General features: G+C 43.4%; 3 protein-coding genes across 3 annotated transcripts; 1 reads left to right on the top strand and 2 right to left on the bottom strand.

The window, feature by feature from the left end:
• Positions 1 to 46,348: 46,348 nt before the first annotated feature.
• On the bottom strand, positions 46,349 to 74,153 carry rab5ab (RAB5A, member RAS oncogene family, b). Its single transcript, XM_084337008.1, has 6 exons — positions 74,013 to 74,153; positions 69,833 to 70,051; positions 62,982 to 63,133; positions 58,505 to 58,627; positions 58,139 to 58,232; positions 46,349 to 48,101 (listed from the first exon to the last, which is right to left on the bottom strand). The coding sequence occupies exons 2-6, from the start codon at positions 69,996 to 69,998 to the stop codon at positions 47,986 to 47,988; spliced, it is 651 nt and encodes a 216-aa protein (XP_084193134.1). The 5' UTR covers positions 69,999 to 70,051; positions 74,013 to 74,153; the 3' UTR covers positions 46,349 to 47,985.
• Positions 74,154 to 78,040: 3,887 nt separating this feature from the next.
• efhb (EF-hand domain family, member B) lies at positions 78,041 to 86,826 on the top strand (the record flags this gene model as incomplete). The annotated part of the gene is made up of 10 exons (XM_084336628.1): positions 78,041 to 78,125; positions 78,306 to 78,416; positions 78,753 to 78,882; positions 79,186 to 79,242; positions 79,384 to 79,451; positions 79,613 to 79,767; positions 80,404 to 80,611; positions 82,420 to 82,635; positions 83,051 to 83,232; positions 86,680 to 86,826. The coding sequence occupies 10 exons, from the start codon at positions 78,041 to 78,043 to the stop codon at positions 86,824 to 86,826; spliced, it is 1,359 nt and encodes a 452-aa protein (XP_084192754.1).
• A 2,075-nt stretch (positions 86,827 to 88,901) lies between these two features.
• Positions 88,902 to 143,055, bottom strand: LOC311246473 (m-AAA protease-interacting protein 1, mitochondrial; the record flags this gene model as incomplete). Its single annotated transcript, XM_084336627.1, has 6 exons — positions 88,902 to 88,986; positions 95,781 to 95,925; positions 108,414 to 108,540; positions 108,654 to 108,725; positions 109,440 to 109,693; positions 142,698 to 143,055. The coding sequence occupies 6 exons, from the start codon at positions 143,053 to 143,055 to the stop codon at positions 88,902 to 88,904; spliced, it is 1,041 nt and encodes a 346-aa protein (XP_084192753.1).
• Positions 143,056 to 144,179: the final 1,124 nt, after the last annotated feature.

Raw genomic sequence — 144,179 nt, 5'->3', positions numbered from 1 at the left:
GAACGTTGAAAAGACATGTCACTTTGATCTCCGACCTTAGCAAAAAAAGGTCACTCTGAGATCAGACAAAACAAAACCCATGAGGACCTCCAGGATGCTTTGAAGTGTGTGCACTCTAACACAGAACCAGACGTAAACACTAGAAATGAGAGGTTTGTAACAGAATGTACTGTCAATTTCATAAAGGTTATAGCTGCTTTCATCACACACGTAGGTCCCACTGGGTGGGTGGTGTACATTCTTGTCTATTGTTTAGAATTTTTTTAAATAGATTTTTAATAAATTTGTATTTGTATTTATCATGTATAGATGCTGCTATCTTGGCCAGGTCTGTCTTGGAAAAGAGATATTCTGTTATGGTTTGTAACCGACCCCAATCGCACAACACAAGACAGGTATGATGGTTTGCCAAGAAACAGATATTTATTGAGAGACAGGGAAAAAGGGCACTGTCCCTTTAAGGGAGAACACAAATACAGGAATATAACAAGAGGGGAAAAACTAGGTGCCTTTAAGAGGCGGGTAGGAAAGGGGAACACTAAGGGAAGGTTAATGAACGCTAGGGGAAAACATTAAAGGAACGCTAGGGGAAGGTTAAAGGAACAGAGGAACTAGAGACTAGGAGAAGTCGGGACAAGGAGAGCTAGGGAACAGGAGAACTGGGGACTAGGAGAACTAGGGACAAGGAACTAGGTGGAACTAGAAGGGGAGAACTTGGGACCAGGAACTAGGTGGAACTAGAAAGGGGAGAACTAGGGACAGAGGGGACTGAGGCCCGCGGAGGCGGGCTGGGGAACAGGGAGGAACTGGGGACAGAGACCCGCGGAGGCGGGCTGGGGACAGGGAGGAACTGGGGACTGGTGGGAAAACATCTGGGCCGCTCTGCAGAACAGAGGAGAGGGTTAATATTCAAAAGGGAACAAACAGAGCAGATGCAGAACAGTCCAAATAGACAAAGTAACAAAGTAATAATATCTTCGTGTGACAAACACACAGGGGGAGATGTAATGTCCAAAAATACTATCTAAGTGAGAACAAAAACAGAGTGGGAGATAAAATGTCCAAACTACTAACTAAGTGAGAACTAAAGGAGGCAATACGCTGGGTGAGTGACATCACAATCAAAACTCACCCAGGCGTATGCGTAATGGTACAGGAACAGCAGCGAGACGGGGGCAAGAGGCATTACGCTGGGTGAGTGACATCACAATCAAAACTCACCCAGGCGTATGCGTAATGGTACAGGAAACAGCAGCGGGAACGGGGGCAAGAGGCATTACGCTGGGTGAGTGACATCACAATCAAAACTCACCCAGGCGTATGCGAAATGGTACAGAGACAGCAGCGGGAACGGGGGCAAGAGGCATTACGCTGGGTGAGTGACATCACAATCAAAACTCACCCAGGCGTATGCGTAATGGTACAGGAAACAGCAGCGGGAACGGGGGCAAGAGGCATTACGCTGGGTGAGTGACATCACAATCAAAACTCACCCAGGCGTATGCGTAATGGTACAGGGACAGCAGCGGGAACGGGGGCAAGAGGCATTACGCTGGGTGAGTGACATCACAATCAAAACTCACCCAGGCGTATGCGTAAAGGCACAGGAACCGCAGCGGGACGGGGGCAAGAGGCATCACGCTGGGCGAGCGACATCACAATCAAAACTCACCCAGGCGTATGCGCAATGGTACAGGGACAGCAGCGGGGCGAGGGCATCGCCACCGGGTGGCTGGCTGTCCGAGCCGAGGAACAGAGTGCTGGAACAACGGCGGTGGCGAGGGTGTCGTCCACCGGGTAGCCGCTGTCGGAGCCGAGGAACAGAGTGCTGGAACAACGGCGGTGGCGAGGGTGTCGTCCACCGGGTAGCCGCTGTCGGAGCCGAGGAACAGAGTGCTGGAACAACGGCGGTGGCGAGGGTGTCGTCCACCGGGTAGCCGCTGTCGGAGCCGAGGAACAGAGTGGCGCGCCACACCTTGGTGTGCGCGTCGGAACCGAGAGACGCATCGGGGTGCGTCTGCGAGGAGGAGTGTGCCAAGCACGAGGATCTTTGGAAAATGCGCGTTGGAGACTGGAGAGCGTGCCAAGCCCTTGAAGATGCGCGTTGCGCGCTGGTGACTGGAGAGCGTGCCAAGCCCTTGCAGATGCGCGTTGCGCGCTGGTGACTGGAGAGCGTGCCAAGCCCTTGAAGATGCGCGTTGCGCGCTGGTGACTGGAGAGCGTGCCAAGCCCTTGCAGATGCGCGTTGCGCGCTGGTGACTGGAGAGCGTGCCAAGCCCTTGCAGATGCGCGTTGCGCGCTGGTGACTGGAGAGCGTGCCAAGCCCTTGCAGATGCGCGTTGCGCGCTGGTGACTGGAGAGCGTGCCAAGCTCGAAGGTCTAGGAGATGCGCGTCTGCGCGCTGGTCGGGGGAGCGTGCCAAGCTCGAAGGTCTGAAGTGGAACACTGGAATACCTCCCGTAGAGGATTAGAGAGCGCAGTACAGTGTCTCCCTCCAGGCAAACGGCGACAGGTGGCGAAGGCTTGAGCGCATCTGGCGCGCTGGTCTGGAGTGGAACACTGGAATACCTCCCGTAGAGGATTAGAGAGCGCAGTACAATGTCTACCTCCAGGCAAACGGCGACGGGTGGCCAAAGCTTGCACCTCGTCTCACGCCGGGCGCTGGTCTGGATGTGCGTCAGGACGACAGCTGCGCGGGGGGTCTGAAGTGGATGACTGGGATGCCTCCCGTGGAAGTCTAGGGAGCGCAGACCAGTCCCACTCTCAGGCAACGGCGACAGCAGGCGAAGGCTGGAGCATACATCTCTACGCCGGAGAATCAATACAGCATAGGCAGAACAGAGGACCTCCCGAAAGAGTCTAGATGTTTGAGAATATGATACGGCATGTTTACAACACGACCCCAAGCCGAAACGAGGGGAAGAGCCCTGGTATTTAAAGCCCACAGGGGAACTAATTAGCCTGCCACCACAGGTGCGAGAGGTAATTGATAATAGTCCAGGTGTGGCCACTGAGAGTAAACGAGAGTAAAGAACGAGAGGGTGGGGGCTAGAGAGAGTGAGTCAGAAGGGAATTCCTAACAGTAGGCTTAAAGAAAACAGAGAAAGTTGGTGAGCAGCGGACAAAACCTCACAGTACCCCCCCCTCAACGGGAGCCACCTGGCGACCCAAAACAAATACAGACAGAGTGGCAGGGGGCAAAACAAGACAAAAACAAAAGGTACTGGCCAAGCCAGCAGGGGAAGCCATCACAAGAGTGGGGCTAGCAAAAGAAACAGGGTCGCCGAGGGGTAACTAGGGTAGCAGAGGGGCAACAGGAGGAACTGGCCTAGAGGAAACGGGTCAGGAGGAACTGGGTCCAGAGAACTAGCCTAGAGAACTGGCCAAGAGAACTGGCCTAGAGAACCGGTCTAGAGAACTGGTTTAGAGAACTGGCCTAGAGAACTGGTCTAGAGAACTGGTCTAGAGGAACTGGTCTAGAGGAACTGAGGGGCAAGCAGGGTAGCTAAGGGGTAACCATGGTAGCACCGGGAAAGGGCTAGCAGAGGGAAAGGGTAGCTGCCAAGGCACTGATAGCTACAGGGCCTATGCTAGCTGTACTGCTACATCAACATAGAGGCTGCGCTAGCTGCCGGAGCTAGGCTGGCAGACAGGGCTGGACCAGCATGAGAGAACAAGCTAGCTGGAAGGACAGTCCTAGCTGTGTGAGATAAACTGACCTTGCTAGCTGAAGGGCAGTCCTAGCAGTGTGAGATAAACTGACCTTGCTAGCTGAAAAGGCAGTCCTAGCAGTGGGAGAAAAACTGACCTTGCTAGCTGAAAAGGCAGTCCTAGCAGTGAGAGATAAACTGACCTTGCTAGCTGAAAAGGCAGTCCTAGCAGTGGGAGATAAACTGACCTTGCTAGCTGAAAGGGCAGTCCTAGCAGTGGGATAAACTACACAAAAAAGTGGAGGCCATGCAGAGGGACCGGGTTAGCTGCTTGGGCCTGGCTAGCTACAGGGCCTATGCCAGCTGCAAGGCTGCATTAACATAGAGGCTGTGCTAGCAGCCGGGGCTAAGCTAGCAGACTGGGGCTCTGCTGAGGGACAGGGTTAGCTGCCAGGGCATGGCTAGCTACAGGGCCTATGCCAGCAGTAAGGGCTGCATTAACATAGAGGCTGTGCTAGCCGCCGAGGCAAAGCTAGCAGACAGGGCCATGCTGGTAGTAGAGGCCTAACAAGCTGCAGGGGGGTCAAACAGGGCTAAGAGGGGAGCTAAACAGGGCTAACAGGGAAGCAAATGGGGGAGTCAACAGGCTAACAGGGGAGCTAACCGGGGAGACCAACAAGCTAACAGGGGAGCTAACAGGCTAACAAGGAAGCTAGAGGGGAGCTAGAGGGAACAAGAAAAAAAAAGGCAAACTCAACATACACCGTCTGTGCTGGCTGGGGTCGTCGATTTGGTGGGGTCGTACTGTTATGGTTTGTAACCGACCCCAATCGCACAACACAAGACAGGTATGATGGTTTGCCAAGAAACAGATATTTATTGAGAGACAGGGAAAAAGGGCACTGTCCCTTTAAGGGAGAACACAAATACAGGAATATAACAAGAGGGGAAAAACTAGGTGCCTTTAAGAGGCGGGTAGGAAAGGGGAACACTAAGGGAAGGTTAATGAACGCTAGGGGAAAACATTAAAGGAACGCTAGGGGAAGGTTAAAGGAACAGAGGAACTAGAGACTAGGAGAAGTCGGGACAAGGAGAGCTAGGGAACAGGAGAACTGGGGACTAGGAGAACTAGGGACAAGGAACTAGGTGGAACTAGAAGGGGAGAACTTGGGACCAGGAACTAGGTGGAACTAGAAAGGGGAGAACTAGGGACAGAGGGGACTGAGGCCCGCGGAGGCGGGCTGGGGAACAGGGAGGAACTGGGGACAGAGACCCGCGGAGGCGGGCTGGGGACAGGGAGGAACTGGGGACTGGTGGGAAAACATCTGGGCCGCTCTGCAGAACAGAGGAGAGGGTTAATATTCAAAAGGGAACAAACAGAGCAGATGCAGAACAGTCCAAATAGACAAAGTAACAAAGTAATAATATCTTCGTGTGACAAACACACAGGGGGAGATGTAATGTCCAAAAATACTATCTAAGTGAGAACAAAAACAGAGTGGGAGATAAAATGTCCAAACTACTAACTAAGTGAGAACTAAAGGAGGCAATACGCTGGGTGAGTGACATCACAATCAAAACTCACCCAGGCGTATGCGTAATGGTACAGGAACAGCAGCGAGACGGGGGCAAGAGGCATTACGCTGGGTGAGTGACATCACAATCAAAACTCACCCAGGCGTATGCGTAATGGTACAGGAAACAGCAGCGGGAACGGGGGCAAGAGGCATTACGCTGGGTGAGTGACATCACAATCAAAACTCACCCAGGCGTATGCGAAATGGTACAGAGACAGCAGCGGGAACGGGGGCAAGAGGCATTACGCTGGGTGAGTGACATCACAATCAAAACTCACCCAGGCGTATGCGTAAAGGCACAGGAACCGCAGCGGGACGGGGGCAAGAGGCATCACGCTGGGCGAGCGACATCACAATCAAAACTCACCCAGGCGTATGCGCAATGGTACAGGGACAGCAGCGGGGCGAGGGCATCGCCACCGGGTGGCTGGCTGTCCGAGCCGAGGAACAGAGTGCTGGAACAACGGCGGTGGCGAGGGTGTCGTCCACCGGGTAGCCGCTGTCGGAGCCGAGGAACAGAGTGCTGGAACAACGGCGGTGGCGAGGGTGTCGTCCACCGGGTAGCCGCTGTCGGAGCCGAGGAACAGAGTGCTGGAACAACGGCGGTGGCGAGGGTGTCGTCCACCGGGTAGCCGCTGTCGGAGCCGAGGAACAGAGTGGCGCGCCACACCTTGGTGTGCGCGTCGGAACCGAGAGACGCATCGGGGTGCGTCTGCGAGGAGGAGTGTGCCAAGCACGAGGATCTTTGGAAAATGCGCGTTGGAGACTGGAGAGCGTGCCAAGCCCTTGAAGATGCGCGTTGCGCGCTGGTGACTGGAGAGCGTGCCAAGCCCTTGCAGATGCGCGTTGCGCGCTGGTGACTGGAGAGCGTGCCAAGCCCTTGAAGATGCGCGTTGGTGACTGGAGAGCGTGCCAAGCCCTTGCAGATGCGCGTTGCGCGCTGGTGACTGGAGAGCGTGCCAAGCCCTTGCAGATGCGCGTTGCGCGCTGGTGACTGGAGAGCGTGCCAAGCCCTTGCAGATGCGCGTTGCGCGCTGGTGACTGGAGAGCGTGCCAAGCTCGAAGGTCTAGGAGATGCGCGTCTGCGCGCTGGTCGGGGGAGCGTGCCAAGCTCGAAGGTCTGAAGTGGAACACTGGAATACCTCCCGTAGAGGATTAGAGAGCGCAGTACAGTGTCTCCCTCCAGGCAAACAGCGACAGGTGGCGAAGGCTTGAGCGCATCTGGCGCGCTGGTCTGGAGTGGAACACTGGAATACCTCCCGTAGAGGATTAGAGAGCGCAGTACAATGTCTACCTCCAGGCAAACGGCGACGGGTGGCCAAAGCTTGCACCTCGTCTCACGCCGGGCGCTGGTCTGGATGTGCGTCAGGACGACAGCTGCGCGGGGGGTCTGAAGTGGATGACTGGGATGCCTCCCGTGGAAGTCTAGGGAGCGCAGACCAGTCCCACTCTCAGGCAACGGCGACAGCAGGCGAAGGCTGGAGCATACATCTCTACGCCGGAGAATCAATACAGCATAGGCAGAACAGAGGACCTCCCGAAAGAGTCTAGATGTTTGAGAATATGATACGGCATGTTTACAACACGACCCCAAGCCGAAACGAGGGGAAGAGCCCTGGTATTTAAAGCCCACAGGGGAACTAATTAGCCTGCCACCACAAGTGCGAGAGGTAATTGATAATAGTCCAGGTGTGGCCACTGAGAGTAAACGAGAGTAAAGAACGAGAGGGTGGGGGCTAGAGAGAGTGAGTCAGAAGGGAATTCCTAACAGTAGGCTTAAAGAAAACAGAGAAAGTTGGTGAGCAGCGGACAAAACCTCACATATTCTATCGTGTGTCACTTCTTGTTTAAATAAAGGTTAAATAAATAAATACAAATAAATACCACTACCACTACTACTACTAATAATAATAATCTCAAAATGTACGAGTTCCAAAATGTAATAATGTATATATAAAAAAAAAAGATAACTGAAAAGATTATTTCTAAAAGCACATTTTTCTATGTGTTTCAAAGGGGGGCACAGAAGTAGTATACTGTATATTCAGAGATTTTCCCCAAATGTAGGTTAAGCGGCTGCATAAATAATGAAATCATCTGTTTACAATTGGATTCCTTCAGACACACATTAGTGCGGCGGTTGATGACCCCTCATTAGCATGCATTAACTGACCTAACCTCGTCACCATCTCCTTGGCCAGATGACGGTTGCATCAATTATCGAGTCATTAATTATTGGCTCAAACAGATGTCACTCAAGTGAGACGGACACTTTGACCCTGATGAATAACCTGGAGCTATAAACACACAGAGAGAGCGTGTCTGACCGCCGGCCATGAGCTCTCAAGTGTGAACACTTCTGAGAGGTACCATAAATTACGAGGACAGGCAACTAGTAAAAAAGGAGGGGTTCCATGTCAGTGACTGGCCCATATATCAGCCCTATTGTGTTATAAATGCTTATACTGCTCCATTTCACCTAGGAGCCAAATAACCATTCCAGCTGAACACAGTAATACATTTAATTAGGGTCATATGGGAGAAATATTTGTGAGGGAACTAGATGTACCATAACAAGGATCCTCTGTTACTATGCTAAGCGCCAGCGTATTGTATTGTATTGAGCTGTACTGTACTGTACCCATTCTGCAATCTGTTAATAAAGTTTTCAATCAATCAATCAAGCGGCTAGAAGATCCCAATCTCTGAGCACTGCACCACAAAAATTACTACCTGGGCAAGCGATACTATCCAGTCTATCTGTATGAACACAATCCACTCTATCTGGGCATTTTGGTTGTTGTTGATTACTTTATAGTGAATGTACACGCTGTCTTTCCGCGTATCCCTCTTAGGTACACATACAGTAGACATACTGTAGTGCCAAACACATTATGCATTTCATCAGAGAAGGTAGAAGAGTCTCTATGGGCCGGCCTTTGGAATACTGTGGAGAGAGTTAATAGAACAGAATGAAACATTTCAAAATTGTGGATGATTTCCTCCTAATATTCTGCCTTGCAATTGAAAAATATATCTACAAACTATTATCATTTGAAAGTAATTTGTTGCTCTGGCAGAACAAGTTAGCCTAGCTTAGCACAAATTAATGGAAAGTGGATACGGACCAGCTTGCCCTACTGTAGCTGTTGGCCAGAAACACCTCTCCTGGAGTTTTAAGCAAGGCTAGTGGTCCGTATCCACTTCCATTCCTTGCTGCTAAGCTAGGCTAGCTTGCACGCGGATATCTTTCTACTGAACTCACAGAGAGGAAATTGGTATCTATCTTCTTGTCTGACTCTGGAGAAGACGGTAAGCGCATTTCCCATAATGTTGCCTTGTTTCCTTAAAGGAAAACTATTGTGTGACTGGGAGACTTGTGTGACTTGGAGACTTGTGTGACTTGTGTGACGGAGACTCGTGTGACTGGGAGACTTGTGTGACTTGGAGACTTGTGTGACTGGGAGACTCATGTGACTGGGAGACTTGTGTCTGGGAGACTTGTGTGACTGGGAGACTCGTGTGACTTGGAGACTTGTGTGACTGGGAGACTTGTGTGACTGGGAGACTCATGTGACTGGGAGACTTGTGTGTCTCGGAGACTTGTGTGACTGGGAGACTTGTGTGACTGGGAGACTCATGTGACTGGGAGACTTGTGTGTCTCGGAGACTTGTGTGACTGGGAGACTTGTGTGACTTGGAGACTCGTGTGACTTGTGTGACTGGGAGATGTGGTAAATACACATGTCACAACATGTTTACAGGAACATTTGGGAGTTGTATTTTGATTGTATTTGGAGTATATTTCCTGACTGTAGTGAACTAGGCTAGATGTCTGCCCCACTTCCAGTGATGAAGCTATGCTAGGCTAACGGTCCAGGCGTTCCCTAAGCCCAATGCATGCAGAGAGACGAAAAAGGTATGTATCTTCTTGTCTAACTCCAGGGAATATGTTAAATAAGCTAATTTCCCAAAATGTTGGAGTTTTCCGGGGGGATTGGATTGGTGCTGGTGTGGGTGAGGGAATTGCTCTACAATTTTGCATATAGGGCACCAATCAAATGCAAGTCTTAGAGTCAGCCACCAATACATCATAATGTAGAACGAGAAAACATAATTTACATTATGCTATTCCAAAGACCTCTGACAGTTATAAGTCAATGCATACAAACACAGACAGCTGTCTCCCTAAGCTCAAAACCAGAGCATTGAGATTCAAATCTGTGATGTCATCAAGTGATACTTTTCGAAGCTGGTCCATTGATAATGAATTACTGCAGGATTCGTCTCTTGGTGACATTTTCACTATTGTCTCTCTGGTATTCATCAGAGACAGGAACGTCTTCCATATTCCATTGACAATTAATTAGTGACAGACCTTCTCGGCTTATAGAGATTTAGTTTGAACTATTACATCCAAATTACTTGTATTTAAATATGGGGCAACTTACAGCTCTGAATAAGAAAATGCACCCATATTCCAGTAAGGTTTCCAATTGTTTCCTTCCAACTCTTTCCAAAGAGTTCCACTATTCACTGTCTATGGAGCAGCTCCAGGGTTAGAGTTGTTCCATTATTCACTGTCTATGGAGCAGCTCCAGGGTGAGTTGTTCCACTATTCACTGTCTATGGAGCAGCTCCAGGGTTAGAGTTGTTCCACTATTCACTGTCTATGGAGCAGCTCCAGGGTTAGAGTTGTTCCACTATTCACTGTCTATGGAGCAGCTCCAGGGTTAGAGTTGTTCCACTATTCACTGTCTATGGAGCAGCTCCAGGGTGAGTTGTTCCACTATTCACTGTCTATGGAGCAGCTCCAGGGTGAGTTGTTCCACTATTCACTGTCTATGGAGCAGCTCCAGGGTTAGAGTTGTTCCACTATTCACTGTCTATGGAGCAGCTCCAGGGTGAGTTGTTCCACTATTCACTGTCTATGGAGCAGCTCCGGGATCAGTCTCTTGATCACATGATCACTATTGTCCCTCTGGTATTCAACCCTGTGACCCAGATAGACCAATTTTGGTAATTCTTATGGGAGGGGGATCTTTAGGGGGAGATAGCAGGTCAACAGTAGATGTCACATAGAAGTGTCTACATCATCTGAAAGCTGGGAGCCTGAAGATTAATATGAGATGCAGCTCAGCACTGTGTTTTTTCTAGTCATACTGTAGATCTGTAATAAACATTATATTTTGGTTGGGTTACAATTTTGAAAGTTTAGTGTATAAGGGCTTAGAACATTATGATGGAAGTGTATGATGGATGTTTCCATGCTCAATTATGTCTCATACAGTAAGTTGTTGTAGCAATTTTTTTGTTAATACCATTTGTTACACAGATTTGGTGTAAAATTTAACCATTCTTGACTATCTATCTATCTATCTATCTATCTATCTATCTATCTATCTATCTATCTATCTATCTATCTATCTATCTATCACCATGAGGATGAAGTAATAAAGGGGTCCTCAGGGATATGGCGGTGGTGACAGAAACTGAAAAGAACAAAAGAAAAAATAAGCTATATCCTGAGGACCCCCTTTGTACTTCCGGCTCATGGTGATTGCAACAATACCATACATGGTCTGGAAAGTTTATTATTTTAAATAAACAATATTGATATTACTGCGGCCACAGCTTTACAGTAACATGTCAACACAACACATGTCACTCCATTATGGCGAGAATCGTTTAAAGTTTAGTTTAGTTAGAGTTTACACCTATAAAACTAAATGCCTGAAGGGTAGAGCACATGAAGAAAAAACGTTTTATTTTGTCACCACTGTCGTTATAGTTATAAATAAATTAAAAAGTATAAATAAGAAACCGGTTCCTTTATGGTTTTGTAGCTGAGACTTAAAATTCATCAATAGCCTATTTTTTTTTAAATGTAAATTTAAAACGTGTCCCAGATGATCTCAATAATCAGTGGCCAGTTGTTTAGGTTAGTCCTTGTATCAAGAGCTGAGTCAATTAGACAATAAAAACCCGTCTCCGTTCCCATTTATTATCTTTTGTGGTGGGGCTATTTGTGTACGTTTGTAAATAATACAGATTTAAATGGGACATTTATTTCCTAATAGCAAACATTGCATCAGGAAATAAACGTGGGTCCCCTTGAATGTTTATGTTGTCAAGTTGAAACCATCTATAACAAAGTAATTTCTCTCGTTTCATTTGGATAAATCATCTTCTCCGACTCACCTCTAGCCTGAAGCTAGCCCATAATACTACACTGTTGAAATACAGTAATGTTCACGCAGCCGGGATGGGGAGTTGAAGTTTGCCGAACTGTCCCCCAGGTCATCACCGCCAGAACTTATTCCCCTGTGTGGAAAATAACGGTAATATATTCAGAGCCACAGTATCATCGTAATGAGCCTGTCATGGTGGTGACATCCCAGGGTTAGCGGTGACAGCCGAGACAGGTGATGCATGCCGGCATCTACGGAGATCACAATAGGCAACAGCCCTGACTTTCAGTTTCACTTTCACACATCAAATACAAGCCAAAAGGAGGCAAACAGCCCTTCAATGTAACCTGTCCAGTGATATTGCTGTTAATTGTCAGTGGGCTGGGAATGATGGTGTGTGTGTGTATATATATATATACAGGCACGTGCACACATAGCCCAAGGGGTGCTTGTCTGAGCACCTGCCCTTTTGAGTCTCTTAAAAAAAGTGAAAAAAAAAAAAAATCGTTGTGCATATAGACTGCCCTTCCAACTGATTTTTCATTTTCATTCTACTGGTGTATCAAACTAAAACTGTAATTATAATTTCATATTCTCAAATATTTCAGAAGTAATTTGGTGGGAAATGTAGTAAACAAGTTTTACTTTTACTTTTCATTGTTGATTTGGGAAAACAAAGATGTATATAAAACAGAATATTATAACACTGATAGATAATAAACACTATGATATTGTCCAGCCCTAATTGTCAAAGCATGCTGATTGATTGATTGATTGATTGATTGATTGATTGATTGATTGATTGATTGAAAATTGTATTACCAGATTGCAGAATGGGTACAATACAGTACAGCTCAATACACACAATTGTTAAGGGGATGCAGACCAGAGAAAGTCTTTCGTCTTGTTTACATCAGGGTCCCCCATTTTCAATTCATCATAGTAGTAGCTGGTAGTCTATCATGGTCGCCCGTAAATTATGGACACACAAATCATAGCCTCCTGGTCAGAGGTCATGACTCATCCCATGGTACAAATCATCCCACTGTCAACGTCCTCGTTTGGAAACGCTAGGTGTGCATTGCTCTGTTGGACAAGCCAGGAGGATAGAATGACGTCAAACCAGCTCCCCGTGTATAAAGGGGGGGGGGGGGGGGGGGTAGTATGGATAACGTTTGTGAATGTGGGGTAATCGTTGAAAGTGTAATGTATCCCTGATGTGCTGTGTGAAATTCAGTTTCACAGGTGAATCATCTTGGTGGGGATCAGCTCTAAATAGACCCTCGTGAGAGAAATGACATGTACAGTAGTGTGAAGAGGTCTAGTCTGCCTAGCTGAATATTTACCAAAATGTATAGTGTACTGCTGCCACCCGATGGACAAAGAGAGACATGCAGGTGAGACTATTCAACCCAGATGGTCTCTATAATAAAGGTTCTCAGTCTGTCTGAGTGTCTGGTTTCAAGGAGAAACCCCCTGGCTACTACACCCTAAAGCATGTTGCCTGCTGCAACTGTGCGATGGAAATGAATGATTATGTAATGAGTGATTTGTAAGAGGTCGCAATGGCAGAAATGAAATGTATGCTCAGATTAAAAAAATAAAATGACAAAACCATGAGACCTCAAACATAAACACCTCACTCTGAAAGTTGGAAACCACAGAGACAGGACTATCTTTCTGTGATGCCAAGACTTATTGTACACCCTGGAGTTGCCGGTTCCCGGCTGTATATAGATCTCCCGGGCGACGGTACGTCATGTAATTTTATTTGACTAATTCAGAAGCATTTTATTTTACCTAAACACTTAACCCGAAGCTGTTGAAATGGTCCAACTTCTCAAAATATAAATGGAGAGTCTGTCTGTTTACTGATTGATTGATTGATTGATTGAAAACTTTATTAACAGATTGCAGAATGGGTACAGTACAGCTCAATACATACAATTGTTAAGGGGATGCAGACCAGAGAAAGACTTTCGTCTTGTTTACATCAGGGTCCCCCATTTTCAATTCATCATAACATATATGACATACATGACATACATATAGACAGTACTGCTACATCTATACATTTATGACATACCAGATTTGCAAATACAGTACTGTTTGTTATACGAAAAGAGTCCAGAAAAGAGAGTATATATACATTTGACGTAGAAACTGTACATTGGAGGAGGTTGGGTAGGTGGGGTGGGGTTGGGGGGGACTGTCCATTGGAGGTGGTTGGGTGGGTGGTGGGGGGGGGGATACTTGGTAATTTACTGTACATTGGAGGGGGTTATGTTAGGACATTTACAGGGGCCAGTTTAGAATTGCAGTCTCCTGTAGGTGTTCTTTGAGAGTGTTTTTGAAAGTGGGTAGTGATTCACATTCCTTTACAGCTTTGGGTAGGGCGTTCCACATTGATGTGGCATAATTGCGAAACGTGTTTAGTCCCTTGTTTGAGCCGAATCTGGGTTTAACATGATTTGTGGAGCTCCCTCTAGTGTTGTGATCGTGGTATTCACTGACCTTTGGGAAGTATTTTGACATGTACATGGGTACCTTGGTCGTGTAGTGTATCTTGTAGACCAGGCCCATTGCAAGTTGCTGTACTCTGTCGTCTACTCTAAGCCATCCTAGGTTGTCAAAGTGGGCAGGGGTGAGGTGGGTTCTAGGAGTAAGGTCAAGCAGTAGTCTGACCAGTTTGTTTTGAGATGTTTGTAATTTTGTTTTTAGCGCCTTTGAGGTGCTTTGGTACCATGAGGTGCAAGCATAGTCGTAGTACCCTTGAATGAGTGCTCCTGCCAGAGTCTTCAGGGTATTCTTGTTTACCAGTGAGGAGATCCGGTACAAGAATCGAGTTTGTTGGTTGACTTTTTTTTATTACATTGGATGCCATTTTGTCACAGGAAAGATTTGCCTCTAGGATGGAACCCAGGTAGGTAATTTCTTCTTTCCTTGTGACAATATTGTCACCCACTGTAACTGAGAAGCCGTCGGTCTTGCTGAGTTTGTTATTTGAATGGACTTTGTTTTGCCCATGTGTAATGATAGTTTGTTATCAGCGAGCCATATGCAGATTTTGCCTAGTTCTGAGCTGAGGGTTTTTTCAACTTGGCTGACATCTTGATTAGAACGTAAAATCTGTTATTTTCACTACAAGTCGCATTAATTTCATCCAGTAAACAGACAGGCTCTCCATAAAAATTTTGAGAAGTTGGACCATTTCAACAACTTCTGGGTAAGTGTTTGACGAGTGGTCTAGATTTTATGTTTAGGTAATATAAAATGCTTCTCAGTAAGTAAAATAAAATGACATGACATATTGTTGCTAATTTCAAAGTAAATTTCAGTCTATGTTAATTTGCCCGGCTGTCAAAGCGTAGAGGTACAGTATAGCCGGGAAGTATAGCTACCCTGGAGCTGCTACACCCACAATGAATAGGAGATTTTGTTTGAGTTTGAGCAGTGATTGGTGCTCTTAACCAGAAAATATACTCATATACACACAGAAAATCCCTGTGGATGCTCTCAATGTCAGGTTTTTTGGTCTTGGACAGTCTTTTTTAGTCAGTGGAGATGTGGTGGTGAAGATCAGAAACAAGTGTCCTCACTCAGACAGTAAAAAGGCCTACTTGAATGCAGAAGTTCAGTGGTATTCACCTTTAAGATGCTGTCAAATCATCTCTACAGCTCGTTTTTTGCACAGCTCATATATCACAATATTAATACGCCATGTTCACATCATGTTCCTGTAAAAATGCCAAAAACCCACATAACTTTTTTTCCTATTTCCTTTTATATTTGGCAGTCTGCAGACAAAAGCTGCACAGTTTTGTCAAGGAAACAGTTTGACTATATTTCATCGGGCTCTGCATCTTGCTTTGTCTATTGGACTGCTCCACATGCAAAATACTGTTGTTCAGTTTGTATACTGAAGTACCAAAGAAATGTTGCCACAACATCCTGTTTGTTTTGCTATGTAATGTTATCTTCCAGTACACTCCTACACAGAGTTGCCTCTATGCCTGTGTGACATAGCCTGCTAAACAGCTCTGTTTTACACGGATATTTTCTCAAAATCTCTGCATAGGAGTATGTTTCCAGTATTGCAAACCTGCTTGAGTTTCTGGAGGTGTCATTAAACCCCAGTTTAAGCCCTTTTCACAGGAGCCATTTTGACTTGTTATAAATGAGTGAACAAGACTATTGCAATGCACTGCTACCTGCTTTACCAGCTTGCGCCACCAAGGCCCTTCAACTAATACAGAATACAGCAGCCACACAAATCCGCTTCAAGGTTCTTGACCTGGCATACCGAGGGGAGGGGAACGGCTCCCTACCATCTCCGGTCAATGGTCTCTAACTACACACCCTCAAGACCCCTGCGCTCTGCATCTTCTAACTACACACCCTCAAGACCCCTGCGCTCTGCATCTTCTAACTACATACCCTCAAGACCCCTGCGCTCTGCATCTTCGAACTACACACCCTCAAGACCCCTGCGCTCTGCATCTTCTAACTACACACCCTAAAGACCCCTGCGCTCTGCATCTTCAGGCCGCCTGAGACCCATTGCTATTCTGGCTCCTGGGTGGTCATCAAAGAGAGGCAGGCTATTCTCTGTCCTCGCTCCACGGTGGTGCAACGAACATCCCACCACAGTCAGAATGGCTGAAACCCTCCCAATCTTCCGCCATCAACTAAAAACACACCTCTTCAATCAATATCAGAAATCAAATTTAAAATATATATTATTTTTAACTAACCTTCTTAGTGTATTTTACTATTATGTACTTTGCTACTATGTCTATACTACTATCTACTAGGCTACAATCCCTACTACCTACCATGCTAATATATCTACTACTATGCACTTAGAGTGCAGCACTCAAGTTTGAGACAAACAATATCACTCACCCTCCCACTGTTGTTCACAATTTGTAAGTCGTTTTGGATAAAGGTATCAGCTTAAATGACTAAATGTAAAATATAAATGTAAAGGTGTAACCATATATAGAATAATGAATAGGCTATTCTATATATGGTTACACCTTTGTTTACCCATCTATAGCAATTCAAAATGACACTTCTTCCCAATACTATGCCGTTGGTAGGAAAAACAATCTACTCTTCTCAAACTCTGGAGAAAGGTGAGAGGCACTTCACACCACCCCACGTCTTCACAGAATACGACATGACATACGAGAGCAGCAGCCCTCTGATCCGGACCAAAGAGGCTGGAATGGGAAGAGAGAAGACAGGTGGGGAAATTAATAGGAGGTGATGTCTTCACTGAGAACTCAACACCTGTCATTCCCGTCATTAGAGAAACTGACTTGTGCTGAGTAGCAATCAACTGCTTAAATATCAGGAATGTCAATTTCAATATTGTAAATAATATATGTTTTGAATTTGATGTCAAACCTAGCCACATTATTAGTCTAGCTTACCGTCGTGGTTTGTAAACTGTCAACGAACATGTGGGCCCTTTTTAGGATGATTTGCCCACCGGCACTTTGGCGACCACTAGTGGCTCGGGTGTGCAAATTTTGCAATACAATATATATAGAATTGAAGGAATATTTGTTGCCCGTCGATAGCAACAAAATCTGACAAGCGGTTCTCGAGTTACATGCCAGTATTTGAGGCTTGTGCAAAGTACACAGTATTGCGCAAAATACCACTCCCGACTCTTGGGGCTCTAGTTCCGTCAATCATTTGGCGATCTCGAAAATTATTGTGGAGGGTTGTAGCCAATGAGTGTGGCTTTCCAATGATACCCCATCTGGGGATGTATGAATCAGCGATCTAGGTGAAGAACTAACGAGCGAAAACAGGAAGAGAAAAACAGCCGAATGAATTGAAGTCTATGAGAAAACTGAGTTTTTCTTTTGTACACAGTTTACCAAAATCACTCCTAATCACTCATTTCTGAATGGATCTTTATGAAATTTGGACATGTACTACATACGGCTTCAGGCTATGGATCTCGCGAGCCATACCACCTTCTGGGGAAATACTACCTCTGGACTAGGACTACTAACTACTACAGAAAAACTTGAGTAACAAGTTTTTCTACAACTCAAGTTCAGACTGTTACTCTATTTCATTAGCACTAAAAGTGAAATTTCAGAATCTCATCTTTCAAAAGAGACCAGGCTCATGCATGTGCTATAAGTATAAAGTATGTTGTTTTGGTTTGCAAAACAAGTATGCAGTCCACTTTTGCGGGCGCAGGTTAAGATGTTTTAAAAAGCTGAATGACATTCAGAGTTTAAAACGTCAATGTGTTTCTTAGACCTCAAACATGGCAAATCTGTTGCTCATTCAAATAAGCCTCCTAGATTTGTACTGCACTCCATTCATCTCGCATAGTGCAAGGTCTGCTTACTTTCCCAGAGCTGGTGACAGAAGTAGCTAGGGTGTTCCAACCAAGTCTCAGTCCCTCCCTGTCTCTGTCCATACTTTGGCAATTTTTGGAACAAAAACTTGAAATGGAAGATGCCTGTCTTCATGGAAAGGTGTGGAGGTGAAGAGGGTATCAACTGTCTTCATGGAAAGGTATGGCAGTGAAGAGGGAACAACCTTCTTTGGTGTCTTTCAATGGGTTCCATGTACAAAGTTCGGCTACCATAGCATCAAGGGAACTGCCAATATTAATTCTCGACCAGCTCTCCGAACAGGAGCCTCCTCAAGCAGACCTTTTAACACACTCTGGGGGTCTCTTCCATAGGGAAAGCTTGGTTTGCAAATGTGTCTCCACGTTCAGAGCTGCAACAAGGGGAATTCGCCCAAAGTGGGGCAGGCCTTCGCCACAGCCTTCCATAAGGTGGATCGCATCCTGGCATTGTGGAGAAATTAAACCTCTTTATACAATGGCATGCAAATTTCTTGATTCTGATTGGCTGAAACACTTCTTTCAGACGTTATTTCTCATAACACACCCCAGATAGCAAAAGACATTAATTAAAGGGGGACATGCGTTGCTATTCCTAGCACTATTTGGGCAACTTTACACAATTCCTGTGAGTCTATTGAAGACATCTGTAAGGTTTTTTTTCAAAAAAATGCATTGTTTTATATTTCTAATCAAGTACTCAAAACCATAATTTTTCAGCTTCAAGATTTCAGGCTGTTATGGCCTGGCTCCGCCCATAAGCACTTTGAGTGACAGTCAGTCCACACAGTCTGCGACTGGTAGACAGAGAGAGAGAGAGAGAGAGAGAGAGAGAGAGAGAGAGAGAGAGAGAGAGAGAGAGAGAAAAGACAGGCCGTTATTGATCTCCCTCCCTCCCTCTCCCTTTCTTTTTTTCTCTCCCTCTCGGGTGTGCCGCGCGGCAGCTTGTGGGGGGGGGGGGGCCTCCCTTCCTCCCCCTCTCTTCCTTTTTTTCTTTCTCCCGTTCGGAGGTGTGTGCCGCGCGGCAGGTCCCCCCCCCCCCCTCCAAGTGTTCCCGAATGCTCTCTATCTCTCTCTCTCTCTCTCCCTCCAGAGTGCAATGTATATATATTTTTTATCTCAGTTGAAGACTAGTGTAGTTGTAGTTGACGTGAACGTGCCATCTTGGACAGTGAAGGCAAGCTAACTTGTAGCTAGTAGTTTACAGTACAGCTGTAACAACACACAGTAGGCTAAATTAAACTTTGCGCCAACATTAGGACCGAAGTATAAACCAGCAACTGAGCAACATGAAGAAGTGGACTTATGCACCTGGATCAGAAAAAAGTAAGTTGTAGTGTTTGTAAAACGAAAGCCTGATTAGCCTGGATGCTAACGTTAGCTAACTGTTTAGAGAACAATACATACTTGTAGTAGACTTGATTAAGGGATTGCAACGTTGTTAACTTGGCTATGTCACACATAAACACAATGTAATGTATCACGTTGGCTGCTGGCTGCTAATGCAGCCTGCAGATAATATTTGCATGTGCACTGTGTTAGTGTAAATGAATGAATGTTGCCGCTAGCTTGTGGCTAGGCTAGCGTTCTTTGCTAATGGCTAACATTAGCTAGCCGAATTGTTTAGAGACTTAATTAAGGGATTGCAATTGAATTGAATTGAATACTTTATTTTGACACAAATCGTAGGACAAAAAAAACATTTTAAAAGACAAGACAATAACAGTGTCAACAACGCTGGTCAAAAATGGATAAAACACAATAAAGCCAAGGCTTGTTTCCATTGTGGTCCATACATGGAACATAAAAAGGCACAGAAACACAAATGGACATGTACACTAGACAGGATACATCCTAAAAATGTGTATAAAAACACCTAACCTGACAACTCATACAGTTAACTAATGTTAAAAGAAAATCCGCAAACCCTTAAAAGCAACTCATGATAAAAGAAATAAAAGCCAAGTTATGATAAAAGAGATAAAAAACATTTTAAGACCAATTTGAGTTGCTGCTGAGCCATGTTTTTAGGGCGGATTTAAATCCGAGAGGGGAGTTCAGGAGTTTTATGAATGTTGGCAGGGCATTCCACATTACCGTAGCCGAGTAAAAAAATGCATCTTTCCCCATGCATGTCCTGACTCTCGGCGGAACCAGGTCCGTGGGGCTTCCTCTTGTGGCATGTTTGTGGACATCTCCTACTTTATTAAAATAATTTACTAGGTACTTGGGGACCGTTTCTTTCAGTACTTTAAAAACCAGTAGCATTTTAAGCTGGTGTACCCTTTCTTCAACCCTAAGCCATCCCAGACTGCTAAAGTGGGCTGGCGTTAGGTGAGTCCTAAAGTGAAGGTTGTGCAGGAGTCTCACTAGTTTGTTTTGGGAGGTCTGGAGCTTTGTCTTCATTTGTTTTGATATGTTGCTGTACCATGAAGTGCAAGCATAGTCAAAGTGACATTGGATGAGGGCTCCAGCTAGGGTCCTCAGAGCGTTTCTATTTATGAATGAGGAAATTCTAAATAAAATTTTGTTTTTTTGATTGACCTTGTTAGTAATAACTTTTTGTGCCATTTTTTCATTAGAAAGTTTGTTATTTAAAATAAAGCCCAGGTAGGTGACCTCCTCTTTATCCTCAATAACGTTTTCACCGACTCTAATTTTAAAACCCTGGGATTTCTTTAGGTTGGCGTTTGACCCAAAGAGTATAGCCTCTGTTTTTCCCAGATGTAGAGACAATTTATTGTCACTGAGCCAAGAGCAGATCTTTTTCATTTCACTGCTCAGGACACTTTCCACTTTAGACTTATCCCTGTCAGAGACCAGGGCCCTCATTCATCAACGTGATTTACGCACAGATATGTGCTTAAGCTGTGCATACGACCATTTCTAAGCAGAGTGTGGGATTCATCAATTTCAACTTGAACTTGACTTCGTGCTTATATTTACGCACAGCTCGGACCATGCGTACCTGGCGCCCGTTGGTAGAATATATTATTACAACAAGGAAATGAGCTTCTGTGCATTAGTTTCAACACTGGCATGTTCTGTATGAACCGTAATTCATTATAGTTCATTGTAAAATAGCAACAGTAGTGTAATTATGGTCAAAACCCTATAAATAGCATTTGGAATAATAGATCTTTCTCTCAGAATGAATGCAGCATGGTTTATATAGCGTTATCGGAATATACAGGGTGTACTGACTGACTGCGCTCCGCGTAGCTCAACTCGTTATTATTTTGCGCACAGACCGCAGAAACACGGGAACGTTTTGATTATATTTAAAAGGCTTTACGTTAAACGAAACAAGTGGAATTTCGAAGCTGTAAGCAGAATACAAGTCATATGAACACCCACGATATAGTGTTCTTCCCCCTTTTTACTGTATAAGAAAGAATAAAAAACGCATTGCAATGACACCAGGGTGTATGTGTATTACAAAACCCTTGCAATAACAAACATAGTGGACAGACACAAGTTCACAACATATAAATATGATGATGGAATTCATTCAAGTCCTCTCCACCCTCGGGTCTTTGCCACCGGCACGGTCCATCGTGATATTGGAGATGGATCGAGCAATAGACTGTTACTGTAGCTGTCAAAGCTCCATCACAAATGCAGTTATGTGAATAGAAAGGGATTCCACTCAGTCAATGTTGCGATGCGCATTTGCCTGATACATGTTGTTGCTGCATGCCGGGAGGAAAGGCATGCTGCATGTTTTCAATTCATTAAATAAAACGGATACTTTTTGCAAGGGTTTACTGACTGTCATACAAATAATCAACCAACTACATACTGTAACTTTTCAGTGCACGTTCTTATTTACATTGTGACAACAGCCTTGTGAGTTCCCGCAGTGACCCGCACACAGACATGATGGAATTCAAGTTCATGTTTGTATTGATCACATATAGGCAGGCTACACATGGCGTATCTGCTACATCATACATGGCAGTAAGATTCATTGTTCTTGTATATGCTCTCGTATTATTGTTTATATAGGCTACCCAATACTGACATCAAAATAGATTGTATGCCTCTAGAAATCATCAGCAGCAGGTAGAAAATTGACAGAAAATCCGTCGCGATTTGGAATAAAATTGAGGAGAACTTTAATCCCTGGGTATTAATCAAACAAAACGGAAAAAGGCAGTCATATTCCAGCACGGTCTTTATTAGTGTTTGCGCTGCCCATGCAGCAATGGTTAATAGATATCATATCCGACATCACCGTACGTGTACACGTCTGTCAGCCTGTCTCATAACACGCTTCCCTCGGTTTAGCATTCTTCCACATTTCATGGGGGTGTCCATTACCGTATATGGTTAATCGGGGCGGTTTTGGTATGCAAATACGTGAAAGTGTGCACGAGCCTCGGCGCAGGGCCAAGGTGATATTTATCATGACAGGTGTGCGTAGAACCTGCGTACGCACGTGTGGTAAATCCTGTTTTTTTTGTGCGTGCACTGATTCTAAATTCTGTGCTTACGTGTGGAAATAGAACATTTTCTACGCCACGTTGATGAATGAGGGCCCAGGAGTGCCGAGTCGTCAGCAAACAGGAACAGGTTGCAATCGCATGCCGATTTCATGTCATTAATATATATTAAAAACAGTTGAGGCCCCAAAATGCTTCCTTGGGGGACCCCACATGTCACTGGAAGGGACGAGGACAAGGTGCCATTGATGTCTACCACCTGTTCTCTTCCCTCCAGGTAGGACTTGACCCATTTGGCTGACTTGCTATCAAAGCTTATCGCTCTCAATTTTTCTAGTAGGATGGAGTGGTTGACCGTGTCAAATGCCTTTTGCAGGTCCAACATTACCATCCCGCAGTAGTTCCCCTTGTCCATCTCCCGTTTTATATAATCGGTCAGGTACAGTAAACAGGTGTCAGTGGAGTGTGATTTTCTGAAACCTGATTGGAACTGGTACAGTAGTTTATGTTCAGTCAGGTAGTTGTCTATCTGCTCATATACCAGCCTCTCAATTACCTTTGATATGGAACAAAGGATAGAAACGGGGCGGTAGTTACCTGGATCTAGTTTGTTTCCTTTTTTAAATAGAGGGGTTACCCTAGCAAGCTTGAGTTCTTGCGGGATGTGACCCTGATTGATGGAGAGGTTGGTGATATGGGCTACAATGGGAGCTATGATGGAAGCAGAGTCTCTGAGAAATCTGGTGGGAATATTGTCATGGCCTGTGGCTTTTGTTGGCTGCAGCATACTGAGCTTTTTCATAACCTCTTCAGTAGTTACTTCAGTCAATTTAAAATCATTTTCACGTACACCCAGTTCCTTATAAAAGGCCTGGATGTGCTGTATGCCATATCGGCCAGAGTGGATCGGCAGTTTGTTCACCAAAGTGGTAGCAACAGTTGTGAAGAAGGTGTTTAAACAATTTGCCACGCTCAATTTGCAACGTTGTTAACTTGGTAACTTATATGTGACTTATATGTCACATATAAACACAATGTAATGTATCATGTTGGCTGCTGGCTGCTAATGCAGCCTGCAGATAATATTTGCATGTGCACTGTGTTAGTGTAAATGAATGAATGTTGCCGCTAGCTTGTGGCTAGGCTAGCGTTCTTTGCTAATGGCTAACGTTAGCTAGCCGAATTGTTTAGAGACTTAATTAAGGGATTGCAACGTTGTTAACTTGGCTATGTCACATATAAACACAATGTAATGTATCATGTTGGCTGCTGGCTGCTAATGCAGCCTGCAGATAATATTTGCATGTGCACTGTGTTAGTGTAAATGAATGAATGTTGCCGCTAGCTTGTGGCTAGGCTAGTGTTTTTTGCTAATGGCTAAGGTTAGCTAGTCGAATTGTTTAGAGACTTGAATAAGGGAATAAAACGTTGTTAACTTGGCTATGTCACATATAAACACAATGTAATGTATCACGTTGGCTGCTGGCTGCTAATGCAGCCTGCAGATAATATTTGCATGTGCACAGTGGCGTCGCGTGGGTAAAATAACAGGGGAAGCAAAAAAATATTAATAAAAAAGAAAATTATTAAATATTTTTATAAAAAGATTTTTTTTTTTTTTTTTTTAAGTCAAGCAGTGACCATGTACACTACAGTATGGCTCGGCGGCCAGTCAAACTTTCTTTTTATTTATTTAACAGATTGCAGAATGGGTACAATACAGTACGGCTCAATACACACAATTGTATAAGGGTATGCAGACCAGAGAAAGACGTTTGTCTTGTTTACATCAGGGTCCCCCATTTTCAATTCATAGTGACATTTATGACATACAAGACATCATGACATTTATGGCATAGGGACATACATGACATACAGGTATTTAGTATGGTTACATTTGTGACATATACGATATTCAAATATACTGTACTGTTACCCATAGATCCTGACAGAGTATATGATGGGGAGGAGACTGTACATTAGGAGGGGGTGGGTGGGTGGGAGAGAAATATACATACGGCCGGGAGAGAATATGACGTCTAGAGTCTAGACAAACAAGACAAGACAAACTTATTTCTCTGGTCTGCATCACCTTAACAATGGTGTGTATTGAGCCGTACTGTATTGTACCCATTCTGCAATCTGTTAAATAAAGTTTTCATTCATTCATTCATTCATTCATTCATTCATTCACGTGTCTGTTGCGCGGCGCGCCCAGCCATCAGAGCGCTACTGTAAAATGAGGAAGCAGCCATTTCAGCCTCAGTTTTACTCGTTTATAAAAATGATTTAAAATGTTTATTAGCAACGCCGAGCTTTCAAACCCTGCCGCATCTGTGTGTGAAACCCTAATGGAACGCTGGGTACCTTTGACATTTATATCCGATATATTTTGGACCCACCGCTAGCTTTTAAGCAGTGCTTGATGGTGCACATTAACCTGGATACTACGAGGAATAAGTGACTGCGTATTCCAGCCCCTGGCTTGCATTGCAGTCATGAAATAATAATAATAATAATAATAATACTTCGTTTTATATAGCGCCTTTCAGAGGACCCAAGGTCGCTTTACATAAGGGGGGGGGGGGGAGATAACAAATTAACAAACATAGTGGACAGACACAACATATACATATAAAGTGAGAAAGTTAGGGTATGAAAGGGTCTACAAGCTTGCCTGATATAACGTTAGTTAGTCCTTAGTCAGGCTGCTCAGTGCTTACCTGGTCAATAATGTGGTCCTCCTCTTGCCAGATAGATTTATTAAATCATAATATCCACAGTGGTGTGCTCTGCTTCGAACGTGTCCGCTCTGTTAATAACATTTTCAATCAATCCCGCGAGGGGATGACGTACTTCAGACGTGTTCTGACCTGCCCCGCCTCCAGGGGGGGAAATGTGAAATGTGTTTTCCTCACAGCCCAGTTTTAAACTTTTAGGGTGTGGCAGTCAGCTCGAATCTGATTGGCTAGGATCGGATTTGGACTCTAGAATGCTGGAAGCCTGGAGAAAGAGACCTACCCCCTGCCTCCTCTCCTGCTGCAGTGAGCATAGTGAGGCTGACAGTGTGTTAGAGGGAGTGAGAAGGAGAAGAGGGAGACATTAAAAAAAAAAAAAAAAAATATAACACAGATGCACAGACGAAAAAGAATGTAAACTATATTAAAGAAAAATTATATATATATATTTTTTTTTCAAATTTCATATTTGATATGAATTCATATTTTAATAGGGAGGCATGGCTTCCGTTGGCTTCCATAAGGATTCGCCACTGCATGTGCACTGTGTTAGTGGTGCTGCCTAAATGAATGAATGTTTGCCGCTAGCTTGTGCTAGGCTAGCGTACGTTGCACTGATCTAGTGACTAGTGCCTCTGTGGAGGAGGAAGTAAACATTGCCAGGCATTCTGGTCATTGTAGTTCTCCCTCTTTTCACCGACAGTTAAGGGAGACATGACATGCTGGTTTGATGAAATGCATAGTGTAAATGAAATGAATAGTGTATGTATATTCAATAGTAGTATTGATAGTATATTAGCCACTGTATAATGTACATGGTCTGCTTGGTTTGATCGGGCCGCCGAGCCATGGTCTGCTTGGTTTGATCGGGCCGCCGAGCCATGGTCTGCTTGGTTTGATCGGGCTGCCGAGCCATGGTCTGCTTGGTTTGATTTAGGGGAGTGGTCTGCCCTGCGGGGGGGGGGCCCGACATATTGCGCAACACCACTGCATACCATTGACTCAGAAAGGTCTGTTTTATTGAAATCGTCACAGCAGTATAGTTTGTTTATACTTCAGAAGGATGATATTTAAACATGGTCCCCAAAATGAATGGAAGCGAATGAGGAGCCTGACACCTGGGAGAAATGGGGGTGTTGCATCGTTGGGGATGTTTAAAAAAATATAATTTAATATATAATATAATAATTTGTGCTTCACCTAAAAATTTGGTCAGCAGCCTCCACTGGAGTGCATGCAGAGTATGAGGAAGTGGTTTCCACTCGCTGTGTACAGTCAGTCTAGGTAGATTGTGGGCGGGCATTAGCTACAACCACAGAGCCAATCACATCACTGTCTGCTACCCAGAGCCTGAGTAACGTCACGCAGGCCTTCAAATCAGGATGGCCTAATTTACTGGAGCAAGAAATGATCTGAGCTGAATCAGAGCAATCCGCCAATATGGTATTTAGACACTAAAACACATTGATACTAACTCCTATTACTATAATACAATGCTAGAGACTGAAAAATGACATTTATAATGCATGTCACCTTTAAATGTTGGATTTTGGTCAGATTGGTTATTTTTGGTTGAGGTTGAAAAAGCTATGTTTATTCAATATCTAAATTACAGATACTATTTCAACATTTGAAAAACTGTTGTTGAATCGATTTAGTATAGATGCTTGTTTTTCAATGTTGAAATGCCCAACAATGAAATTACATGGTTACAACGTAGTGCTGATAATCCCCCCTCCCCTCCCCCCTCCCCTCCCCCCTCCCCTTCGAGGGGGTAGGTCGTAAGCAACTTGCGAGGCCAGCTAGAAGATCTCACGGGACTTGAGGCATTAAAAGAAAAACTTGGCGCCATGGTGTCTTCATTCAGCGTGACTAGTCAAGTGCGCACAACTCTTTGGTAAGTCCTTGACAATATAATGTATTATGCTCTTCACATTAGGCATGTGCCGGTAACTGATTTCACGGTTTGAAAATGTCAAAACCCCCGGCCTGGAAAGTAGCGTTAACTTATAACAGCGCGAGCTAACGTACGTCAGCTATACAGACCATGCAAGTCTGCTAGCTTAGCCAGCTACACAGACCATGCGAGTCTGCTAGCTTAGCCAGCTAACGTCAGCTATACAGACCATGCGAGTCTGCTAGCTTAGCAGCTACACAGACCATGCGAGTCTGCTAGCTTAGCCAGCTAACATCAGCTCGACCATGCGAGTCTGCTAGCTTAGCCAGCTACACAGACCATGCGAGTCTGCTAGCTTAGCCAGCTAACGTCAGCTCGACCATGCGAGTCTGCTAGCTTAGCCAGCTACACAGACCATGCGAGTCTGCTAGCTTAGCCAGCTAACGTCAGCTCGACCATGCGAGTCTGCTAGCTTAGCCAGCTACACAGACCATGCAAGTCTGCTAGCTTAGCCAGCTAACGTCAGCTATACAGACCATGCAAGTCTGCTAGCTTAGCGAGCTAACGTCGGCTACACTAGACCATGCGAGTCTGCTAGCTTATACGTCAGCTAAACAGACCATGCAAGTCTGATAGCTTAGCAAGCTAACGTCAGCTACACTCTGACGTCACGAGAACGCCGCCATCTTGGTATGGGGGAAACAAATGGATTTCTACTGACAAGGTCTGCCCTTTCAGGGCTCTTTTGGCCTTTTCCATCTCTGACTCAATGTGCCTGGAAGCACCACGTGTATCCTTCTCAAGGACCTTAACAGCCTGCAACTCCTTTCTCCTTTGTGCCAGTTCTAGAAGAGTCCTCTTCACCTTTAGAAACCATGCTGCAGCTGTCTTGTTGTCATGTTCTGTAGCACTAGGTGAGTCTGTGATGATCACATTCACAGCAACAGGCTTCTTGACTTCTGGATCGTTGCTGGCCATAATGCAGTCTGCTGTATAAGAAGGCCATTTCTCCACGGGCTGAGAGAGGAATTTTGGGCCCTCAATCCATCGGTCATCTGTCAGCAGTTCTTCAACTTTCATACCCCTGGATGCGTCATCAGCGGGGTTGTCTCTGGTGTTGATGTACTTCCATTGAGACACGTCAGTCATTTCTCTAATGGTTGACACCCTGTTTGCCACGAAGGTATGAAAGCGCTTGTCCTCGTTTTGTATGTACTTGATCACTGACGTGCTGTCTGTCCAGAATGTTGATGGATCCAGTGGCAGTTGAAGCTCAGTCTTCAACATCTGGTCCACTCGGACTGCTAGGACCGCAGCTGTCAGTTCAAGACACGGAATGGTTACATGTTTCAGGGGCGTGACTCTTGCTTTCCCCAACATGAAGGAAACATGGATGCTGTTTTTGTTGTTCTGCAGCCTAAGATAGGCAACAATCCCGAATCCATGTTCGCTAGCATCGGAAAAGTGATGCAATTCTGCCCGAGTGGGGCGTCCAAAGTCTTTGGGTTTAACACATGACGTCATCTTTTCCAGTTCCTCCAACCATCTTATCCATTGGTGTTCAATATCTTTTGGAATGTTCTCATCACAGCTGCACCCTCTTCTGCACAGTTCCTGCAGCATGGACTTGGCAGGCAGTGTAACTGGGCTAATGAAACCCAGGGGATCGTACACTGAACTTACGATGGACAGTAGACCTCGCCGGGTATGCGGTTGCTCCTTCCTGACCATTTTGAATTTAAACGTGTCAGTTTCCACACACCACAGTAGCCCCAGGGCTCTCTCCATCGGAAGCTCATCTCTGTCCAGATTCAACTCTTTCGAGTCTCTTGCCCGGTGCTCTTCTGCAATTGACTGCAGTACTGACCGGCTGTTGCAGGTCCACTTGGTCAAGGTGAATCCGCCTCTCTGACAAATCTCTGAAAGCGCTTGAATCATGACAACTGCTTCTTCCTCTGTGGGTAGGCTCTTTAAGCAATCATCCACGTAGAAGTTTCGTTTGACTGTTTTGACAACATCAGCAGCAAAGTGATTGTGATTGTCTTCAGCAGTCTTCTTCAGTGCGTAGCTCGCACAACTTGGGGAGGAAACTGCCCCAAACAGGTGTACTGTCATTTGATGCTCCACAACCTCCAGATTTGTGTTGCCGTTATAGGCCACCAGAGGAAGCGAAGAAAATCCCGGTGATCTTCAGGAACTTTGACCTGGTAAAACATTGATTTTATGTCTCCCATGAACGCTACTGGCTCCTGTCTGAATCTTACCAGAACACCCAGTAGCGAACTGGTGAGATTAGGGCCTTGTAACAGTTCGTTGTTCAGTGAAGTTCCCTGGTATTCAGCGCCACAGTCGAACACAACCCTTAAGTTGCCCTTTCTTGGGTGATGTACACCATGGTGGGGGACATACCAAACTTGTCCGACTCCACGATATAGCTGATGTTGAGGCACTTCCTCAGCATAACCATTCCTGATCACGTCAGTGAAGAAGCTGGTGTACTCCTTGTGAAAGATTTCATCTTTCTTGAACCTCCTCTGTAATCCAAGTAGCCGTTGCTTGACCACACAGAGGTTGTTGGGCAGAGTAATCTGGTCACTCCTGAAGGGCATCTTCATACTATAGTGTCCATCAATGAGCTGTGCCCATTCCTCCATGATCTTCAGAAATCTAACATCTTCTCTTGACATTCCCTTTTCTTCTGAATTCCTTTCATTGAAATCATGGTTGTATTGGTTGCTTAGCATCTCCTCCAATCTGCTCACAGAACGGAGAGGCTTAGGCTAAGCTTCTTCCCCCAGGCCATCAGAGCCTTGAACAATGAACATTGAGAGACACAGAAACTGAACTATCCACACACAAGCACATACACGACACGCACGCTGAGCACGCTCACACACTAGCAGCCACTTTAACACTCATGCCGCACACACGCACACTTATGGCCAGAGGAAAGGCCACTTAAAGTAGTATAGCATCAGGAACAGTGTATTGCACTACTAAAGCTACCTAGCATGTCCTATATGCTCTGTAAATACTAATGTACAGATACCGAGATGGCACACCATGTACCTGTTTATTGCACTGTTTTATTGGATTCTATTAATATGTTGTACCACTGTATTTTATTGGATTCTATTATATGTTGTACCACTGTATTGCACATCGTCGCGGGCAAGACCAGCTGCATTTCATTGTATACCTGTATGCCGTGACAATTAAAACTCTTGACTTGACTTGACTTGAAATCCTATTGACATTGGCCACTGCAATCCCATTTTCAGGACCATCGCTTGCTTGAAGGGGCCCATTGACCGCCCAGCCCAGAACAGTTCTTACAGCATACAGACCATTTCCACGGCTGTTAACCACTTCCCAAGGTTCCAATAACCTGGGTGCATTGGTGCCAATCAATAAGTCAACATTCGCCTTTATGCTGGGAATTTGGACATCAGACAGGTAAGGCCACTTCACCAAATCTTCCTGTGAGACAATATGTTCACTGGTCACAGGTATTTTTCTTTGTGAAAGGACTTCTGGGAGGCTATAGAAGGTGTCTCCGTTGAGACCAGAGATCTCCAAACCCTTCAAGGAGGTACGTGCGACCACCTTCTCCTGTCCCATGGTGCGCAGAAGGAAGTTGGTCTGTCGTCCAGTCATATTCAATGCATTCATTAAATGTTCAGAACAAAATGTTGCAGAACTGCCAGGGTCGAGAAAGGCGTACGTTTGCAATATCTTGTCTCCCTTTGTGGACTTGACCTGGACTGGCAAAATGGACAGCTTACAACCACCTCCGCCGGCCCCAGTAAGTCCCCAAAGCAACACATACAAGATCTGGACTTCTCTATTTTTAAATCACGCCCCCTATGGACAGATCTCAAGTCTGGTTCTTTGGAGTCCAGACGTGTTACCGTTGTAGCAAAGCTGTTGCCTTTAGCTCTGCCAAACCTGGACTGAGGCTGGGACTTGTTCCTGTTACTCAATCCATCCTTTACAATTGGTTGATCCTGGATGTCGCCGAAAAGTGGGTCAGAAAGGATTGTAACCTGACATTCCACGAATGTAACAAGATCATTAAAAACAGCTCTGCGATTTTGTCGCTCCAGTATATCATGAGCTGTTGTCCTCCATCTTTCCCTATACCTGTAGGGCAGCTTGGTCATAATCCTGCGCATGTTGGTTGGCATGTCGAGCTCCTGCATGTGTTGCATCTCTGCCATCACGTTGCAACAGTTGCGCAGGAATAAAGAATAGGCTGCCCTGCAGCGCCTTTACATCCTCAGACTTAACTGCGGGCCACGCCAAGGCCTTTTCAATATATGACGAAGCAATTTTGAATTCGTTCCCGAAATGTTTCTTCAGGAGACCCTTGGCTATGTCGTAACCACGGTCAGGCATCATGTGCTGACAACTCCTTACCAGCTCACGTGGTTGTCCCGTTGTAAATTGTTCCAAAAAATATAAACAATCAGCTTTGCTGGCCTTGTTTTCAATATTATGCTCAAAGGATCTTATAAAGCTCCCATAGTGAAGCGGGTCACTGTCAAATGGAGGGATATCTCTGATGGTAGAGACATTGTGAGCTGTTGTTGCACAAGAGCATTTGTGATTTCATTCTGCCGTTGCAAGACTGTACTCAAGTCTCCTCGAGGTGGTATTTGAGAAGGTTGATACAATTGTGTAGGTTGCGCAGCAGCTCCACCTTGTGGTGGCATTTGAAAGAGGGGTGGTTGTGCAGCAGCTCTACTTTGTGGTGGCATGTGAAAGAGGGGTGGTTGTGCAGCAGCTCCACCTTGTGATGGCATTTGAAAGAGGGGTGGTTGTGCAGCAGCTCCACCTTGTGATGGCAATTGAAAGAAAGGTGGTTGTGCAGCAGCTCCACCTTGTGATGGCAGTTGAAAGAGGGGTGGTTGTGAAGCAGCTCCACCTTGTGTTGGCCTGTGGAAGAGGTGAGGTGTAACCTTTGGTTTGACAACAGGCTCTGGCATAGGAATGTTGAATTGCTGTGCTGTTGGATTTAGCACAGTGTAGCTTGAATGAGGAGGTCCAGTGTGATTTCCCACATGCCTTTGGCTAGAGGTTCGTGACCGTCTCCCTGACTCTGACATAGTACTCAGAACAGCCAATTGAGCAGCGGATGCAGCCAACTCAGCATCCATTTCAAGTTGCTGCTTTTTCCTCCTTAACTCTTCACTTTGCACTTCATTATTCCTCCTTAACTGTTGCTCTTGCTCCTCATTATTCCTCCTTAACTCTTCCTCTAGAGCTTGTCTCTCCTTCAAGTACGCTGCTTTCACCAGCAGTGATGCTCTTTTAGCCTCTGCTATGAGGCGTTCAGAGCTGGCACTGCTACCACTCTGTTTGCTGCTTTGTGAGCGTCCAAAGGAAATATTTGAAATGCTGTCACCTGGTTTCACATCATCAACCACTGGTTGTATGTTGTCTGGGCGCACGTCCTCTGTGGGTGCACTGACAGTGTGCACCTCCTTTGTGTGCACATCCTCTGTGTCTACACAGACAGTGTGCACCTCCTCTGGGTGCACAGATTCTGGGTGCACTTCACCCACAGTACTCGTAATTGCCATATTTTGTGCCAGCCAACTTTCAACATGCACGTGGAAGCTATCCAACGTGTTTATTCTTGACCCAAACCAGGCAGTTTGTGTTGCACTTTCATCCGGGGACATAGTTGACGTGTTCATAAATTCATTTTGTACACATTTGGCTGTCTCACACAGGCTTACATATTCACACAATACACTTTGTACCCCTGTCACATCAGTATTGTGCATAAATACCTCCATCATTTGCAACAACTTTTTTGCTTTATTTAATTTATCTGATCTTTTATTTTCCAATTTTCCCAACCTTTCAATTACAGCCTTATAGGTCAGTTTAATTTTCCTTTTTTCCATTATGACAGTTTCCACAGCCGCCTCTGCCCCGACGAGGTGATCAACATTAATGTCATGATTGTCATCAGAAACGCTCATGTTGACAATCCGCAGTGAAATGTTTGAAACAGTAACGTTATGCCTGGCGCGCACGAAGGATTCAAAAGTCAACGGTAGTTGTGCGTGGCGCACATAAAGGATTCAAAGTCAACGGTAGACTAGAACGCGCAGTATTTTTTCAGCTACCAATGCATTGGAATTTATGCTCGCAAGAGTTGTGTGCACACATTACCATGGCCAGAAAAAAGGGTAGCGCTACCACATACCTCGGCTTGTGGCCTACCACGGAAGATGTTGGCAGCTGACGTTGGGCACCGTTGGTTGTAGAGTTGGAGCTCTGATGAGTGGGTTTGACTGTCTGCGCTTCTCAGCTCATCCGTGTAGACATCCACAGCTGGAACTGCGCAAATCCCACGCAGTCCTCAACGCATCAGCTCCGCGCGCGCATCAAAGCGAGGCTGAATGGCTTCCCCGCTGTCTTCTCAATGCGCAAAGTTTATTCCTATAACTTTGCTCGTCTTGCTGTGGTTCCCTATGATCCACAGTATTGACTTGTGCTGTGGTTCCCAATGATCTACCTTTACTAATGAGCCAGTTTTTGACTTGTATAAGGGCCAACTTGACTTAACAAAACAATAAATCTATAAAGCCCTTGAGGAGGTTGATAGATATACCGGCTAAAACATATAGTTGACGCGTCTGTTGCTCGTGCTGGGTACTCGTCTGGTGAAAGAATGAATGTCCACAAGGTCCGTTCCAATAATACCCCAAATGGGTTTATTTACCTCATAAATACCGAAAGCACAATTTGCCTGTGATATGAGTAAACGGCAACGCTAATATGAACAAACAAACACTATACACTACAAACAAAACGATAACCAAACAACGTGTCGAAGTGACGTGACGTGACGACGGTCAAAAACTGTTAGGCTCCGCCGATAACCAAAACGCATAAACTGCTGCCATAAACCAATAGCAGGCATGGCTGTCTACAGGCAGAAATCAACATAAATACATAAAAACAAAACAAATGCATAAAATATAACACATGGCACTACAACCATGTAAATTGGCTCTTACTGTTAGTTTATCTTCCCTATTGTTAGCATTCAGCAACAATTAGATTTGAAAATAGTTTCAAAATGGTGCCACCTTGATAAAATAAAAAAGCTACTGTACATTACAGTAGATTTCATTATCTGTTCTCATGCACGCTGGTGATACTAAATCCAAATTGAACTCAGGCATTTGAAAGATAATATATGTATATATATAAATGTGCGAATTGGCTATAATAAGGTAATTTATGAGCCTGCTATTGTATATTCTATGATAATATTTCAAATTGCATTGGTCCGGATGGGAGAATTCAGTACAGTATCTACAGAACCTTCTGTTTAATAATCTTCCCTTTATTTATTTTACACTCAAGAAGGTATTGAACGAGATCAGTGGCAGTTTTTAATGTTTGGACATTATTAGCATGGTGTTATTCACTGTCAAAGATGCAAAGAAAAATCATAATTAATATTCTCCTTTGTTTCATCACAATTTAAGCAAGCCTAGTAATAGACACAATATTTCTGACACTGTGAATATACATTAGATAGATAGATGACCCTATACAAGAATATGCAAATGGCCCTTGTAGAAGTGGAGCAATATTCCATTTACATAGGTATATATTTTAGGCGGATTTTCAGAAAATAGACTCCGGGTGGAAGAGGTTAAAATATTTTAAAATATGTTGGAAGGACCTGATAAATTAATAATTTGGCTGATATATATATTTGTTTTATGCATATATTATTTTAATAATTTTTTCCCCTCTATTTTCAGGGTTGTGCTACAAGAGGACTGGAGGGTTCACTGCAAAACACTGGCCAAGTAATAACAAAAAAATTATAATCAGCACCACCTCTTTTCTATTTAGACCTGTTGTAACCTATACGTTATTACCTTTCAATCTGGGAGTTAATGGGTTAAGATGGCTTCTCATGAATCGTATTGGGCTAAAAGACGTAGAGTCATTCGAACTGTAAGGGGCATAGAGAAAGATATCCTTAAGGAATATGAGGAATCTCTGCATAATCAAAGAGAAAATATTTACCCCTGTGTGAATAGGGAACCTGCCTTCACAAGCTCACACTTTTCCCAACTAGATGCACTACCAGCTTCACATAGACATAGAAAATTGTCATATAGATGGCAGTGTAGCTGGCAATGATGAAGTTGAGTCCGATGTGCAAATGGAAAATGATCATTCTGATGGTAGTGCAGTAGCTCGAAATGAAGTTGAATCAGATCATGTGCAAATGGAAAATGATGATATAGATGATGAAGCTGGCAATGATGAAGATGAATCAGATTCTCACTATGAGAGCGATGAGGAGCAGCCGCCTAGTCAGGATCTGCTTATAAGGAGCCTAGATATTGGGCAACATCCTACTCCATTAGTCTTGTTGCTTTGTCTGCTCTGCTGTCCATCTTAAAGCTATTTCACCATAAGCTCCCTAAAGATGGAAGGACTCTGCTTGGAACACAATTTCATGTTGCAACCACTCAAATGCAAGGTGGCGAGTATTATCATTTTGGATTGGTGCGAGGAATACTTTCACGATTAAAATGTTTGAGTTTACCAGTGAACCTCACAACTCTTACTTTACAGTTCAATATAGATGGTCTCCCCCTCTTTAGGAGTTCAAGACTTCAATTCTGGCCTATACTTGCAATCCTGAATTGTGATTACACTAAGTCCCCATTTATTGTCGGTATATTTAGTGGTTTAAGCAAGCCAAAGTGTGTTGTTGAGTATCTGCAGAAATTTGTTAGCGACCTTAAAAATGTGCTGGCTAATGGAATTGTTCATAATGGTAAGAAATTGAATGTACAGGTTTCCTCATTTGTGTGTGATGCTCCTGCTAGGGCCTACGTTAAGAATATTAAGTCACATAATGGTTATGGGTGTGGAGGAACAAAATGACGTATCCTGAAACAAATGTCAGGCTCAGGACGGATTCGAGTTATTGTGATATGATTGATGAGGAACACCACTTGAAACAGAAACTCAGTCCTTTAACAGGGATAGTAAAGATGGTTTCTTCATTCCCAATAGATTATATGCACCTCTGTTGTCTTGGGTTGATGAGAAAACTGTTGCATATGTGGTTAAAGGGCAATCTAGCCACTAGGCTTCCTTCACAAACAGTTAACAGTATATCAAGCAAACTGCTGGTGTTACATTCCCACACCCCTGTTGAATTCAATCGCAAGCCAAGAGGTTTGAATGAGCTTGATCGTTGGAAAGCTACTGAGCTCCCATCCTTCATGTTACACTGGGGTCCTGTAGTTCTGAAGGATTGCCTTCCCAGTGAGTTTTATGACAACTTCATGTTGTTTTCAGTGTCTATGTATTTGTTTTTGTCTCCTGGAATTTCTGGCCAAATGGTTGAATTTGCACATAGATTAATGATATCCTTTGTGGGACACTTTGGACAGTTGTATGGTAGGGGTGAGATTGTGTTCAGTGTCCACCAGCTTATACATTTAGCAGATGAATACAAACAATTTGGACCTTTAGATATTGTTTCAGGATTCCCTTTTGAGAATTATCTTGGCCAAATAAAGCATCTTTTACGCAAGCCACACCGAACTTTTCCAACAGGTAGTCAAAAGGCTGTCAGAAATGCCACATGTTGAGGTTCCATTAGCAACAGATCAACCAGTTGTACTGCACATTCATACTGATGGTCCACTTCCTCAACATTTCAGTGTTGCTCTACAGTACACAAAGTTCTCCAGTTGTCGTTTTACCTTGTCTACAAAGCAGGGGGATAATTGTATTCAGGGAGATACAATTGCAGTAGTGCAGAATATAGTCCAGGAAGAAGGTGAGGTCTATGTGATCTACAGAAAGTTCAGACACCAAGAATTATATTACACTTATCCCTGCGAGTCCTCCCTCATAGGTACATACAAGGTTAGAGAGTTGTGTGATGACATCGGGGTTGGTAAACTTAGCTTTATTAAACGTAAATGTGTTCTGTATCCAGAGGGAAATAGCCTCATAGCTATTCCAATAGCTCATCTGCAGTAGACATCTTATGATTCATGTTTTTGTCATTATAATTCTTTTATCATTAATATTCTAATTTAATTTATTGTACACAGAATGGAAAGTGAGGTGGTGCTCTGGGGCGTTGTACTGTTTCCAAATGGCGGAACTGCAACAGTTCTTGCCAGCTGGTTCAACCCAATGGAAGGTACATTGTTATGGCCCCCAAAAAACACAAATTATTCAAAGGCCCTTAAAGAAAACATGATGCCCTGTAAAGGATGGACCACATATGAGAAAATTCGGCTCTTAATTACTTGTGGTAAGTATAGTCACTGCTATTGTTGTCTGATGTGAATTTTTCCTCATACTTCTTATTAATGTCATGCTGTATTTTCTGCTTGTTCTTTTACAGACTCATTTGTAAAGGCCAAGCACCATGAAGACAAGTACGTGACTACTGGATGTCTAACCACTGATTTGGAATCTGAAGAGGAAGCAGATGTACGTCGGAAAAGAAGAGCAAGGTACAGTTGAATTCCTCGTGATAGTTTTTGGTTAAACAGAAATGGGCCATGGGCTGGCTCCTGAACAGTGTCTCAAGGATTGCTCAATTAATTGAATTATCCTGGGAGCCTGGGAATGTTAAATGTTTATTTTTTTTAGGACAAATCCTATGCACGCAGTGGAGTCAGATGAGGAGCCAGAAAACAGTGTGAAGCAAAGATATGCCAAGCCACCTGATGTTCATTTTCCAGGTATAGTGGTAACACTTGTCAGTTATGACACTAACTGCTACACCTACTTTAAGTATTGCCATGTATAATTCCATTTATTTATTAATACAGTGCTGCCAGAATCCAGCTAGTACCCCTCGGTGCCAACATCAAATGCAAGCAGTGGTATGTCATTATTTACTAACATGGCAGAACAAAATGTAGTTGCATGAGAGCTTTACAAGCATTTAGTTCCTCTGTCAATACATCCAAACATATCAGTCAGGTTATGTGTTCAAAAGTTACAGTGTCCACTATTCATGTCTTGTGTTCCCTTCTTTTAGTCTCTGGAGGAAGCTGCTCGGCCTCTGGAGGAAGCTGCTCGGAGAATAACCAGCCTAATAATGGTAAGTGAATCACTTCACACTACTAAGTCAGGGTGGACAGATTGTAAATGTGCTTTTGATAGCATTCATTGTTCATGTTTTGTTGTGTTCTCTCATTTTAGGCTTTGGTGGAAGCTTCTTGGCACAGTTGGAGTCAATGGACCACTGCAATGATGGTATCTATCTATCTATCTATCTATCTAGGTCGTCCTCGGACGGGCCCTCCATCGGTGCTTCCAGTCATCCCGATCCTCCATGCATCTGGCTAGCTCGCCGGTGCATTCTGTTCCCGCATCTCTCCTGAGTAGGTTAATGTGGGACGTCCTCGTGATCGATGCCCGTGTGTTGGTTCCCACAGCACAAGTTTGCTGGTTGGCATCTCATGATGTCTCTGGCAGTGACCTGCCAGCCTCATTCTCCTGACTGCCACTTTCTCGCTCACCCTTAGCACCCCCCCATACAAGTTTGCATTAGTGACATGCTCATCCCTGTTGATGTTGAGCACCACACGCATCATTCTGGTGTAGCACCCATCCAAGGACTTCTGCAGGGTGGGCTTCAAGGTCCAGCATTCACTGCCATACAAAAGGACAGACTCAACTGTTGCATGAAAGAAGTTGAGCTTGATTTGACGGGGGAGGTTGGATTTCCACACACTGGTCATGCCGTTCAGAGCCCTCCACGCAAGCGCCTTCCTCACTTTAAGGTCTTGCTCGGACGAGTTGACCCACGAGCCCAGGTATTTGAAATCACCGACTTCCTTTAGAGCAGAGCCTCCAGTTGTCCTTAGAGGTAAGTAGATTAATAAACTAGATATAGCTATGTGATTCTCTCAGCCACTCTTGTGTCTCCAGTCTGTTTCAATAGGTGGCGGTTGGATTACTAATCCTGCCTTACTGGATACCTTACTGACTGGAAATGTTAGTTAAATGTGTGGAAATGTAAAGTTGAGTGCATATATGAGTAGCTTATTCAGTGTCTCACTATTTTGCAATGAGCTGTTAATGTTGGCATGATATTATATGAGAACTTGTATTTTACAGTGACTAATTACGGTTATTTTAATCCATTTCAGGAGGGAACCACACTGGACAAGTAAGGAATGGTATGTATTTTGTCCCTGTGTCAACAAGAGCCTTTTTATACATTTGTGACTATTTTATTAGCCATCACTAAATAGTTGCTGTGCCTTGGCTATTGTGCCATGACATACTGTAACTTATGAAAGACTGACATAGAATATTTTGATTAATTCTTACCTTATTTTGTTAATTCTGTCGCTCTTTCTCTAGGAATGCCAATGTATAACTCCAGCCCCTACCACACTGTGCCATCAGAGCGAGCAAGGAATGGTATGCATTTCTCATCTTAAATGTTGTTTTTTGGGCAAAATGTAAACAATGATGTGTGTCCTTTCTCTTTCTATTAGACTTCGATGCCAACTACGCACGTGGCTCCAGATCAGCTGACTTCAGTTCACATCGCCTGGGTAAAGATGCCTATATTCCACTTTACACCCCGCCTCCCCCATACACAATGACCTAATATGCAATGCTGATGCCATGTTGATTTCTTCAGCTTCAGCTCCTGAAACGCTGCGGGGAAGATTCCATGGAGAGCCCAGTCAAATGTTACAAGGCAAGTATAATTTTCTGATGCATTGAGAAACATGTCCCTTGTGACTTTACAGTCTTTGTCACAATGACCGAATAATAACAGTTATTGAAAATATTCATACAGAACTCTGAACCTTGAACCCCTATAGAATCTTCCAGGAAGTGTTGTTTTCCAAAATTCCAATGCAGAATAAAATCTAAAAGTTAAATCTATCTAAAAACACTTTTACCTATTGCTAAACTAAGTATAATACTTCAGAGTATTATAGAGACACATTAGAGATGTACATCTATATAATATATTCACATCCACACTATAAATAGCATCCATTATCTGTTCTCATGCACGCCTGGTGATACTAAATCCAAATTGAACTCAGGCATTTCAAAGAGAATATGTATGTGCGAATGAATTGGCTTTAATAAATGGTTAAAGCAATAAATTGTCTGTTTCTTTGTTCATAGAGCATGTCATAAAGCAGCTGTTCTCAACCTTGGTTTCTTGAAAAAAAATTAATGGAAATAGCCGATCTACAAGCTCGCAACATATTTTTGAATATTCACCTAGAATGGCATAATTATAATCAAGTTTGGGGTCCCCAAATATTTTTCCTGTGAGGTCTTTGTATAAAAAGGTTGAGAACCACTGCAGTAAAGCATATGGACCATTTCAGCATGTTTCAACCTTCCTCTGTATGTTTTTAATATGTCTCATTTAAGCCAAAAATAATCACTTTACTCTATTTGGTGTTTTAAAGTTCTGCAGGGGTTGCTCCAAGCCTGTCTATCAGTGACATCACTGCCATTCAGGCATATGGCAGTAATGTCACTAGTAGACAACTTTTAGCATGCTCCCGGTGGAACTACAACTAATAATATAATTTAGATGTAAAGTGATTATTTTTCTTTATTAATGAGGCATATTAAAAGCATACAGAGGAAGGTTGAAAAAGTGCTGAAATGGTCATTCAATAATAACATTGTTTCAATGTATAATGCAATATATATATATATATATATATATATATATATATATATATATATATATATATATATATATATATATATATATATATATATATATATAGTTGAATCAATGTTGATGCAATTCTACATTATTTCAATGTTGATCATATCATAGTTGAATCAACGTTGATTCATTGTCGGCTTTAAAATTGAAATTTCGAAAATTTGGTTGAAAATCCAATGTTCTTTCCATGTTGATCATAGCGAGCACTTTCAATGCCATTTTCTATGTCTGATATCAATGTTGATTCCAATCTTCAGCCTGACAAAAACACAATGTTGATTCAACGATTTTTTGCTATCTGGGACTCCACATGATCCCAGAACCCGCCCACAACCGAATAACTTTTTTTCCGAATCACTCCGCCGTTCGTGTTTTTATGAATGAAACCATGATGGCGGACAATAATCTTTATGAATGGATGTATTGATATCGTCATAACGACTCATTCAAAAACGATAGTCACGTGGAATGTGTTAGTTGCTTACACAATGTTGGATTATGTAATTGGTTGGTCATGACTCATTGTGAAACAAAATATAAATCGTGGGAAGTGTGTTGTTAGATGGCATTCGTTGTAGAACCTCCCTCTCCTGTTAATAAAATTTTCAATCAATCAATCAAATAACAACCGCTAACTTCACTGTTAGATGGCTTGCTTTGTAGCAACCTATGTATAGATGTAGCACTGTCTATCTGTATGTCATATATGTTATGATGCATTGAAAATGGGGGACCCTGATGTAAACAAGACGAAAGTCTTTCTTTGGTCTGCATCCCCTTAACAATTGTGTGTATTGAGCTGTACTGTATTGTACCCATTCTGCAATCTGTTAATAAAATTTTCAATCAATCAATCAATCAAATAAAAAACGGTAACTTCACTGTTAGATGGAATGCTTTGTAGCAACCTGCCTCTGCAAAAGGACACTGTCGCACAAAGCGATTTCACTGGATGTCCTGGACACAATGGAAGTATGGATATATTCGTAACGAATAATTTTAAAAAGATACCGTTAACTGGAATATGTTAGTTGTTTACACAATGTTGGATTATGTAATTGGTTTTGTTAGATGGCATGCTTTGAAGCACCGCACCTCCCAGTTGTTTCTAGACACGGAGGCAATTTTCTATTTTATTTTTTTACCTACTTTTTCTGCGGATGGCTTTGTGAATAAATCTCCATTATGCTTCAATTACTGTGTGTTTATTGTATAGCAATAAGGTAGGATGAATTCGGCCATTGTATAAAAGTATTACACCACTTGAAGTCGTGTGTTATAGAAATTAGATCACGCCTATGGGGGTTTAACGACCCTCGGCTGGGCCTCGGGCCTAACAACCACCCATAGGCGTGATCTAATTTCTATAACACACTCCGTCGCGTGATGTAATGCTTAAATGGTCCGCTGGGGTGGCTGTACAGCACTGACTATGGAGAAGGAACAGAGTGGGAACCTCCTACTCCTAGTGGACATTTTAATTGACAACTGTGGGTTAGACTAGTATACATTTGTGTTTAAGCACATATCGTATCACCTTAATGTAGTGCTTATGATCTGTAATACAATGGCAGATAAACCGCAACCTGAGAAATATCTTCATCTGACAGGTAACATACATGCCATCCAGTGCAAGTAGGGGAGGGCCTTCCATCTGACCGAAGAACACAGTATGTCCAACTTAGAGGAATGAGAATGTGTCGTCTGAAATGGAGGTTCCATCAGCAACCACCAAGCCATATTGTTTGGGTCATGTTGGAGCCAGTAAACTGGAGATGTCAGTCACCCTGGCCTGGTCTACAAGATACACTACACCACTAAGGTACCCATGTACATGTCAAAATACTTCCCAAAGGTCAGTGAATACCACGACCACAACACCAGAGGGAGCTCCACAAATCATGTTAAACCCAGATTCGGCTCAAACAAGGGACTAAACATGTTTCGCAATTATGCCACATCAATGTGGAACGCCCTACCCAAAACTGTAAAGGAATGTGAATCACTACCCACTTTCAAAACCACTCTCAAAGAGCACCTACGGGAGACTGCAATTCGAAACTGGCCCCTGTAAATGTCCTAACCCAACCCCCTCCAATGTACAGTAAATGTCCTAACCCAATAATACACGAGACCCTCTTCTAAGTTGGGACCAAGTAAGGTTTCGTCGATATTCCAATGTAGTTTTCCCCCCCCCCCACCCAACCCCCCCCAACCACCTCCAATGTAGTTCCCCCCCCCCCACCTACCCAACCTCCTCCAATGTACAGTTTCTACGTCAAATGTATATACTCTTTTTTAGACGCTTTTTTAGACAAATACAGTACTGTATTTGTAAATCTGGTATGTCATAAATGTATAGATGTAGCAGTAGCCTACTGTCTATCTGTATAATATATAACGTATGTCATATGTTATGATGAATTGAAAATGGGGGACCCTGATGTAAACAAGACAAAAGTCTTTCTCTGGTCTGCATTCCCTTAACAATTGTGTGTATTGAGCTGTGCTGTATTGTACCCATTCTGCAATCTGTTAATACAATTTTCAATCAATCAATAAATCAACACATGTGGCCGCATTACCTCTCTCTGTCCTTTGATCCCTCCTCCCAGCTACTTGTTCTAGCCTCCAGTGGTCTCTGGGAAGTGTTGGATAAAATGTGGTTGCAAAAGTTGCAGACTGTCATTGAGAGGACCAAGAAGTCTCCTATGTGCACCTTAACTAATTCAGCGTCATACCTGAGTATAGTCGGGTTATCTCGCCAACAGTACTCAGGTTTTTATCCTTTGATCCCTGTTCTATACGGTCAGCCGGAGCCCTCTAGGTGTCCCTGATTCATCTACCTACGTTGGAATTGCAATGACGATCGAATCTCACCAGGTGGCAGTATCGCCTACCTTTTGAACTTTGATTGTCTGAACTAGACTGTGTCTGTCCTGATCCCTTTCTGTCCTGACTCGCTCTGAGGGGGAGGAGCTCTTGCAGAGCAATCGCTAGGAGATCTTCTCGCCTCAAAACCTAGTTTCCAGTATACACAAGTAATTACATATAAACAAGTAATCGCGATCGCCGATGGGATTTTGGAGTACCTTCTGGCTAAGGTAAGGTATATTCTATGTCTATTTTACCAAACCTGAAACATGTTTCTGTAACGATCAGTGTCGTATTTTACCGGACCTAAACCAAGCTTTTTGTAACGATCGCATTTCCGGGGTAAGACTACCCCCCCCCCTCCTGTATATATACCTTTGATTTGGGAGTATTTGGAGCTTCAGGTGATCAACCAGAACGATTTGGGCTTATTGCATATAACGCGTCATATCTCGTGATCTATGGAAAGACTGGATTATTTTGGAAAGGGGCGATGTTTAGCGTGTAACAAACTACAGTGTGTAGAAATGAACTGATTAGTCAGTAATGGACTATGAACAATGACTGTAAAATGAGCCATACTATTGTCTCCATAGCTATATACAGAACACACGATGGGTCTGCAAACATCGCTAAAATGGTCAATAACGCTGGCGCTAGCCAGTACAGATGAAGAAAGTCGGTGGCAGTCAAAGATTTAAAGGAACACCCCAACACATTATGGGAAATGCGCTTATCTTCTCCAGAGTCAGACAAGAAAATAGATACCAATTTATTATGCCTTCAGTAAAAAGCTATCTGGCTGCAAGATAGCCTAGATTAGCACAAATGAATGGAAGCAGATACGGACCACTAGCCTAGCTTAATACTTCAGGAAAGGTGTTTGGTATCCATCTTCTTGTCCGACTCTGGAGAAGACAGTAAGCGCATTTCCCATAATGTAGGCGTGTTCCTTCAACTTGTTCTCACATCAACCGAGAGAATCCTGTCGATGTTCATAACTGTACCAGGAGTCATGGATTATGGTAACCCACCATCGAGAATAGAGAAACAAGTAGGAGGATGTGTGTGGAAATGTATGGGAAAGTAAGGACAATGAATCCACAGTGCTCAAGCGAGAGAGCAGAATGTAGGGAACATATTTCCCCCCCAGAGATCTCCCCATAGACCACGAGCGCATCACAGCTGACATTTGCAGAGAGCTTGTAGATGCATCGGTTGTTTTGGAGTCGAAAGGAAACCATTTCAATCATGGTCATACTGCTGCCAGGTCTGGACAATCTAACTAATTTAAAAGTTCTGCATCACGCCAACTGAACACACAGTGAGTGACTTGGTATCCATCTTCTTTGGAGAAGACGGTAAGCACATTTCCCATGTTGGCGTGTTCCTTTAACATATCGCCATTGTAAGATCGATACATTTTTTTAATTGTACGTCGAAATATGAATGGGTTTCATGGCTCCTCCGGTCATGAAACATACTGTGCACATAATAAAAGGACTACAGTATGTCAACTTCTAGGACCCTTGTTGTTTTTGATTTATGTGAATGATCTTGCAAATGCATCCAGTTTATTGTCACCTATATTATTTGCTGATGACACAAATCTCTTCGTCACTGACAAGAATTTTGATTCCCTTATTGATAAAAGCAAATTCTGGACTCATCCATTTTTCCTATTGGTTTCAGTTAAACAAACTATCACTCAATGTCAAAAAAATCTATCTTCATTATTTTTAGAAATAAGAACAAAAACATTTCAGACGGAACCAAGATTTGTATCAATAACAATGAACTTGCACAAGTTTCATCAGTGAAATTCTTATGTGTCAATATCAATGAGAAACTCTGCTTTAAGAATCATTGTGAAATTGTTTGCAAGAAGGTTTCAAAATCGTTGGGCATTATAAAAAGGGTTAAAAAACAATTAAAAAAGAGCACATTACTAACTTTGTATTACAGTTTAATTTATCCTCACATATTTTACTGCAATATAATTTGGGCCAGCACTTACTCATCTTACTTACAAACAATCCAGAGCTCAGAAATCCTTTGTAAGAATTGCAACCAACTCTTCTTATTTAGCCCCAACCAAACCATTATTTAAACAACTGCAACTACTCACAATTTATGAGGTCAACAAGTATCAAACAGGGGTTCTTATGTACAAAGTAATTGGTCTTCCTTTATCTTTGCCTAATTTTTTTCAAACTTATTTTGAGTTTAATTCTCATTATCATGCACATCTCACAGGAAGAAATAAAGACTTACGCATTCCTTTCTGTAGGACCTCTGTTGCCAAATTCTCATTTGTTTATCAAGGTGCAGTGATGTGGAATGATATACAAAATCGAATAGAAACATGTTCCACTTTAAATATATTTAAAAGTAAGCTTAAAAAAGAACTACAGATCCTGTAGTCTATAGTATCCATGTGTATTTGTGTAAAGTCTTTTAAATTTTTTCCCCCAACATTATAATAGTTGTATAATGCTGTATTGTATGTATCTGTGTGTATGAGAGAGGGATATGCGCATGCGTTTGTGCATAATGTGGGGGAGGGGGGGTTGTGTAGTTATCCTATATAGGTTTAAGAGGAGAAGTCACTTATAAGCCCTTGGGTTTTTTTTTTTTACCTTTCCTGCACATTTTAACTGTTCTTTGTACTTATTTAATTCTAGAATGTATGTTTGTAAGTGCGAATAACAATAAACAAACAAATAAACTATAAACAAAACTTGAAGTCATGAAACACTAAAATCGAAGTCACCAGGTTTTAGCTTGACAACAGTAATATGTGATGTCGATTAAATATCCAAAGCAAAAAAGCCATAGGAGAGACCTTATTTATTGGATTTATTAACTTGTATCCAGACACTCAAACTGATGTCCATCACTAGTGATGTTTTTTTTTTTACATCATTCAAATTCATTGAGCTGTCAGAAAGACTGCCAGTTGGTTAATTCTGCTACCTGCGTACGTCTGTAGGTTAGCAAGTCCAATACAGTCCATCATCATATAAAATCGAATGGGCAGTCATTAACTAAAATATGATCAACAATTGTGCAATGCAATAAAAGTTCCTTGCCAATATGAATGGACCATCTCTGAGAAAAAAAGTAACAAGACACCAGGGAGGTTTTGTTAATAACACTACATATATCTAAAAGACCACCACTACTTTAAACATTTGACCAGTTTGTGAGAAGGTCCAGGAGAAAAAATTAAAATAAAACAAAATAAAGACAGCAGACCTATATTGAACTGTACAATTGTTCGGAATCTCTAGATACTTTCTGGCGAGCTTATGCTCTGCAAGCTGTACTAGAAGAGGAAGAAGACAACATTGCAACACCCTATAAACAACATTAAGAGTATATTTTCCACAGACTTATGAGGATGGGTACTAGTCAAATCTTCTCTTGGTGCACTGTTTGAGTTCTACCCAAAAGAAAATGAAAGAAATTAAACATCCCTCGGCTGAATGACCACTGAATCTGATGTTGTCATGAACAATAAGAGAGCGGATAAACCAAGGGTTACATATTACTTGTCACATGTTAAAAGTCTTTGCAAGACAATTCACCAAAGCAGGATGTTTGTTAAGCAGTCCATGTTTCCCATCTTTTTTTTTTCTTCCTTTGAAGACACATCACTGATCTATTCATCATCTGGTTTAACAGTGTTGTAATTTAACAAGAGACCTGTGTGATGTATAAGCCAGTCATCATAGCCTTGATGAGAATTGCTGAGTCATGAAACAGTCCCAATAGCAACACTGAATGAAAGCAGCGTTGGATGGGCTCCTCGCCGTGTGATGTTCCCGCCAAACTGCTCTGCAACTGAAGATGTCATTAGCAGGTACAAGGGGGAATCCCTGGTTGGTGTGACAGTCCCAAGTCCTGACGCCGTGTCAATACTTCAAACAGTCCAGAGGAGCCTCTAGGCAGGGTAACGTTACAGTGAAAATCATTTGGTTTCTTTTGGTTGGAAGGGAAACTCAAAACCCGCAAACTAATTTCAGAGGCAACTTCGTTTCCATCCAATCCACTTGACCCTGTGACTGACAAGTGAGGCTATACCTTCTCATCAGGGAATCACTCTTACACACACACACACACACACACACACACACAGGATTCTTACTTGCTCATCTCTCTCATGAGGGGGTAGGTCTTCCAACTTAATAAAGTAAAAATGTGTGTTTTAGGCCTTGTAGTGATACATGCATCCATTATACTGATATACACTTTTTTTTCTCTTAAAAACAAAAATTGAAAAATAATAAAATAAAATAAAAAAGGTATTAGAAATGCAGCTATACAGAGTCTTTAGCTATTCCAGGGGAGTGAAGTGGAAGGTCAGGTGTGATGTCAGGAAGGGGGAGGAGCCCCATGTCCAGAAGTTGGTAGGTGGGGGAGGGAGGGGGCAGAGGAGAGGTGAGTTGGACCGGGACAGGGCGGGGTTAGTTACTGCAGCAGGTGCGGCTGGTGGGCTGGGCTGATTCCGTCAGGTCCACTCCCCTGTTCCGCCCACTGTTGGCTCCGGCAGCTTGGGGCTCGTTCTTAGGAAGCTTCTTTGCTGCAAAACAATAGCGACGGGATCAGCGACTACATTACACAGTATTCCGGATGCCAGCTCATATCCCTGTTCTGGTTTTGAGACAGGAGAACGTGTGTAAATGCAGCTTCACATCCTGACTACCTCACAATATGCCTACGTATTATGCATGAGCGAGCAGAACATTGGGAATATAGCATGGTAAAGAAAATGTTTTGTACATGCTACGGTATGCCATACTAACGACAACTCAGGTACTAGGGCTGTCTTAAATACTTCAAAGCTTCGTTCGATGGGCATGGGATTCGAATATGAAAATAAAATTCGATTATGTAAAAAAAAAAATATGAATATATATTATATATATATATATTTTTTACAAAATGAACTCTGCCTCTCTTTGTTAACTACAACAAGCAATGCTGTTTGTTATTTAAGATGAGGCCGGACTCGGCACTGACAGATTTGTGTTCATTGTGCTGCTTTTATAAAGCCTCAAATGACGGCTTACAATATTTAAAGTGTTTAGTTTGTCTAAGATTTAAAAAGGTTTAAACGTTACAGCACTGACAAAGTTGAAAGTGCTGTACAAGTCCAACATAAAATGAAAAAAAAATTATAATAATAAAAAATAAAAATAACTTTTTTTCTCTCGAAGCTTCGAATTAAAATCGAATCTTGGCCCCCGAAGCTTCGAATTCCAAAAAATAAATCGAAGGTCAGCCCTATCAGGTACCGTATGGGTTTCTCATAACAGCACACCCATGTTACTGTAAATGGGATGCGATGGAATAATGTGATACAGCGCATGTAAATGCATCCGTGATGACATCAGAGAGAGATCATCCTGAGAAGGGATAAATGTGTAAAACAAAGCATTAATAATGAAAGAATTAAGAGGTTTGATTCCCACCGGAATTAGACATGTACTCACAGTATTGTAACACAATTTGGATAAAAGCATCAACCAATTAATTGCACACCAACAGAGGATCACAATCCTCACATTGCATTTCCTTTAGGGACGCACCAGCACATATTATAGTATATCGGTATTTGCAGCAGGGTGTCTACATGTGGTAGACTGTGGTTGTACTGGGCAGCTCCCAGGTATGAATGGAATTGTGTGAATGTGAAGCAGGGCGTAGCTGAAAAAGAGCATCTGTGCTCAGCGAACCTACCCTAAATAAAAGGTTAAACATGTAAAAGTTCAATTCAAGACTTTTAAAGACGCTTCCGGTTTAGCTTGAGAATGGAGTAGGTCACTTTGGTTAGAGCTCCTCTCCCGTTATTTTTATTTTGCTTTTAAAAGCCTCTTTTTACACCACCAATGCGTTTAAACCTCGACGTATATATCAACTGAGATCTTCAACTAACTATATTGACTGAAAGAATCAAGATGGCACCAAGGAAAGAGAAACCGGGAACTAAATCAACTGCAGACGATCCGATTGTGGATACGGGTTCCGTGCGTGACAGAGCAAGAGATAGAGGCAAAAACAGCTGAGACTGCCACCTCTTCCACCGTCCCCGCCACCTCCGCCGATATAGAATCTCTTGCTGAGCTAATAATCACTGATAAGGTTGACGCTATCAAAGTAAAACGCACTAAACGTCTCGTTGATTTTCTTGGGGTCTGTAACAAGTCCCTGTTGGTCCTTAATAGCAGGTATATCAGCAAATTGTGCATTGGATCGTATCTTCATAGCTAGTAGGTGACTCGGTTTAGAGCCACGAAAGTAATAATGTTGTCTTGTACTGCGTATTTGAAATTCAGATTGTTGTCTTAAAATGGAGTTAATCTTTTTTTTCAGCTAGGTCGGGAGGTGACAGGGGGTGCACGGCCAAAAAAGTTTGGGAACCGCTGGTCTAGGGGAAGCAAAAACATAATCTATTCTAGAAAATGTCTGGTGTCTTGCTGAGAAAAAAAAAAGAGTACTCTCGGGCCGTTGGGTTGAGTAGTCGCCACAGATCATTTACACCTGTATCCTTGGCCCAAGCCTGTAATGCATTAAGGCGCTCCCATAGTCCAGCAGACTGTACACAGAGCAGACTCCGCGGAGGTCCGCGCGGACTCTTGAGCTTTGATCTCAGCGGACAGCAGACCCACAGGTGCGAAGCTACTATTTTCTGACGCGCGGACATCCGCGCCGCTGACTTGGTGTCACACAAAACGCTGCTCGGCGTTTTGGTTGACATCGAACTGCATTTAATGTGACGCCGATCTGCATTTTACTCTGACCACTCGCTCCGTGCCAAGAGAGATGTTTGAATGGCTTTTCTAAATGAAGTGTGTAAAATTGCCAGTTTTATTTCGAAATATTGGAAACGGAGATAACATAGAATGTTATCTCCGTTTCCAATATTTTTAAATAAAACTGGTGCTTTTATTTCATGCAATGCGTGTTTCATTTCAGCACCACGCGCTGTCCACCTCAAGCCTATACGGTACATTGCATCTCGCTACCTGTTATTCAAGTGCGTAAAACTTTTTTTGTGGGAAATGTAGTAAAACTGGTGCAAGAAATGTAGGAAATAGACCGCGGACGTCCGCTGAGATCTGCTCGACTATGAAAGCACAAAGAGCCGCGCGGACCTCCGCGGAGTCTGCTCTGTGTACAGTCTGCTCGACTATGGGAGCGCCTTTAGAGGCCTGTTTCTGATCATTGGAAGTGGTGGTATTAGATTTATCAATCAAGGGATCCCAGATGGCATTAAAATCCGCACCAGTTATAAATGAATACTCAGGTAGATCCAACATTGTTCTAGTGAGAGTAGCGTAGAAGTTAGCATCGTAAAGATTAGGGGCGTAAGCCGCTACCAAAGCGATTTTCCTGTTACTGTATTCTATCTTAGCAATGGTTACTCGTCCGTCTGCATCAGACCATACGTCCAACAATTTAATATTCAACCCTTGTTTCACAACTATAGCTACACCACGAGATCTAGTTCCAAAAGATGAATAGCTTATGTTTTGATATATTTTATCCGCCAGCTTACCATTGTCAGCCAATATAAGGTGCGTTTCGCTTAAAAGAGCCACATCAACCTACGCTTTTGCGTTTATGTTGCATGTTTAGACCCCCAGTATTCCAAATCAATATATTCAAACTAGCCATAATCTAAACATGTTGCAGTATTTCTGTGTAATTCGTCTGGAGTAACTATTCATAATGGATATATATCCAACTATTGAGGTCCTGTTGAGAGCCGTGCTTGAGCATGATAACAAACATATAGAAGACACATACATATAATCCCCTATCCCCATTTCCCTCCCTCCCTTTAAAGTACACGACCGGTCTGCCCAAAACGAGCAATTCATCCTTAACTTTCCTATGCAAATTGCCATAGGATCTAAAACTATCTATTCTACCATTAGTAGAATGTCAACAGTGGCTTGGCCACTCTCCCGTTAAATAAAAAGGAGATATGAATATAAAAATAAAATAAAATAAAAAATATGCCTCAAATATCAAAGTATATTCACTTAAACCTTATACGAACTTGTGTAAGTTAAAGCACCCTGAAGACTAAAAGAGAGGTATTGGACTAAAGAGAGGTATTGGACTAAATTAGAGAAACCTCAAAGAGTATAGAACATTTACTCAAATCTTAAAAGACCTTTGCTAAGTTTAAACACCTGGATGGAATAAAATGGAAAAGTAATGGAGCTATTGCAAAATGATAAGAAGGTTTTTAAATACGTATATGCAGTTCGTCCCCCAAGCCAGGGGTGGGGGCGATGTTCCGCTGTGAAGACTGTTGTTCCTTCGGAGGTGATCTAAGCTGTGTGTATAGTAGGGGTGGGACGATACATCGATCCAGATCGATACATCGATGTAATTATCAACGATCGAATCGGATCGATGCGATGTAATAAGATCGATTCATATCGATACTCTTATTTTGAAAATCCTGTGGCGAGTCGCATAACTGATTGTGTTAAATGGGCATATGATATCATCTCATATCGATCGCAGGCACCTGAATCTAATCGTATCGTATTGTATCGTGAGAGACTTTGTGATATCGGCAAATATCGTATCGTTGTCCAAAGAATCGATATCGTATCGTATCATGATGAAACTGGTGATTCCCACCCCTAGTGTATAGTCACAATAATGTTGTTAGACTTCCAGAACACTCAATATGTCACAGAACGTTATTAATGTTCCAGCACATTCCAATATGTCACAGAACGTTATTAATGTTCCAGAATATTCCAATATGTCAGCAACAGAAAAGTGTACCCACACAGGGGAAACCTCAGGCCCCACCCAATGACTTGCATAAAACTCATAGATCTAGCCGGCCCAGATATAGCGAACCATTAAAATTATACGATATCCAGCGTCAAATATTAACCTATTTATAAATCGATGCACTATCAGATCAGAGCTATTTACTCCTAAAGGGCTCTTTTAGTAGAATGACTTCCCGAGCACCAAGATGGCGTTTTAACCCGACACTGTTGAAAAACCCTGAATTCAATTTACAATTCAACATTAAACTAAATGATTTCCTACAGATTAATGCGGGTTCGGTACAAGACCCCAGAATGGTATGGAGATCGGTAAAGGGTTTTATTAAGGAAAACACTACTGTCTTTGCCTCCAACCTCCGCAAGAAACGTCAATCCAAATTGGTAGAACTGGAAATGCTACACTCATCGTTGTTCTCCTCTTTACAACGCAACTACTCAATTGGAGTCTCAAATTAAAGTGTTAAAAAAAAGATTAACTCCATTTTAAGACAACAATCTGAATTTCAAATACGCAGTACAAGACAACATTATTACTTTCGTGGCTCTAAACCGAGTCACCTACTAGCTATGAAGATACGATCCAATGCACAATTTGCTGATATACCTGCTATTAAGGACCAACAGGGACTTGTTACAGACCCCAAGAAAATCAACGAGACGTTTAGTGCGTTTTACTCTAACCTATACAAGTCAGAAGTGGTATTCGATCATAATAAACTGGATTCATTTCTTGATCAAATTAACCTACCTAAAATTTCAGAGGAAGACGCTAAACAGTTAGATGCACCTATTACACTAGAGCAGGGGTAGGCAACCCTAGGCACTGCATAGGCACGCAGGGGCATTTTCAGGCACAGGAGGCAGCATTAAAAAAGAAAAAAAAATGTTTTGCTTTGAAATATTATAGTGAAATATTTTGCACTGTTGTCGCATTTATCTTGTTGAAATCCTCCCACAGGTTCTTTTTACTACCACATTTAATTTAGACCCTTTATTTGTTTATTATTTCAATTTAGCTGGAAATACATTGCTACATCATTCAGTAACATTTGCAGAGCCTTATAACAAAAACATTATAACTGTCCTCCTTAAAAAAGACAAAGACCCCACCGACTGTGGTAGTTATAGACCCTTAAGCCTCCTCGGAACCGATATTAAGCTGTACGCTAAAGGTACTAGCCATCAGACTTCAAAAGCATATGACATCTTTAGTTCATCCTGATCAGACAGGCTTCATAAGAGGCCGCCTGATCACAGATAATATTAGACGATTACTGCATGTGATAGACGCCAGCAAAGAAGCTGTACCTCCTGTAGCTGTATTATCCTTGGATGCGATGAAGGCCTTTGATAGGTTGGAATGGTCTTATTTATGGGCAGTACTTGGAAGGATGGGGTTAGGAGATGGATTTATTAATATGATCAAAGTACTATACACAGATCAGTCTGCCATGATTATAACAGGGAAATTCACCTCCCCAACCTTCCCTGTGTCGCGTTCGTCCAGACAGGGTTGTCCTCTTAGTCCCGGACTGTTTGCTCCATCTCTAGAACCTCTGGCACAGTATATAAGACAATCCCAATCCATAGAGCCAATCTCAATTAAGGGCACACAGCATCATATCAGTTTATATGCGGACGATGTAATAATGTACATGCAAAACCCTACCACCTCACTACCTGATCTTCTCAAGGTAATAGATGATTTTGGCAATCTATCGGGATTTAAGATAAACTGGCCAAAATCTGCCTTTCTTCCACTTAATGTGACTGCGAAGGCTACCTCACTCCCAGTAAATATACCAATGGTAGAACACTTTAGATGTCTTGGAGTTGAGATATTTCCCACAATTTGCCAAACGGTGAAGTATAATTATACCGGATTCCTAGGTAGGATCACAAACGACTTCGGCAGGTGGTCAAAACTAAAAAAATCAGTACAGGCCCGAGCATCAATAGTTAAGATGGATGTTTTGCCTAGAATCAACTTTTTCAGTTCAATGTTGCCGTTACACCCCCCCCCCCTGTTGGTTACTGGCAAAAATTACAATCCGCCGCATATACATTTATTTGGAACAATAAACCTCCACGAATAAAAAAATCCACTGCACAGAGAAATAAAGCCAACGGGGGTTTAGCATTCAAAGACTTCAGCTACTATTTTAAAGCTTCTCTTTAAGACCACTGATCACCTGGTTTGATTCTCAAGCATCCTGGAGACCATTAGAGGAGAACATAGTGGCACCACATAGACTGCATTATCAATTAAGCAATGCAACTTGAAATTTGGCCCTCTTATTACACATGTGATTCGGATATGGCGTGACACACAGAAAATGTTTACTAACCAACATAAATGGCATAGTCATTCTCCCCTATTTAATAACAATTCACTCCTTATTGCACAACAACCTATCAGATTTACCAAATGGGAAAAGAAGGGCATACATACATTGGGGGATGTTTTCAACGACCGGGGTTTTTGCAGCTTTAAAGATATATCTAACAAATTGAACCTCACCAAATCCACTTTTTATTTCCATCTACAATTAAGAGCAGCTTTAAGGGCTCATGGAGTTCCATTAAAGGTGCCACTTGAGCACCACAGATATCACAAATTCTTTTATGGAAAGGAGACATCAAGAGGCTTCGTCTCTGATTTTTATCGTCACTTACTTACGTCCTCATATGAGGTCGTTCCTCTAGACTTAGTCTGGAGGAAGGATATACCAAACTTGGAAGTAGATTTTGATGAAGTTTGGGCAAACGTACGGCTTTCATCACGCAACCCGGATCATCAACAGATTAATCTTAATTTTATTCATAGGACTTACTTAACTCCTAGACGTTTGTACCTAATGGGGCTTAAACAAGACTCTCGATGCTCCTTATGTTTAAACGGTGATATTGGTACATTTATGCATATGTATTGGGAATGCTCTCCGGTTAAGATATTCTGGGAAGAAGTAACCACGCAATTATCAGAATTTTTATTTCTGACCATACCTGTACTGCCTTCTGTATTGTTGTTGAATGATGTTTCTCAGTTAGCAGCCTCTATACAGGTAAAGAGACTAATTTTGTCCGGTCTTACGGCTGCTAAAAAGCTGATAGCATCACGCTGGATTCAACCGGATAAAATGTGCCGGAAGGTATGGGTTCTTACCTATCTCGATGTGATTTATCTAGAGATATCTACCGCAAGAATTTTAGGAGTTAATGAAGCCAGCATAGCAATCTGGTTAGAGGTGGTGGAGAGGATAAAGGTTAGCATATGAATTTGTAATTCCTGGTGTTAAACGGAATAATGGATGGATTGTCCAAGAGGGGGTCCTGAGGGGGGAGGGGGGGGGAGAACGAGCAAGAGCATATGTATTGTATTTATTATGGGTAAATCTTTTAATCTACATTTATTTTGATTTAAGTACTGGACTGTCATTATTGTTATTATTATGTCAATCATAGTCCTGTGGTTTATTGTGGATTTCTACTGTTTATGTATCGTGTGTCTGGTTTTATGTAAAATGGTAAATAAAAAACATTTGTTCAAAAAAAAAAATACTTTTAAAGACATTTTAATGCCAATTTTGCAATAACAATAAGCACCAAATGTGAAAATATAGGCATCGTCTTCTGAGTAAATACACACTAGTCAGGTCAAAATAGTCAGTAAGGCAAAATGACAGTAACTGGCTGAGTTGAAGAACATTTGTCTAAATTGGTTTTATCAATGTGAAAAAAAACGTTTGTCGCGCACGATTTAGCGCTTGAGTGCCAACGCTGTAGTCAATGGGAGGGCGAGCACATTTGCGAACGCATAAACTATATCTTAATTTATGCCTATAATAATAATAGATCAAATTTATATAGCGCCTTTCATAGAACCCAAGGTCGCTTCACAATAAGGAAAAAAAATAGGGCTAGGGAAATAGGGGGGAAAAAGGGGGATGAGGGAAGGTAAGGGATAATGGACCTAATCTAATCTAAACTAACTGATGGGGAAAAGCCTTGGTGAAGAGGTGTGTTTTTAGAGCAGATTCGAAGGTGTCCAGGGAAGGTGTTTCGGGGGGGAGAGAGTTCCAGACGGTAGGGGACGCCACGCTGAAGGCTCTGTCCCCGAAAGTCTGTAACCTGGTGTGAGGGATGGAGAGGAGACCTAGATCAGAGGATCGTAGGTTCCGGGATGGAGTGTGCTGGTGGAGGAGATCAGACAGGTATCGGGGGGCGAGGGCATGGAGGGACTTGTAGGTGAGGAGCAGGAGTTTGAAGGTGATGCCGAACTTGACTGGGAGCCAGTGGAGGTGGATGAGGGTGGGGGTGATGTGCTAATACTATGCGTCTAATACGCCCGTCGCTTATCAATGACTTGTTTGCAGTCAACATTGTCGAAACGGATTGTTTTTTAATCGTTACATTTCCGTTTTATACCATTTTGAAAAACGCGTGTTTTTTTAAACTTCCAGAAAGAAAAAAGATTCTGCAGGAATCGGGCTTTACTGGAATACACAAAACACTTTGTCATTGTCAACTCTGGCAGCTAACACTGTTTGTCAAACAGTGTTGAACTTGGGTGCTATAGTCTTGAGTGCATAGTAGTATAGACTGATAAGCATGTTTGTTCCAAGATCTCCAAAAGTCCAAAGTCTTCTGTCCAACCCCAATCCAAAATGTAACAAAGCCTCCGATTGGCTCACACAGACAGCACAGAACTCAGCAAAGTAAGGTATCGAAAAAAAAGAAGTATCGCTTTGGTATCGGTATTGAATCGCAGGTATCAGTATTGGCACTGGTATTGAACATTTTCAAACGATACCCAGCATTATTTAAGGACCCGTGGCCACCCTGATGGCAGCATTTCCCCAATACTAACATCTGATATGAAGAGCCATGTGAAACATGTCGGAACTCAAGCCACTTGATGTTCAGCATTTAACACTTTGATTACCACTGGTGAACATGGTAAAACGTGGTTAAATGCCAGCACCCACTTCAATGATAGCGTTGTGAACGCATAATCTCTGTCTTAAATTATGGCTATGTGTCTAATCTGCCCGTCGCTTATCAATGACTTGTTTGCGGTCAACATTGTCGAAACTGATGTTTTTTTTTATTTTTTTTTTTAAATATATAGAATCCGTGATAAACGGCATTTACTGGAATATTCTGGCATACACATTTTTCAGCCTATTTATGAATCGTTTTCAAATAAACGCTAGATTATCGATAGTATATGTGTATTTATGCACGCTATATAAGCGATCTGAAAAGTATATTCTCTCATTTCCTGATCAGCGAGCACACACACACTCCCAATTGAGCTCAGAGAGACTCTGCAACACTAGCGTGAGGCTCGATTGATGAAATATGAATTCAAATCTCCAATAAAAAAAAATACGACAAACAAACGCTATATAGCGTTGCCGGCACTCAACTGGCAGCATGAACTAACGACAAAATGCGTCGCTGGCATCCAAAGTGTTAAGGTACATGTTAGATCTCTCCAATAGTGATTTTGTCCAGTAACTCCAAATTAATGGTCAGTCTGTAGTATTAAGTAAAACAAATGGGGTGCTCTTGTGACTTGGAATTGACATCGGCAGTGAAAAAGTGTTATCTGTGCCTCCCTTGTTTCTTTATAAGCAAGGATTTTGACTTAAGTGTCGTATAAATACTGAAATATATTTTCCTATAATGGACCTTACCAAGATATCCCTGGATAACTACAGCAGCTATGTAGGAGCATAAGAAATGTAAAAAGTCAGCATTTTGCGAGTGTAGTATGAACACTTACCAATAGCCATGAAAATCTCGTTCACGTTCATAGAAGTCTTTGCTGATGTTTCCATAAAAAGCAAGCTGTTATCATCTGCATAGGATTGCGCGTCCTGCAAAAGAGAAACAAATGGTAAGAGACTCTTGTTCCTCACATAGAGAAAATGAGTGTCACTACCCAAAGTGGTTCAATGTGTTTATAGTAACACTAGTGATCTTAATTTCACATGTGCAAATGCAGAAATAGCTTGTATCAAATTTGCACACTTGCCGTTTAAAATGTGGTCTCCTTAATGACCATTTCCCGGAGCTTGAGATGAATGAGGTTCTACAGAAAATGTATTATACAATCATGTTCATTAATGAGCATCAAAAGGGCACAAACCTGAAAGTCCAATGCTCTCTTGTTTGCGAGGTCAGCCTTGTTCCCAGCCAGCGCTATTACGATATTTGGACTGGCTTGTCTCTGAAGCTCCTTAACCCAGTTCTTCGCCCGTACAAATGACTCCTGGCAAACACAAAAGGGAGAGGAGGGGGACGCGAGTCAAATAATAACATGGTCCATGAGGGAAAATATTAGAACAGGAGCGTTCTCGTCATTCTCCGACTATGCTTTGGCTCGACTGAGATACAGGACATAGATTTGACGGAAGAAAACACTGATCGAATGTGACACTCATATGGAATGTTCCTAAGATAAAAGCTTTGTTAATGTATGCCCAGCATTGCAAGAGAACATTCAGTACCATCTAGGTCTGTTTGATTGAAAACTCAAAACGCACTACTAAGCAGAAGGAAAGGCTAAAGATGTTTTGATGACGTTTTTGGTGATCGAGGAGTGCGGATAGCTGGAAAAATGAACACAACTTACATTCGTAATTTAGATGACACTTTTATCCAAAGCGACTTACAAATTGTGTACAAGTCAACAGAGGGTACACCTCTGGCAGCGAAGGGTCAGTGATATTGTTTGTCTAGTAGTGCTGAACTTGAGTGCTTCCCTTGGAGTGCATAGTAGTAGACATACAGTAGTAGCATAATAGTAGTATTATGCATAGTACATAGTATTATAGACATAGTAGCATAGTAGATATTAGTATAGACATAGCAGCATAGTACATTGTAGTATAGACGGTAAGAAGTTGTTTATTCTTTCATTCCGATTTTGAAGTGTATTTTTAGTAGACGGTGGAAGATTGGGCTCCAGGTTCCAGCTGTCCTAATTGTGGTGGGAACTTCATTCAATCACCATGGAGAGAATAGCCTGCTTAGTTTCAATGACCCCCCAGTGTCACAGGCGGCCGGAAGATGCAGAGCGTAGGGGTCTTGAGAGACCACTGACTGGAGGTAGGAGCTGTTTCCTTTGTTGCATGGAATGACGGATTTGTGTGGCATTGGGAAGCCAGTCCAGTTCTCTGAGAAGTGGGGTCACGTGGGCCGACATCAGTAGTTTGAACATCAGGCTGCGTTTCTGTAAGAGTTGAAGTGCAAGCCAATAGACCAGCTAGCAGAGCATTGCAATAGTCAAGGTGTGACATGCAGGAGGAGTTAGGTGGCTTCTTTTGTCAGGAAGGGGCGGATTCTTCTCACATTACTCAGAAAGAATCTGCAGGTTCTGGTTGTTGAGGCGATGTGAGCAGAGAAGCCGGCCGTCAAGGACTAAACCTAGGTTCTTGGCGGATGGGGATGGATGGAGCCACAGCTATGTTCACCACGGTGAGTGAAAGGTGGGTCAATGGGGACGATTCAGTACTTGTGGTAATTGTGACCCGGCACGGTCTAGGTCGGATTGTGCCGGCAATGAACATTCCTCACAAAAGCCGAAAACGTTGCAAAATTCAAAAATAGGTAAAAATAGAAATATTGGCATTTGTTCTCTATCCGTTTCCTTATTTGCGAAACTTAATACAACTTGTAATGTGTTAATTATGGTTAGATTGTCCGACAGTATGTATTCCGACGTACTGGAAAGAACTACATTTGCCTCGGAAATACTCCGGGAGACAGAGATATTACAGCTCATTTCCATTCCGAGACAACGGACTCAGTATGCTACTTTGTTGGCGGTATCTGGCAGCTATCTTTTGACCCGTGTGTGTTCAATTGTATCTGAATCAGGCATAAAAGCCTGACTGGCAGTGCGCATAGATTAACTCCAGGAGTGCGCGCTCCTTAAATCGGACTGAATGGCTCATAACGGAGTCTGTCTCTCTCTCTCTCTCCCCCATCTCAAATGTTACATTATAAAAACGAACAGGATAGTTGATTTAACTTCATTAGCTGAAATATTCTAAAATCATTAAGTCTGCTATAAGCGTAAATGTGTGTGTGTGTGCGTGCGCCTGTCCATCTCTGATCTTTGGAAAGTTTGATAGTGGAGTTTGATAGTATTTACTGAGGATGGCCAGATAATGTTGATAATATGCAAGTTAAGTCTGCTATAAGTGTAAATGTATGTGCATAACTCCGGGAATCCGCAGAGGCATGACGCATTCACCTGTAAGGTTAGGTGCAGAAAAGTGTCCAGATCTCAGCGTAGGAAGCACTGATCGACTCGCGCTTGGTTTTAAATTGTTCAGGAGACTCATGTGCATAAAAACCTAATTATGATCATGTCTCTTCCACAACGACAGCCCAAGCTGCGAGTGAATTACGCAAAGGGGTTAAAGCCATTCTCCCCCAACCAACCAAAAAATATACTAAATAAACTTTTTATTACAAATGTGCAACTTTCAAAGTATGTGCAACTTTCAGAGTACAGTCCATTATGATGGGAAAGTATTTAGCTTGTTTCACCGGTTTGACTATCTCATCGCTTATTTTGTCTCCAATCAGTACTATGATTTCTTATACAACGGCATGCAAATTTCTCGATTCTGATTGGCTGAAACAGTCATTTTACACGTCTTTATTGGCAACAATCCACGCTGCTGGCCCAGGACCCGCCCACAACCGACCCACATCACATCACTCCGCCGGATCACAAGAAGGTGGCCAATAATATTTACAAATGGATATGTTAATGGCGACTAAACGACTAAATATGAAGCGATTCTGTCAAGGGGAATGTGTTAGCCCTTTAAACAATGTTGGATGATGTAATTGATGGGTCTTGAGGCAATCTAGAACAAAAGAAAAATCGCGGTTTGATTGATAGATTAATTGATTGATTTAAATTTCTACTTCCTTCTTGCTACTGACTGCAGCGTTCTCTCTCACTGTCCGACGCTGGCGTACCCACAAACACACACACACACATACACACACACACACACACACACACACACATACACACACACACGCACACACACACTGTGACACACACACACACACACACACACACTCCTGTCTGCAACAGCGGGCGAGTCAGACTGAGAGAGAAGCAGCGCTGTTTTAAGTGAGCATGGTCTATTGAATTGATTGATTGGTTGATTGCTAATTTTATTACTGTACCCCTGGTTTCCAACTGGTTAAGTTTAGGCTAAAAGAAATAAATAAAAAAATAGGGCGAAGAAAACGTTTTTTTTCCTATGCATTCCCTTAACAATTGTGTGTATTGAGCCGTACTGTATTGTACCCATTCTGCATCTGGTAATAAAATTTTCAATCAATCATTCCAATAATACACAGTTGGATGTGTTAGTTGGTTGGATGCACTTCAAGCTGCTTCCACATGAGGCAACTTCTCTCAATCATTCCAATAATACACAGTTGGATGTGTTAGTTTGGTTGGATGCACTTCAAGCTGCTTCCACATGGAGTTGTGGGAAATACTTTTTCTGGCGGATGGCTTTTTCAATAAATCTTCGATTAATGTGTGTTTATTGTATAGAAATAAGGTTGGATGAATCTGGCAGTTGTATAAAAGCTTTACACCACGTGCAGTCGTGATTTGTGACCAATAAACCATGCCTAGGGGGGTCTAACGACCCTCGGCTGCGCCTCGGGCCTAACAACCACCCCTAGGCATGGTTTATTGGTCACAAACCACTCCTGCGTGTGATGTAATGCTTAAATAGATGGTTGGGTTAGTGTTGCTGCATAGTCATTGAGCATCCTGGTGGCCTGGGGATAGAACGGGATCACAAGTCATTAGACTAACAAAGGCAGAGCTGCTCTCAGATTGAATGTGTCAAGTCAGGGGGGGGGGGTTACATTGCTTTCTGGGTAAAGTAGTCATTAGGTGGTACGGTGGTGTAGTGGTTAACACTGTCAGTGTCGCCTCACAGCTAGAAGGTCCAGGGTTCGATTCCCACTTGGGGACCAGGTTTCCGTGTTGCCAGGTACCCAGGTGGGGTATCTCCCGAGCCTTTCTGTGTGGAGTTTGCATGTTCTCCCAGTGCTCGCAAGGGTTTCCCCTCCCGATAAGATAAACCCAATGGAAAAACATGCACAACAGATCACTAATGGTGTTGCGTCCCTGACGAAGACAGACAGGAGCACTTGGATTGGTCCCCGGGGTGCGGAGACTCAATTTCAGAGACTCAATTTCATCGGCGACCCAAACATTTTATTGCATGCGTGTGTTCCTGTGTGTGCCGCCCATCGCATTTGTGTGTCACTGTATGATGAATAAAGACTTCTTCATTATGCATGACAAGACAAGGTTTCTTTGAAGCCCCGTAGCTCAGGAATGAGTAATGTGTTATCAGCATGATTCATAAGACATAGATTGAAAAGTATCCACCCGATTTGTACAAGTGATAGCGTATTTTGAAGGCATCAACCTGTACTTTCATATCATGTTAAAATAAATTCTGTCTGGTCACATTATCTGCTTATCGTTGGCAAAATGCTGTTCCAGCTATGACAAGCATGAGCGCCACTGATAACAACTGGCAGGCCAAATAAGAATGACTCACCTCGTTTGTGATGTCGTAGACCACAATGGCCGCCTGGGCACCTCTATAGTACATGGGGGCCAGACTGTGGTAGCGCTCCTGACCAGCTGTGTCCCAGATCTCAAACTTGACTGTCGTGTCGTCCAAACATACTGTCTGAGTCAGAAAGGCCGCTGCAGGAGGACAAGAGGTGTGAAAACAATTAACATGGTTAAGTACTGCAGCACACTCCATTTATCTTACCGTAAAATAGCATCACACAGGAACAGCATTTAAAAAAAGATTAATAATAATAATAATAATAATAATAATAATATTATTTAGTAGAAAAAAGCCTGCACTGACTGTACTCATCCCTGTGCATTTATCAAGAACATGCTTCAAAACCTTGTGGGGAGAGAGCGTCATCACCGGGATCTCACCAGGCAGCTCAACAAGCAAATGAATGAAGCACGGAATGGAACCAAAACTAAAACTTTAAAATTAGGGATGTGATTGATTGATCATTAAGGATTTACTCTAACACATGACATTTACTCAATCTACTATCAAACACTGATATGTTACCGTTTCAGGCGACAAAATACGTTCAGCGGTTCTCGAGTTACATGCCGATATGTGAAGCGTGCGCCGAAGTAGACGGCAGACTTTTTATTTTTTCAAATACCACTCCCGTCTCCCAAGCCTCTACCTCAGTCAATCATTTGGCGATCTCGAAAATTATTGGACAGGGTTGTAACAAATTAGTGTGGCTTTCCATTGGTACCCCACATAGGAATGAGCGAATCAGGGATCTAGGTGAAAAGTCACGAGCGCAAACAGGAAGAGACATTTCCGCGGAATGCATTGGAGGAAATAGTTTTCTGCAGCCTTTTTCTAAAAGATTTTTTTTTAACTTTTTACCAAAATCGCTCCTAATCACTAATTTCACAGATTTTTATGAAATTTGGACATGTACTACACAAGACTTCAGGCTATGGACCCATGTTGTTTTTTCAGCCTATCCAATTTTTTTGGAAATACTACTTCTGGACTACTAACTACTACAGAAAAACATGAGTAACAAGTTTTCTACAACTCAAGTTCAGACCTATGTTACTCTATTTCATTAGTAGCACTAAAAGTGAATTTTCTTTATTGTATCAGAAACTCTGATACTGATACTGAACTCAGAATGTAATCTTTCAAAAGAGACCAGGCTCATGCATGTGCTATAAGTATAATTAGTATAGTATTTTGTAGTCCTCAAGTTTCTTGGTAGGGGCCCCTCCTCCTGCTTGAACAGAGATTCACATTGATTGCCTCGAAATTCTGTTGCCTAAGCGTATTTTACCATCGGAACGTGTATACACACTGGTAATCGCGATGCGATCACTTGGAATTATTCTTTTTGGAATACCTTCTGGCTAAGGTAAGGTATATTCTATGTCTATTTTACCGAATCTGAAACTTGTTTTTCTAACAATCACAGTTCTGTGTTTCACCGGACGTAAAACATGCTCGACAAACACAATCACAGTTTTGAGTTAAAACGACCCCCCACCCGCCCTTGATGATTTTGTGAAGGTACATATATATATATGTTATATACCTTTGATTGATTTGGGAGTATTTGAGGGTTCAGGGAATCAACCAGAACGATTCAGGCTTATTGCTCATAACATGTTTTATCTCGCAATCTATGAAAAAAGACTGGATTATCTTGGAAATGCGTGATGTTTAGCGTGTAATAAACTACAAACTACAGTGTGTAGAAACAAACTATTTTTTCCATGTTGCACTACAAGTAATGTCTGTCAAATGAGCCACACCATTGTCTCCACAGCTATAATACAGAACACAGCTTTGCAAATATTGTGAAACACCGCAGAAACGACTATCAAGCTGGCCATCTAGCCATGTCTTTTTGAGTCAGGAAATGCACAGAGAGTAACTGCTAAATGTATTAAGCTGCAACAGTGCAGTAAAACAAGCCCTGCTGCATTGCTGCTCTAACTTCCCTTTGGTGGAAAAACTCTTCTAAATCAATGGACACTGGAAAACAAACAGAAATGCATGATATACCTGCTCTAGGTTAGAAGATTTTCATCTTCCAGAAAATGCTGCTCTGTCTATTATTGAATATGTATTTTAAATGTTCATTTCACTGTAATTTCACACTTGATTCATTTCCTCGTTGAGCTTCCTGGAAGATCATTTGTGACACTCTCCAAAAGTGTGTGATGCGTTCTTGATGAATACAGGGTACAGTGGGCATTTCCTTTTTCTAACATTTGGTACCAAATTACCAAATATCAATTACATACAATTGTTTTATGAATCATTGGATCATGTTGCAAAGCACTATTGAAGTAAAACATGACAGATTATTATTTAACAATGTCCAGGTCTGACTGATTATTATTTTTCAATGTCCAGGTCTGAATGATTATTATTTATCAATGTTCAGGTCTGATTATTATTAATTACCAGGGTGTATACATGGAATATATATTGGAACATGTTGCAAATCATGTTGGAGATCATGTTGGAATATATATATATATTGGATCATGTTGCAAAGCACTATTGAAGTTTAACAATGTCCAGGTCTGACTGATTATTATTTATCAACGTCCAATTCTGACTGATTATTATTTTTCAATGTCCAGGTCTGAATGATTATTATTTATCAAGGTCCAGGTCTGATTATTATTATTCATCAATGTCCAGGCCTGATTATTATTATTAATTACCAGTGTGTATACATGGAATATATATATTGGATCATGTTGCAAATCATGTTGCAGATCATGTTGGAATATATATATTGGATCATGTTGCAAAGCACTATTGAAGTAAAACATGACGCAGATTATTTAACAATGTCCAGGGCCCTATTACCCGTACCTGGTTCAACTAAGTCGATCAAAAGTCCCATTATCCAGATTCAATTAACCTGATGTTTGAATCCGCGCTTTCCCTGTTCCTCGAAGGTGGATTCAGTCTCGTTAATTCGAACCAGACTTGATGCTCAGGATCAGTGCGCGCGGCCACCTCAGCTGAAAAGACCGCATGTGTCGATCGCAGAAATCCTGATTTTCTAACGGCATTGATTGATTGATTTAAAACTTTATTAACATATTGCAGAATGGGTACAATACAGTACGGCTCAATAGCCTCGCCGACAAGTTAAATGCATAATCTATAGGCTAATGTTAAGTCCCTCATTACCCCAATTAATCAGATTATATTTCTTTAAATGTGCCTGATGGCAGTAGGCTTAATGGAATGAATAATCGAATGAGATCTATTGCTAGCGAAAATAATTAGTTAAACTCTTTCAGAATAAGTAGATACAAAGAAGCCCAAAGAGTATCTAATTGATACGAATTAATAGATGCTTATGAGGATATCTGCACTGTATGCGCTCGGCTTAGGTAACATGTACTTTATATATAAATACTAAATAAATACTAAATATTAAAGTGGCTGCTACTAGCTAGTGTGTGAGCGTGTACAGTGTGTGTGTTGTGTGTGTGCTCATGTGTGCTTGTGCGTGGAGAGTTCAGTGTTCAAGGCTCTGATGGCCTGGGGGAAGAAGCTGAGCCGAAGTCTCTCTGTCCTAGTTACTGGTGTTCGCAGGCGTGTGCCTGACCGCAGCAGCATGAACAGGCTGTTGTTGGGGTGGTGAGGGTGCTGTTTCCATACCAGGCAGTGATGTTTCCAGTCAAGATGCTCTCTACAGCTCCGGAGTAGAAGGACTGGAGTATCTTCCCAGATACTCTGAACTTCCTTAACTGTCTCAGCTGGTAGAGGCGCTGCTTCGCCTTTTTTACGACCGAGTCTATGTGTGTTGTCCATGTCAGGTCCTCTGAGATGTGGATCCCCAGGTACTTGAAGCTGCTCACCCTGTCCACGGTAGCCCCGTTTATCCTCAGTGGTGTGTGTGTCTCCTGCTGTCTCCTCCTAAAATCCATGATCAGCTCCTTGTTTTTACCAATGTTCAGGAGCAGGCTGTTGTCCTGGCACCAGCGTTCCAGTACCTCAACCTCCTCCCGGTAGGCCTTCTCGTCGTTGTCCGAGATCAGCCCCACCACCACTGTGTCGTCCGCAAACTTCACTATGGAGTTGGAGCTGAACTTGGCCACACAGTCATGTGTGTATAGTGAGTACAGCAGGGGGCTCAGAACACAGCCCTGGGGGGACCCGATGCTCAGGGTGATGGTGTTGGAGGTCTGACCCCCCACCCTGACCGCCTGGGGCCTTTCGCTCAGAAAGTCCAGTATCCAGGCGCTCAGAGCGGAGCTCAGACCCAGCTCGATCAGCTTGTCCACCAGTCTGGTGGGGACTATGGTGTTGAACACTGAGCTGTAGTCAATGAACAACAGTCTCACATAGCCCCCCTTCTGGTAGTCTAGGTGAGAGAGGGTGCTGTGCAGTACTTGGGAGACCGCATCATCAGTGGACCAGTTTGGCCTGTATGCAAATTGCTAGGGCTGACCTTCGAATATTTTTTTGGCAATCGAAGCTTCGGGGCCGAGCTTCGATTTTAATTCGAAGCTTCGAATTAATTTTTTTTTTTTAGTCTTATGTTGTGGGACTTGTACAGCACTTGTAAACTGTTGTTTTTAAATGTGCTTGTTTAGGTAATGTAATTTCTTTTACCATAAATTAGATTGGTTTATTTGGAGTATAGTGGTGTTTGTTTGTTGTTTTGGCCTGGGCTCACCCTTGAGCTACATGTGCTTCCTTTGCATCTCAATAAATATCATTGTTGTTTACAAACGTGGTCCATCTTTTCTGTCAACCAACTGTTATGTTACAGCCCTTTACCCTTAGACACACAGGGGTCGTAACAGTGCTCTATAAATAAAGTGGATTGGATTAATGAATTAAGTAGCCCCTTTCGTGACTGTGACGCAGCCAACATGGCTGTGTGATTTAATTCAAGGTGGATCGCTGTTGTCGTTTGAACAACTTCAGATTTCATGGGAACTACCAATCCCCCAAATCAAGAATGTTTAAGATGAATGAAGTAAGATTTTGATTATTTGAAATATGGCCTGTGTAGACTAGACTATGCACAGAATTGTGTCAGTCTACAAGGTCCAGCAATGTAGACCTTGTAGACTCCACTACAGACCAATTATCAGTGAATGTTCATGCATTTTTAAGAAGGGCTACTTCCACAAAAAAAAAGAACTCACCAAAACATCTCAGTAGCACCTTATCTAAATGTTCTATTTCATATATGGAGATTCATATTTATTTATGTATTGCATGCATTTCTAAATTGTATTTCCTATTTTGTTTATTCATCCCAGTATCTTTCTTTCTTATGTGTGGAATTCTACAAGGCATTTACATTCACATTTACATTTAGTCATTTAGCTGACGCTTTTATCCAAAGCGACTTACAAGTTCTGTACGACAGGTCATCAGGAAGGATACAACTCTATCAGCTGAGTAACAATATTCATCAAAGTGTTGCGTGTTACAGTGTAGGTGGACAAGTGCATGACAGTAAGGTTAGTTAGGGTTAGATTTTTTTTATTTAATTTTTTTTATTTTATTTCAGATAATGGTTGAAGAAGTGAGTCTTTAGTCGACGGCGAAAGATTGGACGGGATTCGGCTGTCCTAACTGGGGTGGGTAGTTCATTCCACCATTGTGGGGCAAGGACTGAGAATAGGCGTGTAGGTGGTGTATATGTGTTTGAGGATGATATCCTTCAAACAGGCAATAGTGATGATATAATTTGGGCAGTGCTGAGCTGGGTTACTTTCCTCCAGTGTATTTGTCCCCCGGCCCCACCCAATGGCCCCATGCACACACACACACTGAAGTAAAAAATTTAAATTAAAAAAAAAAAAATTTAAAAAAAAAATTATATTTATTTATTTTAAACTTCGATTTTTTTTTAATGTTCGAAGCTTGTGCCATCGAACGAAGCTTCGAAGCTTCGAAGTATTTAAGACAGCCCTACAAATTGCATAGGGTCCATATCACTGGGGAGGGAGGCACAAATGTGATCCTTGACCAGCCTCTCGAAACATTTCATGGCCACAGAGGTGAGTGCCACCGGTCTGTAGTCATTGAGACCTGTTTGGGAGGGTTTCTTTGGTACCGGGATAATGGTAGACATCTTGAAGCAGGCAGGGACCACCGACTCCGCCAGGGATCGATTAAATATGGTGGTGAACACAGGGGCTAGCTGGTTAGCACAGGACTTAAGTATGCGTCCCGTTATTCCATCTGGGCCAGCAGCTTTTCTGGTGTTCACCTGCATAAATGCTCTTCTCACACTGTGTACCGACAATGAGAGCGTCCCTGCCTGCAGCTAGCCTGTCTGTTATGTTGTATTATTGTTTTATGCTCAGTCTTATGTCTGACCCTATGGGATGTCCCCCACCCCCTTTTTTTTGTCTGTTTTTATTGAGTTTTTTTTTTTTATATTTTTTTGTTTTTTTCTTCTTCTCTCCTCTCTTTTTGTCCCATCCCGCTCTTCCCTTTCCCTTTTTTTTCTTTCTCCCCCCTTTCCTCCCCAACGTCTGCTCATTCTAAGTTACCTGATGTGTACCAAAATAATTGTTCTAGTGGCCATCGCCCACTGGGAAAATAATTTATATATTTTTTAAAACAATATATAAATATATTACTTGTAGCTATAACATAACGTAAATTAGTAAATTATTAACCTTTTTTCTTGTGGTCGATAGTATTTAATTTATGTTTTCTGATGAGACCGTGTTACAGCGGATGATGATTAGGTCTCCAGACCAATTTGTATAGATTCTCAGTTCACACTCGCATCTCCTGCATACATACAGTATTTCACAGGCTCATAACCACAATAGAAACCACAGAATGTGCTTATAAAATGGTCATACCTCCGATTGTGCTCTCCTGGAATTCATGAAACTGGCCCTTGACGAAGCGGAGTACAAGACTGGACTTCCCCACAGCAGACTCTCCTAACAGCACTAGTTTGAACTGGCAGATCTTGTTGCCTGCGTTCGGCCCATTGGGCCGTGTTGCTCCGCCTCTATTTGCCATGTCATACACTCCAGTCTCTTCCTCTGGGTTGCAATGTACCAGTAGAAGTCACTCTGAAAACGGATTAGACACAGAATCATTGTAACTGATGATTACTGATTGACTACCATGTATGAAAATATAGCATACTACCAAGAAGATTTGTGGTAGTACATGACTTTAAACTGACTGACAGTCAAGTTATGTTACAAAACCACATGTATTCACATTAGGAGTGTAACGATGAGACCTCACAACAATTAAATTCGATTACGATTCTTCAGGCAACGATTCAATGCATCATGAAATCTCTTCATTTGACCACAATTCGATTCGATTCATTTTCTATCAGTTAATTGCCCCAAAAATGTTGAATACACAAATATGGCTGGGGGAACTGATTCACTCAATAAAAATACAAAAAAAAAACATAAATTATTTTTATTTTATAATTTCTATTCATTTCGATTATAATCGATTCTAACATTTTCAAATCGATGCAGTTGAATAGTCACATTAGAATCATGCATAGATGCACCGTTACACCCTTAATTCACATACACACACTTGACATCCCTTCCAGATTTCAGCCTCCGAGGGGGAAAACTGTGGACAATAGAGGGTGAAGACACTTGGTGGACCAACCAACCAACAGGGCGAACTATAGAGATGCAGGTTTTGTTGTTGGAAACTTGCATCCAATTTATTACTGCGCTACTCACATCTAGAATAATGTTAACCCTCCTCAGGGATACTGGAAAGCTCCACGGGTTAGCAAGAAGATTTACATTTTAAATGGTTAAAGACAGAATAGCTGTAAAGTGCTACTTTTACCAGACCTTCGTTTCTTGACTGAATTTGAAGATATTATGATGTATGCTGACAGTGGCTCTCTTCTATTCATAATATTAAATCGCAGACATCTTGGATGCAAACAGTGGGTGATTTATCAATAAATTACAGCTGTGGCCAATGAGCTGTGGCACTGTGCCATAGTGTATGACAAAACCTCATGAGAATTAGGGCTGTACTCGAATAAAGAAATTCTTAATAGTCATAGGATTTGTTGACTAATTGATTAGTTGATTTAATTGATAAATCTGTAAACAAATAAAAGTTTTAACAATGTAGCAACAATGCAGAAGGACCTCTTTAAATCTAGTACACAAACCAAACAGACTGATTAATCGATTAATCAACTGTGAGGAGCAGCCCTAATGAGAATACTATGAATATGACTGTCAACTAGGCCATATCCATCTATTGGTGAAGATAATTCTTCACTACAAGCAATATAACAGTGTGTCAAATGACATTGGGTATACAACTAGGGCTAGGCTACATAATATTTGGAGCAACAGATCTTAAAGAGATATTTCACTCTAGTAGAACCTGTCAAGTTTCAGCAGTTTAACCTCCATCTAAAGTCATCTACAGTAGCAACCACTGCTGCCCCTGTCGTCTGCCGTCAACACTACCATTCCTCCCAGGTGTCAGGACTTCATTCACTTCCATTTGTTTTGGGGACGTAGTATAAATATATCTGAAGTATATGAACAAATTACTGCTGTGCAGATTTCAATAAAACAAGACAATTCTGTCAAACTTACATGCTTGTTTTGGCATTTGATGTGTGTTTTCAGTTTTATTACATTAAAACTTTTTTTAATAAGAATAAAAGCAGATCCGACCAATGTGTTGTAGGTTTGAGTGTGCCATGTATCTTTGCCTTTCCTGGAATGTTTGGGGGAGTAGTTACCCATGGTTACATGCTGCCTTGCTGGAAGAAAGATTCTAAATATTTTGCGAGAAGTTGACAGTTGGTCAAAATACATCTCATCTCAAGTGAGAAATAGTTCATATATAAAATGGCAACAAGTCATTAGCTCCAAAAAACCTGTACCTTTGACTCAGAAAAATACATTACACCAAATAATATTGCTGTAATGGTTTGTTTATACTTCAGAAGTAGGCCTATAATATTTAGACTTCCTCAAAATGAATGAAAGTGAATGAGAAGTCTGACACCTGGGAAGAATGGTGGTGTTGACAGTGGATGACAGGGACAGCAGTGGTCGCTAGCTTACTTTAGAAAGAGGAAAGACTGCTGATTTTTTTTTAAATCTTTTTCCCCCCCTTCTTTTTCCGTTTTTCTCCCATCCCAATGTTAGTCCTTATGCCAATTCCCAATCCCCAATCCCCTTCCTGGTCGTTGCGCACTCTACCCCCTACCGTCAATCGGGGAGGGCGGAGACTATCACATGCTTCCTCCAACACGCGTGTACCGAGCCCACCGCTTCTTTTCACCTGGCAGCGCGGACTCTCACTGGGAGAGTGTAACTAACGTGTGGAAGGTCACACTACCTCTCTCAGATCCTTCCCTTGCTGTGCAGGCGCCCCGACCGAACTGTAGGAGTCGCTGTTTACAACGACCAGGACCCACCCTCGCCGGGTTTCCCACCCGCTAACACTGCCAATTGTGTTAGTATGGACGGTCGGCCAACCCGGAAGCACCACAGCTGGATTCCATCCCACTGTCTCTGTGGTGGTAGACAGACGCTTAATCCGCTGCGCTACCCGGCCGCCCCTTTTCAACATCCATTTTTTGGCAGCTTTTAGTGCAATTCCCAAACTTTTCAAACCCTGGAAATGATCAAACAGTCCTATACTCCTCCAGCCTCTGTCTTCAGTCATGACTTGGGTACATAAAAAGTCGCTACTTGATGCTGTTAATTGTTAATTTGTTGGGGAATCCAAATGAGCAGTGTTGAACATTTTAGCCTAAAACGTTCAGCAACATTTCATGCAACTATCAATCTATCTTTTGAATCTGGTTGATGCAGTCTTACAGTAGACCTGACGAAGATCCATCACGGATCTAAACATTGTCTGATTAATTAATAAAGAAATCTAGACCTCTGGTGTGCAGGTTCTACCTTCAAGTCTTGTTCTGCACATAACCCCACCCACTGTCGGTGTGCTTACAACTAATCTTTCGCTGCAGTCTGCATACAAAGTCTTACTTCCGGAAGACAATAATGTAAAACAGGACACAGCAACTAAGGTTTGGAAACAAATGGCTGGGAAACAACATTAACAGAAATGCTGCTAAAGTTTCCCATGTTCAGGAAAATATATTTCAAACGTGTATCAGTGGCAGTGAGCTGACCAGTAATGTGCCACACCTTAGCTTATGTGCATGTGGAAACTTGTAGTAACACACTTCTGAGTCCTGACAATACAACCAGAGAGAGAATTATTTTAAATGGATCGGAGGAGTTACATATGGCCTTCGTTCTCCTGGGCATGGCTAGGTTGTCAATTATTGCATTGGGCATGGCCAATGGGTCTTTAAGCTATCAAGTTATAGCTAGCTAAATAAAACGGGATACATTATCTAACGTTAGCAATGTCTCAATCACACCAAGAGGTAAACATCGACTAACGTTCGCTGGGCTAAATAATTGCTGTCAAGTGGAAATCATGTTACGTCACACAGCAGCTAACACTGTTATTGATGTTGTTGACGAGCTCAGATTAGCAAAGCTAACGTTACAAAGGTGTCTGGCTCGGCTCGTCTTCGCCTGTCATCAAGCAGTGGTTCGCTAGCTATAGTTACATTCGGGCTTGTTTGAACCCCTCAAAACCAGACGTATATAACGTTCTATTTAAAATAGGATGAGCTAGGTTAGAGAGTACCTAACACCAGATGATGCAGCGTTGGGTGTGTAACGGCTAGCTAACATTAGCTAACTAGTTGACGTTAGCTAATTCATCATTGCCGTTAGCTAGCGGCTACACCCCAAACAGAACGACTGTTCCAAATGGACCAGTCCAGTGGTTATTATCATACAGTTATTGCTAACTTGGCCCCGCCAGTAACGCGTTAGCCAGCCATCCAGCTCAGAGTGGGGCTGACATCATGAGACTCGGCCTAACCTGCGTTCACTTGGCTGACGGTGTTCAGCTAACGTCCCCACATCGGGAGGAGCCCTCCGGAGAGCAGTTTACTAGCTAACATTACTCACTACTCACCTTTCCAAAAGAGGAAGCAAGTCAACTTGAATGGTGTCCTAATTAAATATCTGTGGCGGTTCAGTATTCACAATACGACGACTAGCTAACGCTAGATTTCATAAGGCTTCCACTTCTTGCAACTTGCCTCTTCGCATTGTACTCAGGAGGATGATGACAGATCGGATGACTGGACTTGACATCTGCCTACGTAGCGGCGAGAATGGACCAATCACACATTAGCGTCCCCCCCCAATTAATGGGTATTTAATAAACTTCCACATAACTCATCATCCACAGAACCTCGATCATTTGGATGGGTTTTCTTTTATTAAGATGCAACACCGGGTTGACAGACAAGAGGTTGGTTTTCTGGCTTTTGTGTTGCTATGCGACTAGACATAAACAAACATGCGTATCCCATGACTAAAAATGCAACAAAAATACTTGCTTCTATAGCTATCTAGACTAGGAAAAGATAGATTGCCGCTAATCACAACATTGACGTTACCTGTAAAGGCAGCAGGCAGGGAGCTAGGCTTGAACCAATTAACCTAAACCAGCTTGATGCTGGTTATTATGCGTTAACGGTTCAAGATGACTTTGATAGACGGAAATGCAGTTTACACCTGGAAATATACAGATAGATTTCCGAACATACCAAGGGTAAGAATAACACCACACACCTGCAACCTTTACTCCTCTTGCTAACGTTAGCTATGGCCTTAATTATTATTTAACATTTCTCCCCACCAGGCAGGGCATCTTATACCTTTGGGAGACAGAGATATTGCTAAGACCTGCTTTCAAGAGATCCCCAGAGTAAGTCTTGTGTTGTGTTGTGTGTGTGTGTGTGTGTGTGTGTGTGTGTGTGTGTGTGTGAGAGAGGAGACACAAAGAGGTCTTCTATCAGACCTCTGTGACTGCCACCCTCATCCACAATAACCTGCAACAAGCATGATAGATCATTCACTTTTGTCAATTAAGATCAGATAAGTGCTATATCCTTGCCAAAGGATGCCCATATCAACTTGCATGTGGAACCAACCTTAATGGAAACATATATCCGTGCCTGGCCACACAAAGCTGTAGGCTAATGATGATAACTGACAGCCTCAGACATGTTCATAAACTTGTGGTCAGTGGCTTAAAGGAACATTTTAACACAAAGGAACATTAAACTAATTTACCAGATTTAGGCATAACTGATTAATTCTCTCTATGTGGCCAAAGTGATCTCTGCTCAGATATATCAGCAGTGGAAGGTGCCAATTTGGTAGGGCTATTATGTCATAATGACACGTAGCTCTACCCCAGTGGCGGACTGGGACACAAATTCAGCCCGGGACATTCAGACGCACCAGCCCACACACCGGCCCACTAGTGTTGCCACCTTTGACCAATAGAAATAAGGGACACCTATCATCGAGCGTGTGCGTAGCGCGCGAGAAAAACATTTGTGCGGTTTTGGGGCGTTTTTTTTGGGCGAAAATGGGCGGATTTTGTCACTATTTTTTTTTTTTTTACTTTATTTCGGTTTTAGGGTTAGGCTTAGGGTTATGTTATTTAATTATTTTGGGGAGCCAGCCCCCCAAACTCCTGAAATGCATAGAAATCTATGAAATCTAAATAAAACAATCTATGACATTTATATTAAAAAGAGCTAGCCCCCCAAACCCCTAAAATACATAGAAATCTATGCATTTTGGAACAGTTACTATATATAGTCAAGAAAGCATTTAGTCATACTTAAAGTTTAAAGTGCTTTATTTGCATTTAACATTGTTTAAATAAATTGGCTGAACTATAGCCTCTACTTGAGCATAATACTGTATGCATATAAAGTGCTGTAAAAACAAAGCCTGGGAACACTTTTACTGAAAGAGGACAATAATACAATGAAACACTTGTGTGACCCAAATTAAAAGATTAATAAAAAATAAAGTGCAAAGAAGAGTAGGCTCCTGGCTGCCAGGGCAGGTAAATAGAAATACTGACATCTAGTTAAAAACACAACCAGATAAATAAGATGTAATATCCCATACCGAATCAATCTCAGGAGATGTTTCAGTTATGAAGAACTGTGACACCTGTGCTTGGGTCCTTTGCGTTCTTATATTTCTGGAATATTGTTCTCCTGAGGCATGCTGTCTGATGTCAGTCAGTCCACCATGCGCCACAGAAAACACCTACATACTTTACAGTTTGCTTTGTAAACATCTCCACTGAGGCACGCTATTAAGCCAGTGGTTTGCCTCTTCCCACTCAGGTCTGTATTTCTGGAGGCGTTTTGTCTTTTTAGGATGCGGTGGAGTCACACTGTCTGCTGTAGACATTTTCAAAGAGTCTTCGAAAAGAAATCACGCAGCGCGCAGACGGAGGATTGGCACAACGGCACAGAACTCTTCTTAGCAACGTGAAAGCGCTAATTCTCATTGGTCGGTGAGCTGCTGAGTGCAAGCCCATCATACCAGAGTTGCCAAGTCTGTTTGTTTTCGGCAACTTTTGGACACAATTTTGCTTGTTTTTGTAGGTCGGCTGGCTTATTTCTCTCACTAAACTGGCAACCATAAAATACGGGACAAAGGGCGTCCCGTATCAGTTCAATACGGAACGCGTCTTTTAGTTTCCAATTACGGGACGATTCCGTATTTTAAGGGACAGGTGGCAACCCTACGGCCCACATTAGTGGCCCACACACTGGCCCACACACTGGCCCACACACTGGCCCACACACTGGCCCACACACCGGCCCACACACCGGCCCACACACCGGCCCACACACCGGCCCACACACCGGCCCACATACTGGCCCACACACTGGCCCACACACCGGCCCACACACTGGCCCACATTAGTGGCCCACACACCGACTCACACACTGGCCCACACACTGGCCCACACACTGGCCCACACACCGGCCCACATTAGTGGCTCAATTTTTTTTATTTATTTTTTGGACCAGCCCACTTTGGTTCCGGCCCATCGGGATTCGTCCCGAACGTCCCGATGGCCAGTCCGCCACTGCTCTACCCTCACTCTATTTTGAAGAACCACAACACCTTGATCATCTCTTGAACAGCTTCCCACTCTCTATCGCCAGGTAACAGAGTAACCATTAGTAAAAGCTCAGCCCCTCTCCTCCTTGAGTGTGTTTGGAAGGCGTGGCAACCTTTGACTGGCATTGTCTGACACCCACCCTTTTCACCTCAGTGTAGTCCTTTGTAAAGTAGGAAGCTGGAGCATGCACAGTAGTTTAGGGCTATCTCTGGCCTGACAATATATACAAAGTCGGCTGTGGACTCATTTTACTATGTAGTAAAGCAACTTTTCTTTAAGAGAGCGACTCAGAGTGGAATGATCTTTTAAGGAATGCAGGCCTATAGCAAATGTTCTATAAGAGAGAGAATCAGAGTGGAATTATCTTTTAAGGAATGCAGGCCTATAGCACATTTTCTATAAGAGATAGATCCACTGTGGAATTATCCTTTAAGGAATACAGGGCTATCAAGGAAAGGGGACAAACAGCTTCCAACATTTTGTAATGGGGGGCCAGGCCATGTGGTGAAGACAATGTTTTCTGTATCCATAAGATGTCCTCAAAATGTATTGAGCCAAATATTTGAATTCTATGTGACATATCTATGTGATTATATCACAGATTATGATCTGTGGATTTAAACATGTGCATGTGTTTGTTTGTTTGAGAGAGAGAGAGAGAGAGAGAGAGAGAGAGAGAGAGAGAGGAGGAAGACTGAAAGGATAGGGTTGTGCGTGTCTGTCTATTCACGTGACATATTGATATTTTTACCTTTCAGCCACCCACCCCAAAAGCAAATGATCCAGATATTGCCAGTACCATTGTTCATGGATTCAGTGTCAAAGCTTCCCATTCTGTGAGTACAGCAGGAACGGCCTTCTTATAGGCCAAGTGAAAACAGTAACCATAACCTTTGGATGTTATTTTTGGATATTGTTAAATGTATTGTTCCGATAGGGAGGAAGCTGGCTAAATCCACCACGAAAGACACTCTTTAAACAGAGGTTACATGAGCTCAGTGAGGCTGTGTACGCCTCCAGTCAAAAAGCCCCCCTTGGCAGGTCACATGATCAAAGCATTGGACTTCCCATCTGGTACGACAACAAAGCCACAAATGTTGTTGTGAAAGCGATTAAAGGTAACCACCAAGGTAAGTACAAGACCAAATAAATGGCACTGGTACTGTACACACAAACTTGACCATACTAGGAAAAACCTAGAGGTTGAGTTCCCAAACCCAAGGTCTGCTTGAACCTGTGCTCCTTTGTGTCCAGGTATAGATACAGGTATGATTGTTAACCCCCCTAAAACGGCAGAGCAGGTGGAGGAAGAGGCTCATGAGGGACACCAGGCTTATATTCGTAGCCACGGTGCCTACTTTGTTGGTAAGAGGGCCATGGACATACAGTACATTTAATTCAGTACTGTGTACATCATTGTTTTAGCAGGCACGTTTCATATTGACAATGACAATAGCTGGGAAAAGACTTAAAAGAAGACTGGTAAATGGTGGTCATGACTGGTGGAAATAGTCTACAATAAGAAGGTTCTAATAGTAGTCGACATCTTCTCTTTTTAATGAGACCTGTGCTGAATGCTGCTATGGCTGTTGGTGTAAAGTCACACTGGAGTAGTTCTTGTTTGTTTTGATTTTAGAAAGTTGTATAAAGTATCACTCATTGTTTTTTCTGAATCAGCCATGTTGCTTTGTTGCATGACAGGTGAACGAATCGACAGGAAGTACAACTGGAGTCACTACAGTAAAGACAGCAGGTTTGGGGTCCCCACTCCCCATTTCAACGACGGCCGCTGTATCTCCAAATCTCTCCAGTGGCCGTGCGACACGGACAAGTGAGTGCATGTTTCAGTGGATAGTGTCTCACAGCTCTACTCAACACCATGCACTCTTTCAACTTAGATGCTAACAGTGGCATCAGCCTAAAGTGTTTGTGTATCACTATCCTAATATAAGATAAGATACTCCTTTATTGATCCCCTTGGGGGAATTTGGGCATCATAGCAGCATGGGGGAGGGGTGGAGGGGAGGTAAAGGTATGGGCATGGTAATAGTAGAAAGACATAAATATAGGCAATAAAATTACATTTCTACAATTACATTTCTATGAGGGATTACAGTGCAACGTTTGCTTCCAGGAGGTATGATGACTTTCGGGAGAAGACGCAGAAGCAGTGTGGCAAAGTGAATGACCCGTAAGTAATTCAGATGAGGTCAGGTTTTACCCAACCAATTCAGTGCCTTCTGACAACTCATATGGAAGCTATATGCCATAGATTTCACTCTCATGGTAGCGAATTACCATTAATTGTCTCATTAAACTCTCCCCTTTAAAGGATAGCAAACACCCTGAAGGTTCCACCAGACCACGCCTTTGGAATTCACATGCCTCCAGATAAATTTGGTAAAGGCCAAATATTTTATATAACATTAAAACTGTGGTAGATCCACTCTATAAGCTACATATTTGAAAGGCTATCAGCAAAGATATTGTATTCTGAAAGAAAAAATAAATCACTGTGGTTATTTTCAAGGTAACGATGATGATGTCACTGTCCTCCACAGGAGCTGGAGAGTTGGTCCACGCCACAGAGCCAGGCCACCACCAGAGAGGCAGAGAGAGACCGTGCAGCCTGGTCAATGCAGTGCGTCGACACCTCAAGAAGGTCAACTTCCAAAACTTCACCTCCCTGCTGCAGGCATTCAGGCATTACGACAAGGTACGTAGAGCTGTAGTCACTGACCTTTTACACTACGGCACTGATATGTACTGCACTGGCTCATTTAACTCTTTCACATTGGACATTTCACGTAACTATTGACCTTTTCAGTGGAATTGTGTTGCTAGGGAACAGCTTAGGCCTAAATATATTTCCTGTTTGCTATTGATATGAGCAAACACTGCAACAGGAAATAAACGTGAGCCCATTTAGGATGTTTATTGTGAAAAGGTCTATATTAAATGCAAATAGACAAGATGCGCACAATCCAGTGCGATTTGCTTCAGCAGTCTGGCAAACCCCTTCATATTAATTACCATCACATTCACATGACTGCCTGATTATATACAGCAATTTGATGCTTTATAGCATACTATAAAGGCTGCTTTACTATTGCAACCATGTACTAATGAGCAAGTTAATTACATGTTGATTATAATGTTTGACATGTGGCTTTGATATGACCCTAACATAGGCTTAGTATTAGTTAAACAGTAATTACAACATTATAATCTAAATATTTCATCAACATGTGTGTATAAGTGCTTGTAAAGTCCTTTCACTAATATATGGTACTACCACCAAATTCAGACAAATTCAATCAAAACAGCATGGTGTGTGAATGTTACTTGACAGAAGGGTAAGGGTGTGATTGACAAGGAAGACCTACAGGAAGTGTGCCGTCAGTTCCGACTGGACCTCCAGGGGTGGGTGCTGGAGGACCTGATGGACTACTGTGATCTGGACAAGGATGGAACTATCAACTTCTTGGAGTTTGCTAATTTTCTCAACTGGAAGGACAGACTGCCCATTGGTACACTGGACCAAGCCATCATGACCAGGGGTCAGTGCTGTTACTGGAACTAAGTACCCCTTATTATAATAATTAATCATATTTATAATATATATACATTTGAAAATGTGTCATACTGTACCTCTCAATACTGTATCAAAGATTCTGGTGGAATGGTATGGCTACCACTATTAGTCATTGTTTATGATTTTGAATTACATTTGTATTTGTATGTGCCAAACCAAGCAGTGCAGTATGTTATATACTGTATAATTAGAGCTCTGTAGTATGAATATATTCAAAATCCCTTAATAATAACAACCTATATACAACTTTTCTCACTTAGAAACCATGTTGTTTGCCAACAAGAAGTGTTATCTACTGTATGATGTCTGTGGTTTGAATATTTAGTACCGTCTCACTCTGCAGGGGTGAGTTACTCTAGTGACTTACTCTACAGTCTGACTCTAATGTCTTTAGCCTAAATGTACAAATGCCATTTTTGGACTAACTTAGTCTCACCCCATTAGAAGTAATGAGCATTGTCTGTGTTAGCAGCGACTGAGGCTAACGGCTAATTTATACGTTTAGCAGACAACTGTCCTCTGACATAACGTACAGTAGGACAAAAGGCCATATAATCAGCATTTTGGTCCTGGGCCATTGGCATCACTTTTGAGGCGTCACATACCGGCTGGATTTAGTCAAAATTTTATGTGTTGCTTGCATTGATTGGTTGACTGGATAAGTGAGCAGGGTTCTAGAGCACCATATCTGCTTCAGTCACAAGCAGGTACTTGTCTTGGTCTTCTTAGTCACACTGATTGGATGAACAATTCATATTCTTTGTATTTATAATAAAAATACATTTAAAATTCCTCCTCGTGCAAAACAACTAAATAGCCATCATCACAACCTGTAGCCACTGGCATGGGAATGTTTCTCAATAGGCTAATATCAGCTGTAATTAGAACTCTTTGGCTAATATCAACAAACAGCCGTCAGCTAGACTGTTTCACTGGAATTCTGTTGGACCCAAATGTATTTCCTGTCAGTTATTGCTTTAGCAAACATTGCAACAGGAAATTAACCTGGCCCTTTTTAATGTTATTGTTGTCACTTTGAAACCGTCTATAGCCTGTGCATGTAGTTGCTATGGAGACAGTGTGCATCAAAGTCACAGTAGTATAAATGCTCAAAAAGCTAGTGGAGTCGTGCAACACTAGTGTTGACAGTGATATGAAATCGGCTTAATGCTGGAAGTGGACAAGGATGGAACTATCAACTTCTTGTAGTTTGCTAATTTTCTCAACTGGAAGGACAAACTGCCCATTGGTACACTGGACCAAGCCATCATGATTAGCGGTCAGTGCTGTTACTGGAACTAAGTACCCCTTATTATAATAATTCATCTTATTAATATATAATATATATATACATTTGGGAGGAGGGGAGGTAAAGGTATGGGCATGGTAATGGTAGAAAGACATAAATATAGGCAATCAAATTACATTTCTACGAGGGATTACAGTGCAAAGTTTGCTTCCAGGAGGTGTGATGACTTTCGGGAGAAGACGCAGAAGCAGTGTGAAAATGTATCATACTGTACCTGTCAATACAGTATCAAAGATTCTCTCAGTTTAACTTTAATGTTGCTCTGTTTAAACCATAGCTGTCATATGTAACAATGTTCTCATTGGCAATCAACATGATTGGTAAGAGCGAGAAAAATATACTGACCTTCCCTTTTAAAGCAAGTATGACCAACTCATCCATCAGACATGAAGTCATGACCGAGACTGCACCACAATTACAGTGTGAGTTCCTCAGTCTGATGCCATTCCCATTACCTTCTCCAGAGCGCAGGTCCAGCACAGCCCCAGTTAACATGCACAGGACGCCGCCGTCAGGCTCGCAGTTCAGGGCCTTGATTAAACAAGAGGACCTGGAGCCTGTAAAACCAGGCAGTGCACTGAAGACCCCTAGGACCCTTAGCCGACCCCAGATAGCCCCGGACCACTTCTCCACCTCCTCCTCCCTCATCCGGGCAGTCGTTGGTGGCCCGTCTACGACAAGTGAGTTGGGGAGGGACGTTTTTCTTTGTGCACTGCATCAGTATCGACGGATTGTCTATGTTGCTACTATGCACTCAAGAGTGTTGCACACAAGTTTGGCACTGCTAGACGAACAATACCACTTACCCTTAGCCGCTAGAGGCAACCCTCCTGCTGACTTGTTGTACACAATTAGTAAGTTGCCTTGGGTAAAGCTTTCGCATTAGCTAAATGACTAAATGTAAATGGGTGCTTCAGAAGTCAGTCTTTTGAATGTTAAGTGTTCTAGGACACTATGGCACATGAAACCCTCTTAAAACGTGTGTAATCATTGTAAACATCAATGGTCATAATGTTTTTTGCGTGGGTGGCTGCACGGAGCTATAGATAGAGGGCCACACTCAACGGTATGTATCCGTTATCTCTCTCTCCACAGACTACCGTACCTATGGGATTCCCACAGTGCGCACTGACCGGCCGACCCCGCGGGTCAAGCGACTCAGTGACACCACTAACTACGGCGAGCAGGCCACAGCCGCTGACCTGCTGCACTCGGCCCTGCACTCCCTCTGGGGTGTACACGAGGAGCACTTCCTCTGCCCACGCACCAAGGAGGAGGTAAGCAACATGGACAGAAAGAGCTTACACTATACAGACCACCAGTGTTTCCAAACTGTTTTGGGCAGGTGAGCTGATTCTGTGGCCAGTTGACCCCGACATTTAAAAACACATGAAAAGTATTCACATACTGACGTTTGCGGTTTGACGGATAGCAGTAGTTTTTCCATAAAAAAATCTGATAGTATGATGATTTTTTATTTAATCCCAAGATTGGGATTAGCTGATATAGACTCATCTATTGCAATCATGTGTTGTTTTGTGCTGTATTAAAGGAACACACCAACATTATGGGAAATTCGCCTACCATCTTCTCCAAGTCAGACAAGAAGGTAGATACCATACTCTGTGTGTACAGCAGAAAGCTATCCGGCTGCAAGATAGCCTAGCCAAATGAATGGAAGCGGATATGGACCCAGCTAGATAGCTGTTGGCCAAAAACACCTCTCCCTTTGTGCTATACTAGGCTAGCTTGCAGCAGGATAGCTTTCTACTGAACGAGGAAATTGGTATAAACTGGAGAAGACGGTAAGCACATTTCCCATAATGTCCCATAGTGTTCCTTTAAAAGTCAAACTGTAAGTTATAATTCAAAACATGGAAACAGTGGGAATGTAAACAGAACATTCAATATGTATAGGATTTTCAATCATTGTGTCTGTTGCAGGGCATTCTCGTGTTATAAACGTCCTATTTTGATATTTTTGTACTTATTTTGAAATATAGTCCACCAATATGCCATATTTAGTTTATTAATAAGTGATGTTTTAAAAACAATTAACTCAAAATATGCATTTAAGTAGCTGCTTGTATTTGCTTAAACCTAACCTTTTCTAAGCGTTACGTTTAACCACTCCTAACCTAACCTTAACACATTCGGGGCCATTGGGGCCCGTCTAATCCCACTCTATGAGGCCAGCTTTTCATTACAAGTTTTCACTGTGCGTGAGGTTGTTTGTAGAGCTAAATCTATATTTTATATATGTGTCCATTGTCGTTGTCAATTGAGAGTATAAACCTTCCCTTCAATATGCCAAGACATAATTTTTTTATCAATACGTTCCCGTTTTATAGCGTCGTGAATATGAACTATATACCACAATGTTCTGGGGTAAAGTCCTGCAAAGCTAGTTATAGGGCGCTAAGCTAATAACGTTAAATCGATTGGCGTTTCGGCCCTACACAAGCTAGAGTTAAAAATCAAAATGCATATGATCGGTATCATGTTCCACCATGAATGCATGAAAGGGGGGGGGGGGGGGGGGGGCGGACGAAGTCGTTTCTGATTATTGATTACCGATAAGGGCATTCGTTATTGCAACATCATACGCTGACCGGGTGGATGGCTATGAGAACAAGGCCCGATCAGACTGAAATTGACGTCAAATCGCTCTTACCTGTGGCCGGTTGGATTCCAAAAAGAATTTCCCAGTTATTTGATCGCCATCTGGTAGATCGATATGTCCATTGGCTGATGCTATATTCCTTTACTGCATACTGAATTCGCCGTCGCAAAAAGTATTCCAGGCGATCTGGTAAAGCCATAGCTTTAGGCTAACAGAAAAGCTAACCCGGAGCGGAAAAAAAGTTACACCCGGTCTGCAACAGGGGAAACTGCATTATCGAGACAGCACCAATACCAGGATCTGGCCGGTACTGCACTTTCGGAGTCCCGATATGCCGTTTCCAGCCAAAATACAGCTCTGTGACATTGAGTAGGATATTAAAATGGAATAAAAGCAAAACCGAGTGGTAACACGTATATACGGGTCGGGTGGGCCTCTCTGGCAGAGAGACGTAAGTTGCATTGCAATCTTTTTATCTATAAAGCCATAATTAGAGATTGTCCAAATTATATTAGTTCTTTATTGGAATGGACCACTGGACCCTGTCGTACACAATCCAGTTTTTGGCTTACACTTAGAGTGCCTAGAGTTTGTACTGAACTTGGTAGATCTGCTTTTGGCTTTTTTGCCCCTACATCATGGAATACCCTGCAGGAAACACTGAAACTAGACACTCTAGTGTCTATGGGTCGGTTTAGAACCTTAATGACCAAACAGGTCACCACAATATGTAATTGTTTTTAAATTATTACCTGTTTTAATTTTTAGCTATTTTATTCTTTTTAAAAGATTTTTTATTATTTTGTTTTAATGTATTTTAAAATGTGCTCTCAATTATTCTGATTGTCTGATGTCTTTATATTTATGAACACACTGTGACACTTGTGTATGTAACATCTCGACGGCACTGTAAATGAGTTTAATTACTCAGTGTATTATCGAGTATAAATAAAGATTGAATGAATATACGTGGTTGGCCTTTTAACACATCTTGCGCCATTCACGTTGTACGACATATTTCAAGTTCATGCTAATTCTGCCAGATCACGGCGTACAACGTTATTGAGATAATATTTCATATTTTCGCCATGTTATTCATATTTCCCTCACGGAGCCTTGTCTGATGCAGTGGAACTCGGCACAACTCTGCAACGCTTCAATACTGCCACCTGGTGGATGATCGGCGAGTTGCCAAACCGGAAATGGCCGGTTGGATATCGGTGTGTCTCCTAAATATGTCCGGCCACTCGCATATCGTTGCGGGACTGTAGACACACGCCGTGGATATGGATCGCTGCCATAACTCAATAATCGACATGATTTGGGCTGTTATTATTATTATACAAACCGGAAATGGATCGACTCGATCCCCATCAAATAACTGGGATCTTTTTGCTCCAGTATCATCGCCCAACGGTAAGAGGAGGCTGCCGTGACTTTCAGCGTGAGTGTTTATTATTATCCATGCAAACTGCTCTGATCTATATATCACCCATACCACATAAAGCATTCAACGACGATCACGGAATTATAAACGACCCCCCCCCCCCCTCCGTTCACCCGCGCATGATCAGTCATAACGTTTAGGACCATGTACCGTTGAAATCTTTTATATAGCGTGGATCGGCAACAAACGGCATTTGATAATGTATATATGCATTTATGCCTATATCTCACGTTCTAGGAATTACTGCAGAAAACGATAAAAACATATTCATAGTCTAGACGGTATTTTCGTATGAATGTGTGAATGAAAAAGTTAAATGTTCCTACATCCTGAACGATAGATAATCGATGTTGAATGGGCCATAGTATTGTCAATTTAGCAATACAATTTAAAAAGTTATAGCCCTGCAAAGAAGGTGAACATCTCCATAGACTTACAGTGCTGGCAGAGAATGGTATAAGATGATCAAACTCCGTGGCAGTTAATGTGTTAAGGATGGTGCCCAATCACGTATTTATACGTGGTTGGCCGGCTTTGGCCGCGAATCGGCTTGACCCTAACAAGGAATGCGTTAGGTCTCTCGACGTGAGACCCAAAACATCAATAAATAAAAATAAACTAAAACTTGCTGGTCGCCTGCCATTCCCTCCACAGATTGCAGAGATCTTCCGGAATGTGGGCGTGAATATTTCCGGGGAAATGTTGGAGGCGGCCTGGGAGGAGGCGGCCCTGAGGCACCCAGCTGGGGAGGTGTGTGTCGACATGTTCCGCCATGTTCTCCATGAAATGAAAGCAAATTAGCTAAATAAAAAAAGTATTTCTACACAGTGTTTTTGTCCACCATAGGAATCTACATTTCAATTAAAACTACATGCAATTTTTGTTTTTACATATTTTTGTTTTACATATTTGAAAACATCTAATTGATCAAGTCAGCATTTTCAGTGTTTAATTAAGGTTTCATCTTTTATTTTTGGAAGTGGTGTGTTTTCTTATTGATATACGTACGATGCTGTGGGGAAAGAAATCTGTTAAAAAATGTTATTGATTTCTTTGGACTTTGCAATAACTGCCTGTTTGAGTGTGTATTTGTGTGCTGGTGAGCCCAAACTAAATATTGAGTACTGTGTTCTCTGCACCTTATCATAAGAAGTAATTTGTGCTGTCACAGACTTTGATTAGATTTCCATGAATATTTACTTCCTAATTCTATTAATAAACCTTTAAACATAAGGCTGCCAAACCGAGCCCAATTAATTGATGGCTTCTGAGAGCACACACACACACACACACACACACTAGATGTAACCTCAAGAGTAATTGTTTGAGATCTGTTTAGCTAACCAGATTAATAAAATGACATGGCACACTGCATTCACCGATCCACGTCAGAACAATACAAAACAGCAATGTAAATTAATAAAAATCATTCGCTTTTTGTACATTTATAACTTGTTTTGTTTGTTTTGCTGTTAATTACCATTAAACTGACTGATGCACAGGCGTGCTAAATTGTCTAATGTGCTCCTACCATATCCACAAGCGTATTGACATGCGCTAAGCTAACCACACTCATAATCTCATTATGACTCACTCTCCAAGATGCTTCACCGGAACTGAACGCCCCCCCCCCCCCCCCCCCCCCCCCCCCCACGCAAACTTCAACAGGCCACTCAATAGTATATGCAAGAAAATTATAATAATCCCTCAGCATATTTGATTATGCATGAATTAGTGGTAGCTACTAATGACAGAATTCTCCCTTTCGGTCAGATTTGTTGTCAACATTAATAATGTGCTTCAAGCCTCAACATGATGGGCTGATACAGCATGCACTAGCCCGTCAGTGATGATGTTTGATGAAGTGACAATTACAGCAGGCTCACAGTTAAGATTCCTTTAAAAGCCTCGATGGGGATGGGGTTCTGGTCGCATACCTTCCTTGCTTGCAGCATTGCTGCTGCAAGTATTTTGAATTGTCGTTCACCAAACCAGCATGTTAATTTACTGAAAGACTTGTGCATGCCGTGGTCCTCTGTTGACCGATCATGTGCTTGCCAGAGTAGTCAACTGGTAGCCTGAATCCATGTGGAACTAACGCCCCCTCCTGCTTGCTATTAAAAATGGATTATGGTGTTTTGCTTGTTATCACACACACCAGAACACTGATAAAGGCTTTGCACTGTGCACACGTGGTTACAACAGCATGTAAAGCCAGCTCTGTGAGGCAACACACAAGGGGTCGTGGGGATCCAATGGTCGCAGAGGCTCTCCGCGTAGGCTACTGATTGTTGTATTGACCATATTCACACGGTGGCCATTTTTCTCTTATGTCATGCTCAGGTTGGGATTCCTTTCCATTCTTCCATTCTTCACAACAACTTCACAAAGAGCCAGCACTATCTGACATGATGTTAAGGCTAACATTAAGTGAATTGTGCATCAGCATAATTGAGACCTTAGCTGTATGATATGGAGGTGTAGCTTGTTAGGAAAACCCTACCTGTAATGGTACAAAAGACAAAACCACCATTTGGTGCCGCCACATGCCAATTTATTGATACTAGATACAATTGTGAAAGACTTTAACATGGTGTGTAGGCACTGTTTTATTCTGAAAAAGCATTTAAAAGCTACTGTTCCCAATAATTATGAGACTGAGCAGCCGAAGGTCATAATAACTACATTACAAGTACAGCTTAATTTAAAATACTAACTAATGAGGTATTCTGTTGAGTTCTGTTGGGTTTTGGTTAGTGGATCTGCTGTTCCGGTTGGAAAGTTTAATGTTGTCTTAAATCAATAAATGAAACAGTTTTATGTATAATTTTGGTTTTGTGACTGAAGTGACCGACTTTTCAGAATCTCCAGGAAAATCACTCTGCCAGTTTCCAGTGCCAGTGCCAAACGTTGGTGACGGTCCAGTCGGGGGCAGCCCCTCTGGTGACCTCGCGGCGAAACCTGGGGGAGAAGTAGGTGAGGGGAGAGGGTGACCGAAACAGACTGAGGAGACAAGTTGTTGACATGTACAAACATCAAGAACGCTTTCCCAAAACAAGAAGTCAGAGTGCAAAAATGTCATTAATTAAAGGATCAATAGGCGGCTGCCGATTTTTGGCAACATTTTAGATATCTTATTATATCTCGATAGTAATCGATAGTACTAAAGATAACTGTCGTTCCGATAAGGGGCAGGAGCTAAAACAACTACATCCAGTCAAACAAACGACCAAGTCAAATGATTGGAACGAACAAGCCGTCTATCAAACCCTCTGACACGCACACTATTGCTTCTTTTAGTCAAGAAAGATGCAAACCCTGTTCCATTGACAATGAATGGGAGACTGTCCCTGTGAGCCTTCGTCTTTACCACTATTGGATTTGAACCACAATCATCTACTCCCCACTCCCCAGTAAGTCATCCTGGGGAAGGTTCTGTCACAGTCACCTTTTTCATCTTGCCAATTGATTTTCAATAGAACAGCGTTGGATATGAGGTGCAAAAAGAAAACTCTACTCTCCCACTTGGTATGGAAGATGGTAGTGACGTTGCAGTCATACACACTGCCCTGCCCTGGCCCCTAAGAATGGAATAGAATAGAAATACTTTAATCATCCAGAGGGAAATTTGGCACTACAAATCGCTCACAGTAAACATTTAGGTAGACAAAACAAAGTCCTGAATAAGAATAACAAGAAAATGGCCTAAGAATAAAATAATAATAATAAAAAATACAGTCCAGGATTCACATTTCCTATGTTATGTATATACATTCTAATATAAAAATATACAGTAAAATATACGGAAATCTACAGTAAGTGTAATGTAAAGTAATGCAAGTGTAGTGTAAAGTCAAGTCAAGTCAAGTCAAGAGTTTTATTTGTCACGGCATACAAGTATACAATGAAATGCGGGTGGTCTTGCCCGCAACGATGTGCATTACAGTGGTACAACATATATAGAATCCAATAAAAAAAATAAAAAAAAACATTGTGCAATAAACAGGTAACAGGTAACAGGTAACATGGTGTGACATCTCGGTATCTGTACATAGTTATTTACAGAGCATATAGGACATGCTAGGTAGCTTTAGTAGTGCAATACACTGTTCCTGTTGTTATACTAATTTAAAGTGGCCTTTCCTTTTGGCCATAAGTGTGCGTGTGTGCGGCATGAGTGTGTGCCCGCTCATGTTAAAGTGTTAAAGTGGCTGCTAGTGTGTGAGCGTGCATGTAAGTAATGTAAGTAGTGTAAAGAACCCTAAGATTCAAGATTCAAGAGATTTACCGGTATTCATCACATACATACACGAGACATGTAGTGAAATGAAGCCATAAGGAAGATAAATATATTGACATTCACATTCACCTTTAAAATGCCCAATTAGGAATGTATTTTGACCATGTAAATTTAGAGTTATATTCAAACACATTCTGGAAGAATGTGATTTGCAGATGGGAAATATGCTATTTAGAACTTTATTATTACCCCATCATAAATCAAAATATAGGTCTGGTTTACAAACATTACCAAGGTAAACAAACCTATAAGAACCCTGCAAATAAAAAAGTCATATTATAATTATCTGTTGTCTAGTGTTACTGTAGTCCTTGTATCAAGAGCTCAATCAATCAACTAGAGCAGTGTTTCCCAACGTGGGTGGTACATTTCTTTTTTATGTACAGGAAAACTACCCAAATAATGAATAATGCATGCCAAAATTGCGGGAATTCAAATTAAGTAAGTAAGTAATATTAAGTATAATATTATTATTGGCTATACACTTGTTCTATCGTGCGACGTTCAGCTTCCCGCCGGACTGTCAGGTGTTACACCGAGCATCATCATTGTAGTGGCACGCTGGTTTTCTTGCTAGCTAGCAAAATATCAAGCCTCTTTAAAAATGTCTGTTAACATTATGGATCAATGGTTGAGTCGAGCTGGTTCATCCAGCAACAACAGCACAGGTGATACTGCTGAATCAGGAGAACCCGTTCAGAAGAAAAAGAAAAGGGAGAAGGTGAAGAATCGTCAGTTTGGTGAACAGTACAGTATGTGCTCTCTGGATTTACTGTCACAACTACAGAGCGACCACAGCCAATGTGTTTCCTCTGTGGCGACGTGCTTTCGAATAATAGCATGAAAGATGAAACCATCCCATTTACATCTTTTTATATTCAGATCTAATTCTATTGCCTATATTTATGTCTTTCTGCTATTACCCTGCCCATACCTATACCTCCCCTCCCCCATGCTGCTATGACACCAGCATTTACCCAAGGGGATCAATAAAGGAATATCTCATCTGATTGTATCATATCGTATCGTATCGCATCGTATCTCATCTCATCTTATCTTCTGTTATCTTAGTTTTGTAGCAGTCTTCAGTGCTTTGTTAACTTAATGTTACAATGGGAATGAGGTGATGATGTTAGACGTCAGAACTAAAACTTTACTTCAATAAACTGCCAATCTGTGTGACCATGTGACTTTATCCAGGTCATACGCACGCACGCACACCCTGCCCTTCACTAAACTCAGTCAAATAAATAAGGAAACCAAATACATTTTATGAACATAGAGGAAAAACGAACAAAAAATCAGTAGGCTGAATCAGTGCAGTTGACAAACAAAACCATCAGCTATAGTCGAATACCTATGTCATTTTGAATAGTCGAATATTCAAATGACTGTGTCCTTAATTGATGTTAATAGTAACTGTGTGGAGAGACACTTAAATAAACCTTGCTGCTGTATACTGAGAACAAACGAAGGAACACTGTTGTAAAATGGCACACTTTTAAAATAACATTGAAGTGGAAGTGTTTCCAAAGTGCTGGACATTCAACCACATTTTTCCTTCCAGCGTCACCTTGACAATAAGGTCAGGATTCTGAAAATGGCTTCTCTTATCGTGCCAAACAGTGCATTCGCAAGCACAGGGATAACATTTGAAGTGTAATAGGCTTTCAGAGAGGGGAGTCTTAGACCTGGAACAATAGGGAGAGAGAACCTGGCTAACTAGATAGGTGGGTATTAGGTAGAATAACCATGCCATGTGGTCCAACTCCTAACAGGATTCCTGCTCGGAAAATGGAAAGAGGCTTGTACTATTCCACGGATCAGAAGTGCAATTATCTCCTCTCTTTGTCTTCTGTGGTAAATCATATCAGTGGGTCTTTGCCGCACCGGAAGTTACACACTGCAAGTATTTCTGTCAAATCCAGAGCAGCTGAAAGTCCCACGGTCACGTCAAGTATTACAATAACATAAGAATTCATGCGGTTGCAAGATAGCTTTTTCACATTTACCAACCCATTATTGGCTGTAGTTCACGTGGTAAAGGGGCATAGCACCACAATGGCACAAAGAGAGCAGTGCTGTACTTCACTTTTTATTCTGCCTTCATCTTGCCATTCATATAGCCATATGTTTAATAGGCCATGATAATCGTGCTATTATACTTTTATACTTGTCTATTAACCAATGATATGACTGTCGTTTTATGTGTTACACACTTATGTTATGAGTTTCTAAATGCATTAAGCTCCTCCACCGTTAGTTGCTGCATGACTGCATCTCTCTTACTCGCCCTACATGATTTTGAATATATGTTGAAAGGCTTGCAGGTACATTTTGAGCCTTTGTCAACATTATGATTAAGCCCTTAACACTTTGAGTGCCAACGACAAGATTTCTCGTTAGTTCATGCCAACCGTTCAGTGCCAACGACGAGAGATCTCGGGTTTTTTTTATTAGCGATTTCCATTCATATTTCATCAATCTAGCCTCACGTTACCACTGGAACTCTCTCTGAGCTCCATTGGGAAAATACTGCCCCCTATCGTCTCTCCGGATGGTACTGCACCCCTTTGGATTGGATTGAATGAAACGCATGGGGGGAAAAAAGTCCTGCTTTCACATTTTACTTCTCAGGCATGTAACTTGAGCCGATCGGATTCATTGTGGACCATCAGAACAGCGTGGAATCGGTGTTTCGACCACCCAGCGTTGGATCAATAAACGCGATCGATATTTGGAATGGCGATCGGGAATTGGAATAATTTTTGGAGAACATCTGATCTGAGGTAAGGAATCTATTTTACCAGTCTTGGGATAATCAAAGCTTTTTTCAGAGATATATCAACGTGGGCCCTATGTGTGTGTGTGCGTGTGTGTGTGTGTGCTGATCAGGAAATGGATAATCGATTTTTCAGCCCGCTTCTATAGCGTGCATAAGTACACATATACTATCGATAATCTAGCGTTTATTTGAAAACTATTCATAAATAGGCCGAAAAATGACAATGTTTTTTGTGTATTCCAGTGTATTTCACTAAAGGGCGATTATCACAGAATCTTTATATTTTCCTGAAACTTTCAAAAAACGAGTTTTTCAAAATGGTATAAAAAGGAAATGAACCGATTAAAAAACAATCCGTTTCGACAATGTTGACTGCAAACAAGTCATTGATAAGCAACGGCCATATTAGACACATAGCCATAATTTAAGATATAGTTTGTGTTCGCAAATATGAGAGCTCTATCATTGAAGTGGGTGGTGGCACGCAACAGGGTTCCGGGGCACCGCATGGCTGGCACGGAAAGTGTTAAAGGTCCCATGCATTATAAATGGTCTTTTCCAGTGTTTAGCATTGTTTCCTAGCAATGGGGGATTATATCAATGTGGTCTGTGTCTCTAATTATCATATTGACTTCATCAGTCCAGTCTCGAGTTCACAAGATCTTCCCTCACTCAACTAAGCTGTTCTGATTTGACGGTATTGCTGATGTGAATAAGGTACTGATTGAGCTGATTGTGATCTGATTGGCTCTGTGTTGTAGTCACCGCCCACAATTCGCTCAACAGAGCGACTCAAACAGGGTGCAGAGTCCGACAGACAGCAGAGAACGAGCGAGCAAGAGAGGGAGAGAGAGAGATAGAGAGGGAGAGAGAGAGATAGAGAGGGAGAGAGAGAGAGGGAGAGAGAGGGGCAGCGCGCAGGAGTGTGTGTAAAAATTTGTGTGCGCCGCAGGGATGGGTCTTCTCTCACACACACGGAGCATTTACAGACAACCTCCCGACCGCGCGCAGGGCAGGAGCTTCTCTCTCATGCGTGTGTGAGAGAAGCTCCTGCCCCGCGCGCGGTCGGGTGGTTGTGTGTAAATGCGTGTCTCTCTCTCTCTCTCTCCCTCGCAGTCGGGAGCACTCGCATATCACTGTCAAAATATCTTTTTGCGCATGCTCCCACGCCCGTATTCCGATCCGTGCAATAATATTCACAGAGGTATATATTGTCATTTGAAACAAGTTACCAATGCATTGTCCCGTGGGATTATGCCCCCCCCGCGGAGAAATTAATTAGTATCCCTCTCAATCTCTCTATATCTCTCTCTGTCTGCCACACGCAGACTGTGTGGGTGACTGTCACTCAAAGCACTTATGGGCAGAGCCCATCCAATAACAGCCTGAAATCCTGAGGTAGAAAAATTATGCTTTTGAGTACTTGATTAGAAATATAAAACAATGGGCGGTCAGGTGGCGTAGCGGAGATTGCGTTCGTCACCAACCCCGGAGACGCTAGGATTCACCTGTTCGAATCCAGCTCACAGCTCCGGGGTTGTCACCAGCTTGGCTGGCCGTTCACACTAATACAATTGGCAGTATTAGAGGGTGGGAGAAGCTGGCGGGGTGGGTCCGGGTCGTTGTAAACAGCGACTCCTACAGTTCGGTCGGGGCGCCTGCTAAGCGCGGATAGGATCTAAGTGGGATAGTGTGATCCTTCCACACGCTACGCCCTCTCAGTGAGAATCCGTGCTGCCAGGTGAAAAGAAGCGGTTGATTGGCTAGACGTGTGTCGGAGGAAGCACGTGATAGCCTCCACTCTCCCAGACCGACTGTGGGGGGTAAGTGCGCAGCGACCAGGAAGGGGATTGGGAATTGGCATAACGACTAACATTGGGATGGGAGAAAAATCGGAGGAAAAAGGGGGGGGAAAAAGATTAAAAAAATATATATATAAAACAATGAAAAAAAAAATACCTACAGATGTGTTCCATAGACTCACACGAATTGTGTAAAGTTGCCCAAATAGTGCAAGGAATAGCAATGCATGTCCCATTTAACTAAATATTTGCATCCTTTACTATGTGTATTAGGGGTGTAAAGGTACACGTATCCATACCGAACTGTTTCAGTGTGTATCGTACCGTAACGAAAGGCTGTGTACCGGACGAATACAACGGTATGTTAACCACTAACGACCACCCACCGGGGGCTGTTTTTTTCACAATCTAATATAATTATTATAATATTTTTTTTTACAAGTCGATTATTAATTTCAATATAGAATATTCGTTGACAGCCCTACAAGTACAATTAGTTACTGCACAGACACTAAATCACCACTGTACCGAAAACCTGTACCGAACCTTGACTTCAAAACCGAGGGAGGTACCGTACCGTGGTTTTGGTGTACCGTTACACCCCTAATGTGTATACTATGTACACAGAGAAGAGTAAAATAAACACATATTCAAGTGTGTAGCGCGTCTTAGCAGATTAATGATCAAAATTAACTTAGCTTCAGCACAAACAGAACCGAGGTGCATAATATTTCATTGCAACTGATCTGAACATGTCTGAATCAAATCGAGAAAGATTTGGTGATAATCCTATACATTTGGTTGAATGGAGCAAAACTAATGTACATGACAGACAAAGCAGAGGGAGGAGCAGTGCTCGCTTACTTACTCATAGACAGCAGTCACTATCTTCTTCTGGGGGCCGTCTAGACCCTCTGAGGTAACTTTGAAGATGTTTGTGCCCTCTGGGTCTTCGGGACCTTCCAGTGTAGACAGGAGCCAGAACCTCATGACAATGAAGCAGAACTTTCTACCTGGAAGGAGCAGAGGGCAGTCAGAGACCAGCCAAGACTTGAGTTGTGCATTTTGCACTATATATATACACACACACAATTTATTAGTAGTAATTTTTTTCTATATAATTGAGAAAATGTAACTGAAATGATGGGTAAAATGACCATATTAATCTAAATGAGTGGATGAATGGGTGTGCTTGTCTAGATAATTCATGCCTATTCACAATGGTGTAAACAAATACCTTGGTGTTTTAAATGTTAAAAATGTATTTCCCTCAGGAACATGATCCAAAATCTTAATTGATATTGAAACTCGATTAATTGCCCAGCCCTGCAATGCAGAATGGCATGCAAGCAGCGGCAGAGTTCAGCCATGCACTGAAACTGAATAGTGGGAGGCAGAACAAATCAAATGGACCGCCCTGTTCACAAGTTTTAGCTTTGTTGATTATGATTGGTGCACATTCTGATCAGCTGACCAGAATGACCACGTACGACTTCCATGTCCCGCATGAAGTAATGATAGATTACATATATTTAATTAAGACTGACTGAACTCAGTCCCTTTGCAAATATGTAGGCTACCTGTTACACTTAGAAATATCTAAAAGCAGCAGGTGGACCAGTTGTCTTGTCCATTTACATCTATTTCTATTTACCCTCCCACATTTTTTGGACAGGGCGGATAAAGTTTGGCCATTCATTAAGCCACTTGAGCAATGCTATTTGTTTTCTGCGAATGCACGATTATGTTAGGTTCTATTTTAAAGAAGTGTATTAGCACATTTGGTATGCTTACCATTCGTACTTGTATTTGGCCCCCTATGGTTGCCTCAGTCTGCCTCTGCCCCCTAGAGGAATCCTTGCACACTGCAGGTGTTAAGTGCTGACTGGCCGCATTGATCAGTCTAGTCCTAGGGTGCTTTGCCTATCGGCAAAAAGAAACCAGCTAAGAGCAATAATCTGTCAGTTTTGTGACAGATGAGTCTGTCTGCTTCCTTAAATCCCCAAAATCTGATACCTTAAATCCCCAAAATCTGATATATGCTCTATCAAACTCACACCATGCAGAGTTGCCGTACGGTGATAGGACCATAGGCGGAATTTTCCCTTTTTCTTTTTTGCTTGCACGCAAACGGTGCTGTCCAGGTTCTGATGTCATACAATACATACACCCACGTCTACTAGGCTACTACAGCGAGCCCCACTCATTTCATATAGTGCAAATTAATTGTTCAAATGAAGGCATCCAATATGATTAACCATTGTCTTACCTTAATGCAACAAAAGTTTCGGATGTGCCTCATTGGGAAAGGCCGTTCACAAGTTGCGGTGCCGACGGCAATGAAGGAAACATTTTCCGTAATTTGGATCTCATCATGCTTTGAAAACAATGTACATAGTAGCTCTAAAAAGTTTCCACGGTTTGATTAACTCTGACTCAGTCTCATCATGCCCTCGTAGAGCAAGCCCTTGGCCTCAGGTGATCCAGTGTTATGCCCAGGCGGCATGTAACTTGGAATGGAGTTCCAGGTCTTGGCAGCTCTCACGGAGAGGGCTGATTTGCTAAATGTACTTGTCCTTAATGGAAATTAGCGTTAGGATTCTAATAGACGCCACCGGTTAGTTTGATGATGCGGCGTGATTGGTTACTGCCTGCAGTCTGGAATGTTAAACGGCCACCACACCTACTGCCATTGACACCTTGGTTGGCCGACCCTTGCGTATTGTCACCACCGGGCTGCAGCAGCCCACACACACACAATATCGTAGCCTAGGCTGCCTATAATAATGCACAGACTGGGTCGGCATAGCCTCCCCTGGCCTTATATACGAGCCGCCTATGGATAGGACATAATTGTGGAGACTCTTCTGGTAGCTTGCAGATGGTTCATCCGTGCTCTATAGACCACCGCAACACTTCCGGTATTCTGAAATCATGGGAGAGAGAGCGGGGGGAGAAAATGAATGAATGTGGATGAGAGCCTCGACATTAAGTGGTTGTAGCTACGGCTGTGGGGGTGCAAGAGACATGATCCGATATACTTTAGAACTCTGCATGCGCAGATTGATAAACCTAGATCTCTAGACAATCCAGACTCCAGAGACTCCGTGGGCAATCTGTGCATGCAGAGTTTGGGAGTAGTTGCGGAAAAGTGACTATAGCTCGACCGACTTGGGATTGGTCTCTCCGTATTCAGGAGACTCAGGCGTATTGGATCATGTCTCCAGCACCCCCACAGCCATAGTTACAACCACTTAATATCAAGGCTCTCATCCACATTCATACATTTTCTCCCCCTGCTCTCTCCTCCATGAGCTCAATGTAACGCGGAAGTGCAGCTGTTGTGAAGGATCAGATTAAACCGAATATGTATATTTATTTATATATATATATTTAATTGTATTTGTATATCGTTTGATATCCCCTGTATATTCCTTGTACAATATGCATTGAATATCCCCGTTTCTACTAAACAGCCCATAATAGTTTCATTCTACCATTGGACGAGAACCTGGCGCCAGGTTGCCATACCCCTAGGTCCAAGTTCAATCGTGCCGCCTAACATGTCGAGGCAACCCCCGGTTCCGCGCAGTAATATGCCGGGCGAAATACGAATGGTACTATTTGTTCATAGCGCATATATATATGGCGCTCGTAAAGTAGAACTTTCTTTTAGTCCAGTTCTTTACCCTCCAACAGAGTGACAGACGCAAAAGCCTCCCCACGACGCACGTGCGGTGTAGTAAGGCCTACTTGGCCCAGAATAGGCATTGAGATATCGTGTAGATTAATAGTTGAATGGTCATAGTTTGGCACCATACCGTCGAGTTGGACGTATTCTATTAAGCTAATAATAGTCTATTTATGTATGGTGCATCGTTCGGTTAGAGTCCTACAGTTATCAGTACCCCCATCGTTCCTGACGTTATCTGGACGCTTAACCAGGCTGGTCAGACCCCTAGTGGTGATTGCATCCGAGGAGCTCCGGGTCAAGAGCGACTGGACCTGTATATTGGATTACTCTACCCAGACGACGGCGAGCCTTCCACGGCTCTTGGATTATGCTTTGTGTGCTTTGATTATTCCATGGATAAAGGCCAACACTGCCGAGTGTTGGAATTACCCCCCGGAGAGGACTCCAGGTGAGGCGGCGCTCTACACGTGAGGTCGCACCACGTCTCTCCGTTGTGGACCGGCAGATACCGTTCCACAGAGGGTCCAGCTGTATTCGTCTGCGGCCCGAGGTTCTGTGGGCACCGTGTCCAAGACTTTGGATTCTCCCAAGACACCGTCGGCCAGATGGGATACCGCCAGCGGCTTCTCTAACCCCCCCCTCCTACTGTCTTACAACCAGCGGGACCCCCCCCCCCCCCCCCCCTTAGTGTATCCAGCTATAATCATTTAAGTACCATCGCTATCGTTTCCTAAATATTCCAGGTTGTATACTTACTCCCTGCGCAACCAGAGATTGGACATTCAATGTTGATTTACCTACGAATACTCATTTGCCATAAAAGTGCATATTCAATATTTCAAATCATAAATGTAATTAAGTGAATGTTGTATACACCTTTTGCTGTATTAAATATTCGATTTGGTACATTTGTGTTGGTTCGTTTCATCAGGTGGGAAAGTGTTCATCATACTTATATCTTGTACTGGGTGGCCAGAAGTTAAAGTACATGAGGTAGTGGTATTAAATATCATATCTAACAATACAGTCAGGGAATTGTACCCCTCAGTTACAATTGGTCCTTCGAGCCGGAGGGTAACTAGTGTAATATTAATATAGTGTTATTAATATCGAAATGGCCTATGATGAACACTCCACGAAACGATCCTCCTAACCTAGAACGCCCGCGGCGCAGACGACAGACACCTCAGTACTTAGAGGCTTACACTGTCAGTCAACTACCTAGCCTTCGACAAACGGTAAACGTGGTAAAAGTAGAAAGTAAAATTATGTCTGACCTTAACGACCAGGTTTCCCCGACCACAGAGGCCATAGCAGGTCCTAATGTAACTGACCAAGCCCACGGTGGGGACCAGGAGGGAATTGACATGCCTTTACCCCCCGCCACTACTCAAGAAGTAGTCCCCGAACAGCCCCGGGAGGAAGACAACCCTACAGAGAGAGAACTCTGCACGGAAGAAGAGGAGGAGAGCGCCGAGGAACTAGAGCTCCAGGACTCCCCAACGAGTACCCCCAGGAGCGGCTCACGCAGGAGCGGCTCACCTCCACTACCGCCTTCCCCCAACGAAGCGGAGAGGACACTACAACAGGCGTTCCTCGTCAGCCTGACAGCCTCCGCCGAGCGCGATCGGCTCCAAGCACAGATGCTTGGCGAGCGCGAACACCTCCAGGCGCAGCAACGGAGCGAAGAACAGCGCACATGTCTGGAGATGAGACGCTTCCAGATGGAAGAGAATATGGCAAGAGACCGGGCCGACGCCCAGCGCACCGCTGCCGGTGCCCAAAGAGACGCAGAGCGCGACAGACTACAAGCGCAACTAATAGAGCAGCTGATCAAAAGGACAACTCCCTCTCCCTCCGCCAGGGGCTCAAGGAACTCGTCGAGACAGCAGTCAAGAGCAGCGTCACCGCAACGAGCAGGCGACCCTGAACTTGACCAACAGACCGAGTCTAGACCCCCCGCAGACCCCCTTCCCATACCGGTCCAAGCGAGACCCAGCTACAAGGAAGGAGCGGCCTACACTGCGGAGAAGCTAAATGGACGATTACAAGATCTGGAAGATTTGATAGAAGAAGAAGAGGGAGAAGAGGAGAATCAAGCCCGACGACAGCACAGTACTCCACCGGACCAGGAGGTCCCATACAGTCCAGGCTATACCCCCGCGGCGCTGCGCTACAGACCCCCGACTCTATTTACGGGTGAGCACGACGCACGACCAGCCCCGAGGAACAGTACCTGGACCAGCGGGCCATGGTACCCTGCCAGTACCAGCCCACAGCGAGGCGCAAGAGGGGACTCGCCCAGGAGGTCTCTCCCCCAACGCTCGCCGATGTATCAGCCATCCACGGCGTCATACAACGCCACGCCGTCATTCCCAGACTTCGCCTATGAGAGTCGAGCACAGTACACGGAGCTCCGGATGTGCTTAGAGACAATGATGGTGGAGGTCGCTGATGAACGCCACAAGTATACAATATTATTGAAGCACCTGAAAGTACCGCGAGCGCACAATATAGCGCTAGCCTATGCTACCTCCTCGACCCCATACACAGCGGCCCTTGCAGCGCTGGATCAAAGATATGGACGTATATGGGATTACGTAATCCAGGAGATAAGGCATATTGACCGCCTACCCCCAGCCACAGACAATCGCTCACTAGACGACCTGTCAATCAAAGTGCAGTCCCTGGTGGGGATGCTGGGAGCTCAACGGGAGAAGGGCATGCATGAGCTGTACGCCAACTCTAACGTTGAGAGGATTTTGGAGAAGCTGCCACCCGCAAGACAGGAGCGCTTTCGGCGGCAGAGGGACTACCGAGATCCCGACGGCCCCGAGCCATCCCTCCTTGATCTGGCCGACTTCCTGGCGAGAGAGGTCAGCAGCTTACGACTGGACACCTTCGGGCGGAGCACGCCAAGCTCCAGAGAGGGACCCAGGAGAATAAGTGATGGAAGAAGATCGGTGACTGTCATGCACCAATCAGAGTCAGTACCGAGCAGTAAGAGTCACAGCACCCCCTCGAGAAAGGAGAAGTGGAAGATAGCGTGTCCCTACTGTGAGAAAGAACACTGGCTGTCACAATGTGACTCATTCACAAAGATGAATGCAGAAGAAGTGAGCCAATGGATAAAGTCCAACCGGCGCTGTTATCGATGTGCGCGGCCCCACATGGCAGCCGAATGCCGCCTAAAGAAAAGGTGCAGCCGGTGCGATGGAGCCCATCTAGATATACTACACGATAGTAACGGAAGACGGCCTATACCTGCACCACGGAGCGGCACCAAGGCAAGTGTCATGTACATTGACCCCGCCAGCAGCAACGGAGCTCAAGTGCTCTTAAAGGTAGTCCGTGTGACATTGAGCTACCAGGATAAAGTCATGGACACTTACGCCGTCCTTGATGACGGGTCAGAGAAGACCCTTCTGCTCGCCTCCGCTGCGACTCAGCTGGGACTGCGGGGGAGCAAGAACGAAATGACGATTCGGACAATAAGAAGAGATTTAAAGACGATAAAGGGCGAGAATGTCTCCTTCACTATCGCAGCCAACGGGCAGCCAGAGCGACGGTACAAGATCACAAATGCTTTCACCAGCCAAGAAATAGGACTATCGCAGTACACCTACCCTGTCACCAAGTTGATGGATAAATATGTGCACCTGCGTCAATTACCTATCCCGCTCATAGACGGCGCTACCCCGACCCTGTTGATAGGCTCCGACCATGCAGAACTCATAGTCCCGATTGACCGGGTCCATACAGGCCCCCGAGGCTGTCCTGCAGCAGTCGAGACCCGCCTAGGATGGACATTGCAAGGCCCCCTCGCTAAATCTCTCAACCGAACAGCAGCCACTAGCTGCTTCCACTCCAGAACGACAGAAGAAGACACCACTCTCCTGCAGCATGTCGAGAGGCTATGGACCCTAGAGACAATGCCCTTTAAGAACGAAAAGAAAGACATTCGCTCTAAAGAAGACATTTACGCCATCAACCTACTCGAGCAGGGGACAAAGAGAGTCACAGTCGGCGGAGTGATGAGATACGCAACTCCACTCCTGAGGCGAGAGGGAATGCCCCCCTTTCACGCAAAGAAAGACGCCACGGAGCGATATCTACTGAACACAGAGCGGCGCCTAGCCAAAGACCCCGCTCAACAGAGTGTGTACCGAGCTGAGATCGAGAAGCTAATCACAGCGGGACACGTAACAAAGATTGACATTAAAGAGGCCGATCAGACGACCGAATCATGGTACGTGCCGCATCACAAGGTCCATCACAATGGCAAGGATCGCATTGTGTTTAACTGCAGCTACCAGATCGGATCCCAAAATCTGAATAAAGAGCTCTTGCCCGGCCCCACACTCGGCCCCTCCCTACTAGGCGTCCTACTGCGCTTCCGCCAGGACAAGGTGGCTATAAGCGGGGATATCAAAGGGATGTTCTTGCAGGTGAGACTAGTAGAGGAGGACAAGCCTCTGCTACGGTTCTATGGAGAGAGAAGATCGGAGATGAGAACCCATCCATCTACCAGTGGGAAGTACTCCCCTTCGGAACCACATGCAGCCCGTGTTGTGCTACCTTTGCACTACAGAAACACGTCACAGAGGACCCAGCAGCAGATGAAGAGGTCCAACACAGTGTGAAGAACAGTTTCTACGTGGACAACTGTCTACAAAGCGTCTCGACTCAAGAAGAAGCCGAGGCTCTCCTAATCAAGTTACGCGCCTCCCTAATCAAAGGAGGCTTTGATCTCAGGCAGTGGGCCAGCAGTGACCCGCACGTATTGCGCAGCCTCTCCTCCGCAGACAAGGCTGCCAGCAGCGAGACCTGGATGGCGACAATCCCAGGAGAAGCCCAAGAAATGACACTAGGATTAGTCTGGCGCTTCAAAACAGACTCGCTCCACTATAGACACAAACCCTTGGCTCCAGAGCAAGGAAGGTCGGCGGCGATACCGACCACCAGACGGAGTGTGTACAGAACACTCGCCAGACAATATGACCCGTTGGGATGTATTCTACCTTACACCACCAGGGCAAAGATGATTGTACGAGCACTATGGGACAAGGACCAGGGCTGGGACGACCCAATACCCGCACACCTTGCCTCAACATGGAGAGAGTGGGAGACGGAACTCCGCTCACTCCCAGGTGTCAATATACGCCGCAGCTACTTCCCATCCACAGTGAGGCGAGACATGCGAGATTGAGCTACACGTCTTCAGCGACGCCTCCGAAGTAGCCTACGGATCGGTTGCCTATTTGCGTGCCCAAGAGATGGGAGGAGAGATACACACTGCTTTCATACTGGCCCGCTCAAGAATAGCCCCACGTAAGCAACAATCTATCCCATGTCTAGAGCTCTGCGCAGCCCTCGCAGGAGCGCATCTAGCCACGTTAATCCAACGTGAACTCACCATTCCGGTGCATAGAACAATCTTGTGGTCAGATTCCACGACAGTACTCACATGGATTAAGTCTGATTCATGCAGATACAAAGTCTTCGTGGGAGTCAGAGTCACCGAGATTCAAGAATTAACAGAAGAAGCAAGCTGGAGGTATGTGGATACCAAACACAACCCAGCTGACGTCATCACCCGGGGAATGTCCCTGGATGACCTAACCCGTCGCAACATCTACAGTGACGGACCAGCATTCCTCCAGCTCCCGGAAGGAGATTGGCCTACGCCCACCCCGAGGGAAGCAAGTAACGAGGAGGCTGAGAACAAGAAGCCTATGTTCTGTGGACTGAGCACTGTCGCCTCCACAGACCCCAACATAGATGACTGCATTACCCTAGAGAGTGCGCAACAAAGAACATTCCTGCGGCACCACCCAGAGATTCAGTCCACCACTGACATGTCAGCAGCTGACTACGAAGAAGCAGAACTTCTTCTACTACAACGAGCCCAGAGAGACTCGTTCCCCGATGAGCTAGACTGTCTACAGGGAGGAAACCCCGTCCCATCAGACAGCAGACTGATTCACCTGGCACCAGAGAGTGACGCACATAATCTCATCAGAGTGGGTGGTCGCCTGCGGAGAGCCCCCGATCTACCAGATGACATTAAGCACCCGATCGTCTTGAACAGCCGACACAAGGTCACAGAGCTGATCATAAAGAAATACGACGAGGATGTGCACCACGCAGGAGCAGAGAGAGTCTTCGCGGAGATCAGACGTCGTTATTGGATATTGCAAGGGAGAGAAGCAGTACGGCGCTTCCAGCGAACCTGTCTAGACTGCCGTAAGTGGCGTGCGCAGCCCAGCATACCACGGATGGCTGACCTACCCCCCTGTCGCCTCCGAATCGGCGACAAGCCATTCCACTCCACAGGCATGGACTGTTTTGGCCCGTTGTATATAAAGAGAGGAAGAGGCACCGAGAAGCGGTGGGGTATTGTATTCAAATGCATGACCACCAGAGCGATACATATCGAGCTCCTTCCGACCATGAGCACAGACTCATTCCTTATGGCCTTCCGGAGATTCATATCACGGAAAGGAAAACCGTCTACATTGTTGTCTGATCACGGGACCAACTTCAAAGGCGGAGAAAGGGAGCTGAGAGAGAGCTTCCAAGCTATGGGCCCAGAACTTAAGACCCACCTCGCTCCAGCCCAGATTGACTTCCAGTTTAATCCCCCGAACGCACCCCACTTCGGTGGAACCTGGGAACGAGAAGTACGTTCTATAAAGACAGCCCTGTATGCCGTACTCGGAGCCCAGACTGTGGCAGAGGAAGTCCTAATGACAGTCCTCACGGAGATCGAGGGAGTATTGAACTCAAAGCCCCTCGGTTACGTCTCCAGTGATGTAGCAGACGTCGACCCAGTCACCCCCAACACACTCCTAATGGGGCGGCTGGACCCCGCGCTACCCCAGACAATGTACAGGCCCGAAGAAGCGAACGGCCGAAGAATGTGGAGGTACAGCCAAGTACTAGCTGACAAGTTTTGGAGCAGCTTCCTACTTCACTACCTACCGTCTCTACAGACCCGCCAGAAGTGGGTAAAAGAGAGAGACAATTTGACAGAAGGAACAGTCGTCATGATTATTGACCAGTCACTCCCCAGAGCTATGTGGCCGGCTGGCCGCGTAAGCAAAGTGATCACCGGTGCCGATGGCAAGGTCCGAGCAGCTGAAGTACTCGTCCAAGGGCGCACCTACACACGTCCCGTGGCGAGGCTCATAGAACTGCCCCGACTCCCAGATACTATCGATGATGACCATGACCCTATGACTTTGTGAGTTGACTGACCCTTACAGCGGACCTTGAGTGGAAGACAGTGCGGTTAATCTGTCTCTGCTTAGCTAATTAGGTGGGACTAATTAGGGGGCGGCTGTTGTGAAGGATCAGATTAAACCGAATATGTATATTTATTTATATATATATATTTAATTGTATTTGTATATCGTTTGATATCCCCTGTATATTCCTTGTACAATATGCATTGAATATCCCCGTTTCTACTAAACAGCCCATAATAGTTTCATTCTACCATTGGACGAGAACCTGGCGCCAGGTTGCCATACCCCTAGGTCCAAGTTCAATCGTGCCGCCTAACATGTCGAGGCAACCCCCGGTTCCGCGCAGTAATATGCCGGGCGAAATACGAATGGTACTATTTGTTCATAGCGCATATATATATGGCGCTCGTAAAGTAGAACTTTCTTTTAGTCCAGTTCTTTACCCTCCAACAGAGTGACAGACGCAAAAGCCTCCCCACGACGCACGTGCGGTGTAGTAAGGCCTACTTGGCCCAGAATAGGCATTGAGATATCGTGTAGATTAATAGTTGAATGGTCATAGTTTGGCACCATACCGTCGAGTTGGACGTATTCTATTAAGCTAATAATAGTCTATTTATGTATGGTGCATCGTTCGGTTAGAGTCCTACAGTTATCAGTACCCCCATCGTTCCTGACGTTATCTGGACGCTTAACCAGGCTGGTCAGACCCCTAGTGGTGATTGCATCCGAGGAGCTCCGGGTCAAGAGCGACTGGACCTGTATATTGGATTACTCTACCCAGACGACGGCGAGCCTTCCACGGCTCTTGGATTATGCTTTGTGTGCTTTGATTATTCCATGGATAAAGGCCAACACTGCCGAGTGTTGGAATTACCCCCCGGAGAGGACTCCAGGTGAGGCGGCGCTCTACACGTGAGGTCGCACCACGTCTCTCCGTTGTGGACCGGCAGATACCGTTCCACAGAGGGTCCAGCTGTATTCGTCTGCGGCCCGAGGTTCTGTGGGCACCGTGTCCAAGACTTTGGATTCTCCCAAGACACCGTCGGCCAGATGGGATACCGCCAGCGGCTTCTCTAACCCCCCCCTCCTACTGTCTTACAACCAGCGGGACCCCCCCCCCCCCTTAGTGTATCCAGCTATAATCATTTAAGTACCATCGCTATCGTTTCCTAAATATTCCAGGTTGTATACTTACTCCCTGCGCAACCAGAGATTGGACATTCAATGTTGATTTACCTACGAATACTAATTTGCCATAAAAGTGCATATTCAATATTTCAAATCATAAATGTAATTAAGTGAATGTTGTATACACCTTTTGCTGTATTAAATATTCGATTTGGTACATTTGTGTTGGTTCGTTTCATCAGGTGGGAAAGTGTTCATCATACTTATATCTTGTACTGGGTGGCCAGAAGTTAAAGTACATGAGGTAGTGGTATTAAATATCATATCTAACAATACAGTCAGGGAATTGTACCCCTCAGTTACAGCAGCAGTGGTCTATACAGCTCCACATCGATATGATTGGCTGATGGTTGTTGGGGGCGGTACATACAGGTGTGCATGTAACAAACAGCGCCCCATCCCCTACCTCAACGACACAGAACCATAAAAGGCGACAACGTACAGAATCTCCACAAACCGCAGCGTGTCCCCCTAGTCTAGAGGACACTTTTGTTGGAGTTACTCGCCATCATACCAAAGGTACACAAAGACATTTGATTGAAGTGAGAACACGCTCTCCGGAAACGTTGCTATCAAATATGTCACCTGCAAATGTACTGTAGTGATAGGCTTCCAGGGGCTCTTCTTACAGGGGGCGCTCACATTCTAACACCACATCCATTCCGGCACAGTGTGTCTGGCAGCGTGGCTACATGAGTAGAGCTCCGGACTCATGATCGGAAGATCACAGGTTCGAGCCCCGGTCAAGGCCGTTGTCAGAAAGTGGTGTTGTTGGCCAGCAGGGGGCACTCTGTCCTCTGGACTAGTCAGTAACAATGTCCCTGTTACAGTGATAGGGACACCGTATAGCTGCGAGTGCCGTCCTTCGGATGAGACGCTAAACCGCGGTCTTGACTGAATTTCGGTTGTTAAAGAACCCAGGACACCTATCGTAAAGAGTAGGGGGTTCCCCGACGTTCCTGGTCAAATTCCCAATCAGGTCTATGACATCAAGGCCATCTAATCATCCCTCCCCCTTAATTGGCTGGTATCAATCCCTTTTTCCTGAACCGTTCAGCCATTGTGTAGTGTGATGTGTGCCTGGTGCCAGTGTATGGGAGCCATTGAGCCTGCGTAGCCCAAGGTTGGGTGCTACCAGTGGTGGTGAAGGAGGCAATTTCCACCCTACATTGTGGGGAGCGCTTGTCTAGAAAAGCACTATATAAATGTAATGAATAATGAATGTTATTATTATTATTCCACTATGATAGAATCTTTTCAACTGGCAAAAAGGAGGCAGCATTTCCAGTGAAGCTGCTACACAGTGATTTCCATCATACACCGAATATGGTAATAATACCAAAACCAGACTAGTCACACAACGTACCATATTGATCAAAGCATAAGGACACATCCTCGGGCAGCAGAAATATAATATCGTCCACTGAGACAGCTAGCTGTTGCCTTTGCTCTTCCGTTAGAGACTTGCACTTCTGTTTAACATAGTCCAACATCTGTAATGACAACAAAACAAGATCAGAGCAGAATAATTTTGACCGGATGATGTCATTGAATTTTCAGGAGAATAACACCATCCTATCCTCCATGTGCGCGCCAGGAGGCCTACCTCCTTTGACACTACCTCCCTCAACTCCTCAAAGTTTCCCCTGGACATTATGTCGGAGATGTGGACCAAGGCCTGCAGGAGAAACACAACTAGTTAGTGAAGTGACTTTTATTCATAGTCATAATCAGGGCCGTAGCAAGAGATTCTGGGCCCTATGCATTTGAGGAGTCTCTGGCACCACTCATACACCCCTTGTGTTCAAAAATAATAATAATAATAATAATAATAATAACATTTAAAATATTTTTGTTACAATAAATTCCAAGACCCCCCCCCCCCCCCCCATTTAGATTACCCATTTATTACGGCCACTCTTTTAGTCCAGAATCTATGAGCATCCTCCCCCAGCTCTGGGCCCTAGGTAGTCAGACCCCCCCCCCCCCCACCCCCCCACACACACTTACTTCTACACCCCTGCCAACAGGACTTGCGATTGATGCCAGTAAAATTTGCATTTCCTTAGTGGCGCCATCATTCATTCAAATGATGTCATGAGGCTGCCCAGGGCTATTTTTTTTTAAACTGTATTATTAATTATAACCATAATACATTCACAACAATATCAAAAGATCCACTTCAGTATACAAGCTAAATGCATTAACTGGTGAAGACACGCATTTCCTCAATACAGCTAGAAAAATACATACAAATATTGTCCATGTTCCATATAATTATACTACAAAAACGGGGTAGCCTACTCCCCTACACACATCAAATAATAATAAATGTATTATGTAGCATTATCAGTGGCATCAATTCTGACAGTAGGCCTGTTTCTTCAATTACCTGTTTTACTCCACTGTCAAATTCTTCAGAAGTGATGCCTAATTCAAAACACAGTTCTATGAGGTGCATGGTGATTTTACATCGGATCCACGTGATTGGGTCTGGAATGCCAACCACCGAGATGCTGGGGTGACCACTGGAGCTCCCCCGCGGCTCACCGTCACTCTCCGTGCTGTACAGTCTGCATTTGTGACCGGCGAAAAGCGCACTTTGTCTCTTCACATTATGGAAACCGCAGCCGAGTATCCTCGTCTCTTCGGTAGGGGGAGGTAGAGTACACGTGTGCACACACGCCCACTGGCGGCATAATATGGGTTGCTTTGAGGACGAACCCCTTTTCCAAGGACGGGCCTGGGAGCTGAGCAGCCCGCCGAGCTCTCGGGACGTTACGATGCTTGTAATCCGCTGCATTATTATTACAACAATGCATACGATCGGATGAAATGGAAGCGCAACTTTAAAGGTTTTTCATTACTCAATTTTGGAGAGGGGGTACGATGCACTCTCCTGTGCAGCTTCTTCCGGCAACCTTATGCACTGCACTGTATTCATGGCCTCCTGTGTGTATGTACCCATAATCCTTATGCCTGGTGGTTTTACCGACACACTCCAGCAGAGGGAGCTAAATATCTACGTATGCACCGCTTGAATGAATGAATGAATGAATGAATGAATGAATGAATGAATGAATGAATGAAAACTTTATTTAACAGATTGCAGAATGGGTACAATACAGTACGGCTCAATACACACAATTGTAAAGGGGATGCAGACCAGAGAAAGACGTTTTGTCTTGTTTACATCAGGGTCCCCCATTTTCAATTCATATTGACATTTATGACATACACAACATACATGACATTTATGGCATAGGGACATACAGGTATTTAGTACTGATACATTTGTGACATAAACGGTATTCAAATATACAGTACTGTTACCCATAGATCCTGACAGAGTATATACATATGATGGGGAGGGGACTGTACATTAGGAGGGGGTGGGTGGGTAGGTGGGGAGAAGACTGTACATTTGGAGGGGGTGGGTGGGTGGGTGGGAGAGAAATATACATACGGTGGGGAGAGAATATATACATGCAGTGGGGAGGAGACTGTCTATTAGGAGGGGGTGGGGGGTTTGGACATTTATGGTGGCCAGTTTCGAATTGCAGCCTCCCGTAGGTGCTCTTTAAGAGCGGTTTTGAATGTGGGTAGGGATTCACATTCCTTTACAGCTTTGGGTAGCTTTGATGTGGCATAATTGCGAAACGTGTTTAGTCCCTTGTTTGAGCCGAATCTGGGTTTAACATGATTTGTTGAGCTTCCTCTGGTGTTGTGGTCATCGTATTCACTGACCTTTGGGAGTATTTTGACATGTACATGGGTACCTTAACCAATGGGGCCTCCAATGGGGGTGGGTGGGGGGGGGGGGACCACCCCAAAGACACAGTATTATGTGTGCGTAAAACTGGCCAATACTTCCAATGACAAAGTCACACGTTTTTTTCTGACCATGAATCATTGTATTCCCATTTCTCTTGGCCTAAATAGTTAATTAATTTACAGTAATCAGTAGCTGCGCCTGCGTCATCATGGCCCCATGGGCCCTTCTTGGTGGCCTTCTGGATTTATAGAAAGTGTGTGTACCGCGAGAGAGCAGACCTATGAGCAGAGCAGACTGACAAAAAGTATGAGTGAATTTAGCATGTGTGTGTGTGAGAGAGAGAGAGAGAGAGAGGTGTATAACATGATTCTACGGGCCAGCCATTTTTAAATAGCTTTGTTTTCAGCAGATTTCCCCCCCGCAACTCCCCGCGACGGCGCCCCAAATCATTGTCTCAAAATCTGAAATTTGATCAGTAGACCAAAACATCATTAAATCCCCGCTGTTCTTGGTGATTACAGGTCACGAGCATTTTGTCTGCGCCTGATATTTCGCTTTCCTGTTAGTGTTCAGGCAAATGGCGATAATGTATTCGAGTTGGAGAATATTCAAGCGAATGAAAACACGCGGGGAGAGACACCTGCGCTCGTGCCCGCCCCTAAAGTTCTGTAACTAATTTTATTTATAAATAATTGCTAGCGCAGCACTTGGTTATTGAAATTGCGTTCAGACATGGAAACCTTTCTGGGATGTATCATAGTAATTATCTAAGTCAGTTGAGAATGCTTTTACATCTGTGAGTTGAATGGTGCAGAATATTAAAATCTCTGATTCCACACCGAATATTAATTGGTTCTGAATACGGAAGCGCTCATTGTAATACATTGTGTTGTGAACGTTATTGCGTAACAGCTCTGCTCGTAGGCCACTGTCCAGCATACAATAGAAAAGAGGTACTTTATTCAATATTTATTTAACTATTTTAACAAAAGGAATAACTTTTTATTTTTATTTTTATAAATCGACTATGACTCAGAGAATTTTTTTGGTTTTATCTTAGTCGAACAGAGTTAAATAATTAAGTAGCCCTAGTTGTGATCTTCAATATGGTACCAAATATGAGGTACTTTGAAATGCCCAGTAACTAATATGTAATAACAAACCCATGAAGTTCAGGTTCAGGAAGGGCCAGATTTGGAACAATAGGCCCCAGAGGGTTAAACTCAGATTTGAACCCAAATAGGCTATCAACGGCCAATGTCAACATGCAAGTAAAAAAAATAAAACTATTTGCAAACAGCCAGTACAAATTAGGCCATAATTTCAAATATTGTGCCTATTACTTTTTCAGTCTCACCCCTATAGCAGGGTCAACCAGCTCTACCATTAGAGGCATTATGGCCATCCTGTAATGGAAACTCTCTGATATTATTCTCTGTACTCAACAGCCGGGTCATTTCCCCGTCATGACACTGAAAGGCACTGTTGCCCACAAAATAGCTTGTGGTTAATGTGTGATGACAGGGAAGTATCCGTCGCCACTCACCCATGGTGCTGAAATAAATCTGCCACTCCAAATACTGGAGGGGGGGGCTTTTCCAACAGATTGTGTTTAAACGATGGAACTATGGAGTATTAGTCGGGGGGGGGGGGGGGGGGGGAGGGGGGGGGGGGGGGGCTGGAGTAAGTTGCACTTTTGGTTACCATATTATGTTGCTCTGTATTGAGGTTTATGAAGAAATATCAGGTGATTTAAGGGAAAAGAAGAAAAAAGTAAGAAATATACAATGAATAATATCACCAGCAGAAAAATAGCTCACTGGTTTATTCTTACATTTATTTGTGAAATGTTCAACTGTGAAGTTGCACTAAGTTGAAAAACAGCTTGTTTTAAACTTAGCATACTCTTCTTCATTATGTGTCGTGCAGCAACTTGGCAGCCTATACCAAATCCTCTGCAAAGAATAGCGTATTACAATTAAAGATGTGTTATTTTTGTATATTTGCATGTAATCCGGGCCACAGGTATTGGATTTAGTGTCTGCTGGCAGGAAGCCACACACCATCCTAGGCACAGGTGTTGACCAGAAGAAGAAGAAAAATTGCAGGAAGAAAGGAAGTGATTTGAATTAGCATTGTGGAACGCATTTGGCATCTCTGCAATGGAAAAAGAGCATTAAGTACAACCACAAACTTTTATGAAAAATTGATGCAGGGATATTCCATAATATATGTCCCTGTTTTTAGTATATATATATATATATATATATATATATATATATATATATATATATATATATATATATATATATATATATATATATATATATATATTTTGTTTTTTTACCTATGCTTTGAATTATTCTCAATTTCAAAATATACAGCTTGTTGATCAAGACTCTGGGTAAAGATAGCTTTTAACTTTGGCGTGGGGGGTAATGAGAGAGAAATTAGCGCAAATGCTCTAAGTAATAGTTCCTGATTCTTTTCACTCACAAATAATTTTTCAACTTGTTTTTGTATCTATGCATAAATTAAAAAATCTGCTGAAATTTATTATTCATCTGAGAAGTGATTAATATGCAAAATTATGCAAATTAAGATGCAATTAGGCTCCAATTCTCTAGTGGAATTTTCCATTATAATTTAATACAAAGTAACAGAGTAATTGGTGTCACGTGTAATTACGGTTACTCAAGTGTACTTTCAGGCATGCAAATGATTTGCTATATGTTGGTTATCCTATGCAAATGTACCATGTGGTGCCTTAATAAGTTGAGAGAGAAAAAAAGATGGGTGCATGGTTACAAAGTGGGGGTTGGCAAAAGGTAAAGAGACCAGGGTGCATTCTTAAAACAGGAAGGGACCTCCAAGGTAGGAACTCAACTATGTGCTGGAAAACTTTAAGGGTACGTTAAACTGTCTGGTAACCATACCTACCTACCTACTGCTGCCTTTAGCTTGAACACAGTAAATTCACTGAATCCTAGAGGGATTTGTTGAAGAGGGTCTTAAAAGACAACCACCACCCGTATATACATCACCATTCAGTTAATAAAACATAGAGTTGAAAGAGGTGGTACTGGTTGTGACCTTTGGCATTGATTTTATGAGATAAGGATCTGTGTCTCTTCTTTATCATTAGGTGAACACTAAACTGTTGCTTGGCTCTGCACTGCACTTGTATAAGATTAATTATTAGGCTCCTCTCTTGTTCCACACAGAAGCTCTTGTGTCTTCATTATAATTGTGCCCTATTTGATCAATGACACCACAAATGTCACAAGCAATCACACAACATTATGCATGAGGACAATTACGCTGTGCGAGGTGACAAACTTTACAGTGGCAGTCGGCGTGGAGTGGAGAGAGAGAGAAACGATTATGTAATTGATATCTATTTAGATAGAATGAAAGTCCTTTAATGCTTCCAGGGAGAGCGATTCCTTCTTGGGAGGCAAATTGATTTTAAATTGTTACATGGCTGGTTACATGTCCTGACATCTTGCTTTGCTCTCTCTCTCTCTCTCTCTCTCTCTCTCTCTCTCTCTCTCTCTCTCTCTCTCTCTCTCTCTCTCTCTCTCTCTCTCTCCTCTCTCTCTCTCCCTCTCTCTCTCTCCTCTCTCTCTCTCTCTCTCTCTCTCTCTCTCTCTCTCTCTCTCTCTCTCTCTCTCTCTCTCCCTCTCTCGTGTTCTCACTCTGTCACACACTCATACACAGTCTCTCATGTTCACAAATACAAACATGCGTACTCGCACACACACATACGCGCACACACACACACACACACTGCTATCTGTCTCGCTCATGATCAACGCTCTGAACAAAGACATCGTCGTCCCCCCCAACCCCCCCCTCCCCGCTCTCCGCCTCCACTCAGTGTGCCTGCCTGCTTGCACAACTCTCTCAAAGAACATAATCCCTCAACAAAATGGCAACACAAAGGAAACTTGAGCTCAATCCTATAACGCGCGGACACAGCAGACAATGCCTCTTCCCACCAAGCCCCGCTCCCCGTCCCCTGCCTCCCCACCAGCCGTAAATGCCCCGTGGCACAGATCAGGCTTTATCAAACCCACTCCTCCCCTCCCGTTTACCTCCTCCTCCACGGCTCCATCCAGTCCTCCCTCCTACCCACCCCATCCTGGCTGATAAGTACCCAACCCCCCCCCCCATTCCTCATGCCTGGATCTCCCATACCTCTACACGGCCCATAGGAATCTGCTAGAGGCTCCTGCTGTTTGTGTCCTTGGGTTTCAGATATACGCATTCATTTGTTGTGAGCGGCGAGCTGCGCTGTACTGGGCTCTGTCGGCTACCCGTATATCTCTCTGAGTTGGGGCGAAGGCCACGCGGCCTAAGGTTCCATCAAAGCCTTCTTATCTTTCATACACGTTTGAGGCCACAGTTTCAACTCGCCTGCGTCATAAATGAAGGTTGTTTCACGTTGTGAGACGTTCAGAACATTACAGTCAGTCCTGAGGATGCAGCAGTTTGTTATCAGAAATATAATATGAAGTTAATACAGCAATGTGTGCCTGCAGGAAAGACATCAGCAGGGCAGGAGCTTGTGGCTTTAGTAATGTAGGTCAGTGGCGGTTTGCACATTTGTCTTGACTGTTCTGCACCCGTTTACTATTAGCGCTCAAACTAATCTTGCACTGTGTGTTCGCAGCCTCCCGAGTGTCAGTCAGAGCCTTTTTTTTTCTCTTGTCTCTCTCTGTTGTGTGTTGAGTGTCTTCGCCGTGTCGGTACCCAGTGGAGGTGGTGGTGGCGGTGGCGAGGTGGGCGGGGTCTGATGTAATCTGGTTGTCGGGGGCGTTGGCACGTGGCTGGGGGCTCTCATTCACTGTGTGGTCTTTGGAGAACCACTCCTCCCCCCCCCAACCCCCCCCCCCCCCCCACTCACTCACCCAGACTCGAGAAAGCAAGACGAGCGCTTGGCTCTGCTGCACACCCCCCATCCCTCATATGCTGATTACATCAACGCCACGCAGGGCCAGACGTGATGCGCAGAGAAAGTAGGCCACCTTTGCTCGCTGTCACAGGAAGAGGAAGTGAACCAGGGCACCTTCACCTGTGTGTGTGTGTGTGTGTATCTGTGTGTTAAGAGTGCAGTGATGCTGCTACTACACACACACACGCACGCACGCACACACGCACGCACGCACGCACGCACACACACACACACACACACACACACACACACACACACACACACACACACACACACACACACACAGCTGGAGATGAGGAGTGTGAGATCATAGCACAATAACGCTCATGTGTACTATTTCCTGGTAGTATTTTTAATGACCGTTTGAGGATTGTGGAACAACACACACATGCACACACACACACACACACACACACACACACACACACACACACACACACACACACACACACACACACACACACACACACACACACACACACACACACACACACACACACACACACACACACACACACACACACACACATAAAATAATGCAGCCATTTACACACACGCACACACATACACACACACACACTAGCTGATTGAGGTTTTCTATAGATACTTGCATTGTGTGCGTGTGAGACAAATAAAATCTATATAGCAGAATAGGTTTAAAATTCAAAACTAAAAGGAATACCAAAGTTTTATATTTGGTTCATTAGCCTGTAAAACATGATTTCTGCTAAATGTTTTTTTTCTTTCCCCTACACATGTAATCAACCTACATTTATTTGATAATTTAGCAACCAAAGTGGTGGAAAAACTATCAACTTGTTTTATTATTATTTTTGTAAATATATATATATATTTCTTTACATGCAACATGCCAATGAACAAATCCTACAGACATCAGAGATGTGGAATATGGAGAGTTGTTCTCTATATAAATTCTATAAATGTCTGGTCTCCTTTCATGGATTACTGTCATTTGCCATCCTCCATTGTGAGAGCCTGCCAGCCTGGCTTGCCATTTCTGGGCCTGTGTTTCCAACCTTGATATATTTGCCAAATGAATATTTGAAGCTCTAATTAAATGTATCCCACCTCTACACCTTCTGCAAGACGACCACCTTGCGCATTTCTCACATGCCATATTTCAGCTGTTTTCTTCTCCGAGAGAAACCCAAAGCTTGTTGCCATTTTTAAAATAATTTTGAATGAGGATATTTTTTACTGGAATGAATTATTTGTATTTGAGGACATTCAACAATGGTTCCTGCCTACGTGCAGAGATGTACATTTGTCAAGAGGAAGCTTCATTCACGTCATACTCTTTCATCTTTAACAAACTTAATACACTGGCTGTATTATAGTAATTAGAAGAAATATGTGAAATTATAGTTGAATTAAATCCATGTGAAAAATCATATACTTATAATAACTTAATAACTAGCTGCACTGTGTGTTTCTGGTGTTAAGCTCCTGTCTCCTGACAGACTAGTTACTATTTCTAGACAGCCAATGGAGAATAATCGTGGGACCCTCTCGAAAACGAGATACTGTATCTCAATGTGGTTATCCCAATAAAATAATTTCAATATAATAAATACACTTTTAAATGAAGTAAGATGTCTTAATCTGGATTCCCATGCGATAACAAATAAAACATATTTCGAACAACCAAATGAATAACAAGAGAACAGCTGAAGTGCATATTGGTGTAACTGGTGAGCTCTAAATGCAAGGGAGGGTAGCGTGTTACTGAAAGACCCCATGTAGCAACACAGTTACGTGCTAAAACTACAGTTGACCCCCAACACGCAGGGCCGGACCTAGCACATTTGGCGCCCTAGGCAAGCTTCACCACTACATTCCACCACACTGGCTAGCTCGCTACACCAAGACTAACGTTGTTATTATTACTCAAATTTCTATTTCATGACACAATGAAAATTACTCTTTCTCTTCTTCTCTTTTTATACTACGCCCCAGATGGCTTTTGCCTCTTCATAGTTCTCTAACTTTAGTATTTCTTTCCTCGACGCTCACTTTGATAAACACTTGACCGATACCCATCAATGCGCAGCAATCTAGCATGTTCTGACTGTGAACACCTAAAGCCGAGGTGGCACCCCCCCAACCTCTTAAAGACCGACCGACCATTTTCGATTTTTGACTTGTTTTCCCTTATGTTAGATTTCTTTTTTAAGTGTCAAAATATTGGTTGCAGATATAGAGGGGGGGGGGGGGGGGGGGGGCGCAAAAACTGTTCAGCAAAACTGCTGGGCAGTTTGTGGCGCCCCCCTCTGGGTGGCGCTCTAGGCTGTAGGAAGCTCCGCCGCTGGACACACATTCTCAAATACACGCTCATAAAAGAAACTCAAATTGATTGTGTTCATGATCCTTAACAATCAACAGTAGGTCCTCAATGCAGTGCTTCTAATCATCCGTCACACAGTTGGACTGGAATTCCTGAAAACACATGGTTAAATATCTTCCCAGCAGGCAGAGATAGATGTAGGGAATAAGAGCCACACCTTCACTGTCTGTCTCAATTACCTTTTCCAACGGGCAACGGCCCTGTCACCATTCTCCTTCATAGTATCTAATGAGTCCATGTCCCACCATCATCCTCTGGTTGCATCTCGTTAGGTACACTTCCAAGGACCCTACTCTCCAGCCCCCCCCCCCCAAATATCCTACTCTTCAGCCCCCTGATAATTACCACTGGTTCCCAAGCACTTTTGGATTGCGCTCACGGTGACATAAATCATTAGTGTTTGTCCAAAGAAATGATTTAAAGTCTTTAAAGTGCTCCTCCATGCAGAATAGCTATTAAAGAGGCCATATGCACGGGCGTCAAGTGTTAAACGGTTTGTTGAAGTCAACCGGGGTACAAGGGCTGGTAAACATAAATTATGGCTAATATACCGCACTGGTGGCTTTTTCGAGAATAAAAAATCACTGACACAGGGAAACCACTTTGGAATCACAGCCGCGGCACAAGTGCCCCCGTCATCGGTGTGTGGTGAGGCGAGGATGTAGAAAACACAACACAAATGGCTCGGCGTCACCTTGAGTATTCAGATGTGTCGTTTATGCCTGGATACGCTGATGATTACCCGCTCCTCCTCTGGCATCACTTTGGAGATACCTCCGGGGCAACACACATGTGTTCATTGATTGGCATTAAAAGTTTTGACAAAAGAAATTACCATTTTATCACCCAAGTTCTCGTGAGAAATTTACAGCAATAAATGTATTTTTTCTCTCTCCCTGTAACAACTTGTGATTATTGTGAAAAGCGCAAACAAACTAATTTGTTAGAAAAGTGTGGAGAAATTGAGCTTCCTATTATCATTCCTGGTGACAAAGCCCTCAAGAAAGAATGTGTGTTGAAGAAAGTGAAGAAAGATATTTTTACCATTTAATAGCAGGTGTAAATGAGCAAATTTTTCGAGTTTCAGTGTGTTGTATGAATCATTGTCAATTAGTTTGTCAATTAGTGATGCAGCTGGTGGTACATATCAGAAGATTATTTCTCTCTCAGTCTAAGCCAAATAAAACATGGCTTAAAGGGGCACTTCACCAAAAAAACAATGCTGATTTATTTTGCACATAATCTCACACACATCCAAAAACACATGCATTTCTTTAGTTTGACAGTTATTGGGAGCAAATTAGTTTGAATATGGTCACTGGTGATGTCATTGGGGACATTGAATCCTTGTGTTGTGTAATTACAGCTCAATGAAATGATAAGCTAGCAGTCTCTTTAAGACAATGTATCACTATTCTTTCATCTACATAATTTCGTGGTGCTGTTATTAACACAACACAGTATTCTCGCTAGTTTTTAAGTTCTTTTAACTGTAGCGCTTTGAGATTTGCCCCGCAACTGTAAAGCGCATTACAAATATAATCTATTATTATTATTATTATTATTATTATTATTATTATTATTATTATTATTATTATTATTATTATTATTATTATTATTATTATTATTATTATTATTATTATTATTATTATTATTATTATTATTATTATTATTATTATTATTATTATTATTATTATTATTATTATTATTATTATTATTATTATTATTATTATTATTATTATTATTATTATTATTATTATTATTATTATTATTATTATTATTATTATTATTATTAGTGATTCAATGTCCCTGATGACATCATTGGTGGCCATATTCAAACTTGTTTATTCTCAATAACTGTCAAACTAAACAAAAGTGTGCAAAACGGTTTAGAGTTTTTGGATGTGTGTGAGATTTTGTGCTAAATAAATCAATAGTTTTTATTGGTGAAGTGCCCCTTTAGTATTATGTTGTTCTTTTCATTAATTTAACTCCTTTGTTCTCTTTTTGCTTGGTAAAAAACATAGTCTTGTCCCTGGCAGTTATAACTGTGAAGAATGGACCACATTGTTAAAATTTTAAAATGACAAAAGACATACAAAAATAGATTTACCTAGATAACCATAATTATAAGAGACAATTTGGTCCAGGCTTGTTACATGCTCTAGCGCCCACTCCCAGTTGCTACGTGTTTCTCAAAAGCTCAAGTTCATTGTTAGTGTGGCCCGATATATTACCATATACAAGGCATTCATTACTTTGTTTCGCTTTTGTGTATCTCGCTTTTTTAAGGGAACTGCAGGAATTATTAGATGCTTAGAATTGAGAGGGCCCCTAAGTAGCTCTAGGGGTGTAAGCCTCAAGGCCAACCCTGCACTCTGAGCCCCGGCCCCATTCAGTGATAATGTACATGTCAGCAGGGACATGCAATGATCTCCCACTTTTCCATGCTAAATGATCACTTTCTTTCTTTCTCTTTCTTTCTCTTTCTTTTTCTTTCTTTCTCTTTCTTTCTCTTTCTTTCTTTCTTTCTTTCTTTCTTTCTTTCTTTCTTTCTTTCTTTCTTTCTTTCTTTCTTTCTTTCTTTCTTTCTTTCTTTCTTTCTTTCTTTCTTTCTTTCTTTCTTTCTTTCTTTCTTTCTTTCTTTCTTTCTTTCTTTTTCTTTCTTTCTTTCTTTCTTTCTTTCTTTCTTTCTTTCTTTCTTTCTTTCTTTCTTTCTTTCTTTCTTTCTTTCTTTCTTTCTTTCTTTCTTTCTTTCTTTCTTTCTTTCTTTCTTTCTTTCTTTCTTTCTTTCTAAGTAAATCCACTCCATAAAAATATTAACACATTCCCAAACAATAGTCCACAGAAAGCATGAATCAGCAGATGATTCCCAATTCCATGCACACAACAGGGGATTGTATTGAGTGTGTGTGTGTGTGTGTGTGTGTGTGTGTGTGTGTGTGTGTGTGTGTGCGTGTGCGTGTGCGTGTGTGCGTGTGTGTGTGTGTGTGTGTGTGTGTGTGTGTGTGTGTGGGAGGGGGGGGGGGACTGTGTTAGTATTGACGCTCCCATCCGACAAAATTCCAAACCCCCGGCACAGGAGCAGAGCTTATGATCTCTGGGAAAGCCGAGGCGGGTTGCGACGCTGCGTAGCACCTCACCCGCGTCTCCAGACGGCCCGATTTGGGGAAATGCCGTGAAATCCGTGGCACCTCTCCTGGCTTCCTGGCTGAATGGCTGCCATATCTTGTGATGGACTGAGGCAGGAGAGAGAGAGGCAGCCAGGGATGAATACGGCTTAATCTTTACCCAGGCCACATGTGTGTGCATGATAACATGGTTGCTTTCTTCCCGCGCAGGGTTATTCTCCACCGGCTGCCAGGTTAGCTGCCTCGCACAGCCGTGTTTCACTGTGATATTTGCCCGCTCTAAAAAGAACTATTGCACCTAAGGAGGGGGCTAATGCATGTTTTTGGAATTGGCTGTAATTCCCGACACATTTCGAGAGACAGATAGGGTGTCTTATAGTGAATGACAATATATGTAAAAAAAGACACATAGCTCTTCCTCCCAATTTAGGTCCCAATATTTTATTTGAGACCCATCCTTGTGTCAGGGATAGAGGCTATTTTTGTACTCAAACGGTGGTGTTATGATCAAAAGCAGCGAGACATACTCTACTTGTCAATCAGACACAGCGCAAATACCTAAACATACATGGTAAAGAGGGACATTAGGTCTCCAGACACAAGGAGAATGCTCTATGCGCAGCATAACAACCCACCAGGATTCTACACATAATGAATATAAAGCTGAAAGTGAATGCTAAACGGTAGGTAATTTATCTGCAGTTAATTTAGCAGAATTTACAGTATACAAATGAGCACTTTTCAAGCCACAGTATAAAAGGGGCTTTAGTGACGTTCACCAGCATCCAAAATGTCTTTGTGTGCGTTTGTATGTGTCTGTTTCGGAGTCTGTGTACGTACATGCGTGCACGTTACATGCTGGTTCCCACACATGTTTATTTCATGATACAGGATTCTATCGTCGGCATATAGTGCAATCACTTTCAAACAGCTTTGTGTAAATCCTACTCCCTGTTCCTCTCTCACATCAACTTTCCTCTCACCCCCTCCTCCGCCCGGCAACACAAAGCCATTTATTATGATTGCATTACCATAAATGATTTTATAACATCTGCTTGTCAATAATTATCGTACAAATTCCCCTGCCCTCTGACCCATGCTTTGAATGAACCCCAGGTGTATGGCGCTGTCAGGCTAATGAGTAGCGCCACGCTAGCACATTGTCCCCACGTCACTGCACACAGGCATACACAGGCACCCAGACACTTCAATTAGAGCACAGCGCAGGCCTAAATATTAGCCGAAAATGAGGAATCAAGCACTAATTGAAAACATTGCATTCAAGAGAGAGCCTGTAAACAAATGGTGAGGATATCTGATCTAATATCTTACATCAGTGGGATATGGGTACATAATGATTTTAATTTATTTTTCATTTTTCTTTCTTAATCAGTCATTAATCAATTCCCTGTGTGTCACGGGGGTCATTGTGCTATCCTCTGTCTGGGGAGGGGGTAGACTACCACATGTCTCCTCTGTTGGTCTGGGGGGGTGTAGACTACCACATGTCTCCTCTGTCGGTCTGGGGGGGGGGGCGTAGACTATCACATGTCTCCTCTGTTGGTCTGGGGAGGGTGTAGACTGCCACATGTCTCCTCTGTTGGTCTGGGGAGGGTGTAGACTACCACATGTCTTCTCTGCATGGTCTGGGAGGGGGGGGGGGGGTTAGACTACCACATGTCTTCTCTGCTGGTCTGGGGGGGGGGGGGGGGGGGGGGTTAAACTACCACATGTCTTCTCCGATACATGTGGAGTTGCAAGATGCTTTTTCACACTGGGAGAGCGGAATGTGTGTGGAGGTTCATGCTATTTCCCCCAGATCCCAGTGAGTCACTATTGCAACGACCAGGACTCATACACTACTGGCTTCCACCTGCGAACACTGCCAGTTGTGTTCATTGGAACGTCTGACCATGCCTGAGGTACTGCTGCCGGGAATTGAATTTGGGTCTCTGTGGTGGTAGTCGAGTGTTTAGACCTCTAAACTACCCAGATGCCTCTCTCTCTCTATGAATCATCAATTTTGCCAATACAAGCTACAATATAAGTAGGCTACCACACAAATTCATGTGCTTAAATTCTGATTAAATGCCAACCAACAATATAGTGATAGCAACCATCCAGTGAAAAATTATAATAAACACTATACAATCACTTTGATACCACATGTTCACATTTCAGCCCATTATTCAAGTGCTCAAAAACAGTAAAGTGGATTAATCTATTACACAAGTCTGTTTCTCCCTAAACAATAGTCTAGTTGCTCTAGTAGACACAACCGCAATGTCAGATGCAGTCCTAATTGAAAAGTTAATTAACTTTTTGAAGCCATCAGCTGTCATTTCCGCAAATCAGATTCTAGTAAGGCCCCCCGGGGGCCAACTTTATATCAGTCTTAATGGCTGGGGACCCTCCATTTTGCTACGTGGGAACATTTGGTCATTGAAAGTACCATTTATATTATAAAAGAGTATTGTTTAATTAAAGTCAAATTAAGAGAACTGTATGCAGAATTACATTTCTCGTATTAATTATTGTCTAAAACAGAGTGCAACTCAGATAATCAAACTTTTCATTATCCTCCCCTCCCTCTGTTGTTTCTCTGTTTTTATATCTTCTGTTGACTGCTCCCAAAACAAGAATCTGAGGAAGATACACACAATGCACCTCATAGTGTATCTATCTCCATAACCTGAAACTGGGTTATTAGATAAGCCTAACACACTAACTTGCCTCTAGCGTTTTATTTTTTCCACCAACTAAGGTCTAACTTTTCAATGCAGTCTAGATTAATATCTCAAAAGTGCTGCTATCAATGATATACGTGAAATGCAACTAATTATATGAATACACCTTAGTTGCACTACTACTACTACTGCTACTACTAATACTACTACTACTGCTGCTATACGTATATGCTATTGCTACTACTACTCATACTGCTAATACTACTACTACTCATACTGCTACTGCTAATACTACTACTACTGTTGCTACGTATACTGCTATTGCTACTACTACTCATACTGCTAATACTACTACTACTACTACTCATACTGCTACTGCTAATACTACTAATACTGCTACTGCTAATACTACTAATACTGCTGCTACTGCTACTACTGCTACTACTAATACTACTACTACTACTGCTGCTACGTATACTGCTACTGCTACTACTACTCATACTGCTAATACTACTAATACTACTACTACTCATACTGCTACTACTGCTACTATTAATACTGCTGCTACTGCTACTACTACTGCTGCTACGTATACTGCTACTACTACATTTACATTTACATTTACATTTAGTCATTTAGCTGACGCTTTTATCCAAAGCGACTTACAAGTTCTGTACTACTACTCATACTGCTGCTACTGCTACTACTACTACTACTACTAATACTGATCAGGGTTGTGATGGGCCTAGGCCCTCGTGATCATGTTGGGAGGAGACATTTTCAGGAGCTCAACTGGCTACCAGTTGAGGCCAGAGTAGCCCAGCTTAGGCTCAACATGGTAGACAAAATAATGAATAACAGGGCCCCCAAATATTTTAGCAACTCTTTTCCTAGTGTTAGGGAATCACACAGCCACAGAACAAGATCTAGCATAGCAAACATGCATCCTCCAAGGTGTAGAACAAAGATGGGACAGTGCTCATTTGCTCACACAGGAGTGGAGTGAGGTGCCTTTGATCACCAAAGAGGGCTTAAACCTGTATAGTTTCAAGGTGAACGTTAGGAAATGGCTCGTAGAAAATGTCCCAGAGTAACTCAGGAAGCTTCCTGTTTTAATGTAGTGTAGTTTTAGTGTGTCTGTACATTTTGTACATATTTTATTAATAATGTTGTATTTTACATTTACTTTTATTTTTAGCAATATAGTGTAGGTAGGCTAATTAATATTTAGCACATATTTACATGAACATATATTACACATATTATGTGTAATATATGTTCATGTAAATATGTGCTGCTGAGACCAAGGACCACAATGGAAATAAGTCTGTGACTTTTTTGTGCTATCCTTGATTATTTTAGGATGCATGACTTGTTGTAACATGTAATGTATAATAAATAATTGTCAAATAAACTAAATACTACTGCTACTACTGCTGTTACTACTACTACTGCTACTACCGCTACTACTACTACTTCTGCTATTGCTACTACTACCACTACTACTATTACTACTATTACTACTACTACTATTGCTACTACCACTACTACTATTACTACTACTACTTCTCAGTTTCTGTGTGGTAATCTCACTTAATTTAGCCCATCACTGTAATTTTTAAAGGTTGCCGGGAGACATATGCTATTGTGTACCATTTCCCTCCCGTGTTACTTTCGAGGGTCAGCGTGGGTTTAATTGATTCCTCTTCTCCTTCCATCTCTTATTAGGGCCACAACGCTCTCCATGGGAACTGCTAATTGGCCCTCCCCTGTGGCCACTTGGAGAAACAGGCAGACGCAGCCTGGTAGTCACTCCTCTGCGTCCGGAGGGACAGCGGCTGGTATAAACGATTCACGTTCTCTATACGGCCCTCCGCGGTTCTGCTTGAGGGATGGGATTCCACCGTCTCACACTTATACCATCTGTCCACCAGATTTAGTTGGGAATCGTTGGGGGACCGTACGGTTGGTTATTGAGGTTATCGAGTGTGTTTACAGAGTAGCGTTGTATGTTCAGAGTGGTGTGTGTTTGTGTTGTGTGTGTGTGTGTGTGTGTGTGGGGGGGGGGGGGGGGGGGCGGAAGGGGGGATGGGGGTAGACTGCGTGTGATGTCTAGGTATCCTTCTTTTGGCGTTTGCTAGAACTGACCTTGATTTTCTTTTTGGTACTACGTTTTTTAGAAATAAAGATATGCCGTTACAACATATGCAGGTTTCTGGGTTCATTCTCTTTTTGTTCCCACACAACCTCAAAGGCACCCAGGTTGAAATAGCTACTGTGTGTCTCTTTAGAGCAGGGGTGGGCAATTAACTTTTACAAGGGGCCACATGAGAAACCTGAACTGTGTTGGAGGGCCGAACCAATGATAACTTGAACTTAATTCTGCTCAATATTCATCATCTCCCATTGTAAAAATGTACGCGGGCCGGACACGGACGCCCAAAGGGACGGAAGTGGCCCGTGGGCCGTAATTGCCCAGGTCTGCTTTAGAGTCTGTTTGTGCATCCTGTATTAACCCTCTCATAGTGTTGTGGTGCACTTGATATGAGCTTGATACCACACAATGTAAGGGTTGATGCCACACAATGTAAGGGTTTTTGAGCCATCACATTTCCTTGAATGTGACATTTCCATCTAACCCCTTGTTATCGTACTGTAGGGATTTGGCTTTTGGGCATTTGGTAAACCTGCACTATGGAACCATTTCATGACAAACTATATAGCTTCTTTAGCATGCTAAATCACAGAGTTGAACTGAACAAGAGAAAACCCCCCCAACAGTGACCTCTTCTGGTCAGGCACACAATCTGTAAAAGTCTCATTTCATAAATGTCGACACAAATGTAAAAAGTGTCAAAAAAAAAAGCTTGAAGAAATGTCCTTTCCTAGCTGTTTTCTCTTGTCCACCATCTTTATCTCACTGCCACAGGGTGCCAATCTTCCCTAGTGCAGCTTTAAAGGAACACGCCAACTTTTTGGGAAATTAGCTTATTTGCCATCTACCCTGGAGTTAGACAAGCAGATACATACCCTTTTCTTCTCTGTGCATGCATTAGGCTTATGGAACAGCCACACCGTTAGCCTAGCTTAGCTTAACTAGGCTACACTGGCACACCTATTTCCAGTGAATGACGCTAAGCTAGGCTAATGGTGCGGCTGTTCCCTAAGCCTAATGCATGCACAGAGAAGAAAAGGGTATGTATCTACTTGTCTAACTCCAGGGTAGATGGCAAATAAGCGAATTTCCCAAAAAGTTGGCGTGTTCCTTTAAGTCAGAAAATGGTTCTGTATCTGGTCCGGTGCAAACCTGTTCTTCTGTACATTAAAATATCTGAGCAGCACTGCAAAGTAGGTTTCATAATCATATTCATATATTCTCATGGTTTTAAGAGAGCGGGGCACAATTTTACAGTAAACTATTCACATCACTATGACTCAACACGTCTCTGGCTAAAACTTTCACTTTATTTGTTGTGGCAGATATTTCTAACGAAACACCCTCAATTTATTTGAAGTAATAGGCACAAAAAGATCATCATCATAGAATCTAGATCATCAAAAAGCAAGTCGAGCTAGACTTAACCGGGCCTTATGTGGTGTTAGGGTCTCCAGCGACCAGTTTCAAGGTTATAATATGTAATAACTACCATGTAGTTGATTTTATTAGAACACGGCTTTATGATATCCTCCACAACACATATATAAGCACAGCAAAACTATGTTTCACCATTTTGAAAATTCTGAAGGTATCTGCAGACTGTGGTGTTAGGGTCATTCTTGACCCGGCAAGGTAAAACTATACTATAAAAATACTAAATAAATAAAATAATAATAAATATACTAAACTTTTTTTCAGAAGTTATATTCTAATATTGTTCTATTATAGTCAGAAAACATGATTATCTATGGGTTTCACATTTAGTATATTATGATTGAACAACCTCATTTTCATATCAAAATAAGGGACATGATGTGTCTCGGGGGCCATAAAATCAAATTACAATGGGATTATATGGTTATGAATGCATATAATGTTAGTTAGGATGTAGTATTAACTATATTAAGTGATACTCCTTTCTTTTTAGTGGTCAGGACTGAGTTAGACCCCGGGTCAACATTGACCCGCTAACAACGGTCAGTGGTGCCAATTCCTAACACAACATGAGGGTTAACTGAGTCGAAAGACCTTTTTCAAACTCTTCAAAACACCCCGACGTCTAATAACTGTGTGCATATCTAGAGGTTTAAACATATTTTCAGTTGATAATCTTTGAAACTGTGAAACATCAAAACTCAATAACCACCATGCAGGAAGTCAAGCTGAAATTGAATTGGTCATGAAAAGTTGTGTAGAGAAATCCCAGTGGGCCCCTCTCAGCCCGGGAGACATCCGAGGGCTAAACTGTGTTATCGGTTCTGATTAAGGAGCATGTTCAGGGGTACCATGCTCCACCACGGAGACAGCCATGGGTGTCAATAGGGCTAATTAGCTCATTACACTAAGGTATTTAACGTGTGGCGTAATCATCCTGTGTCACCACTTAAGCCCTGGTGGAGCACGAGGAGTGATGGAGATTGAATACCCCTTAACCTCTGCAAACGATCTGCGGCGTGACTGACAGGAGGAGGCACATATCAACTTACACTGTATGGAATTTGCATTTTTTGTTATCTTTTTTTTTTTAGTTCAGTGGAATCTTAATCACCCCAGCAACATATTTATTGTTTGCTGAACCCTCTGAAATCAAGATACGGGCTTCCAGTTTGATTACATTTTGCGTAACATAGATGAAAATCACATGATACTTTTAAGTCTTAATTCCAGAAAAAGTTGAAAAACTGTATGAGTCTTCTTTGTTTTTCTCGCCCACGTTCTCACAGTTCCACATATCCGTTGGTTGCTCCTGCCACCGCTGCCTTGCTCTCTGGTCTCGGAGAGGAGGCGGGGAGGAGACCTGAGGGCCTCTCTGTGCTGGCACCGTGCTGGCCGCGCCGCCGCTCTCCATGAAAGGAATGTCTGGTGCAGCATCACTCACTGCTGGCATCTGGAGAGGGCCTGCCAGTCCCTCACTATCGTGCCACCACACACACACACACACACACACACACACACACACACACACACACACACACACACACACACACACACACACACACACACACACACACACACACACACACACACACACACACACACACACACACACACACACACACACACACACACACACACACACACACACCACACACACATAGCATCACGCTCTGCTCCTACCTTGTGCATGGCAGTGATAGGCGGAGAACGAGGAGCACACAGCCTTATCGTCGCCAATCCAGATGAACCTAAAGACACGCTTCCCCAACACCCCAGACCCACATGCTGCATAGTTGGCCACCATTAGCCTTATTTTAACGATGACAGTCCTAAGGCAAAGGGGAAGGGGGGGGGGCGCCACTGCCAATGTACTCCCCTGATTCGCTACATTTCCCTGGGCTACAAGGCCTCTAGGCTTACTGGCCCATGGAGACATAAGCCCCGGCCTCCCTGGGGGCTCTCGGCCAACCCAGGCGCTTGGCATGGACCGAACCGCCCAATGGGAGCCATCCAAGAGCAGTGGATGGCTATGATATGCTTCCACCGAGGGCAATTTCAGTCATGCGGAATTTGAAGGGATGAAGGGAATGCATTTAGTTGGGGGTGGACTGATGAGGAGAGAGTTAGGTTGCTCAACTGCCTTCACACATTACCCCCTCTCATAATAGGATTAAAATGACTGTAGAAAGGTTCAAATAAGGCCTAGGCTATGCCTGAAATAATAAGGATTTATTTTGTAAAGTATTTTATTATTTTTTTTATGCTAAAATGACATTTACTGTAAAGTATGTACCACTGGCATCAGTGATTCCAGGTTTTAGAATTAAGCATTAGATCACGAGACAGAGTGGGTTATAGAAATTAGATCACGCCTATGGGTGGTTGTTAGGCCCGAGGCGCAGCCAAGGGTCGTTAGACCCCCATAGGCGTGATCTAATTTCTATAACCCACTCTGTCGTGTGATCTAATGCTTTTATACAATGGCCGATGTCATCCAACCTTATTGCATTTGCTATACAATAAACACACATTAATTGAAGATTTATTGACAAAACCATCCGCAGAAAAAGTAGTCCCCAAAAAGAGAAGTTGCCTCCTTGTGGAAGCAGCTCGGAAGTGCAACTGTCTCTCAACTAACACATCCAACTGTTCTCAGTAACACATCCAACAAACTAACACATCCAACTGTTCTCACTAACACATCCAACAAACTAACACATCCAACTGTTCGCACTAACACATCCAACTTCTCCTTTTTTTTTTACCTACTTTCTATAGAACTTCATTCTTAGATGCTTCTATAGAAAGTAGGTACTGTACAAAAAAAAAGAAAAAAAAAGGTTCTTTGCCCTATAAAAAAACAAAAAATGTATTACTGTCCGCCTTGTTTCCAACTGGTTAAGCTTGGCGACTCTTTCGAAGTCGCCCTCTTTCGAAGTTGGTTATGCTTAGAGTTTGGAATCAGGGCTGGTGGTCTATCGCCCTGCTCTAAAGACAAACTCTAAGCATAACCAACTTCGAAAGAGGGCGACTTCGAAAGAGTCTCCAAGCTTAACCAGTTGGAAACAAGGCGGACAGTAATACAATTTGCAATCAATCAATCAATCAATTCAATAATCCACGCTCACTTAAAACAGCGCACGTCCCAGCTGCTTCTATAGAAAGTAGGTTAAAAAAATTAAAAAATAATTTTTGCAATCAATCAATCAATTTGCGCGATATTTATTTCGTTCCACAATGACTCATGACCCACCAATTACAACATTGTTTAAGAAACGAACACATTCGCAGTGACAGAATTGTTTTTTATTTAGTCGTTATCAACATATCCATTCGTAAGGTTATTGTCCGCCATCTTGCTTTCACTTCTAAATCCACGACTGGCGGAGTGATCGTAATTCGGTTGTGGGCGGGTTCTAGGACCATGAGCGTCGGGTTATGACAAATAACCACGTGTAACTTGACTGTTTTAGCCAATCAGAATCGAGAAATTTGCATACCATTGTATAAACATTATTTAGTATAGTGTCTAAGTTGCATGTCTTAACTAAAGCCACATGAAAGAGGAACCAATCAATGATCTCATCTTTCATGTTTGTTGCAAATAGACTAATATAGTTCGATCTGCACTAATGACACCACATTAGATTCCTTATATGCTGTGTAATGAATGTGGTGAATAGCTGATTCCTATTTCTTTTTATCATCAACATTTCTTTCTTTATTGTCGCTCCATCACTGAATCAATATCACAGTTCTTTATGAGTTTTATGACCCACAAAGGTTTTTCATCTCATAAAGGCTGTCAGTGTCTGTCAATCATAAAGGCGGTACAACCACTCACCTCCCCCAAACACATACAAACACACACATGCGTGCACACACACACACACACACACACACACACACACACACACACACACACACACACACATACACACACACACACACACACACACACACACACACACACACACACACACACACACACACACACACACACACACACACACACACACACACACACACACACACACACACACACACACACACACACACACACACACACACACACACAATCGAGGGGTTAAAAGCACATTGATGAAGGATTACTGTAATTTTTTATCTAGACGTGTTGTTTTTTTTATTCGCTCCGACTGCGCTGCCTTGATGGTTTTGATTAATATGGCCAGGAAGTGTTTGTGAACAAGACATATACTGTGATTCATCTGCAAAATAATCCAATCATTACCAGCTAATGACAGGGGGGGGGTGAAAAATTATGCCGGGCCGCCACAGCTTCCCAACATGCATTGGGGGCCCCATAGACACGGAGGCCCCACCTGTCACAGCGTTGCAGTAATTGCATTGTGGGCTCTCCTCTCCTCTGCTCGCTCTCCCCTCTTCCCTATCCACTGCCGTTCAGCTGCGCAGACAATACTCGTCTTAATGAAGCCGTCTGACGAGGTGGCAATTACAGACTTCTGTCACTGTCACCGGGGGCAACCAGATAGGGGTTTAGGTGGGGGGGGGGGGTTGTGGGAGGGCGTGTTCACCCCTGAGGGGTTCTCCACACCCGCTGTTTTGCGCTCTATGGTGGGGTGGCTTGGCTGCTGTCAAAGGCAACTTGGGAGTGAGAGCTGGATCAGGGGTTTGCTGTATGAGTGATTATTAAAATGTAAGTGATACAGGGGTGTAACGGTACAAGTATCCTTACCGAACCGTGTCAATACTGGACCTTTGGTACATTAACCACTAACGGAAGGCACGTGCAGAACTTTATTTTGCGTGCAGAATTGTATTCAAAACTCGAAGTTTACCCCTTCCCAAAATATAATTTGCGCAAAGGGCCGAATGTTCGTTCAGCCCATGCACAACACTGAGAGATTACCTGTAATTTAGCATAGCCTCATCGTGTGGCACACACACACGCACGCACGTGCCCCCCACTGGCCCATCGTAGGGAGGATAGAAGCCCATCACATGTCCCCTCCGATACACATGGAGGCAGCCAGTCACATCTTTTCACCTGCCAGCGCAGACTCTCATTGGCGAGGAGTAACGTGTAGGAGGCTCACACTGTCCCCGCCATTTTCCTGCCTTTGCTGTGCAGGCGCCCTAACCGACCTGTAGGAGTCGCTGTTTACAACGATCAGACTACCACCCATCGATTCCCCTCCCGCTGACTGATGATGAGTCAGTATGACGGCCGGCCCAAGCCGGAGGCAACGCTGACAGCCGGATTTGAGACCGGTGTCTCTTGCGTTGGTGACAAGCGCAATGTCCGCTGCGCCACCCAGCCGCCCCGGCTACTTACATTCTTGACGCTAGAACTCCCAAAATAGCGTTAGCATAAAAGAAGGTAGGCCAGCTGTAGTTTACATAGCTTGCATAAAACTGTCTCGAGGTTCCACAAGTTCGTGCAAATCCGAAGTAGTGCAAATCACTGTCTTCACTTCGATGATCGCGGTTATTGTTGTTGTTCATTACTACTTGCACGTTATTCAGCGCAATGACGCGTGTCTCCTATCCGTCATGCAGCGCATTCAGGCCCACCGGGGGGGGAGAGCCCCTGTGGCGTCCAGTCCACCCTGGCATTTCCCCCCAGAAACGGACAGGGCCCTTCGGGTTAACAGAATATATTGTACGAGCAGCGCTCGCCTGTGACCCGGCGGACACCGGGTTGAACTAATCCGGTCCGGCGCGACCAGGATGAGTCTCGGGTCCCCATCACACGACAAAACATCACAGGAGGCGCCACCGGGACGGTCTGTAAAAGAACAGCTCACGGTGGCCCACCCATCGGGCGTGAAGCCCCCTTGTGATGCTTGATCTACCCCGTCATTTCCCCCCGGAAATGCACGCAAACCTTAGAGCTGGCAGAGGTAAAACTCCCTCCCGGCCGACCACATAAATGCCGCTATGCCGTTTTGACAGACCAGGACACCCGGTCCCTAAGATGGCCATTTCAAATAAATATTTGAAACATGCCTGGGACCAGGCGCTGACATCGGTCCCTTAGGACCAAGCACTGATATCAAAGAACGGGGAACAGACCCTTACATTTATGCCTATTTAAAATGGGCTGTAACTGTCCCGGTTCGAAAAGGAAAAAAGAGAATGGTCTCTGCTTGGCCGGGGCTCTCGTAGCCGCGGCCCCGATAACAGTGCTCGTAAAACCTGAGAACGGTGTTGGGCGAATTTCGATAAGAAAGAACCCCAACCCATTGTCTCTTCCCCGTATTTGGGTAAACCAGGGGAAGACCGGTCCTCGCAAGTGTAACCGGTGTCGTATTGCTCTGCGTTGTCTTTCGATTTGACCCCTGTTAAGGGATCGCCCTGAGTGGGAGTTGAACCCCGGTCTCCTGTGCCGCGGGCGGCATCACAGACCACTAGACCAAGAGGTGAATTCACTTCTTGGTAATGTGTCTGGACGCCTCTGGGGAGTGAGTTTACTTGCAGTACCACTTAACGTCCACAGCCACTTCACTACACTGTCCATCGTGACTGTGGATAGACACGCGGTACCTCCGTTACACAAGGATCTCGACACAGGATTTATACACAGAGCCTGGGAAAAAACACCTGTCACTAATTCCGCTCTCACGAGAGGGGAAGATGCCAGTTTATCCCGCAGAGACCTCTCATTCGACAACGTGAGTTGGGATCTGAACCACGCAGGCCCCAACTCATGGGCATACCCCTCGGGCCAATAAGAAGACTCGAGCCCAGTGACATCGTTATGGCAGGGGATGGAGGGAAGGGGGCCCACAGACGGTTTAGGCTCGGTCCCACGCCCATCACCTCCTGCCGCGGGACACGCCCCATCATATGGGGGTCCCCGGGGCTTTAACACACTCTGAGGAGGAGGCTCCGCTGAGGAGGCTGTGAAACTCTCTCAGGAGGCTCTGAACTCCCTGAGGAGGAGGCTCTGAAACTCTCTGAGGAGGCTCCCTGTGCTCATAATGCCATAATCCCGTGGGGTCGTAATCTCGTGGGGTCTGGGTTTTTTAATCCTTGCCACGAACCATGCCACGAACCCTGACACCGCCAGCGAGCTTTGTATCTCGCGGGGTCGGGGTTCAGGGGAGGATTTTGACATAATTGACAAATGTCATAACCTCTCAGAGGAGGGATCTGACATAATTGACACAAGCAGTGCTAGCACCGTGATGCCTACAAAAGGAAAAAACATACACCCCACGGCTTCATTTCACAAGATAGACAATTGCCTACTTGACATGAACTCATATAACTAGGGTTACAGAATATTACAGTTATATCCCATTTCAGGTGCACGTTCAAACATATTTGAGTGACATTGCTGCATGCTTGTTTCAACCAAAAACTACCTGGGTATCAGCCTCTGTCACGAGAAGTGATATGTCGGGCTGCTTTCGTCAAATTGACACAACACATCCAACATCCCACCCCCCTCCCCCCCTCCCCAACCAACCTCACGTAACGTAAAAACATACGAGGTGAAAGCAAGGAACAGTGTTACTAGCTGTGTGTTGATTTACAAGTGAAAAACATACGCTTCATTGCTTTGCAAAAGCCAAACACGATAGCTAACCACCAAACCGTGGGCTCTGAGACTATTATATTATATGTTTGTTTAAAACGTGTCCACCTGAGTCCCAGCGGCTCCATTTCAAAGCAAGAATTGCCGCCCGCCATATTTTCTACCTTACCACGTAAAGAGAAAAAACATACAAGGTGAAAAAGGAAAGCAGTGCCCTTAGCCGTGTGTAGAAGCGAAGCATACAGCGAAGCATACGCAAGCATATGCCCGCCTCATTGCCTTGAAAAAGCCAAAATACAATAGCTAGTCACCATCCGTGGATTCTGGGTCTACGTTTGTTTAAAAAACGTGTTCACATGAATCCTCGTGGCCCAATTTCACAAGCAATAATTGCCGCCTGCCATACTTTTAACTGTACCAGAAAAGGGTAGCGGGCCCTCATTGTTTATTCCGTACAAGGCATACACAAAACACATTTAGTGAAATGATAACACGTTGTTGTCCCACTCTCACAGAGGGACTTTTTATTTGAAACATAGTATTTTGGGGGGGGGGGGGGGGGGGGGGGGGGGGGGACTGGGGGTTAGGTGAAAAAAGGAGAAAAAGGGAAGAGGGGTAGATGGAGGGGGGGGACAGCCTAGGTCTAGTCCCACGCCCGTCACCTCCAATGCTTGCTCAACACTGATGCTGCGGGCGTCAGCAACCTGACAGAGTGGGATCCCACGTGCATCATCACGCTAGTGCGTAAGGGGATCCCTAGTGACGGGAGCGCTTGTTTTACGCCACCTCCCCATCACACGCAGTCAGAATTTCACCAAATTGATATGACACATCCAAGGAATGGTTTATATTCCCCGGCCCAACCAACCTCACGTACAGTGAAAAGACATATGAGGTGAAAAGGAGAGTGTCCCTAGCCGTGTGTTGTTTTTACAAGCGAAAACATACGCGAGCATATGGCCATATGCACGCGTCATCGCTTCGAAAAACCAAAACCAAAAACCAACCGCGAGCCCTGGGTCCACGTTTGTCTAAAACTTGGCCACAGGAGCCATGCGGCTCCATTCACAAGCAAGAATGTTTAAACGCTGCTCCAACAAAAAACCTGCCACTCGTAGTTTGGGGGGGGGGGGCATGGGGGCCAAAGAGAAAACAGAGGAAGATAGAGGTGGAGGAAAGGGGGGGATAGAGCCTAGGCTTAGTCCCGCTCCCCTTACCTGCTGCCGGGTGCGGTGCATCCTCCTCGAGGTGCGCTCCATTTGCCGCCTCTCTATCTCCGTGTTTACGTCTCGCGTATCAGGCCTCTCGCCATTTGGCGTCGGGGAATCAAACCCCGACTCTTGCCAGCGAGGCATCAAAGATGAAAACCCCCACCCCCTCCATTTAACCCTCTGGGATGTGATGGTAGGAGAGCGCAAGGTCCTCTCTGGCACCAGCTCTTCCGCAGAACCGAGGGGAAACGAACCCCGCGGCCCACATACTCTTCCTCCTTCTCTAACCACCCGCCCTGCTCGCTCACCACCGAACGGCGGGAGCAAGCAGGCGGAGAGCTTGTGCCGCAAACGTCTGCCACCAGAGAGACCGTGCCTGTTGTCAGGGGTCCGTTTGATGGGGACACCGGAGCTACCTTCCTCACGAGTGAGGGGTGCTCAGCGGCCTTCGGGCGGGAGGGAGCACTGGCGGAGCCCCAAGAAAGGCTTCTCGGGTCTCGGTGACGATGCCATCACGAGAAACAGCAACAAGAAAAAACTATAATAGAAAAAAAGTCATATTTTCACTGTCTAAAGTGCGCCTGTAGCCAAACACTTCCGAATTAAATTATGAGGGAAGGAAGAAGCATGGTCACAGGCAAATGAAGGTGCATGTAGCGAAAGCTTTCAAGGTTACAATAAGTAACAAGGTAATATCCCAGTAAGAGCAGAACGCTGAGCAAGAACGAAATGTAACTTTCCCCCACTGTACCGAAAACCCGTACCGAACCGTGACTTCAAAACCGAGGTACGTACGTTTTTTGTGTACCGTACACCCCTAATAGCCGCATCTGGAGACGTCTCGCGACTGATGAACGACACAGTGACATACTGTCAAAAATGTAAACTCACCTTGCCTTAGAAGAAACGGGTCATCTGGCTACTTTGAGTCTTTAATCTTTGGGTAAAGCAAAAATAAATATGTGTTCTGAGTTTCACCACAGAGAAATGTGTTATTAACCACTCAGCCAAATTTTTATGATTAAAAAGTATTACAAAACCCCGCTCAAAAACAGCTCATCTGGCTGCTCTGACCATGTCTCAGGATTGTGGGGGCATGGTCAGATCATGCTTGATTGTCCACTCTTGGACCCTACTTGGTTAGAAAGCTTGACTAATTGACTAACAAGTCAACTAGGTTAGTGTTTTAAAAATGTTTTTAAATTGTTCTTAATTTAAATAAATCTGTTTTTATTTGTAAATTTGTGTTTTTATTTAAGTACTGTATACCTCCAGGAGTATGAAGCTAATTGTTTTAGCATTTTGCGTTCACATACCTGAAATGGTTAGCATTAGCTTTGCTATGCTACATTTTTTAGCTACTTATCAACTCTGGGAGAACCATGTTAATGCGCTCTAGTTTTTATATAGTTTTAGAGGAGGGTTTCACAGTCTTTTCACATGTTTTCAGCAACTATTTTCTAACATGTATAATGTGTTTAGAAATAAATAAATCTCTGAATTAGCTTGACCTGAACTTTAAAGATTCAGTGTGTTTTTCAATCTCATTGCATTTTTTACAGGAGGTATGCTACCCAAATTACCCAAAATGTGAAATGTGAAATGTTAGAACATCAAGCCATTCCAGATATCAAATCTACTTCCTTGAAGATATTACAAAATATACTCGGGTTACTGTGATTGGCTGATTGGTCACATCTAGATGAGTGGTGTAAGGACACTGAGTGCTTAACAATCAAGCATCTATAGACCTGTTCGCTGTATATGTCAGACTCTGTGTGCGCGTGCATCACAGGGGCAGAAAGAAACGTAATCCTAGTCAGAACAACGGGGCAGACTACACTATATTTGCATTTGTTAGCCAGGTCACTGCCAGAGACACCAAGAGCTGTCAACCAGCAAACTTGTGCTGTGGGAGGCAACACACTGGCATCGATCACGAGGACGTCCCACACTAACATACGTGGACATACTCAAGAAAGATGAACAGGTCTATAGTGTGTAGTAAACAGAAGGCCACGCCCCCTCAGCCTACTTGGTTGTGCTAAGAGAGGGTGACCTAAAAATAAATCAAATGATACATCTGGTGCTGAAGAAAATTATACTCATGACATTAACATCCCACAATAAGCAAGTTATGACTGAAAACATAATGTGTGTGTGTGTGTGTGTAGCCAGCCAACCAGGTAGAACATGGCAGAAAAAAGAAAAAATCATGTATTCAAACCAGTTCAGTGTATTCCTAAGTGTATTGCTCTCCTGTGTAGAATGATGTGGTGACTGCAGACTCAGGGAGGAGGCAGAGGAAGTGAGAAAGAGACCCAAGAGTTACAGGTAATGGGATATCAGACAGCTTAAAGTGTAGGATAACATCCCTAGTAAAAAAAAAATGCTATAGGAATCTCTATACGTTTTTGGAACCCTATAGCAATCCTTTAGGATCCCATAGGATTTTGAGACAGTTCTGTGCTCTATATTGCAGGAAATTGCACGTACAGGTGTTCATTAAATTAAAAACATTCTGCCATGGAGGTGGTCGTGCCGGACCCACTCCAAACCACCCCTTGCCTGCCAGTTACTAATCTTGCACCCCCACTTTCAACTATAACTAGGCGGCACAGCAGCGCACCAGCAGCTTGCAGCTTGAACAGACTGACAGGAAAATGTCCTCAGTTTGAGTCAAATTTACTCTGCGAAATGTACTGTGTATATCGAAGCAGGGAGTGATTGTATACTACAGAGCACATCAAAATGTAAGTGTCTGTCAACCTAATAGTGTGCTTGAGTAGACTTTGTGTGGGACATGGGATTACAGAGAGACAGGACAAGTAACAGCTTTTGTATGTTGAGTATCAGAAAACATTGTCACAAGAATAGGGGAAAATATGCATAGCCTAGTGCGACTCAAGGTTCTTTGGTAGACTATTGCATTGGTTCATTCATTGAAGATGAACGCAATGCGACATCCTTAGGCTCACCCATCAACAGTTCAGGTGCTGAACTGCTGATCCGAATGTATAGGTAAAAAACATATTATGCGTTTTCATCAATAAATACATGGCCAAAAATGTTTTTGCACGTGCCCTAACGCGCGCTCGCTTTTAGTAGGGGCCCATAAGGATTCTTTCAGGGGGCCCAGAATCTACAGCTACGCCCCTGCAAGTGCACACACACACACACACACACACACACACACACACACACACACACACACACACACACACACACACACACACACACACACACACACACACACACACACACACACACACACACACACACACACACACACACACACACACACACACACACACACACACACACACACACACACACACACAAACACTGATATCTCTGTGAAAATAGATCCGATTACCCCAAGACTGGTAAAATAAATTGCTTACCTCAGATCAGATGTTCTCCAAAAAGATTATTCCAATTCCTGATCGCCATTCCAAATATCGATCGCGTTTATTGATTCAGCGTTGGGTACTGTAAATATGTATTCCACGTTGTTTTGCGGCTCTGCAATCACTTCGATCCTTCAGTTGGCTTGACGGAAAAGTAAAATGAGGAAACTGGAGTGGGGTGCAGTACCACAGGGAGAGACGATAGGGGGCGGTATTTTCCCAATGGAGCTAATAAAAAGAAATACGACAAACAAACACTATATAGCGTTGCTGGCATTCAACTGGCGGCATGAACTAACGACAAAAAGCATCCGTGGCACTCAAAGTGTTAATGGTGATGAAGAAGGACTAATGACATGTCCACTCTTAACTCATTGGGCGCCAAAAACTAGAGATCTCGTTTCTGAAAGCCAACGCTTGAGCACCAAAAAACTAGATGTCTAGTTTTTTCCCTGTGTTTTGATTATTATTATTCTAAACACTCACGCAGACCTTTGTGAGTCTTCCTGTGGCCTCTGAGTAACTTAGAATTGAAATGACGAGGGGCGGTTAGGTGGCCGAGCGGAGATTGCGTTCGTCACCAACCCTGGAGCTGTGAGCTGGATTCGCCTGTTCGAATCCAGCTCACAGCTCCGGGGTTGTCACCAGCTTGGCTGGCCGTCTGCACTAATACAATTGGCTGTATTAGAGGGTGGGAGAAGCTGGCGGGGTGGGTCCGGGTCGTTGTAAACAGCGACTCCTACAGTTCGGTCGGGGCGCCTGCTAAGCGCGGATAGGACTTGAGGGGGATAGTGTGGTCCTCCCACACGCTACGCCCTCTCGATGAGAATCCGCGCTGCCAGGTGAAAAGAAGCGGTGATTGGCTGGACGTGTGTCGGAGGAAGCACGTGGTAGCCTCCACTCTCCCAGATGATCTGACTGTGGGGGGTAAGTGCGCAGCGACCAGGAAGGGACTGGGAATTGGCATACGACTAACATTGGGATGGGAGAAAATCGGAGGAAAATGGAGGGGAAAAAAGACCAAAAAAAAAAAAAAAAAAATTGAAATGACGATCGAATCCCGATAGGTGGCGGTATCGCCTACCTTTTGAACTGGGCTAGTTTAGTGGGGGGGGGGGGGTTTGATCATTCACTGCTGGGCACACTAGTGCCCACTACCCTGCGAACTGCAATGCAATTATGAGCGAACTATTGGAGATTATGAAGAAGACAAAACTATCACACTTATGGATGATAAGGTGTGTTTTCACCAGACTATGTTGGACTCAGCACTTCTGGTAAATCATAAAAATACTATAGTCAAACCGGCCGAGGACTCGGAGGTAACCTATTCTGCTCCGTGGTATAGTCGGGCCCGAGCATGTCCACTCTTAATGGTGATGAAGGGCTCACGACATGTCCACTCTTAATGGTGATGAAGGGCTCACGACATGTCCACTCTTAATGGTGATGAAGGACTCACGACATGTCCACTCTTAATGGTGATGAAGGACTCACGACATGTCCACTCTTAATGGTGATGAAGGACTCACGACATGTCCACTCTTAATGGTGATGAAGGGCTCACGACATGTCCACTCTTAATTGTGATGAAGGACTAATGACATGTCCACTCTTAATGGTGATGAAGGGCTAATGACATGTCCACTCTTAATGGTGATGAAGGACTAATGACATGTCCACTCTTAATGGTGATGAAGGGCTAATGACATGTCCACTCTTAATGGTGATGAAGGGCTCACGACATGTCCACAATGGTGATGAAGGACTAATGACATGTCCACTCTTAATGGTGATGAAGGGCTAATGACATGTTCACTCTTAATGGTGATGAAGGGCTCAAAACATGTCCACTCTTAATGGTGATGAAGGGCTAATGACATGTCCACTCTTAATGGTGATGAAGGACTAATGACATGTCCACTCTTAATGGTGATGAAGGGCTCACGACATGTCCACTCTTAATGGTGATGAAGGACTAATGACATGCTTAAACCCTTTTGCTCTTTGGGGAGCATAGGTCATTCATGAAATCTCTCCAGCTGGTTCGGTGTTGGGCGATTTTCTCTGCTTCCTTCCATGATGTTCTTTTTTCCTTGAGATCCGCCTCGACAGACCTTCTCCAGCTGTTTCTGGGTCTTCCTGGCTTTCTCTTCCCCTGTGGGTTCCAGGTTAAGGCCTGCCTGGTTGTGTTGGAGGATGGTTTTCTCAGGGTGTGTCCAATCCAGCCCCATTTCCTGCGTTTGATTAGGGTTTCAAGTGGTTCTTGTTGAGTGGTTTGCCAGAGCTGTTCGTTTGTGATGGTGTTTGGCCAGTAGATTCCCAGGATGTGTCGTAAACATCTGTTTATGAAGGTTTGCAGTTTGTTTGAGGTTGCTTTTGTGGTTCTCCATGTTTCTGCTCCATATAATAGAACTGATTTGACATTGGTGTTGAAGATGCAGAGTTTGGTCTTTGTGGAGATGTGGTTTGAATTCCATGTTTGCTTCAGTATTAAAAATGCTGTTCTTGCCTTCCCTATTCTTGCTTTGATGTCTTTGTCGCTGCCTCCGTCCTTCCCCACGATGCTTCCCAGGTATGTGAAGGTGTCCACCTCGTCCAGTGCTTCTCCGTCCAGTTGTACGGCCTCTTCTAAATTGTGTTTCATCTTCATCTCCTTTGTTTTTGCTTTATTGATGTGTAGTCCTGTGGTAGCTGCAATTGTGGCAAGTTTTGTGAGTTTGGTCTGCATTTGCGTTTGTGTGTGTGAGAGGAGGACTATGTCGTCGGCAAAGTCCAAATCCTCTAATTGAGACCACATTGTCCACTGAATGCCCAGATTTTGTTCGGCTGTGGTTTGTTTCATGATCCAGTCGACTGCCAGAAGAAAGAGGAAAGGGGACAGTAGGCAGCCCTGTCTGTCTCTACTGTAAAGCTGTCTGTGAGCTGGCCGTTGTGTATTACTCTGCAGGAGGTACAGCTGTTGGATGATGGTTATGAACTTCGTTGGGATACCGTAATGTGCCATGAGTTTCCATATAGTGTCTCTGTCTAAACTGTCGAATGCTTTGTGGAAGTCGATGAATGTGAGGTGGAGAGATGTGTTCCATTCCAGGGTCTGTTCTATGATAATGCGGAGGGTGGCAATGTGATCTGTACATGATCTGTCCTGTCGGAAACTTGCTTGTTCTTCTCGGAATTCTTTGTCCACTTCTTTGGACAGTCTTTCCAGGATGATCCTGCTCAAAATCTTCCCTGGCACAGATGTGAGCATGATGCCCCTGTAGTTGTTACAGTCCTTCAGGTTGCCTTTTTTGGGGAGCTTCACCAGGTATCCCTCTGCCCAGTCGCTTGGCACCTTTTCTAATGACATGTCCACTCTTAATGGTGATGAAGGACTCACGACATGTCCACTCTTAATGGTGATGAAGGGCTAATGACATGTCCACTCTTAATGGTGATGAAGGGCTCACGACATGTCCACTCTTAATGGTGATGAAGGGCTCACGACATGTCCACTCTTAATGGTGATGAAGGGCTAATGACATGTCCACTCTTAATGGTGATGAAGGGCTCACGACATGTCCACTCTTAATGGTGATGAAGGGCTCACGACATGTTCACTCTTAATGGTGATGAAGGGCTCACGACATGTCCACTCTTAATGGTGATGAAGGGCTCACGACATGTCCACTCTTAATGGTGATGAAGGGCTCACGACATGTCCACTCTTAATGGTGATGAAGGGCTCACGACATGTCCACTCTTAATGGTGATGAAGGACTAATGACATGTCCACTCTTAATGGTGATGAAGGACTAATGACATGTCCACTCTTAATGGTCATTGAATTAGGATAGAGAGTATGTAAGGGGAGAATTAAGTTCAAATGAAGACTTAAGAAAACATATAGGGCCTACAAGTCACTTCTCTAAACAGAGTGGATGACTGGTCTTAGGCTACTGGAGACACAGAGATGATGTCAATCTTCTTGTCTGACTCTGGGGAAGATGGCAAATAAGGGGAAGATGGCAAATAAGTGTATTTCCCAAAATGTTCAGTTCCTATGCTTTGTTAACATTATTATAGTTCTTCATCCTATGTATTTAATCAATAGTTGAGCCTCCTAAAGTAGGCCTAAAGTGTTACTGTTAATTCAAATGCAACTTGTGTTCTAAAATATGCTAACGAGTTTCAAGACAAAAATTATGAATTATAAATAAATACATTGACATCATGTGTTACAACAAGATAATAATACATTGAGTTGCTTGCGTGTGAGAGACTTATACTAAAAATAAATATTTCCCAGAAATGAATCTTGTCTTGTCTACTTGGGGTCAGTTATTTTTCTTAAATTAGGTAGCATTTCACTGATTATAAACCTAACGTACGTCAGCGTGTGTCTCTAACATTCTCTACATAGTTGTTTAACATTGATATTCGCTTAATCCTTTCGTCACTTGGACAAAATGGTAATTGAATCAGTCCTTGTCG

This window comes from Notolepis coatsorum (assembly GCF_963971535.1).
Source record: "Notolepis coatsorum genome assembly, chromosome: 19".
Taxonomy (NCBI): domain Eukaryota; kingdom Metazoa; phylum Chordata; class Actinopteri; order Aulopiformes; family Paralepididae; genus Notolepis; species Notolepis coatsorum.
This window is presented reverse-complemented; position numbering and strand designations above follow the sequence as displayed.

Bases quoted from the DNA above. Each gene is read 5' to 3' on its own strand.
- rab5ab (XM_084337008.1), bottom strand. From the start codon at position 69,998: ATGGCAAATAGAGGCGGAGCAACACGGCCCAATGGGCCGAACGCAGGC. The intron at 58,233-58,504 runs GTTTGTGCCCTT...TCTCTTTTGCAG, and splicing joins AGAGAGCATTGGACTTTCAG to GACGCGCAATCCTATGCAGA. The intron at 48,102-58,138 runs GTAAGTGTTCAT...ATTGTTTTGCAG, and splicing joins CGAGATTTTCATGGCTATTG to CAAAGAAGCTTCCTAAGAAC.